Here is a 144,179-nt window from a genome sequence, read left to right as displayed (position 1 = left end):
TTATATTCTAGTGAGCGTATTTTACTGTTACAAGGCTTCGGGTACGTCAAAGGGTCACTCAGAGGTATAATTAAACATGTTGACACAGTTAACCCCCGCAGCTTGTAATCTCTCACTTTCTTCCGCGTTTCGCTTCCGTACGATCCATGATTTATTCGTTTGAAGGTACGAGCACCATTTAGGGTTACTATACAGTATACTTACCCTTGCCTGACATTTATAACCCTCGAATTTACATACTTTCAAGGTTTGTCAACATTAGTCCTTTATTAAATACAATACGCCACGTGTAAACTTAAGACACGTGTCAATACATTATTGGACACAAAATTTCGAGGTGTTACATCCTCACCCCCTTAAAATAAATCTCGACCCGAGATTTACTCAAACAAATAGGGGTATTTCTCTTTCATCATGGATTCAACTTCCCAGGTGAATTCGGGGCCTCTTCGAGCATCCCATTTAACTTTAACTATCGGTACATGTTTTCTTCGGAGCTTTTTCACCTGTCGGTCTTCAATCGACAAAGGCTTCTCCACAAACATTAAGCTCTCATCTATATGCACATCTGTGTGTGGGATCACCAATTATTCATCAGCGAAACACTTCTTTAGATTGCAGATGTGGAACACATTATGAATTCCATTGAGCTCTTCTGGTAAGTTTAATTTATAGGCAACTGACCCGACCCGTTCGATAACCTCAAAAGGTCCTATGTATCGCGGGCTCAGCTTACCCTTCTTACCGAAACGCATCACCCCTTTCCAGGGTGATACCTTTAGTAACACTTTTTCACCTACCTCAAAGTGAAAATCCTTACGCTTTGGATCAGCGTAACTTTTCTGCCTATCACGGGCAGCCTTGAGACGTTCTCGAATCTGGACAATCTTGTCCGTCGTCTCGAAAACTATCTCTGGTCCTGATAATTGGACCTCTCCCACTTCCGCCCAACAAACAGGCAATCTACACTTCCTACCGTATAATGCCTCGAAAGCGCAGCCTTTATGCTGGTATGGTAGCTATTGTTGTAGGAGAATTCGATTAGGGGTAGGTTCTTATCCCAACTACCGCCTAGATCGATAGCACATGCTCGCAGCATGTCCTCTAACGTCTGAATAGTACGCTCACTCTGACCGTCTGTCTGAGGATGGTAAGCCGTACTAAAGTTCAAACGCGTGCCCAAAGATTTCTGGAAACTTTTCCAGAAATGAGACGTATATCTCGTATCTCGATCAGAGATAATAGACACAGGTATGCCATGTAGGGCGACAATCTTATCAACATATAACTGGGCCAATGTATCAGAGCTATAAGTCTCCTTGATGGGTAAGAAATGAGCTGACTTAGTCAGTCGATCGACTATAACCCATATTGTGTCGTTTCCTTTGCTCGTTTTTGGTAACTTGGTGATAAAATCCATAGTTACACACTCCCATTTCCATTCAGGAAGTTCAGGCTGTTGTAGCAAGCCAGATGGCTTTTGATGCTCAGCCTTGACTTGCGCACAAGTCAAGCACTTTGCTACATAAGCGGCTACAGACTTTTTCAAGCCTATCCACCAATAATTTGCCTTTAAATCCTGATACATTTTGTCTGCTCCAGGATGGACAGAATATTTGGAACTATGGGCTTCCTGGAGGATGGCATCCCGTAGTCCCCCACAGATAGGAACCCATATCCGCCCATTCAGTCTCAAAAGTCCATCCTTGTGAAGAGTTAACTGCTCCTCAGTTACTCCCAACTTTTCCTTAGGATAATTAGCTTCTAACACAGCCTCTCGTTGTGCAGCTAATATCCTTTCAATCAAGTTATTCCTTACTTCCATCCTCCTCGCATTGATTCGGATGGGTTTTATCCTTTCTTTCCGGCTCAGGGCGTCAGCGACTACATTCGCCTTGCCGGGATGGTACCTGATTTCACAATCATAATCATTCAAGGTCTCCATCCAACGGCGTTGCCTCATGTTTAGCTCCTTCTGATTGAACAAATGTTGAAGGCTTTTGTGATCTGAATAGATCACAAACTTGATTCCATATAGATAATGCCTCCACAGTTTTAGTGCGAATACAACGGCACCCAGCTCCGAGTCATGGGTGGTGTAATTCTTTTCGTGCACCTTCAACTGTCTTGAAGCATAGGCAATCACCTTGCCTTTCTGCATGAGCACACACCCCATGCCAGTGTGTGACGCGTCGCAGTAGACTACGAACTCTTCGGTGCCTTCCGGCAGCGTCAACACAGGAGCGTTGCTCAGCCTTTGTTTCAAAATATCAAAGGATTCTTGCTGCTTAGGGGCCCAAATAAACTTTTCCTTCTTCTTGGTTAGAGAAGTTAAGGGCGTAGCAATCCTTGAGAAATTCTCAATGAATCTTCGGTAGTATCCTGCCAATCCCAGGAAACTACGGATCTCTGTGGGCGTCTTTGGCTCTTGCCAATTCATGACCGCCTCTACCTTAGCGGGATCCACCTGGATACCACTTTCACTTACGACATGTCCAAGAAATTGGACTTCTCGTAGCCAGAATTCACATTTAGAGAATTTGGCATAGAGTTTCTCGTGATGCAGTAATTCGAGAATACATCGTAGGTTTTTCTCATGGTCGGCTTTATTCCTTGAATAGATAAGGATGTCGTCGATGAAAACGATGACAAATTTGTCCAAGTACGGCTTACAGACGCGATTCATGAGATCCATGAACGCAGCCGGTGCATTTGTGAACCCAAAAGGCATCACTAGGAACTCGTAGTGACCGTAGCGAGTCCTAAATGCTGTTTTATGCACGTCTTCATCTCTGACCTTCAGCTGATGGTAGCCCGACCTCAAGTCGATCTTTGAGAAATAGCTAGCCCCTTGCAATTGGTCAAACAAATCGTCGATTCTTGGCAATGGGTATCTATTCTTGATCGTGACTTTATTAAGTTCACGATAATCGATGCACAGACGCATCGATCCGTCCTTTTTCTTCACAAACAGGACAGGTGCTCCCCAGGGAGACAAACTAGGCTTGATGAATCCTTTTGCTAACAGTTCATCCAGCTGGGTTCTCAATTCCTTCATTTCAGTCGGTGCTAGCCTGTAGGGTGCTCTAGCAATGGGAGCTGCTCCAGGAATGATATCTATCCTGAATTCCACCTGCCTATCTGGTGGCAACCCAGGTAGGTCTTCAGGGAAAACTTCTGGATACTCCGAGATGACAGGAATGTCTTCTATCCTTGCTTTGGATTCTTCAATAATCACTTGTGCCATGTAGATGACACAACCTCTTTTTAAGCACCTTGAAGCTTTGAGCATGGTTACGTTCTCGGGCAACCCATACTGCGTATCCCCTCGAATGGTGAGCGATTCACCAGTCGGGGTCTTTAGCACAATTTGTTTTCTATTGCAGACTATCTGGGCCTGGTTGTGCGACAACCAGTCCATGCCCAGAAAAATGTCAAAACCAGCTAGATTAAAGGGAAGTAGGGATAGAGGAAAGGAATGGTTCTTAATGGATATCATACATCCCTCTAATATAGTGGAGACGGTTTCTACAGTGCCGTCTGCGCATTTAGGGTTTTAATAGGCATGTTCAACAGTTTGCAAAATTTTTGGTCTACGAAGGATTTGTCAGCGCCTGAATCGAAAAGTACTCTTGCAAATATATTATTCACGAGAAAAGTACCTGTTATTACGTTGTAGTCTTGCAGGGCTTCCTTCACATCCATTTTGAAGACCCTAGCGTTATTCTTTTTGGGTTCTTCAGTCTTCTTAGCGAACTTGGGGCAGTTGCTCCTGATGTGCCCCTTCTCACTACAGTTGTAGCAGGTTGCGTCCTTGATCTTCTTACAGTCCACAGTTTTGTGGTCTTTGGACTTGCACAGTCCACAAGCATACGTCTTTGACTGCGACTGTGAGTTCGACCCAAGCCTGCACTTCCCGAAGTGAAATTTCTGGCAGTTCTTGCATTTGGGCTTCTCTCCCGATTGTTGCCCATCCTTTCTCGACTCTCCCCCTCTCTTGCCATCACCGTTTCCACGGTGTTTCTTTCCTGACCTTCGCGAGGTATCATCCTCACGCTTTCTCTTTTCGGCCTCTTTGTTCCTCTGCGATCTCAGTCGGACCGCGTCCATCGTGAGGGACAAAGAGAGGTCAGTCACTGACCTGAAGGTCGTTGGCCGAGAGGCCTTTACACTAGCTTTTATCGCGGGTTCTAACCCCCCGATAAAACGAGCAATCCTCCTTGGTTCCGGGGTGACTAGATAAGGAACCAAGCGAGACATCGTATTGAAGCTCGTCAAATAGGCCTGGCAGTCCAGATTTGTCATCACCAATGACACAAAATCGGACTCTATTTTCTCCACCTCATGCTGAAGGCAGTAATTTTCCCTGATGAGAGAAACGAATTCCTCCCACGTCATGCTGTAAAGCACAGCTTTTCCTGAGGCCTGAACCAGCGCCCTCCACTAAGCTAGGGCCTCGCCCTTAAATGACTGTGACACAAACTTCACTACATCCCTTTCAGCGCAGCCACTTATATCCACAACTGTGTCCATCTCGTCCAACCATGTCATACACTCGACGGCACCCTTCTCCCCCGTAAAGTCTCGGGGTTTACAAGATACGAAGTACTTGTATGTGCAGCCCCTGGCACGGGAAGCATCAGTATACTCCCGTTCACGACGAACACTATTTTCGTTTGACGAGTGGTTGTCGTCGTCTTTCTTGGGCTTAGACGAGTGGTTATCGTCGTCCCTCTTAGGTTTGGATAGTGGTTTGCTGTGGGTTTTTGAGTGTGTCTTTGGCTTTGATGGTGGTTTGGAAACTGTTCTGCTTCGGGATTCTGTATATTGTCGATCCAGAGCTGCTTGCACAGCATTGTCGACAAGAGCCTTGAGTTGAGCGCCCGTTAAATTTATTTGGGCATTATCATAATTATCTTCATTTGTATGACTACTTCCTCCATTTGGATTCGCCATAGTAGCTTGTATCTGCTGCAGAAGATAATGAAAATTCTCTTTAGGAGTTTATCATTGAATTGTCTTTTATGGCAATTCATTAACCATGGTATTGAAGACCATATTTGGTTAATTTGTTACTCACATTACATTTAGGATTTGAACATACTTATCCTAATTACAATTAATATTGCTAGTGGCATAAAAGCCTAGTCACGAGGACGTTATTATAATGTTAGCCGAGATTACAGAGAATCAAGGTATGAAGGTTTGAACCGTAGTCCTTTTACTCCTTCTGACAGGGAGTCATAAACCACCACTGTCTTTTGTCTTATTATGACAGCAATTATGGCCCATAGGCACTACATCACTAACGGATGTTTGATAATTTGGCCCTTAGGCACTACATCACTTATGGATGTTTAACAAGTGATCATCTTTATTGATGATTTAACCCATGATTTATTATATCATTATTTTGGGCTTTGGAATCCTTTTAAGGATTCTTGTATAAGAATGGCGTGTGTAATTTTAACGAATCACATCTGCCATGATTGTTAACATGCTTACAGAGGTTAACAGGGAATCAGAATCTTTTAATTAGGTCTTACCATCTTGGTCAGGTCTTAAGAGACACCTGGCTAGGTTTCACTCTAAGATTCTTTATTTTGGCAGATCAAATTAAAAGGAATGCTTTTGATTTATTTCATATATAGTAATCACAAAATGAAATTCATAACATAATATTCCAAAATTTTAATACGATTACACACCGCCCTAAACGGGACTTTTAGATAGTACATACCTACATAGAGGTTTAAAATAAGTGACAAGTCCACGCAGGGACTAATACAAGATAAGTGTCCATGCAAGGACTAAAAGATAAGTCCACGTAGGGACTGAAATACGATAAATGTCCACGCAGGGACTTCTTTTAAAATAAACATTACATTAGAACATACATAAGGACTAATGGTCACGTTTCTTCTTCTTGCCCTTTAGTAGGTTTGCTAAGCCCTTGAGGAATCCTCGGTGGCTCTTACGTTCTTCCTCGAATTCTCTCTCCACACGACTCAAACGGTGGAGTATTTCTTCTTGTTCGGGAGGAGAGAAACGTGGTTGTGGCGCCTGTTGCGGAACTGGAGGTCTGGGAGGTGCTGGATACCCATGAGCTGAGTAGTCCGGTGCTCCCATGTTCCCATGAGCTCCGTCGGGATATCGTGCATTATACCTGGCCGACACCACATATGGGTCGCGCTCATAGTTGTAGTTGTAATGTGCTTGCGATGACGGTTCGAACGGGTTGTAAGCCGTTGGACCCGTGTACGCAGGTATTGGGTGGTCATACCCAAATGGTGGCGAAGTTGGTGTAGCTGGTGCGGAGTTCGCCTCCTGTATAGGACTTGAAGGTCCTTCTTCTTGTAGTGGCGGGTAGTGGCTACTACTAGAGTGTCGAGGGTGCTGAAGTGGAATCCCCTCCTCCTCGTGTGGACATACGGGCATTTGTCCTCCTACGCCTTGGCGGATCAGGCATTACTGGCTGTGCCGGTGGCGGAGGTGGTGGCGTAACTGCCACGAAATGTGGATCCTCGGAGGGATCTCGCGGATGTTGCGGCTGTTGTGATGACTGTGGCGTATGGTACCACTCGTGTTGATTAAACAACGCCATGAAGCTATCTGGTCCCTGATAGGGTGCACCATGGAAGGATGACCCATCAGAGATTTCTATTGGGTGCGTGGGCGTACCACGAGCAGGTTCTGTCGGATCAGTATCCTCGTCCATATGATCTTCGGAGAAGTGATCTTGCGGCCCTAATGGAACAAAACCTGAAGGTTCCTGGATGTAGTCAGCTGGATTAAACTGACCTCTGAAGTATGGAGTAGGGTCGTCAAAATTTCGGTGTGATACCGAACGCTGTAGAGGTATGAAGGAGGGTTGTGGGTTGTTGGGGTCATTCTCGGAATTTGGCCCGAATGAGTGCCGGTATGATGGCGTTGAGCTATGCGAGGTGGAATGCCTCGCAGGTTCATAAAGGTCTCTTCGCCTTTGCGGTTCTTCACTCCTTGTGGTTGAAGGAGCTCGCGTATTTGAAGGTCCGGCTTCGTGATCGTGATGAGTAACGATCTCTCCTCTGCCTCTTCTTCCCCTTCCTCTTCCTCGGAAAATCACTGGCGGCATATTTCCTGCTTTTTTTTTAAACTTTAAATACCATAAAAAGGAAAAAGACAATTTGGAATAACAATTCGAATTTGTCCTATGTTCTTGTCTAGACTCAAGTATGTGCAATTGTGTCACTGAGATTAAACACATTAGGATAGTGTTTAATTCACTCAATGTTAGCTCTGATACCAACCTGTCACACCCCGATTTCCACGTGTATCACCGGTGGGCCCGGTGGGGGATTACCGTGACGTAGTTGGCAACAATATAGTCAAACCACAATATATGAATGCACAGCGGAAGCATAAAGATAATTATAATTCAACCATTTACTGTAATATCAAATGTATAACAAGTAGTTGGAGAGTATCCACAGGATGGATCAAAATAGATAAAAATGTTGTTCAACAGATAAGACATCAAGCTTGCGAGACTTCTTAATGATGCTATGGAGCTAATGCCAGCCAATTACGTGTAGTACCTGCACTTAATCTTTTTGGGAAAATACGTCAGTTTACACTGGTAAATACGTTCAACTGACTCATTTTGTAAAATGATTAAAAATTGGTTTGCATGCACGTGGCATAAACATGTTTGTTTAACTTGGGAGAATTATTTAAAATTATAATCTTGTGAACGAATTACATGTTCCTTCTATGCGTTCAGTAGCCCGGATCCTGTCCGGGTTAAAGATCAATAGACACACCACATTTGCGTAAAACCGAGGTGGGTAAACCATCGGCTATGTCTTTTAATAATATAGACATAATACCGGGTGTACGCCTACACCCGACTGTCAAGGTCGTGGCCATTTCTTCGAATGATGCCAAGGATATCCGGGACATGGTCATTAACCCCCCAAAGGCTTTTAAGTAACAAGACTGATTAAATGAGCCGATCAAACTATTCAATTAACCACCTAAACGATGGAATTATTTGATGCTCAATCAAGCGGTATTTTATATATCGTAACCCAAGCCCGTATAAGGGAAAATAAGTTAAAAGTATTTACCTTTGCAATGTATATTCCTTAATCAATTAAATCACCGATATCTTTTACTGGGGCTCCTTATTCTGGAACGAAGGTTTTAAAATAACCTATTAGAATCCTAACGGGTCTTTATATTAGCCGTAGCCTAGACCGGTTAGTTTCGAGGGATCGATACGGTTTAATCGTGTGCAAGGCGAAAACCGAGAATGGAGTGTGATTCTGACCCAACAAGTTCGGAGACTTGTTTTATATGGGTTTAATATTCACACTCTGGATTTTGGGGTCAAAATGATATGGTTTGACCCGTATCGGCTAATTTATGTAAACTAGTTACATAAGCCGAACCGTGCGCGCAATAGGCGCAACGGGTAACCGTAGGAGTCCTACACTGTTTTCCTAAGTCAATATACTTTAAAGAGGTTGTGGTATCAGTAGGATACCTTCCATAATGCCCGTAACGAGTTTTAGTTCATTATACGCCTCGTAGGGGTTTTCCGGTCATTTTAAAGACTTTTAAAGGGATTTCTGAGTTCTACAGGAAACCTGAGTTTCCCGATCAGTTTGATAAGTCCAAAATATCTTATTTATTATTTAAAATCAGTAGCAACTGGAATCGGGTCAAAAGACCTTGTAGAACTCAAGTTTTGGCCGAAAAGGGCATATTCGGTATTTACCGAACCGTAGCCATAACCGCAGGTTATGAGCAGGTTAAAATTAATTAAAAATCTTTAAAAATTCCAAAATATTATTTTAATACAGTGGGTAAAAGTTTTGGTGACGGAATTGTAGGTCCCTCGGAGGTTGAGGTTAAACCTATTCCTTGTTATGTTTAACACACTAGCAAGTGCGGAATCCAAGCTAGAGTGCAAACCGTAGTTTAGATGAAAAGCAAAGTAACAAGAGAAAGAGTAGACAAGCAATATATCAAAGTTTTCTCTTGTATTTCAGTGGACACGGTTACAGCCCTTGACCAAACTGAAATGCTCTCTTACAAGACCTTGGGTTCACTCACAAATGCTCTCAATATGAACTTGAACAACTTCTAAAGAACTTACTGTGAAGTGAAACCTACATGGGATATATATACCCACATCAGTTAACATGCACGAAGGATAAGCAGTTCTGGTCGAAGGATCATCTATCGACCAGAAAGTCCATCGAAAGACTCCGAAAGATCCATATGTACCTCGAAGGATGATATATCCTTCGAGGTCCATAAGTATCCAACGAAAGATCATCTTTCGAGGTCATCAAAGGATACATAACATCCTTCGATGACATCCTTCGAACCATATTATCTTTCAAACACAATGTTGACTGTTTGGCCAAGTCAAACCAGGAGGATGGTTGACTTGGTCAAACATTTAGTCAAACACTTAAACAAATACAACAAAAGACGTAACCACAACAGACAAAAGACATCGTTTTATACATTAAAAAATACAGACAAAGTACAGACACAAGTGCACCAACAAACTCCCCCTTGGCTGTAGCTTTGTCTCGGTCTTCGTGTCTCTAAGTCTCTGACGTCCTTTCCACTGTCAAATGATGTGATGACCATGCACTTCCTGCGTTGACCAGCAGATTGAAGCAGTATCGGGCCATCCTTTGAAACTTCATAGCCTGATCTCGATCCTGAACTAAGTAGTTTATCTCATGATCCTTCAGAACAATAATATCCGATCTGGACATGTTAGTAATCCACATCGGATCTATTATCCTGAAGTTCTCCTGACTATCTCTGAAGAGGATCACCGCTTCTCCAGTATCAGCATCGTAAACCCAGCAACGGAAGTTTCCAAGAAAGTCGGTCTTCATCTTCAGCAAGGGTATCTTCTTCATCACCTTTGGAGGATCATATACCAAACGATAACGAGCTGTGTTTGTCTCTGGATCAAGTGTAAACCTGATCTGCTCGTATCTGGGAAACTGTGGCTTGTACAGAGGATCCTTCCAACCCAATCTCCTTTCCAACCTGATTTTCTTAGCGAACAGATCCACCATCTTTTCTTCGCTCCGATTGATGACATCTAGTTGGGCTAACACTGCAACATCATAATATGGAAGTGTGAGAATACTGAGGAGAGTTCTGAAATACTGAAGACCCGTTTCTCTTTTCACGACCATGCAGTGAAGATCTTTGACAAACATCCAACTAATAATGCGACCCCGAGCCCGATTCTTCTCCAGCATCATATAGTTAGCCTGTTCCAAAGGAGCGAGCGGAGGAGGATTCCTAGCAAGGAAATCCGCTCGCCATTCATTCACGGTTTTCTCACGGTTTTCTTGAGCTGATGGCGAATCAGAAGAAAGATTGGCGAATACTGCAGTCTTTTCAGCCACAAAATCATCATCAAGGGCATTCACCTCCGCATTGTCCTTTCCAACATATACATGACGATCAGGATCCGAACCGATGAAGATTTCATCTATTGAAGAGAAATCGGTTTGATCCTGAACTAACGGAGTGTTATCAATCATGCTTACTGCAACATCATCCAATTCCGTCAGAGCCAGTATCTGTTCATCCGACATTTCAGAAACATATTCTCCCTCTTCTAACATTTCACCCGTAACTGGATGAAACTTCTGAGCACCTGAGGATTCAGGGAGATCTGTAAACGTTTCTGCTTCAATACTAATATGTTCAGGCCCCGTAGATGTTTCCAGTGTCTCTGTCTGCTCAGATGGCCCAGTGGTAGCTGTTGGAGGAGCAGAAGGAGTCTCTTGAGGTGTACCAGATCCACCTGCAGCACCGGATGCAGTTGCACCGGAACCTGAGGCAGTTGTTTGATCTGGATTAGCAGCATCATCATCTTGAACATCCTCACGCCTTGAGGGAACTATCCCTAAGGTTTTACACCTTTCACTCCACAGTGTACCAACCCTCGAATGAACCTTATTGAAGTTTGTATACATGGGTTTGAAGGCTTCCATTAGTCTATCATCGCGACTACTGACCTTCTCCCTTAACGCTTTTGCCTGAGTCTCCAAATTAGTACTATGCTTCTTCATAATTTCGACCTCCCTATCTCTTTCCTTGTTTGCCTGTTTTAACCTTTCAATTTCCTCGGCCTGTTCCTTGATTTTGATATTCTGAGCTTCAACAATTGAACATAGATGATTGTGTGCCATTACATCCTGTTTACGCTGGACACGATATTCTTCAATAGTTCTTGTGTGTCGACCAACTATAGATCCCAATTCACTGACTTGTTCAATCAGGAATTGTATCTTGTCAGCTTCAGAAAATCCAGATAAGGTTTCTGCCAGAGTTGGCCGCGAAGGCTCAGGTCTTGAAGAACCAGACTGACCAGCCTGACCCGAAGCACCTGTAGGACCAGTAATAGTGAGAGGGGGTCGAGCATGTGTACCTGAGGTGGGAGTTGCAGGCGGCTGTTGATCAACAGACACCGTGCGCGTCCCAGAAGACCTCTGAGGAGAAGACATTAACTCCAGCGTCTCTTTTTCAGTCAGTTGATCACCAGAGGGAGGAAACTGCTGCTCAGGAGCAGATGAAGGCTGAACAGAAACTGGAATAGAGGAATCACCAGCAGCTTTCTTTGACGCACGAGTACCTTGTCGTTTAGCTTTCCTCTTTCTGATAAAACCCGGAGAAGTAAGGACATAATCCTCATCCCTGTCAGATTCTCCAGTTCTAGTTGTCTTCTCTATTCGCTCAAACCGGGGATTCCCGCGACTATCAAATACTTTCATCATCCCTGGAGGAGGAGGATTATCATCCTCAGACGATGAACCACCATCACCCGAACCTCCTTCCTCTTCAGAAGATGAACTGCTTTCATCAACTAGCTTCCTCGCCTCATCTATCTTGCCTTTACCCTTGTCAGTCGCAACAGTACCAGACTGACCAGCAACACCACCAGCACTACCAGCACTACCACCTGTTTCAACAACCACAGCACCACCAACAACACCAGTACCAGTACGAACATCAGGATCCACAGACATTTCCTGAACCTCTTCAGCAGCAACATTGACATCAACCTCAACATGTGCTGCAGCACTAGAACTGCCCGCAGACCTTCTAGTTGCCTTGATTCCATGTTTAGCCCCAAGCTGCGTGTCAGCCAAAGCAATCAACCTGGGTTCTTCATTGTCAGAATCACTTGCGTCATGTCGCCATTTGTTGTGCTGCGGTGCCTCATAGTTAGGAATATTAAGATGACCAATCAGTTTCCTAATTGGGTCCGATTCCTTATAGGCGGCCATAGACTTGAATATCAGCAGAGTGCGCTCGATCATCGGATTCACAGGAAGAACATCTGCCTCGGCTTTAGCAAGATCAGGAATCCGATCATCTATCATCATCTGCAGAAACCTGGGATATAACCAGAACTTGGTGGATGTTCGCTGTGTTGCAGACGGAAGTGGCCTTCGAGCGTTTTCCTTTAGGTTGTCGAAGATATAGCAAGATATGTTAAACGGCTTGTTCAGAATCAACGCCGTAAACAATCCAGTCAAATCGATCGGTGACAAGTCATACCCAGAACGCTTGTTGCTCAGGCAATGAATAAGAATATGCAGCAAGAACTTATACCGAAGTGGCATATACTTCTTGTTGATTTGATTAGCCAGAACATTGTCGCTGTACTTAATCCTCATCAGTAACCCCCGCTGACATTGTAGATCTATAGAAGTAGGATCTTCCGGTTGATCTCCAAGCTGTAGACGTTCTCTGATAGTGTTTTCAGTAATAATCACAGGTTTTTCAGCAACAGTAGCCCTGATCACTTCCTTATTCTCCACCGTTTCAATCCCAGCTGAACTCCAAAATGCCTTGATGTGCGACTGATAGGCAATGTATTGCGTTGTGATAGCATAGTTGATACGCGAGCGGTGAAGGTACTCCATGATGCCAGTGAACTCCGGACTGATACTGCCTACCGGTTGTAAATATGCAGCCATATTATGTCTAGATTCAGACATAGCTTCAAGCTCCGATTTCACCTTCTTTGTTGGCTTTGCCCGCTCCTTTTTCACTTTCGGTGCCATTTCTGCACATCACATTGACACGTAATAAGAAAAGGTCAAACAGTCAACAATGGAATTCCACACTTAGAAAATTTTCAATTTCTTGAAAAAATTCCAAGTGTTGAACTCTTCGAAGGATCCATATATCCATCGAAAGATTGAATCATGGCACGAAGGATGGCAATCTGTTCGAAAGATGTTAGTCAAGCTCGAAAGATGTCACTTATCTTGAAGGATGTCAACCTTATCGAAGGATCATCTTTCGAATAATCAAGAGTTTTGAAAGATATCTTGATCATTCGAAGGATTGATCAATCGAAGGATGATCCTTCGAGATATCTAACATCTTTCGAGACTCACCTCGAAGGATGTTGTTCAGCACATCTATCGAGGTGATGAGTCATCATCTATCGTTTTGACTACCGGCATCACTGTTCAACGGCAAGTTTTCCGGTGGGGTTTTAAGTGTTTTCCGGTGATGGTTTTAAATTTAGTTCAAGTGTGTTTTATGGCAAACAAGAACAACATCAACACCATTTCAAACCATCAACAATTTGACCCAACCCGGATATGAACACAGACACATGCATCAATTTTGATCATGAACCCTAACCATTCCCCTGTTTAACCCAAATCAAACATTTAGACAACAAGATTCAAACAAAAACCTGTTATAAACATTACAATCAAAAGAATCTTATAACTATCATGCTTATAACATCTGTTCATTACATTCACCATATATCATTCAGATTTTCACAAACTGAAAATAAGAACACTAATGTATAAAGTAACATGATCAATGAAATGTTCATGATGTTGTTTGTTTTGATGTTTGTTAAAGGATTAAAACATGATCATCCTACCAAGTGTTGTTTAAGAAATCTTGATATCTCAACAGATTTTGAAAAATTTTGGCAGGGGTTCGAGAAGATGAGAGGGTTTTGTGATGAATTTTGAAACTGATAATGATGAATGAAGAAGAAGACCCTTTATATACCTTGACCTCGAAAGTCCAACCGCCTCAAAGGACCAAAAACCATTCGAAGGATGTAAAGCTGTCTCGAAGGATGACCTTTGGCTCGAAGGATCCCTATTTGGCTCGAAGGATCCAGATATTTGAAAGATCTGGATCGAAAGATACCAGATATTTTGGAATCCTTCGAAAGGTATCTTTCGACCTAAACAATCTTTCAAAGGATCTGGTCAACTCGAAAGATCAATTGGTCAAAACTTTCGTTGACCAGAACATCTTTCGACTGAGACAGTTGACTTTCATTGACTTTCTTGACCATCTGATCTTTCGAGGGCCATTGCTTCCTCGAAGGATCAGATTTCCCACCAACACTTTGGATTTTTGGGAATTTCAATTTAAACCCTTCAAATTTTGGAGGTTTTCAGAAATGACCATTTTGAAAAGTTATCCGTTATGAAGTTCTGCAAAGGTTAGTTTTATGAAATATCTCGGCTTGTCAGGTATCGGATCGAGCACCAACATCAGTCAATCAAAAATAACATAAATTGAAAATCTTTTTGGATTTTGTGATTTGATAAAATAAAAGGCAACAATTTTAGTATCCTTTGAATGTTATCAAACGACATCACCGCTAATGTCGTGCTGATATGCACCAAACGACAAAAACTGTTTAAAAAATAAAGCAGTAAATAAAGCAGTAAGTAAATATGTACAAACACAACAATATTTTTGCGAGTTTCTGGCGAAGAGAATCATATCAGCTTGCGGTCTTTTGTCAAAACACATTTCCTTTTAAAATTCTTTTACAGAAGTTGATAAGTATTCTACCACAATTACCGATATTGTTATCCACTTAAACTCAACAATCAAGTGTAATCATAATACAATGAGATACGTTTAAGGTATGATTTATACTTACCGACCGGTGTTCATCCACTCACGACACATTCCCGTATCAAGGTATGCACTAGATTCATCATACTGGGAAGTATACCATTTATCATCCGTTTTTAACGTATATATTTACAATGTGACAAAGTCACTTATTTGAATTGAAAACAAGCCCTATGTGATAGAATCACTTATTGATGAGGAACTTGATTTTCGATGCATGAGGGCACAGGAGCAAGTCCGTGAACAGGTCAGTACTTCCGTACAGCAGAGAGACGAACTTGACTCCCGGATAAATGTGATATTTTATCACTTATTTTGTATGGACATGTGATTGTTTATCACTTATTGAGGTCGAATGCAGTATGAAATATGTACACGTATGTATGGTATCATGGAAGAACTTAGACTTTGTCTTTTATAGAAACAACCATGATACCCAGATGATAAACAGCATAAACCCCGAATATCTCAGAACCTCGGCAATCTATCAAACGAAATTTCGGTACCAAGACCATATGCCAATGAGCGGTTCCCACGCGGTTTTCAGTCTGTTATGTTTATATCTCCTGCATATTTTAAAATGATCGTGAGTCTACCGGTACATCATTAGTAGAGCTACTTATCATTTTCTTTTTCTTTTGATTTCTAGAAACATGTTTCAACCGACCTCTGATGTAATATCACTTTCTCTTATATTACCAAGAAACTCATTTTTGTTTTTCTATTATTTTTGTGTTTTTCTGAATTTTCTCCCCCTTAAATGCAGAAAGTAACTAACTTAAAGACATATTTTTGTATTTTTGTGGTTTTTCAATGTTTTTGTATTTTTCTTGAAACTTTCTCCCCCTAAAATTCAAAAATAAAGTGAAGTAAAAATATTTTTGGATTTTTGGTTTTTAGAAAAATATTTACAAAAACGATTTCCTGATGTCGGTTACTCTTGCTTCACCTTAATGCCGTTTACCAAAAGTAAATAATCAAATCTTGATTTATCAAATGCTTTGGTAAAAAGGTCGGCACGTTGGTGGTCGGTATGAATATGAACCACATCGATAAGTCTCTTTTCAAAGCAATCACGTATGAAGTGATATTTAATATCGATGTGCTTCGTTTTCGAGTGCTGTACAGGATTTCTAGTGATATGTAAGGCAGCCTCATTATCAACATAAATAGGAGTAGTTAGGAATTCAAAACCGTAGTCCCGCATCTATTGTTGGATCCATAGAACCTGGGAGCAGCAACTAGACGCAGCAATGTATTCTGCTTCACATGTAGACGTAGCCACACATGTCTGCTTCTTGCATTGCCAAGTGACTAGGCGATTGCCTAAGAACTGACATCCTGCTGTAGTTGATTTTCCATCTTTCTTGCAGCCGCCGAAATCAGAATCACTGAAAGCTTTGAGATCGAAGGTATCATCCTTAGGGTACCATAACCCGGTGTCAGGGTAACTCTTCAGATAACGAAAAATCCTTTTGACAGCAGCATAGTGAGAGACCTTCGGATTCGCTTGATACCTAGCGAGAAGACAAGTTGGATACATAATGTCGGGTCTTGATGCGGTGAGATACATTAAGGATCCAATCATAGCACGATAAAGTGAAGAATCCACAGCATCCCCTTCTTCATCCGGAGTAATCCCGTGATTCTGCGGAAGAGGAGTAGAAATTGGCTTCGTATCGGACATCTGGAACCGGCTCAAGATGTCTCCGACGTACTTGGTTTGATGAATAAAAGTTCCAGATTCGGACTGATTAACTTGCAAACCCAAGAAGAACGTCATTTCACCCATCGCACTCATCTCGAATCGATCTTGCATCACCTTTTCAAATTCCTTGCATAACTTATCATCGGTAGAACCAAAGATAATGTCATCGACAAACACTTGTACCAACAGAAGATCTTCACCTTTTTCTTTGATGAAGAGGGTACAGTCGATCAAACCTCGTCGAAAACCATTGCTGAGCAGATAGGTAGACAACGTTTCATACCAAGCCCGAGGTGCTTGATGAAGACCATATAACGCCTTGTTAAGTAGTAAAACCCTGTCAGGATGTAATGGATCTTCAAACCCCGGTGGTTGCTCGACATATACTTCCTCTTCGACTACTCCGTGTAGAAAAGCACTTTTAACATCCATCTGGTACACCTTGAATTTCTTAAAGGATGCGTAGGCTAGAAAGATTCTAATAGCCTCCAGACGAGCAACAGGTGCATACACTTCATTGTAGTCAATACCTTCGATCTGACTGAAGCCTTGAACCACTAACCTTGCTTTGTTTCGGACAACAATCCCACGGTCGTCCTTTTTGCACTTAAACACCCAGCGAGTTCCGATCTTTTTGTAGTTGTCGGGCCTATCAACCAATTTCCATACGCCCAACTTCTCGAACTGCTGAAGTTCTTCTTGCATGGCTTCCACCCAGGAATCATCTTTCAATGCCTCCTTCCAAGATTTAGGCTCTTCTTGGCTAACATAGCAGGCGAAAGACCAATCATTTTGTTGTCCCGATTCTCGTATCTCAGCATACAAGCCAGCATTTTCATTATTTCTGATTTGATTTCTTGTCCTTACACCACTGAGAACATCACCTATAATATTCTGCTGAGGATGAATGTTATGAATTCGGGTTTGAGAAACTGGAGGAACTTCAACATTTGACCTCAAGTTATTGATATTTAAATTCCCGATATCATTCTGAAGCTGGTGAGTTGTAGAAGATGATGCATTTTCTTCTTGGATAATTGGCGCAGACACTGGATCCGTTGCTTCTGAAGTACCTTGAACCGGACGCAGTGCTTCACCATCATTTGCATCAACATACTCCTCATCTTCCGATGACAAATTGTAATCGACAGCATCATTAAATACCTCATTTGAAGCGAGATTTTTGACAGAAGAAGATGCTTGTGAGTCAACAATGATTGGACGAGCTAACTGAGAGCCAGTCGCATTCTCGCTTTCAGACAACATTTGAGCAATTGCATTGTCATCATCAAATGTCGGCAGATTAAATGAGTCGAAAAGACCATCATAATCGAACATCCATGGATCTCCAGAAGGCTTCGGAGGATTAGAATATCTTTGAACTCTTACTTCACCCCATTCTTCAATCCTTTTGGTAGTCAGGTTCCATACTCGCAGATTAGGAGTAGCATACCCAAGGAAGTAACCTTCGATAGCTTTGGCACCAAACTTCCCGTCAGGTTCAATCATGGTACATGGTGCACCAAAAGGTTCTAGATATTCCAAGTCAGGAGTCTTCTTGTGTAGGAGTTCGAAGCACGTTTTGCCATGTCTTTTCACTGTGAGAACCCTGTTTAACGTGTAGCAGGCCGAGGCAACAGCTTCAGTCCAGAATCGAACTGGAAGCTGAGACTCAACCAACATGGTTCTTGCAGTCTCAATTAAGGTTCTGTTCTTTCTTTCAGCGACTCCGTTTTGTTGTGGCGTGTACCGAGAGCTGTATTCATGAAGGATTCCTTTTGCAGTGCAAAACTCATCCATAACCCTGTTTTTGAACTCGGTACCGTTGTCGCTTCGAATTCGCCTCACCTTTAGATTATACAGATTTTCCAACAAGGTGATCAAATTCTTCAGAATTTCTGGAGTCTCACTCTTGTGGACCATGAAGTCAACCCATGAAAATCTTGAATAGTCATCAGTAACTACCAAGCAGAAAACTTCTCCGTGCACACTCTTGTGTTTGACTGGGCCGAAAAGGTCCATATGCAAACGCTCGAGTGGCATGTTGACAGTGTTAACCTTCTTCAATGGATGAGATTTCTTGGTCTGCTTTCCCTTTTGACATGGCACACAGACATCTTGAAGTTGAAAATTTTTCACATTAACACCTCTCACCAGATTGTTTTTGACTAGGTGATTCATTTTTCTGAGGTGAATATGACCCATCCGTCTGTGCCAAGAGATCGTCTCCTTTTCAGTGGCTTTTGAAACAAAGCAAGTAACTTGTTTTGACTGAGTTATTGCTTGGCTCATATCAAGGACATACAAATCATTAACTCTTGGTGCTGATAAGAGAATCCATTCAGCGGGAATCTTGAATCCTGGCTTCAGCACATAACAACCGGCATCATCAAAATGCACGGTGAACTTCTTGTCGCAGATTTGAGAAACACTCAGGAGATTGTGATCCAACTGTTGCACATAATTGATTTTGTCGAAGCTCACAATTCCATTTGAGATCATTCCCTCGCCGGTGATATACCCTCCTTTGTCTCCAGCAAACGCAACATATCCTCCTCTTATACTTCGCACATCGAAAAGAAGACGATAGTCGCCCGTCATGTGCCTGGAAGCCCCACTATCAACAATCCAAAGACTATTAATAGTTCCTCCTGGAGCCGCCTGCACATGCAATTAACACATCAGTTTGAGAGGGGGACCCAAGCCTTTGTTGACTTGGGTCATCCTTGATCATCAAGGAAAGTGATCTCAATCACTTGATGATTAGGAAATAAAACCTCTGGTGCTCCCCCTGACTTAGTTACCTGTTTTTGTTTCCAAACTTGTTGTCCTTTACCAGTATTTGAATTAATTGTTTTTGTATTTACTGGTTTTACATTTGTAGGTTTAGCTTGTACAGGTTTTTCATCCTTGACCTCTGATTTTAAGGCCTTCTCAATTACCTTTTTGTTCTTTTGTTTTACCTTCTTTTCCCTTTCTTTCAAGACACGTGGGTCTTGTTTCGTGGAAACCGGTTGTTTTTGGTAATTGGTTTCTTGGGGAGCACTTGTTTTTCCTTTCAATTTTTGCAAGTATGGGCAGTATTACAATGTGCCCAACTGTTCCACATTCAAAACACATTCTCCGCTCTACAAACCTCGGAGAAACGTGTTGATGACCAGACGAAGAACCAGACACTGAACTTTGTGATCTAGATGTGCTTGGACCTAAGTCACATCCATTGGTGTGTTGGGTATAATTGTTCTGATCATTTCGTTTTAAAATTCTAACTTGTTTTACAAAATCAATGTTAGATTTATTTTGAAATGTTTCAAGTTTGTCCGTACCCTTTGATCCAACAAAGTTCACTTTCTGTTCTCTTTTCTTAGCTGGAGCTCTTTTGTTTTGCACCCTTTGAACCTTAGGTTGCTCAACCTTAGATTGTTGAATTTTAGGTTGTGCAGCCTTAGGTTGAGGAGCCTTAGACTGCTCAACTTTAGATTGGTGAACCCTTGGTTGTTCAGTCTTAGGCTGCTGAACCTTTGGTGCTTGAGCATTCTTGTTTTGAGCCCTCTTTTCTTGTACCTGGCCCTTACCTTTTCCAGAATTCACTTGTTGTTTTCGCTCAACTGGCAGTTTTTGGTTTCCGTATTGTTTTCTAATTAGCTCACACGGAATTGGTTCACATTGAGTGACCGTCACTTTGTTACCTTTGTTTCCCAAAAACTTATCAGTTCGTCCTTCAAAAATTTTCTCAATTAAATCTTGATTTACATTTTTGATTGGAAAATCTCTGTCAGAATAAATTTTGCTGTCTCCCTTGAGCGTATACAACAAGTTATTCTTTTCAATGCTAGGTACACTGGGCTTCATTGCCTTTGGTGTTTCAGCCTTACTCGGTTTCACTGGTGGATCACACAGGATGTGATTCTCAATTGGAATGTCTGGTGTAACCGAGTTAGACTGTGGTTTCTCATTTTCTTCAGATTCATCGTCCGAAGAATCAGCATCCTCAATAATCGGAGAACTCTGTTCCTTAGCAGACGATGAATTTTTCACATTCTCAGATTCAGATTGCCCCGAGGATGATGTACCTGTTGTAAACCCGAGGCCTACTGCAAAGTCATCTAGACCAAGTGGAACAGTAGGTTCAAAACGGGGCATATCCTCGTCATTAGGCAACTTGGAGTAATTGTGATTCATCGGGGGAGGGCATGATTTGTAACCAATACATTTTGCATCCCCCTTTTTCCTTTGAACATCAATAATGTGATCCAAAACATAGCGGGAATTGGAATAGCTTTCCAATTTCTGCTTAATTGTCTCACATTCACATCTAGCTGTAGCTAACTCTACCATCTGTTTTTCAATTGTGTCAATTAAATTATTGTTTGCATGTTGTTTTCTCAAAACAGGCTTTTGTAGTTCAGAAACATCATGTTTTAATGACGCAATTGTTGCTTTAAATTCCTTTTCATTTCTGGTTAAAAACAAGTTAGCCTCAGTTGCTTTAGACAGATCAACAATCAATTCTTGATTGTGTTTGTGTGTGATTTCAAACAGACTTTCCTTTTCTGCATATTCTAGACATTTAGCACATTCAACAGCAGCAGAAATAGAGTCAGGTTTAGAATCACATATCTGAGAGGTTTGTCCTTCAACATGAGCCATAAAGGCTGTATGAAAAGAAAAAGATCCATCTTCAGAGAAAAATTGAGAAAGCTTCTCGGAAGTTCCAGCAGCTTTCTGGCAAAGAATAGATCTTCTCTTGCATAATGCTTCAGCATCAGCCAATAACTCATCAACCTCCAAGTCTAAAGCCTCACCTGATAAATCACCTGCATCAAGTGACTCCCCATCCAAACTTCCACTATAACCCGAGCTATCTTCATCTTCTGAAGATTCACCAGCAGACACGTGTTCTACAACCTTTTCAACCACCTTGGCGTAACATGCTGTTCCACCATTTCCTCCTTCACCAAGCTGAAGATTCCAGTTGCAAATCTCATCAGCTTGAACAACTAATCCTCTGTGGGGATTAGAGTTTGTGGTTCCAGATGTATTTCCTCCCACTGGAACTATTTGTCTGTCAGAATTGTTCTGTTGTTGCTGAGGCTGTCTTTGATTCCTGAAAGGATTCTGATTGCCTTGCTTGGGTGGCTTCTGACATTCCCGCTTGAAATGACCCTTTTCACCACAGTTAAAGCAGGTGACAGCATTCTTATCAAAACCATACTTGGTGTTGTTGTTGCTTTCCAAGTTGGTTCTCCCCGTTCTCTCCATAAACTCTTTAGCTCTACGTATAGCACTAGCAAGAGCCCACTTTATATCCATCATCTCAAACTCTTCTTTGTCAACTTGCTGGTAATCTTCGTTGGTTAGATTGATATTTCCAATCTGACCTGCAACCAACCCACAGTAAGCACTAACCAAGGTATTCAACATCTCCATATGTTCCTTGGCTATCTCGACACTGACTTTTGAAAAGTTTGAAGTGTCCAATCTGACAGTGTTCGGATTGGAAGTAGCTTGAAAGCTTGAAGAACTTCCATAAAATCCTTGCTGTTGTGGTTGTTGCTGTTGAGCTCTGTTAGGATCCAAGAAAGGCGGTGGTGTGAATTGTTGAGCTGTCTGTTGTTGTTGTTGTTGAGAAGAAGAATCTGGTCTTGAATACATCATCGTGTATGCTGAAGGATCAAATTGATTTGCTGTTGAAGGTCCGGTGTTGGAGATGAACGCTGTTTGAAGCTTAGCATGCTGAGAAGCTGGCTTTTCTCCAGTAATACCACCTGCAATCCCAAAATACATCTCTGGATTCTGAGGAGTGATTGTTCTTTTCGCCTTGAGCTTTTCTTCCACATCTTTGTTTTCCAATTTCTGTATTAGCTCATAAACGGTGATTGTGTCCAGAACACCGTTTTCCTTTAGGATCTCAAGATAACTGCTCCACTTTGCTGGTAAGCCATCAGCAAATCTCTTCACCATTTCTTGTGGAGTGGCAGTGACTCTGAAGGCAAACATTTCACTCAATAGATGATGAAATCTTGTAGATAATTCTGCCAAACTCTCGTTCTCCATACACGTGAAACCTTCAAACTCTTTCTTCAGCAGCTCTTGCTTGATCTTCCTTGATTGAGCGTTTCCTTCACACCGTAACGTGAGCATATCCCACAAGCTTTTAGTAGTCGTGCAATAAACAAACTGGTGGTATATGTCTCTGTGAAGAGCTTGCGTGAGAATCATGAATGCTTTCTTTTCCAACTCAAACTTCTTCTTATCATCATCAGACATTGTGCTGTAAGTTTCTGGATTTGATCCTGCAACTTCCAACTCATTTTCAAATGGAGTGAAGAAACACATCCATAGATCTTGACCTTGCCCCTGAACATAAGTTCTCAGCCTTTCTTTCCACCATCCCCAATCATTGATGTGATTTAGTTTTGGCGGTTTTGTGCTTGTACCAGTTTCACTATCGTTCTGCATCATTGCTTGAATGCTGCTGCTTTGATTTGTGACCAATGCCCATTGATTTGCAGTTATCATTGCAGCTTGAGGTGGGGCAATAGCCTGCATCCATGCAGTTTTGTTGAACTCTGGCGCAGATTGCGTGGTTGATGATTGCGTAGATGATGACTGTGGAGTCAAAGTTGTTGTAGTCCACGCAGATGGATCCCATTGACCGTTTGTTCCCATTTTATAATTAATATATTAGGTGAAAATTAATTTAAAAAAAAAAATTGATTTTCACAAACTATGTTAAAAATTGAAGGATAACAAACTGTCGAAGGATCTTGGATCGAAAGACCTGAAAATCACAAGTTGTTAAGTTTAAACAGATAAGACTCGAAGGATGCTCGAAAGATGACACTTGTTCGAAGGATCAACAGTGTTCGAAAGATCACTGTTGAGTTTCGAACAATCACTTCGAAAGATTCTCCTACACGAAGGATCCTTATCTTTCGAAGGGAAACAGTAACTCGAAGGATGTATCTTTCGAAAAGATTCCTTGACTCGAAAGACAAAACACTGACTTCGAAAGATGTTCGAAGGATGGTTATCTGTCGAATCTCCTTGATCAAAGGATGATCTTTCGAGCTCGAAAGGTATCTTTCGAACACGTCTGACACACAGACAGAAAGGACGACTGGTTGGTGAAAAGGTGATGTGGTTGGTGAACCAACTTTCGGCAGAAGGGATGTTTCTGCACCAACTTTTCACCAAGTCAGATTTGACTTTCAAAAAAAATGCCCAAAAAGGAAGTTTCTTATCCACAACCAAGCAACCGGAGTTAAGCCGGAAATTTGGCCGGAAAATAGCAAACCTTTTCAAACAAGATTTTCAGTTACCCAAACCTTCCCGTAACACACCCGGTTAGTTTAGAACACGTTTTTATGGTTAAAAATGCAAGAAACACACTAAAAACGGGTGCTAAACCAAGAAAGTTTTTGTCCAAACACAACCAAAGTCTTGCACAAACCCGGTTTTAACAAGGAAAAGAGCCACGGCTCTGATACCACTTGTAGGTCCCTCGGAGGTTGAGGTTAAACCTATTCCTTGTTATGTTTAACACACTAGCAAGTGCGGAATCCAAGCTAGAGTGCAAACCGTAGTTTAGATGAAAAGCAAAGTAACAAGAGAAAGAGTAGACAAGCAATATATCAAAGTTTTCTCTTGTATTTCAGTGGACACGGTTACAGCCCTTGACCAAACTGAAATGCTCTCTTACAAGACCTTGGGTTCACTCACAAATGCTCTCAATATGAACTTGAACAACTTCTAAAGAACTTACTGTGAAGTGAAACCTACATGGGATATATATACCCACATCAGTTAACATGCACGAAGGATAAGCAGTTCTGGTCGAAGGATCATCTATCGACCAGAAAGTCCATCGAAAGACTCCGAAAGATCCATATGTACCTCGAAGGATGATATATCCTTCGAGGTCCATAAGTATCCAACGAAAGATCATCTTTCGAGGTCATCGAAGGATACATAACATCCTTCGATGACATCCTTCGAACCATATTATCTTTCAAACACAATGTTGACTGTTTGGCCAAGTCAAACCAGGAGGATGGTTGACTTGGTCAAACATTTAGTCAAACACTTAAACAAATACAACAAAAGACGTAACCACAACAGACAAAAGACATCGTTTTATACATTACAAAATACAGACAAAGTACAGACACAAGTGCACCAACAGGAATCTTGGTTTAGGTAGGCGTTATGCTAATTGCGCCGTTTATTACAAAAGTTTCTTATAAATGCGCTATTTAGCATAACTCCCATTCTAGACCTCGGATTGGCGTGAAACTTTCGGGACATGCTTAGAATTTAGTAAGCAAGGTTATGGTCCCTTCACGTGTCCGAAATACTCGTTTTATTTTAAAAAGGGCGTTACGGTCAACTTTTAAGTAATTAACGGAAATGCATAAAAGACTCGGACAAACGACGAACCGGTCACAGAGGGTGATACCCTCATGGGACCTGGTCCTAAGGGAGTCCTAAAGTATATTTACATTGTACTAAAACGGGTCAGAACTGAAGTCAAAGCAAAAGTCAAACTTTTGCGACATTCGGCTCCGAACCGGGTCAATATATCAAACGGCCGAATCAAACGAGTTTAGACAAGTTTATATACTTAATATCATGTTTTATGATCATCAAAACCGGTTTCATAGCATATACATTACAGATTATGCAAGATTCGCAAAAACGGCTTTCTGTTGACTTTTTAAGCATGCGTTTGACTCGACATTTGAACTAGTTAGAGTGGTGATCAGTGGGAACCCTTTTAGAGGTTTATTACCCACATAAATACCAACACATAACCACTTTTGATTCGACAATTCACTGAACCATTCGTGAGTTATCGCAAAGTCAATCGTTAGTTACGACGGATTGACTTTTAGGCTAATCTAAGCAAAAACAAAACCATAGAAGGTTTGGCATACTTACAGAGACTTGTGCACAACTTAGAATGATAAGAGAAAGCTTTGAGAGCTCCAAGTATGATCAGAAGAGTGTGTTTGAGGTGTGTTTAAGTTGTGAACATTGAAGGTCTATTTATAGTGCAAGAAATGCTCTTAGATCATCACAACACACCCTACCACTGAGTATGGATGATGGGCAGGTGTCCCAAGGTGGTATAGGTCGAGTAGGGGGCGCCCATGCCTCACTTATTGGCTAAATGATCGTTCACAAGCTCAAAAGGCATGCAAGTCCAAACTTTCTGCATCTGGGCGTCCCACGCGGCCCGCATGGGAGATTAGGCACATTTTAACGCGGGCCGCCTGAAGTTTAAAATCAGACGTGATTAAAGAGGTGGCTCGCGGCCCGCCTCAACTTACTCTAAAACCTTACGCGGCCCGCGAGAGGTCAAGATTTTCAGTTTTTTAAATGTTTTGTAATCATGATCAGAATCTGGTAATTAATAACGAAATCTTTCGTAATTATTAACCTGACCTTTCGGGTTTGAAGGGGTAACTTTGCGGTTTGGCCCTCGATTATTTACAACTAAGGGCCTCATGTTATTTACCCGCATTGTTAAGTCCCCGGTTAGTTTATTAATTATTTGGAAAGCCTTAACTTTCAGTATTGACGCTTTTAACCCTTCTCGTACGAATTTGATCATAACTTTCTCGTTTTAAAACGGAACTTCGCGGAATTTATATATTATATTCTAGTGAGCGTATTTTACTGTTACAAGGCTTCGGGTACGTCAAAGGGTCACTCAGAGGTATAATTAAACATGTTGACACAGTTAACCCCCGCAGCTTGTAATCTCTCACTTTCTTCCGCGTTTCGCTTCCGTACGATCCATGATTTATTCGTTTGAAGGTACGAGCAACATTTAGGGTTACTATACAGTATACTTACCCTTGCCTGACATTTATAACCCTCGAATTTACATACTTTCAAGGTTTGTCAACATTAGTCCTTTATTAAATACAATATGCCACGTGTAAACTTAAGACACGTGTCAATACATTATTGGACACAAAATTTCGAGGTGTTACAAACATAATCCAAGACTTGAAACATAAAGGGGTAAAGAGTGGATAAAGAGTAGATGTATGGTTAAATCATGTAGGTCTTGTGTTGTTATGATTATTGGATGTTGTTTGTTAGTAGAAGTAGGATGGATCATCATCTAGACATACTAGATCATGTTCCAGAACATGAACTAGTAAGATGTAAATGTTAGAGATATGAAGGATGATGAAACCATCCATACATGAACCTTGAACTTGAATAAATATAAGATTTCTTGAAAAATAAAGATGTAAACTTGTAGATCTAAAGAACTACAAGTGGTTTTTCGGAAGAACCAAGTGAAAAATACTAGTTTTGTTAAAACCCGGATCTTGTATGAACTAAAAGCATTTTTAGTAAGTAAACAAGTGTGTGAACACTTGTGTAACAAGGGAATTTAACAACGAAATATTTTTGTAAATCATGACTAGAAGTTGTTAAACTTCGAATTCTTTAAAAATAAAGTTTTTAAGAAACTAATCTTATTTTTAAAGATAACAAGACCTACTAAGCATGTTAGTAACTTACTACATATTTTTACAAACCTTCAAGTTCATGAGTTTATGATTTAGACTTACTTTTGTCAAAATTAGTGATTAAAGATTGTATATTGATGATTGTTGATTGTTAAATTGTTTGATTTATTTTACAAAAGAAAATGATATGCTAAAAAGCATGGACACCTCCATTTACAAAGGAAACTCTGGCGAATTTTTTTCTAGAAATATAACACTTAGAAATATTTTTCTAACTAGCGTTTACAAATACATTTTTAACTTGGTTTTCAAAATAAACTTCGCCATGAATTTTATTACAAAAATACCAAGTACCGGAGGTGGATTTTCGTAAATAAAATTTGTTAAATATATATTTAGAATATATATTTTAATAAAACGCTTGTGTGATTGTTTGTTATTTTGTGCTCTAGATATATTATTTTTAGGGTAAAAATAATATAACTTAAAAATATCATGAAATTACGACTCCAAAATAATACCAACGCTCTCACAAAATAATTATTAAAATTACACAAGTAGTGTTACAACGCGCACCTTAAACGTAACTTATGTAGTATTTCTGAAAAATACTCTTATACGTATATTTTTGATAAAGTATTACTTTGGAAAATGTATGAAGTAAAGTATAATATTTTTGGGAAAAATATATATATTTTGGAATTTAAGACATTTTTGACAAGTGATTAAAATATATTTTTTCAAGTAAGACTTAAAAATATATTTTCGGAATTATTAAGCATACATGTATTATCACCCCCATCTTTGGGAAGGAAATATACTTAATAAAATAAATAAGAAGTGTGAATGCGAAATAGTTGTCTAACTGTTTCCCAAAAACGTTAAACCTTAAGCCAAGGCACGGCCCATCCGTCTAATAGGCATTAGTACGTGTAGGTCGTCACGCAGCAAATTGAGTTGGAGACTGACGTTTCTGGATACACATTTCTGTGAGTTCATGTCCCCCTTTTCTCTTTACTGTTTTCAGTTTTTATACTCGGGGGTGAAATACGTGCGACAATTATTACAAACATTTATTACATGGTATGGTTAGCGTAGGGAGGGTTTATACTACTAGATCATGTGAGGGGTGGGCAATAACACTTGAGGCCATTAGTCCTCTTTGTCAGGGCCGAGGGACACAAGAGTGATAGATCTATTTGGTGTAGCGAGCCCACACCCGTGAGGCCGGGGCGGCCCATAGTGGTGACTGTGTCTTCCAGCCGAAGCCCGGTAACAAATTTGCTAGGTTTGAGTTTCCCTGCACTTTCTCACACATACCAGTGGCTTTGCAACCCATTGGTGATCTCTTTTTCCTTATTGCTACATACCAGGGACTTTTATACATACTTTAAAGATTTATACATACTCACTTTTACATGAACTCGCTCAACTTTTTGTTGATTTTTCAAACTACATGTATTTCAGCAAATTAGTGGATCTGGCACGGTATGCATTCTCGTCAAGCTGCGTAGGAATAATGATGTCATCCAAGTTTAGGAAGTGTGACCTTTGCTTGGACGGGTCACAAGTCTTAAACTGTGTTTTTATTTCATGTCTTTCGTTATGTCGTTGAACATGTTCTCATTATGTCATGGTTGTATTTGGTTTGTTGTGTCGACTTTTAAAAACAATGTTGTCGTGTTAACTTTTAAAAACTTGTTGAATGGATGAACATCATGGTTTTATTTTCATATAGCATTGTTGTTATTATGCTATGGTATTAAGAAGTCACACCAAATAAACCCACGCTTCCGCAAAGCCAGGGTGTGACAGCTTGGTATCAGAGCATTGATCATAGCGAACTAGGATTCTTTCTCGAGTCTAGACTATGATCACTAGGGTCTCACGAAAATATTTTTACATTGCATACCCTAAAACGTCCAGATCCAGAGTACAAAACATTTTTACAAATAAAAGGTACAAAAACTCTTTTTCAAAAATTTGTGGTTCAGTCTTAGAGACTGATGGAGTTCAGTCTTAGATACTGAGGGAGTTCAGCCTTAGAGGCTGGGGAGGTTCAGCCTTAGAGGCTGAGGGAGGTTCGGTCTTAGAGACTGAAGGGTTCAATCTTAGAGATTGGGGAGGTTTAGTCTTAGAGAATGGGAGATTGGTCTTAGAGGCCAGGGAGTTAGTCTGAGAGACTAGGAGGTTCAGTCTAAAAGGCTAGGAGGTTAGTCTAGAGAGACTAGGAGAATTATTTGTTTGCTTTATGGTGACTTACATGATTATTTGATTTTATGTTGATATTTGTACATATGTGTGGTTGTGTTACAGACATCATGCCATCATCCTCAGACACAGGAGTTTCGGACACATTAGATCCTATGGCAGTTGTGTCCGATGACGAGATTTCGTCAGAGCGAGAGATCTACACATCAGACACCACCAGCACTGATGACGACGATTTTCAGCCCTTCGCGCTACCTGACGTCGGAGTTGAGCCTGCTGATGGCCTTCCTGCCGGGGATTTACCACTTGCGGTGATCCCTGCTCCTATACCGCTTGCTGCTTTTCCAGTATTAGACATGCCACTCGATGTCGTTTCTGACGACGACATTGATCTATTCGAGGCGGATCCACCTGAGGCTGACCAGGAGGGCGAGGCCCCTATTGTTGCTGACGTTATTCTTCCCATTGCAGAGGCCCCTGAGCTTCCTGTTGGTTCACTTATCCCAGATTCATTTGAGTCTGTGGCGTCTGCATCTTTGCACGACCTGGGAGTGCAGCATCACTCTCATGATGCCGACCCAGACATGGCGTTATCAGCTGCACCTGCTCCCGCACACGAGTACGAGTTTGACCACGAGGTCGATGATGATCTGGATCCAGTCTTTCCCCCTGATTTCGATCCTGACCAGGAGATCGAGTTCATTCACTTGGACCAGCCCTTAGAGGCGCCCGTAGATCCTATTGATCCTTTGTTTGACATTCCAGCTGATTTTGATATGGATCTTGTTGACCCGGAGCCTGTCGTGGCCCCAGAGCCTGTAGCTACTCCTGATCCTGCACCAGTGCATGACCCTGTTCATGACGATGCACCAGCCATTGCACCTCATGTTGACGATATACCCATTGCTGACCCACTAGTTGTTGCTCCACCATTGGTAGATGACCATGTTGTTGATGCACCGATTCCTAATCCTGTGCCGGTATTGTATAACCGCGCACCTTTTGCTGCTCATATAGATCCACGATATGCCGACACCCACAGCGGGTGGATCGATGACGATGACGATTACCCACCATTTGTGTTACCTGTTACACCTCCAGTAGCCCCCGTTTCGGCACCCGTTGATATCCCGTTGTTTCCCCCACACACCACAGACGCTCACCGCACTCATCTCCCTATTACGTTACTTCAGGACATACCACTACCTCGTCCTGGAGAAGGGTCATCTAGGCAGCCGCCTGTTCCTGATCCACCCATGATGTCATCACCTTTTCCATTCACATCACAGTTTCCCCATGTTGCACCACCGACTGCACCATCTTTCACTCCATCGAGCGAGCCATTTTTATGGACTACGCCCCCTATCATGCCATTGTCTGATCCGTACCACTCATACCATGTTGGGTATTCTACGGAGGACATACTTACATCTTTGATGATACAGCAGGAGGCATTGACACGTTGTATACAGGAGTTGGAGAGAGCTCCACGACCACCTTGCCATTGTCAGACCCCATTTGCAACACCGCACGCTCCTCGTCCACTTTCACCTGATTCAGATGTCCGTTTCTTGACCTCTGAGCAGCAGATAGCATATTTGTTGCGCGTCTGTCGTGCTTTAGAGGAGGATTGGTTACATATGCGTCACCTGTATGACTCTCGTTTTCCTCCTCCTCCTCCGCCATCAGCATAGGCATTTTGATTCGACGCAGGTAGACTTTTGGTGAGAAGACCGCGATTGTGCAGACTATACAGCTTCTTGAAGACCGCATTTTGATGTCATGACTTTTGATGTTTAGCTTTTGGTTGTTGTAGTTGATTAGATAGTTCGGACAAGGGCGATGTGACCCTTAGTCACTTTTGATGTACGATACAGTTATAAAACTTGTAAACATTACTGTGGTCTTGATTTATGATAGCGCAATCGCAGTATTCTCATTATATGTGTTGTTGGATTGATTGTTTCAATTTATAACATGAGATGTTATGTGCTTGATTAATTTGTAACATGAGATGTTATGTGCCCGATGAATGTTATTACGTACTCATATTATTTACTTACTATGACCTGACCAACGTGAAACATCTCTTAGAAGATGCCTCCAAGACGTGATCCGCGCATGCCCACTAATGAGGCAGAACTCCAAGGGATCATTGCTGCAGCTATCGCACAATACGCTGCCTCTCATGCAGAAACGAGTGGAAATATCTCGCATAACCATGGCAATAACAATCCACCCAATGGTAATGTTAAATCGTTTGAGATATACTATGATACATTTGGATATTTATAGCATGTACGCTAATACCATTTGTAAATGCTAACGTATGTGCAGGGTGCACTTACAAGCAATTTCTCGATTGCAAGCCCGTGAATTTCGACGGCACAGGAAGTGCTGTTGCGTTTGTTAGATGGGCTGAGAAGACTGAATCTGTTCTTAGAATGAGCAAGTGTGCTCCCGAGCAACAATTGACCTACATCTCAGGGCTATTTCTAGATGGAGCCCTATCTTGGTGGAATTTGCAAGTGCAAACTTTGGGTGAAGCTGCTGCTTATGCGATGTCATGGAATGAGCTGAAGGAGCTCATGAGAAGGAAGTACTGCTCACGTGCTGAAATTCAGAAGCTAGAGACTGAGTTCTGGCATCTAAAAATGGAAGGTCCCAAGATTGCAGAGTATGTTCAGAGATTCCACGATTTGTCCCATGTAGTGCCGTACATGGTCACACCGGAGTTTAAACGTATTGAGCGCTTTATCTGGGGATTGGCACCTCAGATCATGAGTATGGTTACAACGTCCAAGCCTGCAACAATCACAGAAGCCATTGATCTCAGTGTGGCTCTTACTGAGGAAGCTATTCGATTGAACAAGTTTTCAGTTACCGAGCAGAAGAAGAAAGAGACTCATGTGGAGTCGTCTGGTGAAAATAAAAGGAAATTCTCGAACTTCAAGCAAGGTACAAGCAATGCGAACAAGAAGGGTGAACCGAGCACACCGGCCAGAGCTGCAACCGGTGTTGAGAATAAAGGAAAGGGTTATATGGGTACTCTGCCCAAGTGTGACACGTGCCAGTGCCATCATTCTGGTCTGTGCCGATTAAGGAAGTGTGAATCATGTGGAAGGAACGGCCACACGAAGGATACGTGCTGGGTCGGGACTGGTGCTGGGCGTGGTGGTAATCGAGGTCATGGAAATGGTAATGGAAACCGCCAACAAGGAGCAAATGGCGGAAATGGAAACCGTAGAGACGTTGCGAATCAAGCTGGGAATGGAAATCGCAACCAAAACAACACTCAAGCTGGAAACGGAGGTGGTAATGGTCGAGGACCCGGATGTTTTAATTGTGGAGAAGTTGGGCACTTCAAGAGGGAATGCCCAAAGTTGAATCAAGCTCGTGGAAGAGTGTTCAACATAGGAGCAAAGGAAGCGCGCCAGGATCCCAACGTTGTCACTGGTACGTTCCCTATAAATCAACGCTTTGCATCTGTTCTGTTTGATACTGGTGCCGACTATAGCTTTGTATCGTTAGAATTTAAGAGTATGCTTGGGTTAACTGCTAGTAAGTTAGATGTACCGTACTCAATTGAACTGGCTAATAGAAAGCTAGTTGAAGCCAATGAAGTTGTCAGAGGATGTGTAATTGAACTGGGAGAACGCGAGTTCACTTTGGATCTACTACCAGTCGAGTTGGGAAGCTTCGACGTGGTAGTAGGGATGGATTGGTTATCAAACAACAAAGCCGAGATTGTTTGTCATGAAAAGACCATTCGCATCCCAATAGAAGATGGAGAAACGATCGTGGTTCACGGAGAGAAGCACGATACGCCTCTAAGAACCATTAGCTGTCTGAAAGCTCGAAGGTGTTTACAGAGGGGATGTGTTGCCTTCTTGGCACACATCGTGGATAAAGAAGCTGTTGAGCCGAAGATTGAAGACATCCTAGTGGTAAAGGAATATCCTGAGGTCTTTCCAGAAGACTTGCCAGGATTACCGCCGCAGAGACAAGTCGAGTTCCACATTGACTTAGTTCCAGGCGCCGCGCCCGTGGCTAAGGCACCCTATCGACTTGCACCTTCAGAGATGCAGGAGTTGTCAACGCAACTTCAAGAGTTGCTAGACAAAGGATTTATCAGACCAAGCTTCTCGCCTTGGGGAGCTCCAGTTTTGTTTGTCAAGAAGAAGGATGGTAGCTTTCGTATGTGTATCGGTTATCGGGATTTGAACAAGTTGACAATCAAGAATAGATATCCTCTGCCGAGAATTGATGACCTATTCGATCAGCTTCAAGGTTCAAGTTTCTACTCAAAGATCGATTTGCGATCAGGTTATCATCAACTGAGAATTCAAGAGGAAAGTATTCCCAAGACTGCTTTTAGAACTTGATATGGACATTACGAGTTCCTGGTGATGCCGTTTGGGTTGACAAACGCGCCAGCTGTTTTTATGGATCTGATGAACAGAGTTTGTAAGCCGTACCTCGACAAGTTCGTGATTGTGTTCATCGACGATATTTTGATCTATTCGAAGACGAAGGATGAGCACGAACAACATTTAAGAGATATTTTGGAGTTACTTAAAAAGGAGAAGTTGTATGCCAAGTTCTCGAAATGCGAATTTTGGTTACGTGAAGTCCAATTTCTTGGACATGTGGTTAATGGAGATGGAATCCATGTGGATCCAACAAAGATCGAAGCGATAAAGAATTGGGAAACTCCAAAGACGCCAACCGAGATTCGACAATTCTTAGGTTTGGCTGGTTACTATCGGAGGTTCATTGAGGATTTCTCAAAAATCGCTCAACCTTTGACTTCCCTCACGTAGAAAGATAAGAAGTTTGATTGGGGAATCAAACAGGAAGAAGCGTTTCAGTTGTTGAAGGACAAGCTTTGTAATGCACCAATCTTATCGCTACCAGAAGGAACGGATGATTTCGTGGTATATTGTGACGCCTCGCGTCAAGGTTTAGGATGTGTGCTAATGCAGCGACAAAAAGTTATAGCGTACGCGTCACGCCAGCTGAAGGTTCATGAGAAGAATTATACCACGCACGATTTGGAATTAGGCGCAGTGGTATTTGCGTTGAAAATTTGGCGACATTATTTGTATGGTACGCGATGTACAATCTTCACGGATCATAAGAGCCTGCAACACATATTCGACCAGAAGGAGCTAAACATGAGACAAAGACGCTGGGTAGAACTGTTGAACGACTACGACTATGAGATCAAGTATCATCCAGGGAAGGCGAATGTGGTCGCCGATGCCCTAAGTCGAAAAGAAAGGATCAAGCCCATAAGGGTTAGGGCTCTAGAGATGATTATCCAGACAGATCTCTCACTGCGCATTCGTGCCGCGCAGAAAGAAGCTCTTAAAGAAAGGAATATTGAGGACGAGTATCTCCGTGGGATGGAGAAGCATTTGGCACCAAACGAGGAAGGAACATTATGCTTCATGAAAAGAATTTGGGTTCCTCTGTTTGGTGGTTTGAGAAAGGTTATTTTCGATGAAGCTCACAAGTCTACTCTATTCATCCAGGAGCGGATAAGATGTACCAAGATCTTAAGGATTTCTACTGGTGGCCTAGGATGAAAGGCGATGTTGCAGTTTATGTTAGCAAGTGTTTAACGTGCGCCAAGGTAAAAGCCGAATACCAGAAGCCTTTAGGTCTACTGCAGCAACCTGAAATACCCAGATGGAAATGGGAACAGATTTCAATGGATTTCATAACGAAATTGCCAAGAACGCCCAAAGGCCATGATACTATTTGGGTAATAGTAGACCGTCTAACAAAATCTTCGCATTTCTTGCCAATCAGAGAGAAAGATAACACGAGCAAATTAGCTGAGATATACATGAGAGAGATCGTTGCACGACATGGAGTGCCTCTCTCGATCATCTCTGATAGAGACGGAAGGTTTGTGTCAAGGATTTGGCAGTCCTTTCAAGAAGCATTTGGTTCTCAGTTGAATCTGAGTACAGCTTTTCACCCGCAAACTGATGGTCAGAGTGAACGAACGATTCATACTTTAGAAGATATGCTGAGAGCTTGCGTAATGGATTTAGGTGGAAGTTGGGATACTCACCTACCATTGGTCGAATTTTCATATAATAACAGTTATCACGCAAGTATTCAAGGCGCACCGTTCGAAGCTCTTTATGGACGCAAATGTCGATCACCGATTTGTTGGGCTGACGCAGGTGATAGACAATTAGTTGGTCCGGAAGTGGTCCAGGAAACCACAGACAAGATTGCACAGATCCGAGAACGCATCAAGGCGGCTCGCGATCGTCAAAAGTGTTATGCGGACCGAAGAAGGAAACCTCTGGAGTTTGAGGTAGGAGACATGGTATTGTTGAAGGTTTCACCCTGGAAGGGTGTGGCACGCTTCGGAAAGCATGAAAAGTTGAATCAGCGTTGCATCGGTCCATTCAAGATTTGGAAGAGGGTTGGTTTAGTAGCATATAAATTGGACTTACCTGCTGAACTCAATGGTGTTCATGATACATTCCATGTATCAAACCTGGAGAAGAGTCCAACGCAAGAAACTGTTGTCATTCCTGCTGACGAAATTCATATTGACGACACGCTCCACTTTGTTGAAGTACCCGTTGAGGTTACAGATTGGAAGATAAACAAAACACGCAGGAGTAGTGTAGAGCTCATCAAAGTTCGTTGGAATGCAAGACATGGTCCAGAATACACATGGGAACGTGAGGACCGTATGAAAGAAAAGTACCCCCATTTATTTCCTAAGACCCCTGCGACTAGAAGCAGAACCTAAAATTTCGGGACGAAATTTTCTTAACGGGGGGAGAAGGTGACAACCCTCACAAATCCAGGTATCCGTACAAATTGATTAATGTTTAATTAGTGCTTAATTACTGTGCTTGATTACAACTATGATTAAACTGCTTTCTGTCTTCTGATACATACATACTCATGCATCACATTTTATACTGTCACTCTATTTATTACACACAAACAATAGTGACAAACTTGATGCACAAAGCACAGTTAGCACAATGAGCGGATAACCCAGTAAACATGCTTACAATGCCAACACTAAACAGGCATTGTTTTTGGAGGCCAGTGTGAGCCAGGAATAGAATACTACACTAGTAAGGAGTGTAGGGAGGTGAGGACCATAAAACTGCGTCACTAGATGATAGTTATAGTGCCCGGAAGTGCCTAAAACATACTTAAAGTGAAGAATTCTGCACTAAATACCAAAAATTCAGCATTTAACAATGTTAGTAAAGCGCAAAAACTTGGTAAAATAGTCCTAGACACTTTCCAAAGTGTTGGGAATTTAATGTGTCACTAAAAACAATATAAAAGACACTTGAAAGACTTTATTTAGCACTTTAACGGATCAACATCCAACCGAACAACCGGACTTTACCCGGAACATAAAAATATTGCCAAACACCTTGTTTTTACTTTTCTGAGCTAGTTAGGGTCCCCGAACACCCTAACACACCTTATATTAGATAACACACAATAACATACTAACTAAACACTTGAAACATAACTAATATGTAACTAGATCATTACATCCCAACCCCATACCCCCCCTACTCGACGGTCACCAAGGGGTGACCCACCCTCACTTTCTTTTGAATATTTTATTTGCCAATGTTGGTGGATTTGTAGCACATTATATGATGGGTAATAAGGAACTTGGTTTATAAATAAGTTTAGTAGATAATCACCTTCTCACTTCAACACCTATCAAACACAAACACTCTCTCCTTCCTCATCCATCATTCACGGCCGCCACCACCACACCACCACTTTTACGCTTTGTTTCTCCCCTAGCCTCGTGCTAGTAGTAAGTGCTCTAAAACTTCATCTTGTTCTTATTTTTTGTGGTTAATAGATGATAGAATGATTAAATGTTAAGAACACTAATGAACATAATCCAAGACTTGAAACATAAAGGGGTAAAGAGTGGATAAAGAGTAGATGTATGGTTAAATCATGTACATCTTATGTTGTTATGATTATTGGATGTTGTTTGTTAGTAGAAGTAGAATGGATCATCATCTAGACATACTAGATCATGTTCAAGAACATGAACTAGTAAGATGTAAATGTTAGAGATATGAAGGATGATGAAACCATCCATACATGAACCTTGAACTTGAATAAATATAAGATTTCTTGAAAAATAAAGATGTAAACTTGTAGATCTAAAGAACTACAAGTGGTTTTTCGGAAGAACCAAGTGAAAAATACTAGTTTTGTTAAAACCCGGATCTTGTATGAACTAAAAGCATTTTTAGTAAGTAAACAAGTGTGTGAACACTTGTGTAACAAGGAAATTTAACAACGAAATATTTTTGTAAATCATGACTAGAAGTTGTTAAACTTCAAATTCTTTAAAAATAAAGTTTTTAAGAAACTAATCTTATTTTTAAAGATAACAAGACCTACTAAGCATGTTAGTAACTTACTACATATTTTTACAAACCTTCTAAGCATGAGTTTATGATTTAGGCTTACTTTTATCAAAATTAGTGATTAAAGATTGTATATTGATGATTCTTGATTGTTAAATTGTTTGATTTATTTTACAAAAGAAAATGATATGCTAAAAAGCATGAACACCTCCATTTACAAAGGAAACTCTGGCGAAATTTTTTCTAGAAATATAACACTTAGAAATATTTTTCTAACAAGCGTTAACAAATACATTTTTAACTTGGTTTTCAAAATAAACTTCGCCATGAATTTTATTACAAAAATACCAAGTACCGGAGGTGGATTTTCGTAAATAAAATTTGTTAAATATATATTTAGAATATATATTTTAATAAAACGCTTGTGTGATTGTTTGTTATTTTGTGCTCTAGATATATTATTTTTAGGGTAAAAATAATATAACTTAAAAATATCATGAAATTACGACTCCAAAATAATACCAACGCTCTCACAAAATAATTATTAAAATTACACAAGTATTGTTACAACGCTAACCTTAAAACGTAACTTATGTAGTATTTCTGAAAAATACTCTTATACGTATATTTTTGATAAAGTATTATTTTGGAAAATGTATGAAGTAAAATATAATATTTTTGAGAAAATATATATATTTTGGAATTTAAGACATTTTTGACAAGTGATTAAAATATATTTTTTCAAGTGAGACTTAAAAATATATTTTCGGAATTATAAAGCATACATGTATTATTACCCCCATCTTTGGGAAGGAAATATACTTAATAAAATAAATAAGAAGTGTGAATACGAAATAGTTGTCTAACTATTTCCTAAAAACGTTAAACCTTAAGCCAAGGCACGGCCCATCCGTCTAATAGGCATTAGTAGGTGTAGGTCGTCACGCAGCAGATTGAGTTGGAGACTGACGTTTCTGGATACGCATTTCTGTGAGTTCATGTCCCCCTTTTCTCTTTACTGTTTTCAGTTTTTATACTCGGGGGTGAAATACATGCGACAATTATTACAAACATTTATTACATGGTATGGTTAGCGTAGGGAGGGTTTATACTACTAGATCATGTGAGGGGTGGGCAATAACACTTGAGGCCATTAATCCTCTTTGTCAGGGCCGAGGGACACAAGAGTGATAGATCTATTTGGTGTAGCGAGCCCACACCCGTGAGGCCGGGGCGGCCCATAGTGGTGACTGTGTCTTCCAGCCGAAGCCCGGTAACAAATTTGCTAGGTTTGAGTTTCCCTGCACTTTCTCACACATACCAGTGGCTTTGCAACCCATTGGTGATCTCTTTTTCCTTATTGCTACATACCAGGGACTTTTATACATACTTTAAAGATTTATCCATACTCACTTTTACATGAACTCGCTCAACTTTTTGTTGATTTTTCAAACTACATGTATTTCAGGAAATTAGTGGATCTGGCACGGTATGCATTCTCGTCAAGCTACGTAGGAATAATGATGTCATCCGAGTTTAGGAAGTGTGACCTTTGCCTGGATGGGTCACAAGTCTTAAACTGTGTTTTTATTTCATGTCTTTCGTTATGTCGTTGAACATGTTCTCATTATGTCATGGTTGTATTTGGCTTGTTGTGTCGACTTTTAAAAACAATGTTGTCGTGTTAAGTTTTAAAAGCTTGTTGAATGGATGTACATCATGGTTTTATTTTCACATAGCATTGTCGTGATTATGCTATGGTATTAAGAAGTCACACCAAATAAACCCACGCTTCTGCAAAGCCAGGGTGTGACAAACCAAAAGCTGTTAGATAAAGACACATTCAATATATGGCATGACTGTTTAGGTCAACCTGGTAGCATAATGATGAGACGAATAATCAAAAGTGCAACCGGGCACCCTCTTAAAAACTTAAAAGTTTTGCTACCACAAGATTTATCATGTGCAGCATGCTCTCTGGGCAAACTTATTACTCGGCCCTCACAAACTAAATTGATACATGAAACCCCATCATTTTTAGAAAGAATCCAAGGGGATATATGTGGGCCTATTCATCCTCCGTGTGGACCGTTCCGCTATTTCTTGGTCTTAATTGATGCATCCTCAATGTGGTCACATGTGAGCCTTTTAGCTAATCGAAATGTAGCATTTGCCCGACTTTTAGCTCAAATTATACTATTGAGAGCTAATTTCCCGGACAATCAAATTAGAAACATCCGGATGGATAATGCGGGAGAGTTCACATCTCAAGCTTTTAATGACTATTGTATGTCAATCGGGATCAATGTTGAACATTCAGTTCCTCATGTTCACACATAAAACGGTTTAGCTGAATCTCTGATCAAACGATTACAAATAATCGCTAGACTACTCTTAGTGAGATGTAAATTACCATTTTCTACATGGGGTCATGCTATTTTGCATGCCGCTGCACTTATTACATTGAGACCAACTGCTGATCATGAATACTCCCCATTGCAAATGGTCTCCGGACGAGAACTAAGTTTGTCCCACCTAAGAATTTTTGGTTGTGCGGTATACGTACCAATACCGCCACCACAACGTACTACAATGGGACCCCAAAGAAGATTGGGTATCCATGTTGGTTTTAACTCCCCGTCCATTATTAGATACTTAGAACCAATAATGACGGGAGACATGTTTACAGCACGGTATGCTGACTGTCATTTTGATGAAACAATGTTCCCAGTCTTAGGGGGAGATAAGGACAAATAAAGACTGGTAACACAAGAAATAACATGGAATGCATCATCGCTATCAAATCTCGACCCCCGAAGTGGTTAATGTGAATATGAAGTCCAAAAGATTATACATTTGCATAGAATAGCGAATGAATTACCAGATACATTCACGGACACGAATAGAGTGACAAAGTCACATGTACCAGCATCAAATGCACCTGCTCGAATTGAAGTAATCCCAGAAGCGATTACTATACAACGAAAGCGTGGGAGACCAATCGATTCCAAAGACAAAAACCCACGGAAACGAAAAGAGCAAAGTAACGCAGTTGGTGAAAACTTACAAAAGATTATAAGTGAAACCCTGGTAGAGGTAAATGTCCCAGAAGAGACAACTATGAATCCAGAGGAAAATGAAGTTTCAGAAGAAACACCGGTACCGAACGAAAATGAGATCTCTATTAATTATGTACAAGATAGTAAAATGTGGAACCAAAATAAAACACGTGTTGATGATATATTCGCATATGCTATAGCAACGGATGTAATCAATGAAAATGATTATGTACCTAAAACTTTAGAAGAGTGCATGCACAGAAATGATTGGCCAAGATGGTAAGAAGCCATAAATGCCAAATTGAATTCGCTCGAAAAGCGACATGTTTTCGGACCTGTAGTCCGAACGCCCATAGACGTCAAACCAGTAGGTTATAAATGGGTGTTTGCAATAAAGAGAAATGAAAAGAATGAGATTGTACGATATAAGGTTCGACTTGTAGCACAAGGGTTTTCCCAAATCCCAGGAGTTGATTATGAGGAAACGTATTCCCCTGTAGTGGATGCGATAACCCTTAGGTTCCTAATCGGCCTCACAATCTCTGAAGGACTTCATATGAGACTAATGGATGCCGTCACCGCATACTTATAAAGAACACTTGAAAATGACATCTACATGAAAATCCCTAAAGCATTAAAATTGCCTGAAGCATTAAAATCAACACCTCGAGATATGTGTTCTATAAAGCTCCAGAGATCTTTATATGGTCTCAAACAATCTGGTCGTATGTGGTACAATCGACTTAGTGAATATCTCAAAAAGGAAGGATACAAGTCTGATGTAATCAGTCCATGTGTCTTTATAAAATGATCACTCTCAAATTTCACTATAATAGCAGTCTATGTTGACGATATCAACATCATCGGATCTCCTGAAGAGATAGAGAAAGTTGCTCAGTTGTTAAAGAAGGAATTTGAGATGAAAGATCTTGGTATGACAAAAGTATGCATCAGACTACAATTTGAGTATCTGTGCAATGGCACATTTGTCCATCAATTAAACTACATCCAGAAGATGTTAGTATGTTTCAATATGGATAAAGCACATCCGTTTAGCGTACCTATGGTTGTCCAACCGCTAGATCCACACAAGGATCCTTATCGCCCTCAAGAAAAAGGCGAAGAAGTACTTGGTCTAGAAGTACCGTACTTAAGCGCGATCGGTGCCCTTATGTATCTTGCAAATAACACAAGACCTGACATCGCATTTGCAGTACATGTACTAGCGAGATACAGTTCGAATCCAACACGTAGACACTGGAATGGTGTAAAACATATATTCTGGTATATTTGCGGGACACAAGACTTAGGTCTTTTCTATCAGAAAGATCAAAAGTCCCAGCTTGTTGGGTATGCTGATGTCGGATATCTATCAGATCCTCACAAAGCAAAATCTCAGACAGGTTATGTATTCACATACGGCGGCACAACAATTTCTTGGAAGTCAACTAAGCAAACAATTACATCAACATCATCAAGAAGGAGCCGACAATTATTTATGAAGACAACGCTGCTTGCATAGCTCAGATCAGAGAAGGTTATATCAAGGGTGATCGAACAAAGCACATCTCACCAAAATTTTTCTCAACATATGAGTTACAAAAAGAAGGGGAAATTGATGTTCGCCAGATTAAGTCAAGTGAAAATCTAGTTGACCTGTTCACGAAATCTTTACCTAGAAGCAGTTTCGAGCAGCTATCACACAAGATCGGTCTTCGTAGATTGAAAGATGTTTGTTGAATTCGGGGGGAGAATTATACACGCTGTACTCTTTTTCCCTTAACTAAGTTTTGTCCCACTGAGTTTTCTTAGTAAGGTTTTTAATGAGGCAGCATAGCTGATCCAGTAGTATCAGTTTATTTATTCAGGTCCTGAAGTACCTATTTAACATCATCCTGAAGTATGTTGTTAAACTGTGTATAATTCTAAATGTCTGGGGGGGAGTGTTATAAACCAAACATTTTAGGCCCAACCCATTACTTATGGGCTTTAGGGTTTATGGTTATGTTTATCTCTATATATTGTAATGTTGAATATTGTGAAGGATTGAATTAAGTTTATCTGTATTTCTCTTTGGGTTTTTATCATCCCTGATTTTTTTTTGTGCAACAATCAGTTATACGCTTTGTATACGGGCCGTATACATGTAAAGATATGAAAATAAGATTTTAAGAGCATAGTGAGACCCATTAAATATCGGATGAAAGGTACACAAGCATATAATGTGAAATGCCCCTGTGGCGCATTAAATACAAAATCTTGTAGGCAAAAGAGTCAGTGACTTAGGGAAGAAAAATGTGACGTGGCATCTAGTATGTTGTTCGCATTGTTCCCTAGAAATAGACATCAACTATTGGGTATTGATCGTTACCACTTCCAACTATTACTTTGACTCCCACCACTCCCAACGTAACATTTTGTGTATTGTGTCACTTTGCAGGCGAATCTTTCTTAGTGTTTGACTTGTGTTCTTGTGATTTTAGGCTACCACTTTGTGAATTACTAATGACTGCAGATGAATTTACTGCTAAAAGACAAGGGGGGTCAAAAACCACTCAACCAAAGTGACACAATACATAAAGTGTTAAGTTGGGAGTGGTGGAACTCAAAGTGATAGTTGAGAGTGTCAGCGGCCAATACCCAATAGTTAGGAGTGATAAAATCCAATAACCTTAAAATAAACTTATCTTCATAAGAAGGTATGCTCTCATATAATTACAAGAGTGAATTTCAAGTTTTGTCCTTTATCTTTAGGTCACTTTGCAAGTTTTGTCCTTTATGTTTAAATTTGACGAGTTTTGTCCTTTATGTTTAAAAATCAAGCACGTTTTACCCTTTATGTTTAAAAATCAAACACGTTTTGTCCTTGATGTTTAAAAAATCAAGCACGTTTTGTCCTTAAAAATCAAGCATAAAGGACAAAACGTGCTTGATTTTTAAACATAAAGGACAAAACTCGTCAAATTTAAACATAAAGGACAAAACTTGCAAAGTGGCCTAAAGATAAAGGACAAAACTTGAAATTCACTCTAATTACAATCACCACTTCCACTTAATACATTCGTAACCGAAAGGTGCTTATTCTCACCCTTGGAGTGAGCTCAAAAGGGAACTCATTCTTCATGTAGCGAGGCTAACAGTTATTGCATTGTGCAGCTCTAGTAGAAGAACCCCATTCATATTTCTGTTGTTACAATTTTCGTTAGTCATTCGAAGATTATTTCATACCAACCCGGGCAACCCATCAATAAGACCACCCGTAGTGGGGCGTTATTTTTAAAAAAAATTGAAAAAAAACGCCCCAAAACGCCCCCTCCCCCACTACACTAGGCGTTTTGGGGCGTTACTTTTGGAAAAAATTGTTTTTGGCGTTATGTTTAAAACGCCGAATTGCTCTGACACATGTTATGTTGGTAGCTTGGACCACTAAGACCCACCAATCAAATTACCCACATGCTCTGACACACCCACATGCTTTTTTTTTTTCATTAAAAATAGAGTAAATTACAAGTTTTGTCCTTTATGTTTACACCAAATTGCAGGCGATGTCCTTTAGCCCAAAAGTTGACAAATTTTGTACTTTATGTTTTAAAATCTTGCACGGTTTGTCCTTTGAGCCTAACTCAGTCAGATTTTTTGGTTAAATATGGACATGTGCCTTGCACATGAGAGCATACTTGTCTTTTTACCTTTTTCAAGGGTTATTGTGTAAATAACTTATATACAAGGACTATTTTATAAAAGTAAAAAGATATTTAATTAAAATAAACTTGTCTCTCTCCCTCTCTCTCTTTCCTAGTCTTCTCTCTCTCTCTCTAAAAAAACTTGATCGGCCTTGACAATCAAGGGTACGACTCTGCCGTTCTTCCTTTCTTCAGCCGCTATTCCTTTGTTCACCCATGAATCCATCTTTTTGTGAGCCTAATCCTCACAATTACCCCTCTAATCGACCCCTGATGATCCTGATTAAACCGCTGGTTCTGGCCAAATTAATATACTATAAGCACAAGGCAATGTTGCCAATCGCCTGCCGTAGTCATTAAACATGGAGAATTGGAGATAACAATAGCTTCCATTTAATTTGATGTAAATGTACAAAATATAAAGAAAAGGAAGCCCATAAAACAATGTCTAGACAAGATTTCAAGAGCATAACAATTACCAGCTGATCATTCCATCTCTCTCTCAACACATCTGCTAATCTTATGCCCTAACTGAATCTAGAGTTAACAACACCCATGCTACCATAAATCATCCACGTCACTTTAAAAACCCCAAACCCCAGCTTTACACCATGCCCCAAACTAACAGTCTTAATTATTTCTACTTCAAACAAACATATCTCCGGCCTGACGGCTAACCATTGCCATAATCGGAGACCGTCTAGCTAGAAATACGACTGTCCGGTTAAAAGAAACCCATCTTCGGCCACCATTGTTGTCGCCTCACCGGAAAAGGTGCAACGCCGACCGTCTGGTTAAAACCGTCGGAACAAATCGATTGAGGTATGCATTGTTTGAACTGGTTTGTGATCGCCGGAACAAATCGATTGAGGTTTTTAGTGGCCTGATTTGGTGGGTGTTGGTTGTGGTGCGCATAGGTTTAAGAAAGTTTAGAGAGACAAATTCAAAGAGGGAGATCCAGGGTAGATATAATTGGATATGGTGTTTATTTATTTTTAGGAAATTATCATTTTACCCTCATGTAAAATGACAGTTTTTAACTGAGATTTCTAACCAGGTTTGACCTAAAGGACAAAATGTGCAAGATTTTAAAAGGTTAAGGACACCGCCTGTAAACTTTTGGTCAAAAGGACAGCGCCTGCAATTTGATGTAAAAATAAAGGACAAAACATGTAATTTACTCTTAAAAATAATATGGGGGTTATTGGAATAATGCCCCACTACACCACTTTATGCTATAATGCTCCATGCTGACTGGGATGATACGTGTCGGATAATGCCCCATGGTGAGGGCATTATATTTCTTCACCACTACACATGGTCTAATGGTTTCGTTTCAAAATGTTGATGGTGATTTCTATGATTTTAATATTATGAGCTCGTTTCAAAATGTTGATGATGATTTCTGTGATTTTGATATTATGAGTTGGTTGTGGTGAATGATGAACTTGAAGGTGATTGGTTTTCAACATTTAAGTAATAACATTCTTATTAAGCATAGATATAGTTGGTTTCATTTTCAGAAATTCTTTAAAAAAACCATAAACCAACCATACACATATTACATAGTTCGTCTATGCTACTTCAATCTTCGTTGATTATGTAAACTACAATTGTAAAGAGACTACGAGAACTACATAATTGCTCGACAAATATAAACAGGAAGAGATATATACAGTTACATAACCAACTTATTTATCATGAATAAAGCAATAAGTACATTTGTTTATACAGTTGTTATAGTCCTATAGTTAAAATTGATTTTATATTAAAAGCATTGATTCTACTATTGCTTAAAGTACAGAGTCGGTGGCAAAGGCCACCGACAACCCAACTCAAAATTACAATTTTGTCCTATGATTTAATTTTCATTTTGGCTCCCTCAAAATTTTCCATTTTGGCTCCCTCATTTTTTTAACTAATTTGTTTTCCTCCTAAAACTTACACAATAACAAATCTATCATCTAAATTTCTAGCTTTTCACTTTTACTTCCTTGGTTTCAATTTTTTTTTTCTTTTCCCTTTGTGTTTTTAGTTTATATCACGTTTACATATTGCTATAAATTCAAAACGGGTAGTTGGTTCGTCACAACTTAATACATTTCGTTTAATCGTAACGTATCTTTATACGTTTCTTTCGTGTGCTTAAACACGTTAATGTCACCGTGCCAACGCGCTTAACGAACGATAATGTGTCCTTAAATGTCACGCCACAATGTGCGAGCACCTTATTTTCATTCTTTAACTTAAAAAAAAAATATTTCCTCACGTGCTTATTTTTATGGACATTTCGGTACATATTCATGTATCGGCATTGGACGTAAACAGTAGACATTTAGGTTTCGACCTAAAGTTTTCCTAAAAATGTGTCCCGGGTCTAATATAATACGTTTTCATGCCTATTTTTCCACACGGTGAGGAGGGGGATGAAAAATAGGCGTTATGCGACATGTCACTGCGCGTCAGAAAAGTGGCATGGTGGAAAACAGGGGGTGTTGTAAGGGGCGTGGAAGAGGGGGTTAATCGACACGCGGCACCTATTTAATATTATTATCTTCTATTTAAAAATTGTATAAATTTAATTTAAGACATTAATATTAATTAAATAAAAAACAAAAATTACATAAATTTAAAAATAAAAAAAAATAGATAAACTTAAAAATTAAAAAAAAATACATAAACTTAAAAATTAAAAAAGTACGTAAACTTCAATCATCCTCTTCCTCTTCAATAAAGTCGTTTCGTGGAAGGCTCCAAATGTCTTCAACCAAATTCGCTCATAGGTTGTGATGTGTTGTATCACCTTTAATTTCAATCAAGTTTGCTTCTTTTTTTTAAATATAGTTCGATAACACACTCACAAAGATAATGGAGACTGTCCCTCGCCACCCGTTCCGACATTTTTATATATTCATCCATGATGTCGGAAGCCGTCCCATAAGCCAATTGTCTAAGAGGGGCCGTGACTTTTTGCAACGTGCTAAATCCTAGACGACGACAGCGCTCATCCTTTCTTTGTCGAAAGAGTTCATATTTACTTGAAAAATCGTTCGATATTCTTAGAAATAATTCACGGCTCATGCGAAATCGACGTCTAAAAGTGCTATCATCATAAGACCATGTGTGGTGGTAATGCTCTTACCCTTGGGCGTTTTGCGCCATGTGGCATCTTAGTCAACAATGGGGCATTATGAGGCGTTTTCTAACATGCGTGTAATGGGGATGTGAGGCATTATGTTAAAAGAGGTTTAATAGAATTAAATAAAAAAACTATCAAAAATTGTTATTGGACAAAAAAAAAAAAAAAAAAACCATCAAAAAAGGGTGATTGGTCAACACATAAGGAGCTTGGGCGTGAAAAAAACAACGCCAAATCAGATTTTGTTGAAAAAGACGCCCAGGGGGTGGGAGTTGGGCGTTGTGGGGCTTTTTTTAGGGGGAAAACACCCAAAAAACCCCCACTACGAATGGTCTAAGTAGGGTTCGGTGAAAAATAATCACTTAGCAATAAATCATGTGCGGTGACTCGGTCACGTACTATGTATTTTCTTCTCTTGGGTTCCGAGGAGCAACCTTGGTCTTCCATTACGGTTTGAACCGCTGAAACTATGAGTGCCGGTCCTTCATCGTCTGACGAGAATAGAATTAGATCGTCAAGCCCAGACGACGACGAAGAAGAAGAAAAATTGGAGCCTTATTTTTACAATTATATAAAACTTAGGAGAGAAAGGGAAGTTAGGGGGTGATGGAGTGTGTTTTTTAAAAAAATGGTGTGAAGTATATATAGGTTTCTTTTTTTTTTTTTAAGAAGTTTTTTTAGGGTCAAACTAGTCGTTTGAACGGCTAGTTTGAAGCAACCAATAAACAACGTCCACGTCGTTCGAAGTTTGCCCACAACGCCGGTGAAGATTTCCAAGCCCAATCCACAACGCCGTGAATAACGCGGGGGACGGTGTGAAAGTGTGGCCCTGGATTGGCAACAACGCCGAGAACAAACGCCCACACCGTGTGGTCTAACACCACCACTAAGGTGTGTTATGGAGTGCTTTATTGAGGATTTATGTTAAATGTGGTATTGAGTCGAGGCGGCTCTCAATAATTGGTTTATATATTATTTAATGGTAAAAATAAAATAAAATTACAAAACTTACCCACGCCCGAGACTCCAGCCAAGCCCCCCCGCCCCCTCTACTCCTCTAGTGCCCCTCTATGGCGGTGTTCGCGTCCCACGCCTTGCTGAGGTGGCACGGTTGCACCCCTACAACACATGGCCTTAGCACTCACATACCTAGCTTGCATTTAATGATATAATTAACTTCTGTTAGTCATTTATGATTCTATTATAATAAACACAAGTAACACCCAACTAAAAATGTTTATTCTAAAATCAGATATATTGAGGGAAAAAAAAAAAACTCGATGAGCTACAACATTTACGGTTTATTCTTCACTTTTCTTTTCTTGAGTTATAGAACTTGTGTTGTTCACATCGTCTTCCTCAACTACCTTACTACTTTCTGTTTCTTTAACCTCTGCAACTGCTCCTCCATTTTCAACTGCAGTTGAATTACCATTTTCTGATACACTCTTTGTCTCAGCACTTTGAACTCTTTTCGGTAATTGTCTGGACGAAGATGTTGTCAAAAGACGAGTAAGCCCCTCAAACAAGTTACTACCATCTGTGACAAGTAAAGATCCTCCAGGGTAACAACGTCCAAAGCATGTAGCACAATGTGGATAAGCCACCTGAATCAACCAACTCATAAACCATTTCATAAATACACTAGATCAGATCATTCTCAATAATATTAAGACTATTAGTTTACCTCTATGAATGCTCGACACAAAGACAAGAAAAGAACCGATTCATTTTCCCTAAGCACCCTTGTCGTGTTGTATCTCAATAATGAATCCGAAACGGTCTGGAGCCCTTTCACTAATTCTTGAGCAAGTATATGTTTTAAACTTATTGGGGCACAAGGCCGTAGCTCGTTCATTGCAGCGGATACACCTGATTACGCAAATAAATATTATACAAGCGTTACTACGTTATTCGATCTATCAAACATCCTAAGCAGAATCCAAGCATAAAGAAAACGCGTGATTGATTTAACAGATAAAGGTTATTTACGTCTTTACCATTAATGAAAACAGCAAGCGGTGGATGCTCCATTAAATTTGGAGGTGGTGTAACATCTTCCTGACTTTCTTCACCGAAGCTGTTGGATGAGAAGCCAACTGCTGGCAGTGGCACCCATCGGTGAGAATCCAAAACCAACTATAATAAATACAAAAAAAATGAATATACTAGAAACTTCCAGCATAAAGTGATATGCATAGTATAACTATTACCTGAAAATTCTCCACTGCTGTACTCATATTCTTCGAAAATAGGTTCAGGACAGCCCTGCACAAGTGAATAAAAGTGAAGTTGTGCACTTAGTGAATCGTGACCAGAAAAAAAAAAAAAACAGATGTAATTTACTCTTCAAAGAGAGGTGGAAGCAAGCCACGAAAATCCAATCCGACCCAACCGAGTCCCATTGCGCAATACTGTGAAGCACAAAGAGGATTAATATTTGGTTAAAACAACAATATTAGAAATGCTTAAAGTAAATAAGTAATATACATGTGGTATAACATACCATACACTGATCTAATATATTAGATAGAGAACCGCCTTCGGTTATCTTTGGGAGCATGATTTTGAGAGTTTTAAGGTGAGAGGAAATCTGATGCATGGCCCAACTGAACAGAAGCCCACCGTCGTAATTCTCTTCGCTTCCTGATGTATCATCAGCAAATATGGCACGATACTGGTTGACAACATCAAAAAGATGCATTCTATGGCAGTTTACCATCCCTTTTAAGTATTCATAAGCGTTTCTCTGTTCTAGGTCATCGAGAATTCCAGATAACCATGATTCTCTGCATCTTAAGAACTGTTAGCAGGTAATTAAGTTAGGCGTGTTGAAAAAAGATTACTTTTTGAATAATGCCATGTAGGCAACTTAATCAAGTGAGTGATTGAATATAACATGGATACCTGTAGGCGCATTTCGTACTCACTGTATACTCCTATTCTTCGTAGATATCCAATAATACGAAGACATTCTGGTAACTGCAACACAGAGACCTTTCAGAAAACCGTATAGGTGTGGATTTTGATCCATTTACCAACTAATGTGTCCATTTGGGCCATGTTCTATCTCAGTCGAATGGGTCAACCGAAGAACTTAGTTAAAAGAGGAAAGTGTTGAACCTGAATATTCGATCTTAGTTTTTGGAGAAGTTGTGAGAGCAGAGACTGGGTAGTTTGTCGAACTTCTGAAGCGAGGGCTTGAATGACTTGTAATCTTATTGAACACGTAATCGGAAAGCAGAAAATAATAGTAGTTAGTATCTAGTATAGTTGTGACTCACTACAATAATACAATGCGGTTGAAAGCTACACAGATAGTTTTGTAAATCGGAAAAAAAAGAAAATTCTTACTTTGGGTGCATTGTCGACAGTTTGCTAACAAATGCTTCCAAGTCTAGAGCTTCATCATAATTTCCATTCCTCACACATCTAAAGGAAAATAAGATATTTAGGACTCTTGGTTATCTCGAAATAAAAAAGCCACTAGTTTAAATCTCAGCATATGTTCTCTACTAATAGGTCAAAAACATACGTGTCCATAAGCTGAGGAATTTCAAGTAAGTCAAGCAAAGTACTATGGTTTGCTAGCAGTGTTTGGTTCATCTTCCTCTTCTCCAATATACTTTCTGCAGAATCAATGAACTCAGAGCAGCCAGATGTTAGTTTTGGAACCTCTGCAATCTGCACAAAGAAAATTTTTTTATCATATTTTAGCTCAACAACGGATTAACGCAAATAAGCAGAGATAATAACTATTACCAAATTATTAAGCTTTTTAAATTTATAACAGGCTAGCCGAAGTTGTGTTTCACTACTCAATATGCACATCAGAAAATTCTAACTGATGGATTCATTTCTGAAAAAAGTACACAACTGCCATGACTTTCTGGTCATGGTCCTTGCAGTCGCAGTGGAAGAAGCCATGCTGAACACATTTGATCTCTTTCATGATCATTCTATTAGGCTCTTCACCAAGTGGTTGAATTCAGTTGTGATAGATACTTCGACGTTTTTGACAAAAGTTACAGTTATATGTCTGTTAATCTTATAACGTAGGCCACGAAGTTCAAAGTAAGACTCCAGATGTTATTCAACGTCACTAAAAGCCCAAATTCTCACCTTAACACTGTTAAGGTTAAGGTTAGAAATAGAGATATTGATTCAAACTATGAATTTAGCTACAGTTACTTATCTCAGGCAGATAAAAGTGATGTAACCATGTAGAATGAGCAAGAAAATACACTAAACGATCCTAATCTAATCTAACTTGTCGCTAAATTTTCCTGACATGATATAGAATGTTATTTTAAATAGAGTTAATTGCTCGGATGGTCCCTGTGGTTTCATGTTTTTTTCACGTTTAGTCCCCACCTTTTGAAAATAGCATGTATGCTCCCTATGGTTTGTCATTTTGTTACTCGGATAGTCCCCCAACATTTACTCTGGGGACTATCCGAGTAACAAAATGACAAACCATAGGGAGCATACCTGCTATTTTCAAACTAACTGACATCTACTCAGGGACTATCCGAGTAACAAAATGATAAACCATAGGGAGCATACCTGCTATTTTCAAAAGGTGGGGACTAAATGTGAAAAAACTTGAAACCACAGGGACTATCCGAGCAATTAACTCTTTTAAATACAATAAATCTATTTACAATTTATTTAGAATTTACAACTCAAAAGTGTGTTTGGTGGTTTGAATCATTCATTTGTCTGCATAACAAGATATCTGTTTAATCCAGTCATTTAATCATTCAGAATCTATCAATCATCTTAAACTGGTTGTTAGTTTATAAAAAACATTTAGGATTTTTTTAGCACTTTCTGTAGGACCCCACCTTCCTGTGATCACAACAAAACCTTCCACTTCTGCAACAGTTGAGAAGCCAAACAATAACTATAGCCGCTCACCAGTCTTTATATGTTACAGTCTTTACAATCATTTTAACGTATTAATTAATTTTTTCAGCATTTCTTTCTAGAGGGTAATACTTGAACCTTGGAACGATGTACAGTGGCGGACATACAGTGTAAGTAGGGGCAACCTCCGCTACGGCTTGGTGCTCCGGCGGTAGTGTAAAATTAGTGTAAATTTTGGAAAAATTTGACGTTTTTTCGATTTCGTTACCGCTTATTTATAAAACGTTACGGCTTGGCGGATTTTCTAGATCCGCCACTGACGATGTAATCAAAATATTCACTTTCCCAGTAAAATCCCAAGGTAAGATTAATCATGTAAAACTTCCACTGCTATCTCAACATATTAATCAATAAACCAAAATCCTTTAGCATGAGAGTAGAACTAGCAAGCACAAACCAATGGTAGACAAGAAATTCCTTTATACACTAAAGCATCAATCAGAATTAACAGGCATAATTAACTGTAAATGAAGGATTAACTTAGCGACAGACCCTAATTTACATATACTGTTCTAACTAAAAAGACTGGAAACACTAGCTTGGACTACGTTAAGATCATACATTGGAATGTGAGCTCTATTGTGTACCTACAGACAGCAATAGTCAGAGATTTCTTCTAAATGCTGGCTGCATACTTCTACTTCTATCAGGCTTCATCGAGAAGAAAAAAAGGAGGTTCCAAACTTCCAATTATAACCATCTTTAAAAACATGGAACTGATAATTTAACCAAAGAGGTACTACTTTTTATATCACTTCAAAGGCATAACTTTACAAGATCCGTCACCAATTTTCACATCCTCAAAGCTTGATTCAAAAAGTGTGTTGCAGTCTGATGCGATTCGATCCCAAAAGCCCATGCGTGATGCACGAAGCGCACACGCCACTTGTCGAAGCGTTTGTTATTAAAAATTACTTAAAAGTATATATAGATAATATTTCAACTTGTTGACTGAACATTCAAATATAAGATTTTCTCATCTCTTGTCAGATTTGTTCAACTGATAGGTCTGATTTGTTTAAAACTTTACATACTCAAAGTTCACATCAATCATCAACTCTCTACAAAATAATTAGAAACGTACAATAACTAAAACCTAATAGTGCATCACTTCTATTTATTTACAGCTTTCACAAATACTTAAACAGACCTATACATACAAATAAACAATTGACTATATATCTCTATAATTCCACCTCTCCAGTTACATTATAATTCAAACTCATACAGAAACAAACAAACACATAAGTAACTGAGTTGTTGGAGAATGATTTACCAATGATTCAAGGTGTTTATCGATGGATGAGACTTCATTACGGATCGAAACCAAAGCATCGGCAGCGGAAATGAAAGCGCGGTAGTTATTGACGGCAACTTCCTGCATCTGACGTCGAATTCTGTCGGCATCGACGCGGAGGAGCTCCGGTTCCTTGTGGAGGCGATCGAGAGTGAAGGAAAGGAGTTCGGAGACGTACGGTTGTTGAGAAACGGAAGCTAATGGCAGCAGTTCCGCCATTGTTGCTGACGTGTCGTCGGTCGATGGTGATGGAGTTATGGTCTCCATGTTGTTGATTTGGATCCGTGTGTTTTCCTATTTGCAGCAGGAAGAGATCGATCTGTGTACTCGGTAACTATGAGGCTATTGTATTTTTATTTATTTTGAGTAAATTACAAGTTTTGTCCTTTATATTTACATCAAATTTCAGGCGCTATACTTTAGCATAAAAGTTGACAGGCAGTGTCCTTTACCTTTCAAAATCTTGCACGTTTTGTCCTTTAGGCCAAACCCGGTTAGATTTTTTGGTTAAATCTGGTCATATGCAAAGCACATGAGGATATTCTTGTTATTTCACCTACTCAGGGACTATTTTTTAAAACCACTTATGTTTAGGGACTAGTTTATAAAAAATAAAGAGATTTATAAAAAATTAGAGCTTCAAAGATAACACCGGCGACCTCAACATCTTCTCCAGCGACCTCACTGGTTCTGCGTTTTCCAAGGGCACATTTAAACCAGAGCTTCATAGATCTAGGTTCTGTGAAAATCGGCCAGTTAGTTAACATAGATCTGGGTTCTCTGTTAACCTGAGCTTCATAAATAACACACCAAATCGGAGCTCCAAATCCAACAACATCAAACAGCCGGTTCACTCGCCGCTTCCTCTAAACTTATGTCATAGTTCTAGTGTTTTGTCATCGCCGGAGATGGTCCGAACAACCGAAAACCTGCCGGAACTCTCATCGAGTGTCATCTCTCTTCGGAAGCAGTGGGCACCATTGATCCTGTCCGTCCCACTGATGGATATGTATGCCAGTTCTCGCTTTCTGCATCCCTAATTTCCCCCTTTTCTGCGAAACAAATAAAGGGCAGTTTAATGATTGTTGAATTGAAAAGGGACTTAAATTGATAATTGAGAAGAAATTGAAGGAAAAGTTGTACCAGTGAGTAGCAGTTGTTGCTCCATTTTTGGATGAAGAATGAAGGAAGATGATGTAACCGATGTGGGTTTGGAACGGTGGATAGAGGGGTTTATTCTCCACCATCACCATTCAGAAGAGAGAAGTGAGAGAGAAGAGAGAGAGAGATTAAGAATGAAAAACTTTATTTTCTTGTAAACTTTTCATTATTTATAAAATAGCCCCTGAGGAGATGAAATTACAATAGTACCCTCATGTGCCTTGCACATGATTAAATTTAACCAAAAAATCTAACTGTGTTTGGCCTAAAGGACAAAACGTGCAAGATTTTGAAAGATAAAGGACACCGCCTGTCAACTTTTGTGCTAAAGGACATCGCCTGAAATTCGATGTAAACATAAAGAACAAAACTTGTAATTTACTCATTTATTTTTTTACTTTTTTGAGTATTGGCAATTTGGCATGTATTGTCCCTCATGTTTTTGTTATTTCAGATGGGACCTTTGACTTATCTTTTATTGTATTTGTGGTTGGAACTTGGAAAGACTATTTATGCTTGAATGAGACCGACCACATAGCTGATGAAATCGTGTTAGGAGTGAGACCTAATATCAAGCTCAATGTTCGAATATATAGAATGAGTTCACTGGATGCTCAGGTTTGGTTTTGGTTTTGATTTTGACTTTTAGGACCAGAGTTTAAACAGTTTGACATAGACCTTGAGGTCTAGTAATTTTTTGTGATCGTCTGCCTATGCTAGTCAAAAGAACACATAGCACTTGTGTATGGCCTACGCCCTACGCTTCTAATTTTTCAAGAACAATTTTTTGTTCTACGTATTGAGGATGTGTGTGATTGTTCGTAATTGTATTTTATGCTTTTAGTTTCTCATCGTTGTTTTGTTGGTGGATAATCAAAGAAACGTGTAATCACTCTCAGATCAAATTATTTCGGTGGTTCTCCCGAATCATTCAATCGGATACAACTCTGAATTCAAGAACAAGAACTAGTATGTGTGTGTATGAGTATTCGTAAAGAACCAAAGAGTGTGACCAAGAACCCCTAATTTCAAATTTGGGGATGACCATTCGGGGCTCAGCCTGAACACTCAAACTATAACAACTCGAACAAGTGTGCACTCCCGCACCTCCTAACTTGTTCGATGTGTACTATGATTCCCTTTGGTCACCAAGTTAATACCGATTATACTAAAGCATCTAACATGTTTATCCATCATAGGTCCATAGTTTATACTTTAAGGGTATTTTATGTTTCTGGGTTCCTTGTGAAGATAAAGGAAAGGTAAGCCGGAGGAAACATATAGAAGCTAGTATTTTCCGAAGCAAGGTACACCCTCTCTCACAAAACATAGGGGAAGGGTCATCATTAAAAAATAATATCCCTCTCACATGGGGTACGTTTAGCCAGACCTTAGTTTTTATAGCGTTTCAATAAAGTTGATTAGTCGTCGAGGTAACATGTTGTTTTCTTGATTATTTATATCTCTTGTTATTTAAAAATACTTATGTGACATTCAAATACAATTTTTAGATCACAATCATGTCAACTCAACATTTTTATGTCCAAATGGATCAAACGGAACAAAAATTCACCTTTTGATAATTTAAATAACACTGAGTTAAAGAATGAAATTCGGAGAACTATAGTTTTAATGGTGATAATAAGAATTAATAAACGAATGAAATTCGGAGAACAGGATAGTTTTAAAGGCGATAATTTGTGTTGCATCAGGATAGAAGTCCGTCAGTTAAATGAATTAAATGAAAATCATTAACTTCTGTTTAAAAGAAATAGATCCATTTTTAATATATATAAGGTGGTCACCCAAACTCACAAAATAATATCACAAAGTGAATTACAAATAATTAAACATATTCTACATGATGATCCCACAAGAAACACATACTAACAACATTATACTCCACAAAATCCCTGAAGACCAAGAAGCAGCCTTTGAATCATACATGTAGTAAGGATACGGGTCACTGTTTTGTCCGAAACCACCAGGTCCACGACCACCGCCAGCAGCAGCCGGCTGTGTCGGGAAGTACACGAATGACGGAGATGGAGGACCATGGTTGTCACCACCCGACGAAATGTAAGTTGGTGGTGGTGGAGTTACATCTAGCGGCGAATCAAAATAGTAAAATCTTGGTGGCGGCGGAGCATTATGGACCGGTTTTGGAGATGATGGTGGCCTGGATGGGACCGCAGGCGGAGATGGTAGTGGTTTGAACGTGACCAGAGGCGGAGATGGTGGTGTTTTGAACGTGACCGCAGGCGGAGATGGTGGTGGGTTGGTGGTAGAGGGTGGTGATGAACATGTGGGAGTGCATGTGCTGCATAGTGAACCTGTTAGGTTGTCAACTGCTGTTGTTACTCCAGCAAATACTAAGAGGAAAAAGAGTTTTTGTTTCATATGCATAATTTGATAATTAAATTGTTGGTCACTTTCTTTTGGCAAATTGTGGGTGTTGAGTGATATTTAAGTCTTGTTTGATGATACCTTTCTCTCTGCACAATCAATACTAAAGTGAAAACTTGGTTAGATTCTTGAATGTTATAATCAATTACTTTGGGTTTTCTCAACTTTAAACGGGGCAAATATTGTTTTCGTATGACGGGTTGAGTGGGAAGATAGATAATTTTAATATAGTTTAAGTCGGGTTGTATTGACCCCACCTGTCAATACATTATATTTTATTTTTAATAATAATTATTAAAGACTAAGGGGCTGTTTGTTTACCTCTTAATGAGGCTCTTAATGGTTCAGACCTCTTACTGGTTCAGCACTTAATGATTCAGACTGTTTGTTTCACGAGCAGATGTCTGAATGCTCCAGACATTTGTCTTTGAATGGTTAAGATTTATACAGAGTCTGAATGGTTAAGACCTCTAATCTGAATTGGTCAGACATTTGCCTTTGAACGGTTAAGCATTATACATGCTCTTAATGGTTCAGACCTCTTACTGGTTCAACACTTAATAGTTCAGACCTCTTACTGGCTCAGCACTTAACCATTCAGATGTTGCCAAACAGCCCCTAACTGGAAAAATAAAACAAAATTCGTCTCTTATAAGCAAAGGAATAAAGAAAAGTTAACACATTATTCTACTTGCATTTTTTTTAATTCTAACACAAGAATCTTCATCTTTAATATTTTGCTTTAACTTTCTTTTCTTTTTGGCTTGAAAATGTAAGTATGGCTACAAATGATGCTTTTGTAACAAACTGAATTGAAAAAAAAAAAAAAAAGTTGAAAATTTGTAGTGATTTAAATTACAAATACTTGTATCCACCTTTCTTCTCTAACAGAGCTCTACAAGGCCTTTGCAGAGTAAAAAAAAATACTATTCTTTCTTAAACTGAATACTTCAATAAATCAATACAACAGGATTGTAACATTTATTTCTTAATATCAATAAATGTTTGTTATATATTAAGACATGGTATTCAGATGTCTTTGTCTTTGTCTTCAACACCTAAAAAGAAAAAGCTCATTTGATTTTGCATATAAGTAGCAGTACCAACGGCCGATTGTTCATGTAGTTTGACCGCCAAACTCCTTTTGGATGTCCTTGAAAGATACCGTAGCAGATCCCCGCCGCTTTGCTTTCTGTTGAGACTCGTGTTCTCTCCACCCAGTCATATATATCACCTGACCCAAAACATGTGACAATATGCTATAATCAGTCAAAGAAAATTGTTTAAATGGAATTGTTTTCAATAATGGAGGATTTAGAAAAATCACCTGGAAAGTTGCAGGGATGGAGCCATCTTCTGCTGCAAACATGGACTCATAAACAGCAGCTGTCGCTAGAGCGGTGTCCCTTTTTAAGAACTAAACCCATTCATCCAAAAAAAAAAAACATACATGTAAATATAAAATAAACGGCTGCAAGACTGGAAACAAAGTAGCGAAGAAATGGATAACGAAAAATTCTTACTTTGATTCTATTTACAAGCGCATTAGATTCACCCATTGCCCGCAAATGTTCTATTAGCTCCAAAGCTAAACATGAAAGGAATTGACATAATGAGATATTGAGACTGATGTTTTGAAAGCTAATACAAAACTTCTCGCATGTAGATTCCTCTTTTGACTAATTACTTCGTATTTGACTGCTCTAATCTTGGGTTGTTACTAAAAAAGATGACAAATTTTGGTGTGATTTCTGTTTATCGTACTTGTGACCGAAATGTTTTGTCTAGGCGCCACGTCAGGAAAAAGTCAGCATAGTTTTTTTTTTTTTTTTTTTTGTAAAGTTGGAATTTTTTTATCAGCCCCTATAAATTCTAGACAAATATCATGACAATAAAAGAATTTAGAGAAAATGCTCACCACTATTATATCTAACCTGGTATTCATCAACATCAACACCCGGAAGAGTGAACCCTGCCCTAGTCAACAGATTGCCTGCATCTCGCACCTACGAAACGAACCAAAAAAGTCACCACAATGACAGGTTTACGCTTTTAATTATGATTACAAAAACAATATCATGATGATAATAGTTTTTTGACAAAATTTAGATGAAGACAATAAAGCAAAACAGATACGAATAATATACTTGTGCTAATGGTGATACTCGTGGACTCACACCACCTTCACGCTCCATATGTGCTATAGTGCACGCGATTCTCAGCTCTCTAGAAAAAAAATGATCAGGATTAGACACCGCATGACAGAAAAAACAATCGCTTTACAAAAAAAAAAAAAAAAAAAAAAAAAAAAAAAAAAAAAAAAAAAAAACTAACTAACTTTAATGTTTCTCCACCAAAAATAGCTGCCAAAAATAAGCCATCAGGTTTTAACGCCAACCTACTCTGTTACACATATACAATGCCTCAAGTACATTAGTTCAAAAATGTAATTGAACTTATAATGAACCGAAAGATAAAATGTTACATTTTTAAAGAAGCACATACTTGTATCATTGCTCCAGGAAGATCATTTGTCCAGTGGAGGCCCAAGCAACTTATTACTAAATCAACAGAACTTTACATCCACAAAAAACAATCGAAATAAGTAAAAGCTTTAAAATCAAGACTTGTGATATGTGATTCATGAAGATTATATCAGAATATATAAGCAAAAGTCCGTGAATAATTGACTAAGCATACCTTTCTTTTATAGGTAAATATTCTTCATCTGCTACCATAAACGAAGTTTCAATGTTATCACTAGATAAATCCTTTTCGGCGTCTTTACACAACTTCACCATGTCATACGATGAATCCATCATAATTAGCTTTTCTATGCCGCCTAAAACAATTAAAAACTTAGCTTTTTGATGTCATCGCGTAGGCAAATTGGAAATAATAATCTCATCTTTCTGAAATTGGCCGATAATAATCCCAAGTCAGTTATTAGCCAATAATAATCCGACCTCGTCCAATTTTTTTGTAAAATAGTCCGCCGTTAAAATAGCTTAACGGAGTTAAGTTTTTTTCCGATTTACAAACCGATGTTTTAGGACTTTTGATCAGAACGAGGATACGAGTAGATTGATGTAAAACTTACCTCAAAATACTGCCCCCAACCCACGAAAACGGTGCTTCAATTCGGGTGTTTAACTTCCAATTAACAAAATTCAAGCCATTTCGAACACAATTTCGAGGTAAGTTTTACATCAACCGACTCGTATTCTCGTTCCGATCAAAAGCCCTAAAACATCGATTTGTAATTCGGAAAAACACTTAACTCCGTTAAGCTTATTTTAACGGCAGACTATTTTACAAAAAAATTGGACGAGGTCGGATTATTATTGGCTAATAACTGACTTGGGATTATTATCAACCAATTTCAGAAAAATGGGATTATTATTTTCCAATTTGCCCATCGCGTATGCTAAATCGCATTACAATGTTTCAGAATAACAAATCTCTCTCGAGAAATGCAAACAGGAATAAAGTCTCACCACGCCCACGTATGGAACGCCTAATTGCTTCCATTGAACCTCCCAAACACAATGCACTAGGAAACGTCTTCTTGACATCCTGCAAAAAGAAACTGACAGTAACATTTTAAACAGAGCTAAAACTTATTTACAAATACAGAAATATAAATTATAAAAATCGTTTAACCTCCAAGCGGTCAACAAGGTTATCAGCCACTGTATTGACCAAAGAATCTTTCCGATTTAACAACCAAGCAGCCCGATCACGCTGTCATAAAGTAAAAATAAACAAACAATGAGAAAATAATATTCAAGCCAACCGAAAACGAGTTAACGAATCAAGACCCTATTAAAAAACTATGGAACTAGATAATGCACAGTGTAAGTCCACAACATATCACCCAAAGTCGAGTTAGCGAATCAAGACCCTATTAAAAAACTACAAAACAGAAAAAAGTTATAATTTCTATATAGAAATATATAACCACAAAATTGTTCAACAGAAATAGGTAATGAATACACTAGTTTGAGCATGATTTTAGTAAATGATCCCAAGAATAATAGGAATCCCTAGATGCTACTTAAGTACTTATTGACAGAATTTTAAGATAATATATCAAAATATAATGCATTGTGTATTTGTGTTATGAACACTTACAGAAGAAAACTTTGTTTTTTTTTTTTTTCTTGTAGCATAACTTTTACACTGAATAATATAAAATTGGGGATCTAGTGAGAAACTGCACCTAGAGTACAACCTATTTTAGGTCTTCACTTACAAATTCCACATTTTTTTCAAGAAAAGATGCTAACTGTTTTGACATTTACAATATAAACCAGTAAAATTGGCAAAAACCCCAACATCTATTTGGCAATTGAAATAGGTAATGTATGTAAAGCAAATGAAAAAGAATAAATGGAAGAATTGATCTTAACTTGTTTACGTTTGAGGTGGCGATCAAAGATTTGAACTTTAGAATCGATATTTTCCGCTGAACAAAATGATCTTTTCAGAAAACGGCGAAGAAAGTTTCCGTTGGGTCTGTACATTTCTTCTGATGACGGAATCACGGCGGTTCCGGCGATAGGCAACAAGCACGTGACGTGCACCGTCGTTGCCCAAGGGTTTACTTGTACAGCCGTCTAAATTTCAAGCCCTTTTTTTAAATAAAAATACATCCATGAAAATCGATACCAGAAAATATTTTTAGGGTGTACCTATTGGCACACTCATTTGCCTATTTACACACCTTAAAAGGTGTTTTTTGTCCTTATATGCACACCCTGCAGTGTCGAACTGTGGCCAAAACGCGGCGTTTTGGTCCGGTTAACCAGAAAAAGACTGACGGGTTTCTGATAGGTCTGTTGACCGGACCAAAACGTCGAGCTTTGGCCGCGTTTTGGTCTTGTCAACCAGACAAAAGACTGACACCCGGTCTGGTTGCAGGACCAAAACGCGGCCAAAGCTCGACGTTTTGGTCCGGTCAACAGACCCGTCAGACACCCGTCAGTCTTTATCTGGTTAACCGGACCAAAACGCCACGTTTTGGCCACAGTTCGACAATGCAGGGTGTGCATATAAAGACAAAAACTACCTTTTTGGGGTGACTATCTACACACCAAGTGTGTAGATAGTTTGGGCCTATTTTTATTGTTTTTTTTTTTTTCAATAAACTGATAACGATGTTGGGTATATTTAGGGGTATCCCATTTTTTTATTTTTTTAGACTAGGGGTATCTTTTGTATAACGAAGACGAAGATGAGGAGTATTTTTACACTACGAAAACGGAGTTAAGGTGTATTTTTACACTACGGAGACGAGGTTGATGGGTAGCTCATGCTACCCCTAATAACCTTCTAAGTCCGCCCCTGATATTCATTGCAGTGGTTTTTTGTTTTGATAATTTTTCATTTATGCAACTTTGTTACGATGTTAAAAGAATGTGGATATCAATAGCGTGACGATTTGAACTGATCGATACTATTCGAACAACATCGATGTTAGTACTGGTGTTCGTTTTTGTCATTTTCGGTCGATGTAAAACATGTGTTGATTTCTATACCGAGTGCATTTATCATACCGGTACCAGGGCCGTCTCTCAGAGTGATAAAAAAATTTGGGGCAGTTATATATCAAGAAACCACAACACGACGATAATTGTTACAAAATGAACAAAACAAACCAAAAGTGGTATAGTTTGATATAACATGTTTATACACCCATATATACGTAAATGTGATTCAAATTATATTTTTAGGCATAACATGTCGCGTAATCTCACTTTATAAACGTTAATATTGTTTTCAGAAAATGAATAGTTATAAAATCATTAACTAAAAACAAAAGTTTATAATGGGGTTTGAACTCATGACATCAAGACTAAAACCCAAAACGTTAACCAATGAATCATATTAATCATCTTGTTAACAAGATCAAAAAGTTAATTAATTAAGTGTATTGATAAATAAAAATGAGGGGATTAGAACCCGTGACCTTGGTTTTCAAATTTGAGTGTCTTAACCACTAAACTAGCTTTATTTTTTGTTATTGAACTCAATTATTAAATATTTAACATAGCAGTGCTCGCTTAAAAATCTAGTCCTTGAAATTTTGCGGAGCCCTAAAAACCTTTTGGGCCTCGGCGCCTGCCCGGGCTGCCCAGCCCTAAAACCGGGCCTGACCGGTACCATAACGAACTATACCGATATCAATTGAATGTTCGCAGTAACGTGTCGCTACCCTAGTTTATAATATATTTAAATTTTCAAATAATTATAAATAAGGAATACATGCTATAATTTGGAAAACAGTAATTTAAATAAATCTATATGATTAGTTTAATCATGTGGATAGGATATAGTGTTAAAACTAGGCAGAAACATAAATTGTTATGAGTTAATAGTTAGGTAAAAAAAATTGCTAAGATATTGTTTGTGAAAATTGCTTACACATCAAAATATCCATGGCATTTTTACAACTTTTTAGATACTTTTCACACTTGTTTGATGGTTATGAATGTATGATTCATGTGATACAAATCATCAATCCTCAAAAGATAAGTAATGGAAGTATAGGGTTCATATAATCATATTCACATTGCATAGTAACATCAAAGGTAGGTTTGATCAGACCTTAACTCATCATAGTTCAGTTCAACATGTTAACTTCTATTCCAGTCACCTAACATGTTCCTTACTCTAGAGAAAAAAGATGTACATAATTGCAATACATGTTGGTGTTGGTTTACGTACATTTAAGTGCACTTGACCCTAAAGATTTAAGCGTTATTGGATTTTAATAATCTTAAGTTTCACCTGTTGGCCGATAATAATCCCAACTTTAAAAATTCCCTCCAATAATCCTAACTTGTAAAAGTTTGGCCGCCATTGATCCTTTTCAAACATATAAGAATTTGGTCTCCTCAATAGATTCAATTACAGCTAGAGACTCCTTAATTGATTTAAGTGCACCTATGTTAGAAAAGGATCAATGGCGGCCAAACTTTTACAAGTTGGGATTATTAGAAGGAATTTTTAAAGTTGGGATTATTATCGGCCAACATGTGAAACTTAGGATTATTAAAATCCAATAACCCAAGATTTAAATGTAAAATTCTGGAGCTGAAGAAACAGTTAGGCTTAGGGGAAACTGTCTCGTCTATCATGGTTAATCTATGTTCTTTCATTCACAAATGGCTTAGCGATCTCCAATCAATCCTGCAAAACGAAACAACACCATTGAACTCGTTACAAGGAGGCGAGGTTGGGGGTTCTTCTTGTAACCACCCTCCGGCGTGAGAATAAGGTGGTGTTTGTTTTTTCATATGCAAAAGGTCTGCATTCTGTGGACCACATCTGCAAACGTCTGCACATGCACGAGAAGAGGTGGACCAAATGTCTGTGGAGTGTAATAAAAAAAGTGTTTGATTATCTCACCTCTTTACTCCACATCTGCAAACTTTTTTTCCCTTTCTCTTCTCCCAAACCCCTTTCTCTTGAACATTTCAGATCTGCAAACCATCCACTCAAACCCACCATTAGTCCTGTTCTCCCAATATTCAGCTGTTACATGCGAATCAATCATAGAGCCAGCAACATATGGCAGGTATTTAATATAATCTAATTTAAAATAATGGCCACGCATTTCATGAATCCACCATAAAACCTTCGGCAGTACTCGTGGAACATTTTTGGCTAAAACAACATCAAGCCATTTTCCGGCAACAGCAGTGTTTAAAATTACCAAATCGGCTTTTAGAGCTGTGTTTATAGCCTCTTGACCTTTAGCAGAGAAAACCTAAAATACAGTTAAGATTATCAGAAGGCAAGCAGAAAACGTACAGTGGCATTTAAGTAAATACCAACAAACGGCATCCCAAATATTACAACTTTATAACCATGTGAACTAAAAAATGTACCTGCACTCCACGGTCCAACATCGTGTTCTTCAAATTGTCTATGTTTTGAGATTAGGAGAGAGGTGGGGAGAGGTGGAGAGAGGGTTGGAAGAGGTAGGAAGATATTGGACCATGTATGCGTGGGGAAGAGGGCGCGCAGAGGTTTGAAGACATTTTTTAATGAAATATCTTTTAAAAAACAAACGGTATGTAGAGCTAAAAGTCTGCGCGGCGCAGACATAAGAGGTCAGAAGAGGTTTTTCTGAAAAAACAAACACCCCCTAAGTATTAGCTTTTGAGGAAATAAGTGTGTTTATGTAGTGAGAGAGTAAGAGAAGCGATCCCTGAACCTGGTGGTGAAGTCCTCTATTTATAGCCGAAAGATTGTGAAGGAGGTAAGAGCCAGCCGTTCGTTCGCCAGTTGTCACTTGTGGGGAATATCCGTTTTGTCTCCTATGACGTGACGAACCGTTAATCCGTACTAAGGCTGACTTGGCGCGATGCTATTCGCTCCACCTCAGCGTCCTCCAGTACTTCTTGTCGGGTTGTCACTAGATCTCCCTTGGAGATTCTGCGACACGGCCTGACAGCCAATGATTGACGCCACGTGGTGTCCTTTTCCTTAGCCGTCGTTAATGCTCTCATTGTCGTCATCAGTGGTGGACTGGTGGTCCACGTCTGTCTCCAGGTTTGTCTGTCAACCTTGTAGATCCTTTTGGACGACGAAGTTCTTGGAGTGGTATGGTCTCTAGTGTGCACGCCTGCGCATGCTATTCGGACCATACCCCTTCAGGAGCTTTATAACAAAAGTAATGGATAAACACAACGATATGGATTTAGCTATTGCTGTAATGATTTAGAGCATGGAAATGTAGATGCATGTAATGATCAAAACATAATGAACTTGACATTTACTGTAATAACAAGATGTGAAACTGTAGTATGATCATACATCATTCATTTCAGTACAAAAACGACCAAAAACAAACCACTCGTCTTAATCAGCGAACGGTACGGACTTTGTCTTCTTGTCCTAATCCGAGAGCCTTCTGAGCATTTGCAATACCTTGAGGATCTGCCAAAATAACACCACATTTCAACATGACTAAATTTATATAAGAATAACATGTATGACATCACCATACAAGTGGTTAGATAATTAAGTTTTGATGCATGCTTACTAGGGCTGTAAACGAACCGAACGTTCAGTGAACAGTTCATGAACCGTTCGGCGGGAAGTTCGTTTACGTTCGCTCGATTAGCTTAACGAACGAACACGAACAAAAAATTTTGTTCGGATAGCTTAGCGAACGAACACGAACACAGGTCTCGTTCGTTCGATTGCGTTCGTGAACGTTCGGTAATATGTTCGGTTACATTCGTTCGTGTTCGTTTGATTATATTAAAAAATAATAAACAATAAACCTTATCTAAGCATTGAAAACTTGAAACCCTATTTTTTTCTTAGGTAGCTAAAATTTTGATATTCTAAGACATTTTTGGGGATAATTATGTCTAAGAGCATTCACAATCAAATCTCTTACTCCATCTTTATAATTGCACTAAAAAACACTACCTTTTCTCTCTTCTTTTCAATTAAAAAATAATATTTTTTATACTTTTACCATTACCTTTTCTTTCTCCACCACTTTCAAAAATATTAAAAAATTATAGATGTGAAGAGTATCTTCTCTAAATTTACTGATGAACAGTAACTTTTTCTGTCTTTTCTCTCTCCTCCACTTACAACAATTTACAACCACTCTCACAAATATACAGGTTACACTCACATACATATAGAGGATCCATTGTGAATGCTCTAAGTTAGTTAAATTTGATTCATTGTTTGGTAGTGTAGTAGACTTATTGTGTTTTGATTTATCATTTGACGGTTGTATTTAACTACTTATATCCAATGTTTAAGGATACCAATGTTTTTATTTTTTGTATTTTCAAGTTAAATGTTCGTTTGTGTTCGAGACCAGTGTTCACGAATTGTTCGTGAACAACGGAATTTCCTTAACGAACGAACACGAACATAAACTTATGTTCGGTATGCGTTCGTGAACAGTTCGCGAACATGTTAATTTCCTTAACGAACGAACACGAACATGGCCTTGTTCGTGTTCGTTCGGTTCGTTTACAGCCCTAATGCTTACCATAAAATTGTGTGAAGATGCGAGTGAAAAAGCTTAGGTTGCGAGACACATTGTATTGCATTGAATAAGGTAGTGGTTTCACGATGGTATCAATGCTGAACACCCGCTGCAGGAACTGCATTCAAATGAAAGAAAAACAAATTCACTAGAAATATAAATAAAGTTAACCAACATAAGGCACCTAAAAGACCATAACTCGGGCTGCGAAATGAGTCAAACAGGACATTTTTAGCACTGGACACTGGTGCATTGGATTGGGCTGTGATCAAATTCACTTTTTTAAACTTTCGTAATAAATAGCTAAAGCATTAAATATGATAACAAAAAAACAATATTAATATGACATATGATCTAAGTCTTTGACTATATCAATTGAAGGCTATATGCATTGAATATACTACGGCAGACTTTCAAGCTTGCAGCCCATGTGAGGTTTTCCAACTTTTAGCTAAACCTTATTTTAAACCAAATTGACCGTTTTCATGATAAAAATATCCCAAACGGATTAATCAAAATTTACACCTAGAAGCAAAAGCATCCAACTTTGAAAAAAGGGCTTCACTTTTGGATTTTTCTGCAAGATATACGTTCCACAACGTAACACTTACACATATTATAATTTCCTTCAGTGAATAACGACCAAATTTTTGGAACATTGATATCAACAACAGAGGCCGAAAATATTTAAAATTCCGTTTCTGTAATTTATATGTAGAGTTTCTAAAATGCAAGTTACAAAACATATTTAACAAAAATAATAGAAAACACTGGTGAAATCCATGTAATTTAAGAGCAAATAAACAAAAGATCTAGAGTAAACGATATTAGGGTCTAGGGATTAGAGTATACAGTATATGGTTTGGGAGTCTGAACTTGCTCTTTATAGAGTTGGTAAACTATTCGATGAAAATCAGCTAATAATCCCACGTGTGAATGTCAACATAATGAAAATAAAAGAGGAACGATAGAAACGAATAAAGGCACAAATAAATAAAAGGAACCAAAACAACTTCATGCTTTATGTTCATTAACCACTCTTGCTCAAACCTATATAGATAATGATATTGAAAAAGGCATCAACGTAGAAAAACTTATCTTTGAAATCCAACCTAATACTCTAATACACTATATCCTAATCACTAAACCCCTACATAACCCTACACCCATAAGGCCATAAATCATGTCATAATACCAACCCCTATTGTCCCCTTGTACGTTAAACCACATACCCTATACCATACCCGTAGCCCCCTAAGATAGGGGCATAATATAAGGTACACAGTTTATGGTTTAGAGGTATAGGATCAGAGTATGTGGTTTATAAGTAGAGCTGTATAGGTTACAAGATGTTTAATGATCAAGTACAAAGGCTCAGGGCATTTGGCTAGTGCTACTATTACCTACTATTACCTACTATCTTTTCTCCTTACTGGTAATTTTTTCTTATTTATTGTCCTCTTTTTGTCTCCTTATTTTAAGACATACGTGTAAGATTACACTCGGATCATCAATGAAAGGCTTATGAGGTATGAAGAAAAAATTGCAACTCACGACTTCATCTGTTCAGGCAATCGGACCAAAAAGGCCAATTATGAAAAAAAAAAAAAAGTAACATTTTTCCATGCTCTCTCACTCTATTTTGTGCCGTATACTACATGTGTATACACATCATATGAGGCAGGTTCATTAGAGAACCACAAAACACTTGAGACCTCAGGATCCAATCTAAGCCCTCTATTAAAAAAGTAAAGGTTCAAGTTTGACTGATTACATTATCACTCTCAAGTCTCGAAAGTGAAAGGGGCTGTTTGTTTACCTCTTAATGAGGCTCTTAATGGTTTAGATCTCTTACTGGTTCAACACTTAATGGTTCAGACTGTTTGTTTCACGTGCAGATGTCTGAATGGTTAAGACATTTGCCTCTGAATGGTTAAGCATTATACAGAGTCTGAATGGTTAAGACCTCTAATCTGAATTGGTCAGACATTTGCCTCTGAACGGTTAAGCATTATACAAGCTCTTAATGGTTCAGACCTCTTACTTATTCAGCACTTAATGGTTCAGACCTCTTACTAGTTCTGCACTTAACCATTCAGATGTTGCCAAACAGCCCCTTAGTATGCATATCGTCTATCAATACCTAATAAATAAGTAACGTGTTGCGCCACGTTGTCCACGTATCACAATTATGTGAGCCCAACAATATTTTTGCCATTCATCTTATTCCACCTCTTGATATTACACTTCTTAATGTTAAAAATATAAATATAGTAACTTAAACGTAATTTCAATTGTATCCTATCTCAAAATTATAATTTCATAACTCCTAAATATTCATTCCTAACTATACAATATTTCATTTATTCAAACAGAACCATAACAACATAGAGCTAAACAAATTAAACACAATAACTGACAAAAGGAGTAACTGAATTGACCTGAAAGTTGCGCTGGAAGCTGTAGCGGAGTTCAGGATCAATAGTGAGAGAATCATCATCTTCAGCGGCAGGGTCTTTCGGCTTCCTCTTGGCGGGAAGGTGCATATGAGGGGTGGTGCCTGGCTGAGCGGTGACTTTGAGCTTGGCGTCTTTGAATTTGTCGCGTTGATCGTCTCCGCCGGTTCGCCATGGCGCCGATGCTAACAGTTCCTTCTTCGTCTTCCCCATTGCAAACCCTAGTCTAATCCTATCACTGTGTTGTCGTTTGGATAATATACATAAGCCATCAGGTGTGTGGTCTTTAATTTACTAAAGTCGTCCTTCAAGTTTGAACCAATTGTAAAAATGTATTAAGTTACTAAAGTCGTCCTTCAAGTTTGAACCAATTGTACATAATGTACATAATAGTTATTATAGTAGCGTGTAAAAATTTGATTATGTACTCTCGCTTTATTCGTGACATATGACACCACGTATAGACACATATGTAGGCGATAACACACATATGCTACAAAAATAAACAGAAAAGCTAAGCTCCTAAACAAATATCTAATACAAAACCAGACTATTCTCCTGCAAGTTCTTAAACCTGATCTTGCGTCTCCATGGACTCTTATCCCCAAACATGTCCTTAGAGAAATGAACGTCTAGCTAGTCTTGCCTAATCTGATCCTCCCAAGTCAGTTTCGGTCTGACTCTGCTCCTCGTTGCCTTCACAGTGAGAGTTTCCATGGTTCTGATTGTAGTTGTTGTTTGTCTCCTCCTAACATGCCTAGACCATCTCAATCTTACATCCCTTATCTTATCCGATATACTAACTACCCTTAATATTTCCCTAAAAAACTCATTTATATATTCTTTAACCTAGTTTCTGTACACATCAACCTCAGCATCCTCACATCTATTATCACCAGCTAACCTGCGTGTGTTTTTTTATGGCTAAACAATATGTTTCGTAAAAGATAGTAGATATAACTGTAGCACTAAAATTTTCCCTTCAATTAAGTTGGGAACATCTTGTCGCACCATATCCTTGTGGCTAGTCTCCAACTACACCATCCAACCTGGATGCAATGGGTTACGTCACTATCTACCTCTTTGTCTTTATGTACAAACGATCATAAATACTTAAACTTAGTTACATGCAAAACCATGTGTCCTCTTCGTCGTGTGCAAACCTTAAATCACAGTAAAGGTACCCATACTTAAAGCGACTAATCCTTAAACCTTTGTGTTAGGATTATATATGTGCTTTAAATTTTTGATTGAGCAAAAGCGTGTGTATGAACCGAACCTAACCGATCCAAACCAGACTTTGGATCACCCACTAGGAGTCTATAAGCAAAACCAAATAGAAACAAATGATTCAACCATATGGGGTGTTTGATGAAAAATACTTGTCGCATACCATAACCAACCAAGTTGAAACACTTTGAGGTCAACAAATCGATCACTAGATATGTTAACACCTAACAACAAACACTGGCATTTTGTCTTAAAGATTATGGTGACTTGTCTGGTACCTATATTGCTAGGAAAAGGAACAAAGATGGTTTGAAGTTCGGATTTGTCAGTTTCAAAGGGGTCTCGGATTATAAGGAATTTGAGAAGAAGCTTAGAGGGGTCAAGTTGGGGAAGAACACTCTCAAGATCAACGTGGCAAGATTCGCTAAGGAAAACGGTTCGCTGGATTCGGGTGGATTGAAGTCTGGTTCTTTTTTCCCTGATAAGAGTAAGGTGAACGCGGTGTCTAATAAGGTTAATGGCGGTCATACTAGGCCCGGTTGCTCCTATAGTATGGCTCTAAACTCGGACAGTGGCAAAATGTCTTCTGCTGGTAGGATGGAAGAAGTAAGGATTGACGCCGGGGTGTCGGCATTGGCTTCCAGGCATAACAAGTCCATCATTGTGAGGGTCCGAGGTTTTAAGACTTTGATCTCGATTAAACAGCTCCTCGTCGGAGCCGGTTTCGGAGAAGCAGAGATCCAATACGCGTGTGGTTTCTACCTTCTTTTGGTGTTTGAAAACTTGTAGTCAGCTTCGGAATTCCTAAGCCGAGAGTCGGAATGGAAAGGGTGGTTATCTCAGGCAGATTTCTGGGTAGGACAAGTCTTGGCATTCGAGAGGGTGGCTTGGCTTTGGGTGCACGGGATTCCATTGCACCTTTTTTGTGATGAGGTCGTGACTACCATCTGTTCTCGGTTCGGCTTGGTGGTGAAACCTCCACAGATTGGGGAGGGTAACGGAGATTTGTCCATGGTTTGTGTGGGTGTTCTCGTTGGAGAAGGTAAGAGGATCATTGAGGAGAAAGTTTTGAGCTGGCAAGACAAAAGGTACAGGGTGTGGATCTCGGAAGACTTGGGAGACTGGATTCCCGACTGTTTGGATCCGGATGGGGACTCGGTATTCTCCGAGGATGATTCTTCGCGTTCAGGTTCAGATCCATTTTCGTCAGAGCTGAAAGTGGACCAGCTAGACGATCGGAAAGATGGAGAGTCGGGCTCGAGTAAGGAGGAAGGTGAACAGTTGATGCATGGGGAGAACAATGGGCGGCGCACGTGCAGGGGCATACAGAAGGTTCTTTTTTGGATCCTATGACGGGTGAGTTAATTGAGGAGGTGGGGACCGGTTCCCTAGGTTCTGGACAAAAGAAGGTTTTTAATTCTCCAAGTCAGAAGGAAAGCTCAAAAGTTACGGCTAGTGGGGCCCCTCCGTTAGGCTTCAACATGGGTGGCGTTGGTTATGTTAAAAGCTTTGGGCTTAGGCAGCCCAACAATTTGGCCCACTTACGTAAAAGGAAAACCCAGTTCCCCTCCCCAGACGTTAACAGGCCGAGAAAAAGACAAAGGAACCTCGATGACACTCCTTTTGATTTCCCTCTGCCCTCTCCTAATATTGTGCCAGGTCAGGATGATTCTTCTGGTAAGGAGGGCGATGTCAGGTATTTACAGGATGATCTTGATTTGAATGTTAGGGCAGAATCGAGGTCCTCTTCGGAGACGTTAGTTGGGGATACTCTGAACGTTGAGTCAGTGTCGGCTCAGTCAGTCAGCGGAAGAGGGAGATCGTCGTCCGTCGATGTGGAAAAGGAAATAGAAGACACCATTGAGGTCGGAGCTCAGGTGGGGGTTGACATTCAGAATTGTTCGGGTTTGTTCAGAACCATCATCGGTAACACAGGTAACAATGGAGTTTTACAATGAATTTTTTGTCTTACAATGTTCGAGGATTAGGGGGTGCCGAGAAGTCTGGTTGGATTAAGGGTCTTAAATCGAAATTGGGCATCAAGTTTTTGGCGTTACATGAGTCTAATAAAGAGTCGGTTGTTGTCTCTGATGTTTCGGGATTCTGGGGAAATGGTAATTTTGAGTTGGATTTTGTTGGCTCGGTTGGTCAATCTGGGGGTCTGGTCTGTCTGTGGGACAAGGCTTTTTTCAAACAGTCTGGCAGTACGAAAAACAGGAACTTTCTGCATATTAGGGGCTCTATAGTGGGCAGTGGAGAGGTGCTTAATGTTGTCAATGTTTACGCTCCTCAGAGCATTACAGCCAAGAAAGCTTTATGGGATCAGTTGGGTCAGTTGATTGAGGGTAATGATGGGATGTGGGTTGTGTGCAGGGATTTTAATGCAATTCGTCATCGTGATGAAAAGGGGAATTGTGCCTTTAAACAGGTGTGCTCCAATAATTTTAATTCTTTTATTTTCGAAGCCGTTCTTATTGAATACAACATGAGAGGAAGGAAGTTCACTTACAGCTCTAGTAACGGTAGAAAGTTAAGCAAGCTTGACAGGTTTCTGGTTAATCCGGGGTCTTTTAATCGATGGCCTAAAGCTAGAGTTGAGGTTGTCCTTAATTATTTATCGGATCATTGTCCTATCATTTTATCGGTTGTTAGTACAAATTTCGGAGCGAGGCCTTTCAGAATTTTTGACTCATGGCTGGATAAACCGAGTTTTAAGGAAGTGGTCGAGGAGGCCTTGAAGGTAGATTTGGGGTCCACGGATCCCCTGGACATAGTCCTAGTTAAGAAATTGGCTGGACTTTAAGTTAAGTTAAAAGAATGGAGGGATGAGATGCTTAAAAGGAGTTCAGAAGAGGTTAGCCAAGCGATGGCTGATTTGGAAAATATCGAGTTAGTTATGGAGACGAGAGACTTGGATGAGGAAGAGGAATGGATTCTTTTGGAAAGCAAGAAGATTTTAAAGGAGGAGGATGAGCGTAAAAATAAAGATTTAAAACAAAGGTCTAGAGTTAGATGGGCCAAAGAAGGTGATGAGAATTCCAAATTTTTTCACTCCATGATTAATTGTAGGAAAGCTTGTAATGTAACTCACGGGCTGAACTTGGATGGGGTATGGGTGTCGAAACCGTCTCTGGTCAAAAAATAAATCTTTAGATTCTTCAAAGGTAAGTTCGTTGAACCGTTTAAGGAGCGCCCTCGTTTGTTGTGTTCTAACATCAGTCGGATTTCGGAATCTGAGGCTTCGGATTTGGAGGCAAATTTCACTAGGAAGGAGATAAAAGAGGCGGTTCTTGAATGTGGTGATGACCGGGCTTCGCGGCCCGACGGTATCAATTTTCGCTTCGTAAAACGTTTTTGGAATTTATTAGAAGAGGATTTTTTTCAGAATCTTTACTAGCTTCTTTGAATCCGGGGAGATTAACATGGGTTGCGGGTCTTCGTTTATCGCCGTTATTCCGAAAGTTATGGACCCGCTTGGCTTGAAAGACTATATGCCTATTAGTTTGGTGGGTATAATTAATAAAGTTATTTCTAAAGTTTTGGCTAATAGACTCAAAAGGTGCTGGATTCCGTCATCTCTTCTTCTCAATCGGCGTTTCTCCGTGGTAGATATATTTTGGACGGCCCGCTTGTGGTCAATGAGGTTAAAAACTGGATCAAAAAAATAATAGAAAGGCTTTCTTTCTCAAGATTGATTTTAATAAAGCCTATGATAATGTCAACTGGAATTTCATGGTAGACATTTTGGCTCAGATGGGTTTCCCGAGTAGGTGGTGTAGGTGGATCAAGGGGGTCATTTCGTCAGCCAGGGCGTCGGTTTTGGTTAACGGAGCTACCACGTTCGAATTTAAATGTGATAAAGGAATGCGCAAAGGAGATCCTATCTCTCCGTTTTTGTTTGTCATTGTCATGGAAGCGCTGTCTTGTATGATTAGAAAGGCTATTAGTTTGGGAATTGTGAAAGGTGTGGTTCTTCCTAACGACGGCCCTTTGGTTTCACATATGTTCTACGCTGACGATGCGATAATTATTGGGGAGTGGAGTTCGGATAACATCCAAAATTTGGTGAGAATCCTAAAGTGTTTTCATGCATGTTCAGGTCTTCTAATTTTAGCAAATCCAGTCTCTTCGGTATTGGGGTGAACTTCGGGGAAGATGTAACACGCCAAAAACGGGTTTGGTAATCAAACCACGTTAATGATAATGAACGGGTAAAATACCGTTGGTGGTAAAAATTAACCCGGTAAATACTAGGATCTAAATAATTAAATCTAATATTAATAAAAAAGAATAAAATCTTTTGAGAAGACAAAGTTTATAAGAGCCCCGAATTAACGGGACTTTAAAATAAACGGGTTATGACTCCCGGAACCCACTAAGTTAACTAGGAATAATTAACCTAGTTAGTAATGTGCAATTAAGTAAAAACAATAAAAAAAAGAGAACTAGTGAATTTTCTATAAAAGGTTGGAACTAAAGGGGCTAAAGTTGGAAAATTGGAAGTGTTATTATAAAAAAGGAAAATCAAAACAAAACACACACAAAAGGTGTGTGTTCTGTTCGATCAGGAGAAGGCTCTAAAGAGCCAAAACCCTAGTTCATCAATAACAACAAATTGAAGGGTAATTTGGAGCTCAAACACGCAACTGAACACGAATTAACAATCACCCAAGCTAGGGAATCGTAAGGTATGTCAAATTTTAGACATTCATGAAGTTGTGAAATTTGATTTACATTGCCATATTTCGATTTATGTATGAATCGTAGAGGCTATGGCCAAATTAGTGAACTATGACTGCTTAGGAACAAACCCTAAGTGGAAATTTGAAGTAGAATTGCCTTGATTAGGTGTTTGAGTGGATAATCACACTTAGATAAGTGGGTTTTAATGTTATGATGAAATTGATGATAAGACTATGTTTAGAATCATCATGCATGATAATGTTAAGAAGATGTTTGATTAAATCATGAATTTGGGTACATGATCATAAATGACATGAAATGGGTTAAGTATGTTGTGATGAAATCCATGTTTAGAAACAACCCTAGTTAATAATTTGATAAACTAGTGTTGGAAGATAGAAAGTCGATAATTACACGTACATATGTTAAATGGGTATTGTAACTTGATGATGAACACATGAATTGTCGATGCTGAAAGTAGTTTAAAACCGACCTATGATAGAATTCGGTAAAAAAAAGTAGTATAAAGGTTCATAAGGCATAAATATTATGATCTAGAACGACTAATCTATCCACCTTGTGAATATTATATGATAGTTGACGCTTGACAAGCTAGGTGGAGGCTTGGGAAAGAAGCGGGTCAAACGAATCGAGTACGTGGAAAAAGAGCATAACCGGATGCAATGTAAGTAAAGCTTACACCCTCTTTTGTAAATTATGTATTTATTCATATGTTATAAATACGACGAAAGCTATATCTGAATTATGGTTCCGACACGAAATGAATCGGGTCGGAACATATAAAATAATGATAAACCATGTTTAATGGTAAAACGGGCGAAATGGTAATTGGTCACGAGATGACATATATGTAAAATGAGTTTTTTTTAACGAAATGGTAAATAAATACCATTCGAATATAAGTGCAAAATATTTGGTCGTTTAGACCAAACGGGTCAAATGGTAATGTTAATACCATTTGACACAGAACGACTAACAAGTGCTTGTTGAGTCTAATGCTCACAGGGTAAAACGACTTATGGAAATCTGCGTTACTATAAACTAGCAAATTATTGAAGCAAGGTATTAAACTGGTCAATATGTTGACCCGAGCCAGGTACGCATAAATAGGTTTATAGTTAAGGGTGAGTTTTTGGTCAAATAATTAGTGAGTCTTTTGATGTAAATGAGGGACTAAAAGTTGACCAAAAAGCCCTTGATGGGTGAACCGGGTAAACGACCCTTAGAGGTTGTTTAGGAACTTGTTTATTGATTATGAAATCCTTAGATACATATAAAAGTTATAGGCAAAAACATTTGTGGGTCGAATGCCTAAAAATGGGCCATTTGCGTAAAATGACTAGTCGAAGGGTAAAAATTTGGATTTTTGGGTTCCTTGTGTTAAATCCACCACAAAAATAGTTGTGGTGGAAGATAAGTGGTTAATTAGTATGGAAACGCGAGGTGCGAAAGGAAAATCGAGAGTTTGATGCTTAAAAGCTTAAAAGTAAACTAAACGTGTCGAATAATAGAAAAAGGGATCTATAGACTATGTGCCTATAAACTGGATTTTAATACGAACAATGATGGTAAACGGGTCCGTATTTTAATTACGGACACGTAGGAAAAAGAATCACACAAAACGGAGGTCTAGATCAAAAGTTATGCACATTTTTGTGCATAATATGTTAGAAAAATGGAGCTGGGCAGATGCAGCTGCAAACAAGCAACATTCTGTCAAAAATGGGGCTAGGTGTAGTGCGAAGCCCCTTAGCGTACGGCGACGCCCCTTAGCATACGGCGGCACCCTAAATTACGAAAATTGTTGAATTTTGTTGTTTTGACCCATTTGACTTGTTAAACATGTTATTTAACTACCAAAGCTAACTTTTACGTTGGTTTTGGTCATAGGTGAATGTCAAGGAATTCCCCGATGAAGATCAAGCTCAACGAAGGACCGAACACATGAGATTAAAGCTTCCGCACGGCGTTACGTCGTAACTTTTGAACGACAAACACAATTACATTATGTTGTACTGCTTTTAAACTGTAAAAGTTTTAGCAAACCCGTATTTTTTTATGTATGTGTATTTTTAAGTACACATTTAATTGTCGTTATTAGTACAAAAACCCTTTTTATAACAGTAAGGGTGTTACAAGTTAGTAATAAGAGCTCATGGTTAAAGAATAAAGTGTGTTCGGTTCAAGGCTTGATCGCAAATCCGATAAGTACATGTATGTTAATGGTTTAACATGTTAAAGTGTTGTAAACAACACATAAGGTTATCGCGTAATACACGCTACCCCAATTAAAATGATTGATACAGTTAACGAAATTACGTGCGTTGACACGTACAGTAAAAAGCCTTGTATTACAATACGGGCGTTTATAAGTGTCGAAATTACTAACTTTTGTAAATGTTTAGTTGAAGGACACTCGCATCTGAAGATGACGAGAGTTGAACGAATTGTGGATATGATGGTGGAACGGTCCGAGGTATGACAAGCTGAGCACACTCATTGAGGACCTAAATCGCGTGATGATCGCGAACAAAGTTCACGGCAAGAGAAGCCCGTTAGGGCAAGTATTACCAGGTGCACGCTTTTAAATTTAATCGCATAAGTAGTAATATGCAACAAACACGTAGGGGATAACGGTTGCATATATCTGATAAAACTTGAATACTATTCAGGATGATGTTTCTAAGAGAAGTTTAATAGAAATATGTGTTATTCACGATGATGAATAACAAAGAAATAATAGGATTAGTTTATATGGAAACTTGGACGGGAGTTATTATCCAAGTGGAAAACTCTCAATATAATGCTATTGAGAAAAGTAGCGATCACATTAACGAATGTGATTATATAATAGTTCGATAGAAAAGAAAAACATTTTATATGTTCAAATGTAATACTAGTAAAACTAATGATTGTTGTTTTGCAATTAAATAAAGTTTTACTAAATGAAATCAGATATATGAAATAAATAAAGGCGTTACTTACATAGGGTGTGATGTGAAAACTATAAAAAGGTCATGTGTATCATGTGCTGATCGCTTACTCCGGCCAAGTAAGTAGTGGCATATGATACCATGAACTTCTTGTAGCGGACACATTTACGTCCAATGTAGTAAGGACGGGGTGAGTGGGACAAATTAAAAGTACCCAAATGAGTCAAATAAGCAAAATAGTTGATAATAATGTAAACGCACAGCCGGGTGACGGAAGGGTATTACATTAAGATAATGAGCCTGAGAGAAGGGACAAGGATTAATGTAAATGATGATATAAATGAATGACCAAAGGGAAAAAATTCACGAAAAATAAGTCATCTTGGACGAAATAGCCATGGTGAACAAATGGGCAAGTAAAACCAAAGTATAGATAATCCGCAGGGTCATAAAAACGAAGGTATTGCCCACACGAAAAAGATAATCAAGGTTGTAAATTGTGGTCATGGTAAAGAAAAGATGACGATGATAATCGTCATTCAGAATCTATAAGGCCGTCAAGGATGCTCCCATAAAGAATAAAAGACACGGTTGAATAAAAGCGATGGATTTTGATAAGACAAACAAATAAATCGAAACGAGGTCTTAATGTATACCGGAAGGGTTACAATGATAACGACTTTGGTAAAACACCTGGTTGACGGGTAAGGGTTTAAACATATGCGTAGACCGAGAAACGGGAACGCAGATGGAAAGACAAAAGACTCTTCGAGTCATGACTAAAAGATGATAAGATACAATACATAGAAATTTTGATAAATTACGTTCAACTATTTTAAAGTTGAACGGGTCGAACAAAGAATGAGGCTTCACATTCATAAGTGATGAATTTTCACACGAACAAGTCAAACGAGTTAAATAAAGGATGACGCTTGCTAATGTAAGTAAGCACGAACTGAATAAATAAGAGCGCGAAATATTAATAAACCTATGTAATGGGTTATGGCGTTAAAAAAACATTAAGATAAAAGGACCCGGGCAATTGGTTGTAAAGAAGTATAATTATGAACTGGGAAACGGTGAGCGTAAAACAAACCGATATGTAGATGGCGTAAGGAGTCATAAAGTCGGAATATTAGTCTGAAAGTAAACGAATGTAGCCTTAGACCACGGTCAAGGTCAACTAAAGTTCAAAAGCGAAAATAAATGATTCCAATTATAACAAGGAATGCCTTGAAGCTATATATGTATACGTATACAGTTGAATACGGACTTGAGTAAAAGATGATCTACGGGATTATCATAACCTACGAGATTATAAATAATGTTAAGGTCTACGGGACCAAGAAGACCCTTGGCTCATAAATGGAAAGAAGCGAACTGTCGAGGTCCCACCTTAAAAAGGGTGAAAATCTAAAGAAATAGCCAATGAGGCTAAGAGAAAGAACCTACGGGTCAATAGTGTAAAGCGAGGGAACTGGTTACGATTCCCCGTGTAAAACGAGAACGGAAAGGAATAAATTATGAGTTGTCAATTTCCTTGATATGAGTAATTGACAAAGTTAAAAGGAAAAATGTTAAACTAAAAATTCAGTTTTAGTAAGAAACAACGTTTTAACAAATATGAATATTATGAGATAACTTCGGAAAAATGATTAATATCAAAGTAATATAGAATATAACCATGTCGTAACATGAGTTACGAGGTATGAAATCAGAAAAACACGCAAAAAGCCGGGTTGGCAATAAGATATACACGAATGACGGGGTATAAAGTGACTGCGACTAATTAGTCTAGCCGGTAAAACTATTCAAAGTCAAGATAGTGTCATCACAAATACAAAGCGCTTGTTAATATAAGACAAGCGCAAAATAAACATGTTAACAGACTAACGCGAATGAGGGGTCAAGTGACAACTCAGTCAAATAGGTGACAAAGATAAGAAATATAAGATGGAATTTACGGTTCGTAAGGCCTTACACATGAAAGACGTACGCGTTAATATAAATGAAAACTTTTGACAAAAAGAAACGGATGCCTTGAGAAAAAAATGAAACTTGGTTCGTTTGATTTAAACCAATGAACTACGTAAATAAGGTTTCGGAGACGAAACCTCTTTAAGGGGGTAGACTTGTAACACCCCAAAAACGGGTTTGGTAATCAAACCACGTTAATGATAATGAACGTGTAAAATACCGTTGGTGGTAAAAATTAACCCGGTAAATACTAGGATTTAAATAATTAAATCTAATATTAATAAAAGAGAATAAAAGCTTTTAAGAAGACAAAGTTTATAAGAGGCCCGAATTAACGGGACTTTAAAATAAACGGGTTATGACTCCCGGAACCCACTAAGTTAACTAGGAATAATTAACCTAGTTAGTAATGTGCAATTAAGTAAAAACAATAAAAAAAGAGAACTAGTTAATCTTTTTATAAAAGGTTGGAACTAAAGGGGCTAAAGTTGGAAAATTGGAAGTGTTATTATTAAAAAGGAAAATCAAAACAAAACACACACATAAGGTGTGTGTTCTGTTCGACCAGGAGAAGGCTCCAAAGAGCCAAAACCCTAGTTCATCAATAACATCAGATTGAAGGGTAATTTGGAGCTCAAACACGCAACTGAACACGAATTAACAATCACCCAAGCTAGGGAATCGTAAGGTATGTCGAATTTTAGACATTCATGAAGTTGTGAAATTTGATTTACATTGCCATATTTTGATTTATGTATGAATCGTAGAGGCTATGGCCAAATTAGTGAACGATGATTGCCTAGGAACAAACCCTAAGTGGAAATTTGAAGTAGAATTGCCTTGATTAGGTGTTTGAGTGGATAATCACACTTAGATAAGTGGGTTTTAATGTTATGGTGAAATTGATGATAAGACTATGTTTAGAATCATCATGCATGAGAATGTTAAGAAGATGTTTGATTAAATCATGAATTTGGGTACATGATCATAAATGACATGAAATGGGTTAAGTATGTTGTGATGAAATCCATGTTTAGAAACAACCCTAGTTAATAATTTGATAAACTAGTGTTGGAAGATAGAAATTCGATAATTACCCGTACATATGTTAAATGGGTATTGTAACTTGATGATGAACACATGAATTGTCGAGGTTGAAAATAGTGTAAAACCGACCTATGATAGAATTCGGTTAAAAAAAGTAGTACAAAGGTTCATAAGGCATATGTTATGATCTAGAACGACTAACCTATCCACCTTGTGAATATTATATGATAGTTGACGCTTGACAAGCTAGGTGGAGGCTTGGGAAAGAAGCGGGTCAAACGAATCGAGTACATGGAAAAAGAGCATAACCGGATGCAATGTAAGTAAAGCTTACGCCCTCTTTTGTAAATTATGTATTTATTCATAAGTTATAAATACGACAAAAGCTATATCTGAATTATGGTTCCGACACGAAATGAAACGGGTCGGAACATATAAAATAATGATAAACCATGTTTAATGGTAAAACGGGCGAAATGGTAATTGGTCACGAGATGACATATATGTAAAATGAGTTTTTTTTAACGAAATGGTAAATAAATACCATTCGAATATAAGTGCAAAATATTTGGTCGTTTAGACCAAACGGGTCAAATGGTAATGTTAATACCATTTGACACATAACGACTAACAAGTGCTTGTCGAGTCTAATGCTCACAGGGTAAAACGACTTATGGAAATTTGCGTTACTATGAACTTGCAAATTATTGAAGCAAGGTATTAAACTGGTCAATATGTTGACCCGAGCTAGGTACGCATAAATAGGTTTATAGTTCAGGGTGAGTTTTTGGTCAAATAATTAGTGAGTCCTTTGATGTAAATGAGGGACTAAAAGTTGACCAAAAAGCCCTTGATGGGTGAACCGGGTAAACGAACCTTAGAGGTTGTTTAGGAACTTGTTTATTGATTATGAAATCGTTAGATACATATAAAAGTTATAGGCAAAAACATTTGTGGGTCGAAAGCCTAAAAACGGGTCATTTGCGTAAAATGACTAGTCGAAGGGTAAAATTTTGGATTTTTGGGTTCCTTGTGTTAAATCCACCACAAAAATAGTTGTGGTGGAAGATAAGTAGTTAATTAGTATGGAAACGCAAGGTGCGAAAGGAAAATAGAGAGTTTGATGCTTAAAAGCTTAAAAGTAAACTAAACGGGTCGAATAATAGAAAAAGGGATTTATAGACTATGTGCCTATAAACTAGATTTTAATACGAACAATGATGGTAAATGGGTCCGTATTTTAATTACGGACACGTAGGAAAAAGAATCACACAAAACGGAGGTCTAGATCAAAAGTTATGCACATTTTTGTGCATATTATCTTAAAAAAAGGGAGCTAGGCAGATCCAGCTGCAAACAAGCAACATTCTATCAAAAATGGGGCTAGTTGTAGCGCGAAGCCCCTTAGCGTACGGCGACGCCCCTAGGTGTAGCGCGACGCCCCTTGGCGTACGGCGGCGCCCTAAATTACGAAAATTGTTGAATTTTGTTGTTTTGACCCATTTGACTTGTTTAAACATGTTATTTAACTACCAAAGCTACCTTTTATGTTGGTTTTGGTTATAGGTGAATGTCAAGGAATTCCCGGATGAAGATCAAGCTTAACGAAGGACCGAACACACAAGATTAAAGCTTCCGCACGGCGTTACGTCGTTACTTTCAAATGACGAACACAATTACATTATGTTGTACTGCTTTTAAACTGTAAAAGTTTTAGCAAACCCGTATTTTTTTATGTATGTGTATTTTTAAATATACATTTAATTGTCGTTATTAGTACAAAAACCCTTTTATAACAGTAAGGGTGTTACAGAAGTTGAAGGTATGGCTCATCTTTTCGGGTGCAAGGCGGACAATTTTCCTTTCACTTATCTTGGCCTCACTGTTGGGGTGAATATGAATCGTATTAAAAACTGGAGACCGGTGTACGATACTTTCGAGAGACGCCTTTCGTTATGGAAAGCGTCTTTTTTATCTATTGGTGGAAGACTTACGTTGATTAGGTCCGTTCTTGAAAGTCTTCCCACTTACTTCTTTTTCTCTTTATAAGGCTCTAGTCGAAGTGATTGAAGATTTGAAAGGTATGATCAGAAGATTTCTTTGGGCTGGGTCTTCCTCTGATAAAAAAGTTCATTGGGTTGCGTGAGATAGGGTGGCTTCTCCGATTAAGATGGGTGGCCTGGGTATTCATAAATTAAAGGATATTAATTTAGCCTTACTGGCTAAATGGGGGTGGAGATTTAAAACCGAGAAAGATAACCTTTGGGTGGGAGTGATAAATGCCTTACACTCGGGAAGGAACGGCTGGGAATTTCTTCCGTTAAAGAAGACTCTTGGAGGCGTTTGGAAAAATATTGTGTTAACTCTTAATCTTCCTTTGTTAGATGGTTTCTCTATTAGTAACTTATTTAAAGGTGTGGTGGGAAGAGGTGATAACATTCTGTTTTGGCTGGACCCATGGCTTTTTGAGGTCCAGTTGAAATCAAAATTCCCGGCTCTATTTCAGCTTGAGGTGGTGAAGTCGTGTAGTGTCCGCGATCGTCTCGAAGGTGAGGGGAGCTGGCTTTGGAAGCATGATCCTGAATCTCCTTCTGAAAGGCTTGAATGGGATGCTCTGTTCTCGGCTTTGGCTTTGGTGGATTTGAATTCGGTGGCTGATAAGTGGGTTTGTCTGGAAATGGCTCGGATTCCTTCTCGGTCGCGGCGGTTAAGAAAGCCATCGAGTTGAAGGTGGATTTTAGTGATCGCTATGTGATGGATAGGTGCAAGTGGGTTCCGCTCAAATGTAACATCCTGGCGTGGCGTGCGGAGATGGACAGTATAACAATCCTAAATAAACCGACACCCTTGATTATTTTTCCAACACCATAAAATATCCCGATATGTCCCTAAATACACCCCATACGCGAAAACGGGCCTCAAATATATTAAATAGTATTAAAAATAATTAAAAAATTTAAATTTTGGGTTGAGGCGGGCCGCGTAAGCCCCACCCCAAGCCTGACGCGAGTCGCGTCAACTTAAGGCCTGGCACGGCCCTGGGCCGCCACGTGGCCCAACATCTGGCGAGCCTACATAGTGACACAGCTAAGCTACGCCTTGACCGGGGGTCAACGCGGGCCGCGTAGGCCCTTCTCTTGTGTTACGCGAGCCGCGAGAGAACCAGACTCAACAACTATAAATAGAATGCATTGGATCTTCAGTCTGTTCGTCCCATTTTCTTTTCTCAATCTCAAAATCAGAATAGTAGGCTTTATACACGGGTATTATACCCCCCTAATTAGCGAGGTTCTGCTACGATGTAAGTATCATAACCCCTGGAGACGTATTTGATACTCTGCCCGATTGATCCAGGGTTCCGTAACGGCTGTCGTGGTTCTGCCCGACGTAGTCGTTGGAATGCCGTCTCGGGGAGGGTATTACTAATGTTAAATTGGGTTATTATACTAACACGCGTGCATTTGTGTGATTTATAGATTGTCATCAGGAAACCCTTACGGATAATCTAAGACGGCAATGTGAGTAATCCTCTTTTTGTTAACTATTTTTACAAAACCTCACTTAATTAATTATACATTAAGCAGGTATTGAGTATTTGTAAGGATACAATTACAGTTGGTAAAATTGGGGTTTTGTATACAAAATTTGTTACCACCTGGTAAAGTCGGTAAATTTGGGATTTTGTATACAAAATTTGTTACCACCTGGTAAAGGAGTAAGATGACCATAAGTCGGAACGACAGTATCGTGTGGTGGTAATTGATATGACTTGGAAACAAATGTAATTACGGATGCGCCCTCAATACTGTACTATGGTTTTATTAAAACTTGATTAAACTGGGATTCACTCACCAGTATTTCCCACTGACAAAATGTTTTTAAAACGCGTTTTAGGTAACAATATGTGAAAGCCAAATAGAAGCCAGGTGGACAGCACCGAAGGCTTGGAAAAGTGGCAATAAAGTTACCTAAAAGAAATAGATGTTTTTCTTAAATAAAAATAGGATGTATTCCTATGAAAACCTGTGTACTGAAAACTTGGGTTTTACCCATGTGTTTAGTGTTATGAAAATGTAGTATTTTACTCTGATAAAATATTTCCTAACTACGGTCCTGATGTAATTTCCGCTGCCAAATTAGACAATAACCAGATACCACCGAAACTGGCTCACGGCCGCCCACTCCCGGGATAGGGGTCGGGGGTTGTGACAGAAGGTGGTATCAGAGCTTTGCCACTGATTCAGCCACAGAAGTGTTCTGCTGACATCAAAATTCAAAGTGTTAGGAAATAAATAATGGGAATACATGCATAATTGTATTTATTTGTTATGTGTTATCTGACTATTTGTTAGTTTACAGTATGAGCGACCAAGGACCATCTGACGCATACCGTCAATTGTCTGGTTCGCCTAGAAGCGAAGGTGCCTCTTCTCAGCCTGCCCTCTCGGGGTACTCCGCTGATACATAAGAAGGAATATTCGTATTTAAGGCTCAATCTGAAGAGCCATTTCCTCAGAAAAAGAGGGGATGGTTCAGTAGGGGAGCACACGAGCGTAGAAAACGTATGAAAAAGTTACAAGACCAGAGAGCACTAGCCGCAGCCAAAAGAGAAACCGATGCATATGCCCAGGATATGCTTAATAGGGGTATAGCCAATATCCATATTTTAGCAACCACTGCAGCTGACCCAAACCTGGAGCAAATGCTTGCACCCCAACCACAACCACAAATTCCTGACCAACCAATGGAGATAGAAAACCCTAAAAACCAAGTAGAAATGCATGATTTCAATCCGTAGGAAATACCTAGAGTACCTGCACCAAATCCCCTAGACCCAAATTACGACCCCTGGTGGGATGAAGTTAGAGACTATGTGCAACGCTACCCGATACATGAAGATTTGCCCATGCCCAATCTAGGAGCTACCCAGGGTTAGATCCTCTAGATCCCTATTTCGATAATGATGCATACATTAGGGAGATCTTAGAGAATCCTTACCCATACCAAGCCCCGTACCAAGAACCCGCACCCCAGATTCCAAACCCAGTCCTAGAACCTGCACCCCGAATGAGTGCAGAAAACGTACAAGAACTTAGGACATTCAGTGAGGAAATTTTAGAGAGTAGTGAGAGAATGAGACAGGTGGGAGAGCGTCTCGTATGGAAATACGATGAGCGCAATATGGATTTTTGGATGAATCCATATCCTTGAATCGATGATGGAAACGGTAGAAATAATAATAATAATAATAAAAATAATATAATATAATAATATATGTGTTTGAAAAAAAAAAAACTACGGATGCTTACTACTAGTAGTGTAGTTTTTACTTTCAGTCGGTATTGTAATTTCTATTTCGGTATTGGTAAGTAATAGATGCATACTATATGAATAGAGTAAAGTCGCAATGCTCGACGCTTTTGACCAAAAGTGTGTGACATGTGATTGTTTAAGAACTCAGCCCTAGAATGGTGGAACACTATCCTCCAGTCAAGAGGAAGTGATAGAGTATACAACATGGAATGGGAGGAGTTTAAAAATATGGTAGAAAGGAAATTCTGCCCTCCCAATGAAAAGGAACAGATAGCGAATAAGTTTTTGAACCTTAGAATGACCGGAGTAGATAGTAAGGGGTATACTACTACATTCTTTGAATATGCTAGAATAGTACCGACCCTTGCATCACCTGAACCGGTATTAATCTCCCGTTACATCTGGGGATTAATCGGGGAGATTAGGCATGTAGTCAAGGCAGCTAGACCCCAAACCATAGAAGAAGCTGTAGAACTAGCCAATACCTTGACAGATGAATTAATCCGTACTAGAGAAGAAGACCAGAGGAGAAACCTAAGTCAAAGGCTTACTCAAGAATTCCGTTATGGGAAAGGAACATAGGTTCTACCTCTGCACCATACTGCAAAGCCTGCAAAAAGAAGCATTCTGGAAGATGCTCCACTTACTGCAATTTCTGCAAAATACTAGGACACAAAGAAGAAACCTGCAGAAGGAAACCAACTAACGGATTGTGCTTCAACTGTGGAGAAAAAGGTCACATCAAGCCAAACTGTCCGAAATTGGCTCCAGCTGTGAACAACAAGAACATTAAAAATGCTAGAGCATTTGTTCTTACTCCAGATGAAGCCAAAATGATCCCGGACGTCATAACTGGTACGTTTTTAGTTAATGATATTTTTGCTAAAGTATTATTTGAATCTGGTGCCAACCAAAGTTTTATCAATACTTCGTTTTGCAAACTCCTAAATCAATCATTAACTAAACTACCACAAGAATGTCTGGTAGAGACAACAAATGGAGAAATCGTTAGGATTTCTGAAATCTTGCAGGGAGCAAGAATAGAAATTTTTAATCAAAAATTTATTGCAAACCTTTAACCAATGAATCTGGCAGGATTTGATGTTGTGTAAGGAATGGATTGGTTAACAACCAATAAAGCCAATATTTTATGTGATTAAAATTCAATTCAAGTAAATTCACCAAGGGGTGAAAAGATCACAATTAAAGGAGATAAACCATCTAGATCCACGAAATTCATCTCTGTGATGAAAACTGCAAGTTATATAAGAAAATGATTTATAGTGTATTTGATTTCTATAATCACTAACACTAAAAGAAAAGAATTAAAAGACATTCCAGTAGTTTCCCAGTTTACAGATGTATTTCCAGAAGAATTGCCAGGACTGCCGCCAGACAGGGAAGTTGAATTCAGAATCCATCTGCTACCAGGAACGGCACCGATTGCCAAGGCACCCTATCGTTTGGCACCCGCCGAAATGCATGAACTGAAGAAACAGTTAGACGAATTGTTGGAGAAAGGACTTATACAGCCAAGCTCATCGCTATGGGGAGCACCAATACTGTTTGTCAAAAAGAAAGACGAATCAATGCGTATGTGCATTGACTATCGTGAATTGAACAAGGTCACGATTAAGAATCGGTATCCATTACCAAGGATCGATGATCTGTTCGATCAACTGTAAGGAGCTCTATTTTTCTCTAAAATCGATTTAAGATCAGGATATCATCAATTAAAGGTACAGGAAGAGGACATTCCTAAAACCGCCTTTAGAACAAGGTATTGCCATTATGAATTTACTGTCATGCCATTTGGTTTAACCAATGCCCCAGCTGCATTGATGGACATGATGAACCGAATATGTAAGCCATATTTGGATAAATTCATAATTGTTTTTATTGATGATATTCTAATTTACTCTAAGAGTAAAGAGGATAATGCAAAACATTTGCACGCACTTTTAAATCTATTAAGAAAGGAAAAGCTTTACGCTAAGTTTTCAAAGTGCGAGTTTTGGTTAGAGCAGGTACAATTTCTTGGACACTTAGTCGATCATGAATGAATTCATGTGGATCCAACAAAGATCGAGGCGATTACCAAATGGAAAACCCCTGAGTCTCCAACCGAGGTTAGAAGTTTCTTAGGATTGGCCGGTTATTATAGAAGATTTATTCGAGATTTTTCTAGAATAGCCATTCCCTTGACCAAGTTAACCTGTAAATCCATTAAGTTTGAATGGGGACCAAAACAAGAAGAAGCCTTTAGAATTCTTAAGCAAAGATTAACCCATGCACCTATACTAGCGTTAGCAGAAGGAACTGAAGACTTTGTAGTCTATTGTGACGCTTCTAAGTTAGGTTATGGATGTGTGTTAATGCAACGTCAAAAGGTTATAGCTTACACATCTAGACAACTTAAGAATCATGAAGAGAATTATTCAACCCATGATTTAGAACTAGGAGCCATAATTTTTGCCCTTAAGATTTGGAGACATTACCTTTATGGTAGTAAGTTTACCATATTCACAAATCATAAGAGTTTAAGGTATGTTTTTGGGCAAAAAGAGTTGAATATGAGATAAAGACGCTGGATGGAGATTCTTAGTGATTATGATTGTAATATCCAGTATCATGCAGGGAAAGCCAATGTAGTTGCTGACGCTTTAAGCCGAAAGTATCACGAAAAGCCAAAAAGGGTACGTTCTCTTAAATTAAATCTACAAGTAGATTTAAATGATCAGATCAGAAAAGCACAAGAATCAGTAATCAAGGATGATACTGAAAAATTAAAAGGAATGATTAAAGAATTAGAACAAGGAACAGATGGAATTTGGAGATTCCATAAAAAGAGAATGTGGATACCTAAATTAGAAAATATACGTCACCATATATTAGAAGAAGCCCATAAGTCTAAATATACGATGCATCCAGAAAGTGATAAGATGTACCAGGATTTAAGGAAAAATTTCTGGTGGATAGGAATGAAAAAGGATATAGCAGCTTATGTTTCTAAATGTTTAACTTGTTCACAAGTTAAAGCTGAACACCAGAAACCCTCAGGATTGTTGCAACAGTTAGAAATGTCAGTTTGGAAATGGGAATTGATAACAATGGATTTTGTTACCAAATTATCCAAAACAAGAAAAGGTAGTGATACAATCTGGGTGATTGTAGATAGGCTAACCAAAGCAGCTCATTTCTTACCAATGAAAGAAACTTCTAGTATGGAACAATTAGCCAAATTGTATGTAAATGAAATAGTTTCATTACATGGAATTCCTTTATCAATTGTTTCTGATAGGGATAGCCGTTATACCTCTCATTTTTGGGCAAGTTTCCAAAAAGCAATGGGAACCAAGCTAAATCTAAGCACAGCTTACCATCCTCAAACGAACGGACAAAGCGAAAGGACGATTCAGACAATGGAAGACATGCTTAGAGCTTGTGTAATTAATTTCAGGGGCAATTGGGACGATCACTTACCTTTAATAGAATTTTCTTATAATAACAGTTATCACACGAGTATCAATGCTGCACCATTCGAAGCACTTTATGGACGAAAGTGCAGAACCCCAGTCTGTTGGGGAGAAATTGGGGAAAAACAATTATCTGGACCTGAGATAGTACAGGAAACAACCGACAAGATCATTCAAGTCAAGGAATGACTAAAAGCAGCTCGTGATCGACAGAAAAGCTACGCTAATAACAGACGTAAGCCATTAGAATTCCAGGTAAGTGACAAGGTATTGTTAAAAGTCTCTCCTTGGAAAGGAGTGGTGAGATCCATCAAAAGAGGGAAGCTAAGTCTCAGGTATGTTGGACCTTTTGAGATTATTAAAAAAATAGGACCTGTAGCTTATCAGCTACAACTGCCAGAGGAAATGGCAGGAACACATGATGTATTTCATGTATCTAATCTCAAGAAATGCCTAGCTGATGAATCACTCGTAGTGCCTCTTAAAGACATAGAGGTAAATGAACAACTTAAATTTGTAGAAAGGCCTCTACAGATTGAAGATAAGAAAATTAAGAATCTCAAACATAAGAGATTAGTTCTGGTCAAAGTGAAGTGGGACTCCAAAAGAGGGCCTGAATATACATGGGAGCTTGAATCAGAAATGCAAAGAAAATATCCACACTTGTTCCAGTAGACCTCGAAAACGAGCTCTAAAACAAGGTGGGGAGGATATAACAATCCTAAATAAACCGACACCCTCGATTATTTTTCCGACACCATAAAATATCCCGATATGTCCCTAAATACACCCCACACGCGAAAACGGGCCTCAAAATATATTAAATAGTATTAAAAATAATTAAAAATTTTAAATTTTGGGCTGAGGCGGGCCGCGTAAGCCCCACCCCAAGCTTGACGCGGGCCGCGTCAACTTAAGGCCTGGCACGGCCCTGGGCCGCCACGTGGCCCAACATCTGGCGAGCCTACATAGTGACCCAGCTAAGCTACGCATTGACCGGGGGTCAACGCGGGCCGCGTAGGCCCTTCTCTTGTTACGCGGGCCGCGAGAGAACCAGACTCAACAACTATAAATAGAATGCATCGGATCTTCAGTCTGTTCGTCCCATTTTCTTTTCTCAATCTCAAAATCAGAATAACAGGCTTTATACACGGGTATTATACCCCCTAATTGGCGAGGTTCTGCTACGATGTAAGTATCATAACCCTTGGAGACGTATTAGATACTCTGCCCGATTGATCTAGGGTTCCGTAACGGCTGTCGTGGTTTACAGTATGAGCGACCAAGGACCATTTGACGCATACCGTCAATTGTCTGGTTCGCATAGAAGCGAAGGTGCCTCTTCTCAGCCTGCCCTCTCGGTGTACTCTGCTGATACAGAAGAAGGAATATTCGTATTTAAGGCTCAATCTGAAGAGCCATTTCCTCAGAAAAAGAGGGGATGGTTCAGTAGGGGAGCACACGAGTGTAGAAAACGTATGAAAAAGTTACAAAACCAGAGAGCACTAGCCGCAGCCAAAAGAGAAACCGATGCATATGCCCAGGATATGTTTCATAGGGGTATAGCCAATATCCATATTTTAACAACCACCGCACCTGACCTAAACCTGGAGCAAATGCTAACACCCCAACCACAACCACAAATTCCTGACCAGCCAATGGAGATAGAAAACCCTGAAAACCAAGTAGAAATGCATGATTTCAATCCGGAGGAAATACTTAGGGTACCTGCACCAAATCCCCTAGACCCAAATTACGACCCCTGGTGGGATGACGTTAGAGACTATGTGCAACGCTACCCGATACATGAAGATTTGCCCATGCCCAATCTAGGAGCCTACCCAGAGTTAGATCCTCTAGATCCCTATTTCGATAATGATGCATACATTAGGGAGATCTTAGAGAATCCTTACCCATACCAAGCCCCGTACCAGGAACCTGCACCCCATATTCCAAACCCAGTCCTAGAACCTGCACCCCCAATGAGTGCAGAAAACGTACAAGAATTTAGGACATTCGGTGAGGAAATTTTAGAGAGTAGTGAGAGAATGAGACAGGTGGGAGAGCGTCTCGTATGGAAATACGACGAGCGCAATATGTGCTAAAATCAATTATCTTGATTAATTTTCATGTGCTAATATAATTCAAAAGTGTTACTTTTATGTATGTATTGTTTGGTATGTGCTAATTTAATTTTTTTTAAGTGCTAGAATCTGTTCTTACGACTTATAGGATAAATATGGTTTGTATCGTAACCAACACCATGACATCTAAACCACAATTTCCATAATATAAATTTGCAACAAATTATTGCATTATGTGTTGTACTTCAAGCATTGGGGGTTTTTCAAAAAAAAATGTGATTTTTCATTTTTAACCCAAAAGTTTTAATCATTTATATTTTAACACTTTTAATTTGTTTAGTTTTAACCTAAAACTTTTCATCTTTTGTAATTTAACCCAAAACTTTTTTATTTACAACTTTGGTCCCCATAATTTTTATCTTTCGCAAGTTTTTCGTTTTACGTTTCGTTCTAAATTTTGCGACTAATACGTCCCAACGTGCGTGTGTGGTTCAACGTTTTTCGTCTATTTTTTCACATTTGACAGGTATGTCGCAATGTGTCTATTTTCCCCCTTTGGCAAGTTCGCTGCAACGGGCGGATCCTATATTGACTTAGTTATTCTTTTCTACGTTATTTTGCGAGTCAACACGGCGCAACGTGCGTGTGTGGTTCAACATTTTTATGTCTATTTTTTTCCATGTAACAAGTTCGTCGCAACGCGTGTGTCCTAAATCGACAGTTATTTTTTCATGTTATATGTTTCGGTCTTATACGTTCTAAATTTTGTGAGCTAATACGTCCCAACGTGCGTGTGTGGTTCAACGTTTTTCGTCTATTTTTTCACATTTGACAGGTATGTCGCAATGTGTCTATTTTCCCTCTTTGGCAAATTCGCTGCAATAGGCGGATCCTACATTGACTTAGTTATTCTATCCTACATTATTTTGCGAGTTAACACGGCGCAACGTGCGTGTATGGTTCAACATTTTTATGTCTATTTTTTTTCCATGTAACAAGTTCGTCGCAACGCGTGTGTACTAAATCGACATAGTTATTTTTTTCATGTTATATGTTTCGGTCTTATATTTTCGCATTAACATACCGCAACTTCAGTGTTGGTGGCGCTACCAGCGGTGTGGCATTGATGTTATTTGCCATAGTTTTAGGCCCCCGCCGCAACGCGGGGGGTGTTTAATTCTAGTTTAAAGTATTTGTCAACTAAAAAAAGTTAATCATCCGATCTAATTTCCAAAACATGGATAAATCTATAATAATAAAATAAAAAAGTGGTACGAATCCCCATGATCTGTCTAAGCTCGCCGCCCACGCCAACAAACGTGGACTCTTTCCAGGAACCTTCGTCCCTTAAAAATCGGTAACCAAACCGCATTCACACCTATTTGTCCCCCACATCTCATTATTTTATCATCACTTAATCAATCATATGTCTGTTGTTTCATTCACAAAACCGATCTCTAGTCAATCACCAATCGCCATCTTTCTTCTAGCGTTCACATCTCTTTCACGCATTTCGTCAAACACCTGGCCTGCATCTTAACTCCCCCACTTTCCCCATCACCCCACAACCGTATGGAATGAAAGACACCAAACCCACCATCCCCAACACCCCAACAAACAAACCCACAAAAGATCGCAAGCGAAAAGCCGTCGATTTAAACTATGATTTGAATCTTTCCACCACCAGCACCGGCGACACGACGGAGAAATCCGGCGACGGCCCACAACGGCGGTTGTGGGTTAAAACCAGATCGCCAGATTGGTGGGATGAGTACAACCGTGAAGATGTTTCAGAACTTGAGTTTAAAAAAGCGTTTAAAATGGGGAAAAACACGTTTAACTTGATTTGCGACGAACTTAGTGCAACCGTCGCTAAAGAGAACACTATGCTGCGAGATGCGGTTCCTGTACGGCAAAGGGTGGCTGTTTGTGTGTGGAGATTAGCCTCCGGTGAGTCTTTACGACTGGTGAGTAAGAAATTTGGGTTAGGGATATCCACGTGTCATAAAATTGTTCTTGAGGTTTGTTCTGCTATCAAAGATGTGTTAATGCCTAAATATTTACAATGGCCGGATAAATCGTCAGTAAAAGTAATTAGCAACGAATTTGAGACACTTTCAGGGATACCCAATGTTGTAGGATCAATGTACACAACTCATATACCAATAATAGCTCCTAAGGTTAATGTATCTGCTTATTTTAACAAGCGGCATACGGACCGAAAGCAGAAGACTTGTTACTCAGTTACGGTCCAGGGTGTGGTCGATCAAGCCGGGGTGTTTACTGATGTGTGTATCGGGTGGCCCGGGTCGATGCCGGATGATCAAGTGTTGGAAAAATCTGCACTTTATCAAAGGGCTAGTGGTGGGCTGTTGAAAGGGGTGTGGATTGTTGGTGGGTCTGGTTACCCGTTGATGGATTGGATTTTGGTGCCGTACACGCAGCCGCATTTGACGTGGACTCAACACGCGTTTAACGAGAAGATCGGTGAGATTTTGAAGGTGTCGAAAGATGCGTTTGCGAGGTTGAAAGGGAGGTGGTCTTGTTTGCAGAAGAGAACCGAAATGAAGCTGCAAGATTTGCCGGTTGTGCTTGGGGCGTGTTGTGTTTTGCATAATATATGTGAGTTGAGAGGAGAAGAGATCGAACCCGAGTTGGTTGTTGAGGTTGTGGATGATGAGATGGTTCCGGAAATTGCGTTGAGGTCTGAGGTTGCGATGAAGGCGAGAGATACGATGGCGCATAATCTTTTGCATCATAATCATGCTGGAACTTCATTCTTGTGATATTGATATGATACTGTGAGTTTCTGCAATCTGTATCATGGTTTTTGTTAAGGTATATGAATATTTGGCGTTTAGATTCAAATATTCGGTGAATTTATACACAATTTACAATTGTTTTTATTGATGTAGGATGAGTTTATAGACATTTGCATACACAAGTTGTAATCTGGTTATTAAATTATCAACGGATGAAAGAATCCGAACGTTTGTTGATTTGTTCTTTATCGCTAACTATTTTCGTAGGAATGATTCTTGATTCTTGATGTTTGTGGAAGCTAAATCTTGGTTCTTTCTAATATGATTGCAAAACTATATTATTCATATCACATGTCACTTTTTTTCAAACTAAAATAATCAAAAAGATGTGGGAAAACAAACTACATGTGCTAGAAATGAAAAATGTGATAAACATGAGATTGCAAGTCTGCACTGGTACACTTGGAAGAAAATTGTGGGGGCAATTATAATGGTCACCATGTGGGAGATATGGAAGGCGAGAAACGAGACGACTTTCAACGACTACCATGTTCACTTTAATAGAACGGCGGAGACTATAGAAGAAAACTCTTTCCTTTGGATTACGTCTAGATCGAGGTATTGTAATATCGTTTGGTTGAGATGGTTAGAGTTTAACATCCGTGACATTTTGTTGTAATCTTTCGGGTTCCAGTTACTTGCGGGCCCGATTTCTATATTAATATATAGAAGTTTCGCCGTTCAAAAAAAACTTGTTTTTCTTTTGTACCAGGTGGTTCTTTAATTTCATCAACTCTATCTTCCTGTATTCAAAGATCAACCAGAACAAAAAGCATGAATTTAACGTCAATTCATGGTATCGCGAACAAATATCAATCATTGAAGAGTAATCCGTTGTAGAAAGCAGGTACTATTTTTTCACATCGCGTTTTTCAGCTCACAGAAGTCAATACACGCCCACATCGTGTTATCTTTTTGTTTCACAAACAAAACCAATGCTCCCCACGATTGTCAAGAAATCTTGAAGTTACGTAATTATCTCGTGTAGGTGTGAATCTAGTGCACGCACACTCGATGTGACTCTAGAAACACATCTAAATGGCCACAAGTCTTGTAACCTGAATAGCATCTCATACTACTAGCACAATTGATCATGATTAAAGATTAAAGAGCAGATTGTATAATGCATATACAGATGATCCCTCTGAAACTTGCTGGTAACTGAAAGTTAATACCAGAATATGAAAATTGCTAAACATACCCTAACTTTCAAAGAGGGCCTTGTAATATCTCAACTGCCAAAATAGACATGGTGCTTCTGACATTGAAACAAAAGAATCTAAATAAAAAGCATGATCAAAGGAAGGCCAAATAAATGATGTGTGCTTAATTGAATAGGAATGAGTCCTTAATGGGACATTCTAGTGGTTAAGTGGTATGCTTCACAACCAAATATTCACCCCAGCCACATCAGCCCTTTTAATGCCGCAAACAACCGCCCCGGGGAGGGAGAAAGAGGGGCATTAAGGGTGGGTTTGTGAAGCCCTTAACGGGCATTTGAGGGAGAAAGAGGTGGTCTTGCACCAATCATCAATTTTCTTTTATTTAATCATGCTAGTTAAACCACAACGCCGAGTCTTACAATTGTTTGCATTGATGTAGGATGAGTTTATAAAACATGTTTGCATACACAAGTTGTAATTTGGTTATGCAATCAACAACGGATGAATGAATCCAAACACAGTTTGTTGATTTGTTCCTTGTCATTAAGGAATGATCCTTGAATCTTGGTGTTTGTGGAAGCTAAATCTTGGTCCTTTCTCTGAATTTGACAAAGAGTTGTATATTAAAGTAAATGTATGATTATAAAAACTATATTACTCGAGTAAACTTGGATGAATTTAAGCATATACGATTTAAAATTTGTGCCAAACGCTTTGGCAAAACAAACTACATGTGTTAGAAATCAAGAATGTGATAAACAAAATAATCTCAGCAGGATTGCAAATCCGCACACCTGTTTTCATTTTTGTGTGTGTGTGTGTGTGTGTGTTGGGTGGTTCTTTAATTTCATCAGTTGCATCCTCTCCTGTATTCAGAGATCAACAAAAGCAAAAAAAAAGTGGTTATTTAATGTCTGAAACAAGTTAGCGCCAACCCACGCGTTGCAGCGGGGTATTAATTATTATCGCTGATTTAGTTAAAGATACGGACAATTGCTACTTTCAAAAAACCGTAATTTAAATTAGCGACCAAACAAAGGCCTCTTGAGACTGATTTCAATAGCAATTTCCATGTGAAGACCAAAAATGTTGGTCAAAATGTCAAGTGCAAACTGTAACATTACAAAGAAATTAATATGTTTCAAAGTTCTATTACTTTAGAAATACATACCGCAATATAAAGAAAAGATGACATAAAATATGTTCTTTTGAAGCATGACATAAAGAATCGGATTACAAACAATCTGGAAATGCCGAACCAATCTAGTAACCCAAAGAACATAATAGTAAAAAAAAATTGTTGGCTGGGATTTAAACTTGGGTTTGCAAAGCCGCAAAGTGGCAACCTTGCCGCTAAGCTAAAATTACATAATATATTTTGTTTTCTTTCAAACGGAGGCCCTAAAATTATGGAGCCCAAGCCTTAGTTTCTTATAGGGTTGGGCCGGCCCTGTTTGAAACAGAGATCAAGGTTTCGCACAAAGCCTGATGTTCGGTAAGAAGCAAATACGATCAAGATTTGGATAGATAATCAGATTTGGTGACGACCGAATACTACCCTCGATGAAAAACTCATTCAAATCATTTTTCATCAAGCGTAATGCATCAGTCTTTTACTTTAATACTAATGAATCTTTCCATTAATGCATAAATCTTCTATTTCAAATCATTTTACTATAACACTGTCTCTACTATTCAAATCATTTTTCCGTGTATCTTTCAAATCATTAGTTTCCGATTGCTTATTGAGCGTCAACCAATCAAACATTTGGCGACATCAAAAGTTTAGATTTAGAATTATGTTCAATGAATTCAAACTTTTCCATGGTCGTTGGTTTTTGCTTCTTGAATTTAATTTATGTTTAAGCGATTGAACCTTTTCCATAGTTATAGTTTGTTTCATTCTTATATCACACTTAACATGAATCAATTAACTTCAAAGACATGAAGAACACTTAGAAATTCAAGTATAGAAACAGTAATTAATTTAATTCAACGGAACGAATGTGAATACTGACTTGAAAATGGCGGTACGTGGTAAAGATTTTGGACGACGCTGGAACAACGTAAGTCTCCTGTAAAGCGGTCCATCCCGTCGTACACCGTTTTCCTATCTCCTACTATGACACGCCTACCGCCACCTTCTTTCTTACGGTTACGGGTGAAGGCCAAAAAAGCATGTTGATGTTCTTACGGCAGGAGAACTATTGGTGTTTTAAACTAAATATAGGTATAGGGGTCATTCTGTAATTAGTAGATAGTCAGTTTATGTTATAATTAGATTAGTTAGTAAGTGCGAGGACCGGAAGCGACAAGATGAAAGTTTGTAACCTACAAACTTAATCAAGGGACGCCTCTCCAGGAGACGTACCTGTTCACATCGATGCCTACATCACAGAGACAAGGGGACGTGATTTTTCAAGGAGACACACCTCTTCAAGATCAATCTCATCCACAAGTTCAAGAATCGCAACCGTTTATGAAGAGACACGTCTCTACAATCGCATCTATTCGTATAGTATATATAGGGTTCATGTATGTCAATTGTAATCATCACTTTTCATTCAATACAAGCAAGTTTATTATTCTCGATTCTCAATTCTTTATATTCAAACCTGTGATTCGCATGTTCGATTACCAACAGTGGTATCAGAGCATCACGGTTAATCGATCCAAGAGGAAGCAAGAAAGAAAAATCTCAGTGCAAGATTACGAGTAAGAAACAAAATCCGGGTTTGCCGATTGAATCAGAGAATTATCTATCAAGAACCGGGCGACGGTCGATTTCGTAAGTACGTTTTTTTATTTTGATTTAGTCGAACCACAAGAAAGGAACCATAGGGTCATCTTGGTTTTAGTGTTCTGAAAAAGTCAAAATTTGATTTTTGATTCCAATTGTATGCATCATATTTGTTGTACTGATTCGTTAAAGAGTCATATCACGAGTGTCTATCTTAATTGCAAGTTTGACTTTTTGCAAAGCCATATTGGAATCACAAACATAAAAAAAGGGTTGTCGTCTCAAATTTTCTTAAGTAAAATTCAAACGACTTTCAAAAGGGAAAAGAAATCAAATTTTTGTACGTTGAAAAGGGGATCAGTAGCATGTTTTTTAAAGTAAGCAAGTCAATTTTTGAATCATAAACGATACGTATAGCAAGAAATCGAACCCGTATCGGTTCTAGCAAGTCAAACCGATTCCTGGTTCAAATAGCAAGTTCCGGATCGTTTGGTTCAAAATAGCAAGTAGCACGTCGAATCTTCACGATTCAGTCTAGCAAGAAACGACCATTCTTGGTCAAAGCAAGAAAAAGCAAGTACAGCGGGTCGATCAAATTAAGTCCAATTAGCAAGTTGGTTGGATATTTTTTTTTCACTCGCAATAGCAAGTTAGCAAGAATCTGATCAGCAAGTCGGTCAGAACCTGATTAGCAAGTGGGTCAGGGTACATAAAAATCTGATTAGCAAGTCGGTCAGAAACGCAAGAACCTGGTTAGCAAGTTGGCCAGACGCAAGTACTAAGTAAGAAATTTGATCTACACGGTCAAGAAAGGGATCATCCGATCAAAAGCAAGATAGGCAAGAAAAGCAAGGCGAGAAAGAAAGGAGGCATGACAGAAAAAGAAGGAAGTGCATCAACGTCACTCCACGAGCAAGGGAATGTATCTCTTCAATGCCCAAAATTGAAAGAGACGAATTACACCCAATGGGCAGTTATGATGGAAACAATCTTGAAGGCATATAGTCTTTGGGAAACAGTTGTTTCAACGGAAGGGATAAATGAAAAGAAGGCGCACACAACGAAAGCACTTATCTTCCAAACGTTACCAGAAGATGTTTTGATGCAAGTTGCGCAATACGAAAAAGCAAAGGAAGTATGGGATGCAATCAAAGTTCGTCATCTCGGAGCAGATATGGTTCAGAAAGCACGTCTACAAACTTTGAGGAGCGAACTGGAAGTTTTAAAGATGGATGAGAACGACACAGTAAGTAGTTTCGCAAGCAAGTTGAGTGGTATAAAAGCCAAATTTAAAACTCTCGGTACCACTATCAAAGACAAGAAACTCGTAAGGAAGTTACTTATCTCCGTTCCGAAGAAGTTCCTACCCATCGTGGCAAATATCGAACAATATTCAGAAATAGACAAAATGCCATTTGAAGAAGCAGTGGGAAGAATAATAGCTTTTGAAGAACGTCTCAAAAGTCAAGACAAGCAAGAAGATAATAATCAAGGAGGACTCATGATGGCACGTGCAGATAACCAATTTGAAAGTTTGCATCATGGAAAGGGTCGTAGTGTTCAAAACTATGGCAGAAGTCAAGGACAAGGATCTTTCAAAGGAGGAAGAGGACGTGGAAAAGATATGGGTCCAAGAAACCAAGACAAAAGCAAGTTCAGATGTTATGATTGTGGAGAACTTGGTCATTTTGCAAAAGATTGCACCAAGTGGAAGGAAAAGGAGAAAGACACGCAACAAGAAGCCAATCTCGCATTGGAAGAGGAACCAATGCTACTGCAAGTCAAGCAAGTTGAAGACCTTTGTTAAACTATATTTAGTTTAAGGGGGAGTATTGGTGTTTTAAACTAAATATAGGTATAGGGGTCATTCTGTAATTAGTAGATAGTCAGTTTATGTTATAATTAGATTAGTTAGTAAGTGCGAGGACCGGAAGCGACAAGATGAAAGTTTGTAACCTACAAACTTAATCAAGGGACGCCTCTCCAGGAGACGTACCTGTTCACATCGATGCCTACATCACAGAGACAAGGGGACGTGATTTTTCAAGGAGACACACCTCTTCAAGATCAATCTCATCCACAAGTTCAAGAATCGCAACCGTTTATGAAGAGACACGTCTCTACAATCGCATCTATTCGTATAGTATATATAGGGTTCATGTATGTCAATTGTAATCATCACTTTTCATTCAATACAAGCAAGTTTATTATTCTCGATTCTCAATTCTTTATATTCAAACCTGTGATTCGCATGTTCGATTACCAACAAGAACAAAAATGGGGGTGGTGATGGTTATATAGAGTGGTGAAAAGGTGGCAAACGATGGGGGTGGTGGCCGTTGGAGGAGACGTGCGTGCTGTTTGAAATGGGGTGGTGAGAGGAGACGCCTCCGTTTGTGCACGCAGGTTGTTGAATGTTTGTGTCGGCCTCATGACAACGGTAAAGTTTGAGAGTAAATATTGTTGTTGGATTGTGATGGCGGTTATCTGGGTAGAGATATAGTGGGTAAAAATATATAAGTTGCATCCCTTCAAAACTTCACGTGGATAAAGAGAAATACTTTGCTTTTTGTAAATTGTAAGTATAGGTAATATAATATATAATAAACAAATGAAAGGGTGTGGGTAAAATGAACTAAAAGATGTGACTTTTAAATAAAAAGACATAACCTAAGTATATAATGAAAGGGTGTGAGTAATATGAACCAAAAGGTGTGACTTTTAAAAAATGAAACATACCCTAAGTTGCTAATTGTATAAGGGTATAACTTTGAAGATACCTCAAATTTGGCTTGTTTTGCAATCCAAATGGATCATGTCAAACCCACATATTAATCTCAGCATTTTCTATTTTAATTGTGCAACTACTAAATACCTCTTTCACTCACCCACACGAGGAGGCTACTATTTACTCGCTCTACGACTAAGACCTTTTTCTACGAAAGTTAATAGATCCAAACGAATGACTTACGCCCAAGTCAAACCAGAGATTTGATAAAGAACATGCCTTGCCTCTCATGTAGCCTCCCTCGACAAAAAAAAAAAAAAAAAAAAGAGTATGCACTTGATACACAACTTTTATCTCAAGCCTCTTCACTTTCCCTTCTATGGAGTAGGGGTGTTCTTCAGGTTATTATATCGGGTGAGGTTATTCAGGTTTTCAATGATTATAGGAAGGTGATTTGTATTTTGTAAAATTCGAAATATACAATATGGTAGAATAAGGATGGAAATTGATATGTATAGGTAATGCATATATTTTTTCGAAGGAACCCAAGTATATATATTACGCAGTTTCGTCTTTGATGACAAGAACACAACTTATATATTGATGTTTCTATTTAGGTTGGTTTTTATTATCTGTCTTCTAGTGTTATGCTCAATTGTTACAAAAATAATCTTCTTGACAAATTTGTTTGCAGGGTTTGCTATGAAACTACTACATATTCATTCCCACACTGAGCTCATTTGCACATTATCCTGGTAGCATTTGTTTTGTTATAGCAACTAACTAATATTTTTTGTTCCACTGAGCTTTGAACATTAATAAAGAAATTCTTAATAGGGAATTTCCATCTCAACATTATTAGTTTGTTAAATAATAATTATATGGCCATTCTGCACCCATGTGGCTTGCTTGCTTCAACAGCCTCATGAGGACCTTTTCAAACACAAACACAAACATTATCCTTTCAATTTAAAGAAACAACTTTTAAGGTTATCTTTGTGCATTTTAAGAAAAAGGAAACTGAACAGCTAAGACTAGAAGGTATGGGGGCCGGCTTGGCCCGGCGCCGGACCCCCACACCGCCCCCTGGCCCGGCAAACATCACAACCGGCGAGCACAAGACGGGTGTGCCGCCCCAAATTTCAAACCATATAGCCGTTGAACGGCTAGTTTTTTAATAAAAAAAAAAATTCATTTTTTCCTATAAATTCAACCACTTTCAATATTATTTCCCCACTTTCAACCCAAAACACTCTCACTTTTATACCAATTTCTCCCTACTTTTATAAAAAAAAATATCCTTTTACCCACAATGGCTTCTAATCCTTGGTGGCCCTCGTCTTCGGATGACGAAGAGGAGATGTTTTTCGCAAACGCTGTTCTACGGGCGGGACAGATTTTAATCGAAGAGGAAGAGGAAGACGAAGAGGAAGAGGAAGAAATTGGTGAAAATGTTATTACCACACGAATACGCATTAACAGAGACCGCCAAGGTTTTCATTACAAAATTTCATTGTCCTTATTTTTTTTATCTCGTACTTATATATTTTATACGACAGGAGCGCACGAGAAATTGGTGAACGATTATTTTTCGGATGAGCCACTTTACAACGCCGACATTTTTAGACGCAGGTTCCGAATGAGTCGCCGCTTATTCACAAGGATTGCCAATGATTTGGCGGGGCTAGACCCGTTTTTCACGCAACGTCCGGATGCTCGAAATTATGAAGGGTTTACAACGTTACAAAAGTGTACTGCGGCCATTCGACAACTGGCGTACGGGACAGTGGCCGACGCTTTGGACGAGTACTTACAGATGTCGGCAAGAACTACGCGGGAATGTTTGTATCGGTTTTGCCATAATGTGGTGAAACTGTATAGCAAAAAATATTTGCGGAAACCAAACGCGTATGATGTTCAACAGTTGTACCAAGCGCATGAAGCAAGGCACGGATTTCCGGGAATGCTTGGTAGCATTGATTGTATGCATTGGGGGTGGCATAATTGCCCGACTGCGTGGCGCGGCCAATATACGCGAGGTGATCACGGCTATCCAACTGTGATACTTGAAGCTGTGGCATCACAAGATTTGTGGATATGGCATTCTTTCTTTGGTCTCCCTGGTTCACTTAACGACCTTAACGTGTTATACCAATCGGCCATCTTTACCGATGTCGTTAATGGAACGGGACCGGACACAAGTTTTACAGTTTCTGGGGTTGAGTATAGACGTGGGTATTATCTTGCTGACGGGATATATCCGTCTTGGTCTACAATTGTGAAGACTATTCCGTATCCCGAGGATGAAAAACGGAAAAAATTTGCCAAGCGTCAAGAAGCTGCAAGAAAAGACATCGAACGCGCTTTTGGTGTCTTACGAAAAAATGGGCCATCGTTGCACAACGGGCACGTGCGTTCACCCCAAAAAGGCTGCGTCTTTGTATGTACGCTTGCATTTTGCTCCATAACATGATTATTGAAGACGAAGGTCGGGCGATTTGTGAGTATGATGAGAATGCATCTTGGGGGAACACTGTCCCGGTTGATCCCCCACAACAGGATTTAAACTCGTTCTCGCTAACAAACGACTTCACGCATGCAAACCTTCAACAAGATTTGGTAGAACATATTTGGAACAACGTTAACATTGTGGAGGGTGACGGAGCCGAAGACGAAGACGAAGACGAGTAGTGTGTTTGTTTTAAATTTTTAAATCTAGTCTTTTTTTTCCAAATTTTAGGTAGCGTAATTTTTTATTTTTTAGGTTATGTAATTTTTATTTTTTTTATGTAATGGATTTTATTATCTTCCTTTATGTAGTATTTTTATTTAAATGTTGAATACTATTTATAAAAAATAAAAGTTAAAGAAATAAAAATTAAACAATTAAAATGACTTAAACAATAAAAAATATGTGGTGGGGCCCCATCCTCCATCCCCCTCCATCTTCATTTTGGCTCATCCCATGCTAGCCGCCTACGTGGCGCCTATGTGGAGGCTCATCCCCGTGGGGATGAGCCAAACCATACCTTCCAGCCTAATAATATAAGATAAACAAGAATATTGTCACCAATGATTAGAATAAAGGGAAAGATAAGAATAGAACAAAGTGTTCATCAGTGCATTAGTCAAATTTCATCTAAAATAAATTAGCTCTTTGATTATCTAGTTTTGTAAATAAAATGATATAGAAGGTTTTATGTATTAAAGATACACTTGAAGTGATTTTGACCTATTTAACCTGTTATGAATATGGTTGTACATTAATTGGGTTTAGACACATAATGAACACGGTTGTGAAACTAATTATTATAGACAGATTATGAACATGGTTGTATATTAAATATTTAAATGTCTTAATGTTTTGTCATTAACTGTTTTGTCTTTTTTTTTTTTTTTTTTTTTTTTTTTTTTAAGGTGAACTTCATTAACAAAACCAAACCCGAAAACCGGGACGGACAAAACAAACAACAAATTACATGTTCACAAATTTACACCAATCCCCCAATCAAAGCTACCTTTCTTAGCCCTGTGTTTAAACCAAAAGAAACTAACCACCCTAATTTCGCTAAAAATCTCGTCGACATAACACCTCTTGCCATTAAATCTCAGATCGTTCCTAGCCTTCCACAACACCCAACAAGCCGTAAGCAGAATGCCGTGTAAAACCTTTCTTTCCGACTTCCTTCTATCACCCAGATTATGAATCTCAAGCAAGTCTCTAAAAGCAAAAATGAAAAAATTCGGAATCCGGCACCAAAAGCTTATCTTCTCCAATAAACCCAAAGCCAGCGGACACGTAGTAAAAAGATGAGTCACGGAATCGAAACCTTCGTTACAGAAACTGCACATATCGTCAGTTACCACCACTCCTCTCTTAGCAAGCGCCTCAACCGTCGGGATTCTGTTCAAGTCTGCACGCCAAGCAAAAATGTTACATTGTTTCGGAACCCATTTGCACCAATCCATGACGAACCGGCTGCTAAAATCGATCATAGACACTAAGTGCTTTTTCACAGCAGTCACCGAGAAGCCTTCCGAACCATATCCCAACCACGACCACCTGTCCGGAATAGTAGACAGGCTAACCGAAGCTAAAGCCGCCCGTAAGGACTGCCATTCAGCCACTTCGGCGTCAGAGTCCGGGTCGTGCCTCCAAAGCCAAAGACCTTCCCCGTCAAGACGATCACGCACACTACATGTCTTCACCACCTCTAAATGAAAAAGGGAGGGGGACTTCTCAACAGAACATCGTAAAGCCAAGGATCGAGCCAAAACAAAATATTATCTCCCTTACCCACCACTCCTTTGAACAAATTACGAATAGGCAAATTATCTACCAAAGGCTTCTTTAAAACCGAAACAATGTTACACCAAACTCCGCCATAAGCTCTTTTCGCCGGGAGAAAGTCCCAATCAGATCCTCCAACATGCAATGCATTGACAATTTTAACCCACAAACTTTCCTTTTCGTTTTTATGTCTCCAACCCCACTTAGTTAACAAAGCCGTATTCACGTCTTTTAATTTATGAAGCCCTAAGCCACCCATCTTTACAGGAGAAGTGACCCTATCCCACGCAACCCAATGCAACTTTTTATCCTCCGATGACCCCCCCCCCCCGAAGGAACTTTCTAATCAAAGCTTCCAAATCCTCCACAACTTTTACCGGGGCGCGGTAAAGAGAAAAATAATAAGTGGGGAGACTTTAGAGAACTGACCGAATCAGGGTGACTCTACCACCAATAGAAAGAAACGAGGCTTTCCATAAGGATAGACGTTTCTCAAAAATATCAAAGACCGGCCTCCAGTTGGTAATCCGGTTCATATTTGCCCCAACAGTCAAACCAAGATACTTGAACGGGAAAGATTCCGCTTTGCATCCAACTATCTCAGCCATCTCTTCGACCTCCCCTGACTGAATTCCAACCCCAAATAAATTCGATTTGCACAAATTGATTCTAAGCCCTGAGCACGCGTGAAAGCACCTCATAATTCTCACAACATTAAGGATGTTCTCCCTACTCCAATCCCCAAGAATGACAGCGTCATCTGCATAAAATAAATGAGAAACAACAGGGCCATCATTGGGAAGAGAGACGCCCTTGACTAATCCCAAACCACAAGCTTTATTTATCATACACAACAAAGCTTCCATTACAATGACAAAAAGGAAAGGGGAAATAGGGTCCCCTTGTCGCATACCTTTATGACATTTAAATTCAAAGGCCGGGGAGCCGTTGACCAGAACCGAAGCCCTAGCCGATGAAATAACGCCCTTGATCCACGAGCACCACTTATTTGAAAATCCCATTTGAGCAAGAATATCCAACACGAAGTTCCAGTTTATGTTGTCGTAGGCCTTTTCAAAGTCGATCTTGAGAATAAAAACCTTTTTTTGTTGCTCTTTTGATCCAGTTTTGAATTTCATTGATAATAAGAGGACCATCCAGGATGTATCTCCCACTAATGAAGGCAGATTAAGACGGAGAAATTATCGAGTCCAGCACCCTTTTTAGTCTATTCGCCAAAATCTTCGAGATCACCTTGTTAATGATTCCTACTAAACTTATTGGCCGGTAATCTTTCAGCCTGATCGGGTCCTTAACTTTAGGAATCATGGCAATAAAAGAGGATCCGCATCCCATATTGATCACCCCATGTTCAAAAAATTTCAGCCATTATATTGGAAAAATCGTCTTCTAATAAATTCCAAAAATGCTTAACAAAACGAAAATTGATACTGTCGGGGCCCAGGGCCCGATCATTGCCGCACTCAAACACAGCACCCTTGATCTCCTCCCGAGTGAACCGAGAATCTAGAAACATGGAGTCGGCGTCGGAGATTTTCTTAACATCGGCACAAATAAGACGAGGACGTTCAACACAATCTTCAACGAATTTATTTTTAAGAAACCTGTAAACCTCCTTTTTGACTTGAGACGGCTTCGACACCCAAGATCCATCAACCTCCAAACCATGAATTAAATTAGTCGCTTTCCTGCAGTTTACCATAGCACGGAAAAAATTTGAATTCTCGTCGCCTTCCTTAGCCCATTTTAGCCTCGATCTTTGTCTTAAGTCTCTACTTTTCCGTTCTTCTTCCTCCTTTAACACTTTTTTTACTTTCCAACATAATCCACTCCTCTTCTTCAGTCATATCCCTTTCTTCCATAACGGTCTGAATATTTTCGAGATCAGCCATAGCCAAAGTCACCTCCTCATAACTCTTTTTCAAAATATCGCCCCTCCAAGCTTTTAAGTTAACTCTGAGATCACATAATTTTCTCATAAGGGTGACATCAGGGGGGCCGTCACACCCGGACTCTGTAACACCCCGTGTTTCGAAAGTCAAAGTCAAGGTCAAGATTGAAGTCAAAGGAAGAAAAGATTGCTAAGCGATCTGTCTCTCCTCGCTCAATTCCTGTTTTGACTTCTTTGACTTATAGTTAGTCTGTTTTATGTTTTGCGTTAGTTGTATTATGTGGAGTAATTGTTAAGAATCGCAGTAATCGATGTGTATTTATCGCTACGAATCGCCTTACGACTGTGAATAATAGGAAGTAACAATGCGATAAAGTCGACTAAACGATAATCAATCTAATTTCGCCAACATCGCAATGGCACTCGCAGCTTGAAATACGCAATTTTGGTTAAATACATATGTGTGTGTATGTGCCTGTTATGTGTTACTTGTGCATGTTTAATTTATGTGATGTGTGGTAATCAATCGAAACGCAATCGAGCTCAATCGCAATCGAATCACAAGCGCTAAACGAATACGAAATAAGGATGCTTGTATGTAGATATAGTATGATAATTGGTAGAGAAGAGATAGCGCAAGATATGAGTAGTTGGGATTAAAAGTAATTTGACTAGGAAACTCTATCGCATCGCTCGCAATCGCAATCGAAATAGCAAAACTCGTCGCACTGAACACTCGAACCAGGTGCCAGCCGGCCGGATTGCTATCCGACCAGGTTGCCATCTGGTCGAGGTACCGTCCGACCGGGCTACCACCCGGGCGAGGTGCCATCCGACCGACCAGCCCTTTCCACTTTTGGAATCCTATTAATACCCCATGTCACTTTCATTCTTTCCACTTTTGGCAAGTGACGTCCGACCAGTGCTCCTACTCGCTTTTTCCTTCGATTTCTCGCAATTCCGGTATGATCTCGTCCTAAATATTGTACTTCCTTGATCTACACGCACTCCTACACCTTTCTATCTTTTGAATCTTAACTTTTAACCGTGAAATCATCAAGATCCGAGGTGTTCTAGGATGACGTCATCATGTGTTCTTGAAGAACTTCATGTTTTGGCCTCAATCCACCAAGAACAACCTAGATCTAACCGATTTCCACATAAACAAACGAAGACCTTTCATAGATCTAAACATATTCACAACAAAAAGGATTGAAAGATGGTTTTCCAACTTTCTTTCAACTCTTTTACACTCAATGCACTCAAAACCGGTAGAATCGGAGCTTGTGCCGACTTACTACTTATTTCTGTGGTTGTGTTGGTTCAAGATCCGTATTCTATCCACGAGGTTTACTGATTTCGGGTTAAACGTGAAACACCGTCTCGAATAGTTAACTAATCAGATTTGGGTGATTCCTGTCCGATTAGGAGGAACAAGTATTGACAAAGTTCCTGTTGCTTGACTCGTTATCAAAACGTCTCGATAAAACGACAAACAATCAAAACGGACAAGTGTAAAACGAATGGAACGACCAGGACGGAGTGTTGTCCGACCGGACTGCTGTCCAAACGGATAGCCATCCGAGCGACCGGCCGTCCGAACGACTTACACTATGGGTCCCACACTTAACCAATCTTACCAAGATCTGGAGTCTGAGTGTTGAACGAATCGCTGTCCGATCGGAATACCATCCGATCGAACTGCCATTCGAATCATGAAACATTTGGACTTTAATACTTAAACGATTCTAACGTGTTCAATGCACCAAGGATGCCATCCGATCGAACTGATGTCCGATCGAGTGACAACCTGTTAAGAACTTGTTCTCCCTAAAGTGTCAACCTATCGGACGACCGTCCGATCGACCGACCTAAAGGGTAGAGGTACTTCAATGTTTTCAAAATACTACAACAAAAACTTCAAAAGTTAAGCCATCATACACAAACACATCCTTCTCAAAGGAAGAAACAATCCACTCGAACAGCCATCCGACCGGACTAGCTGTCCGACCGGACCGCTGTCCGAACGGATTGCCATCTGAGCGACCGGCTATCCGATCGAACTGCCATCCGAGCCACTCGCACTTTGCATCATTTTATGCGTCACTTATCGTTATGTTATCAATCTGTTCAGGCTAACCCTGCTCCCTAGCGCTCCTTTCAATCCGTCAACCGCTGTGAGTATACTCGAACCCTTTTTGCTTTCGCACTTTTGGGTGTTACATACGTTACCTATTCTAAATCACATCGAACACACTACGCAATACTTTTAACGCTAACAGTTACTGCATGTTAAACGTGACTTAATGAATGCTTGTTTGTTATGTTTACATATGGAATGTTGTCTACCTGCCTTAGCAACGATAGTACTATAGTTTGGACTCAGCACCCGTTCACACGGGGGTTGTTAAGGACAATTATTTGCATGGATTACAGTGGTGATCATGTAGTACGAACTGCCTTGGGCAGTCAACCCGCAGTCATTGGTATCGATAGGTTCATGTCGATAACTAACATGCTTCGTTTTACTCAGTGTACGTACTGGTTATGCGTAATCTATTTCGAACTCTATATGCTATTATCAAACTTGTATACTCACCTTTACACTATGTGTATTGACTTTTACTTTAACGTATGTGACAGGTGCTTAAGGTGTCTATTTGCTTGGAAATCAAGGCTAGGAAAGAGTCTTAGTAACCAACAAATAGTTGTCTGTACTAATGAAACCTGAGTTGTCGGAACAGAACAATTTGCCTTGATTTGCCTGTAATAATTTGTTTGTCTTTTAAGACATGGTATGGGACATGTTACTTTAAATTGATTGGTAATGATAATTGTTATGGAAACTTCTGGACAATCTGTTTCGCTCAGTGCCACGCCCCGATGTTTCCGCCATCGGTTGGGGTGTGACAGATTGGTGACGTGTGCGCGACTACACATATTTTTACAATGAAATTGCACACGATTTGGTTTTAAATTTATAAAAGTGATTATTACTTTTACATCAAAACACACACGAAAGAGGCAAGTGTACCCCGTCATATATGTAGTAAAGTATCGGTAAGAACCAAGTATCGATCCAAGGAAATGGGCGGAGAAATAATACTAGACCTTTGTCACTAAACTACCGGTAAAAACATAAGTTGTTTGATTTTTAATAAACTAAAGTAAGCATAAACAAATACTTATAAAACATAGTAGATTTCAAATACTAAAATAGATAAATAGCCTTGCTTAATACATAATCAAAGCATGTCAACTAAGTCGGTTTTGGCACTAGAAGCATTCGGTCAATTTTCCATTTTTAAGACAATTAGTATCCCTTTCAGGAATCCTAACATGACAATCATTCGGAAAGCTAAAACGATAAACACACTTTAACCACCTAAAATTGTTCTTTAACGTGCAATTGATAAATGTCTATGAAAATCTCTTAAAAATAAGTTAGTCATCCGTTAGGAGTTTTCTAACCTCACTTAAACAAGGAAAGCGACACCGATAAACACAATGCAACCACCGAGACAAGCATAAACTAGATTAAATCACAACCGAGTTCATTTTACAAATCTTGCACATAAAGTCACCAAGATAGCAATTTTGGCCTAAACTACTAACTAAACTAACAAATCATGGCAAGAATTTATAACGACACCATTTAACCCGTTAAGGTCCTTACGTGACGGCAAGCTTTCTTGATTAACAATAATTACATTTTATTAAACCACTAACCATTTCTAGTATCATGGTGCCCACATTTTAACCAAGCTAAACTAGTTAACCAAGTTTAAAGTTTACTAATACATGATTATAATTAAGCTTCATTTTTCAACTATCTCAACTAACCAAGTACCAATCATCCAACACAGTTATTTATAATCAAGAAATCAATATCAATAACAAGGTTGCAAACTAATCATCAAAGATAATCATAGAAAATACTTCCAAATGTCATTACGAATAAAGATTAACATACTAATGGCTATAATAAGGTGAGGGATTGTTGTGTTTTTGCCCAAAGGCTACAATAATACATAAATATTAATCTAAATGCTTGAAAGATTAACAAAATTCCGGAAAGATTAGAAAACCAAACCATAAACAAGCATAAGATTAAGAATCTGGAAGATAACAAAGCTTATCAGCACAATGTGGCTTGAATCCGGGTGACAGCAGAAGCCTCCGAAGCCTGAAAATCGCTAGAATCGCTCCGAAAATGTCCAGAGTTACGAACAGAATGTTTCTGCAAGTTTTTTATATCATTTTACGATCGCACGGTCGTGCCAATAAAGTGCACGACCGTTCACGTTTTCATTACGTTGCACCATACTTTTATGACATCAGCAGAGTTGACTGGTCTTGGATCTCGAACGGGGGTGCCAATCGTTGCACAGGTGTGCGTCTCCGGGGTTGGGGTGGCACGAGCAGCTGCACTGGTAGTGCATATCCGGGCTAGTGCTGGTCATCGCATCCGCACGGGGGTGCCACCATTCGCACGGGGGTGCGTTCCCGAGATTTCGTTGCACTCCTGATCACACTGGGTGTGCAACGCCGAGCTGAGCCTTGTTGTCGCATCCGCACGGGGGTGCCACCATTCGCACGGGGGTGCGTTCCCGAGATTTCGTTGCACTCCTGATCGCACTGGGTGTGCAACGCCGAGCTGAGCCTTGTTGTCGCATCCGCACGGGGGTGCCACCAACCGCATGGGGGTGCAACTTGCCCAGATCAGATTTCTTCACAGAATCTTCGCAATTCAGCCGTTTCACCCGAAAAATCTTCGTTTTCATCATTTTCTTGTTTTGTATGTTGTTTTAGGCCTGTAAACAAAAGTTTACATGATTAAGTATCCGAATGACGGTTTTACGGACGAAAATGCATAAAATGGTGATAAAATGGGGGACTAAAATATGTGTAAATTAGCGAATATCAAATCTCCCCACACTTGAACCTTACTTGTCCTCAAGCAAGCTAAACTAAAATGCAATAAAAGATAGAATCAAACAAGAACGATAATTTACACACTATTTATTGAAATAACTACAAATGGTTAGCCGGTTTTTCGAAAGACGACATCAAATGAATCAAACCCAAACAAGCACATGCAAATATATGGTGGTAACCAAAAAGCCGTGACTTCACATTTAATTGACTCAACATGTTAATCTTCACACAACTCACAATGTTCACACACTCGGTTTTATTTATGAACCATACATAAAATGTGTACGTGCAAACACTCAATGCCTCGTCAATGAAATGTGTAATATCATAAGCTTGTCATAAGATCTCGTCTCCACCAACTAACATGCGAAAAAGTGTAAATCAAGAGGTCTTTACGGGTTTTAACGTTAGGCTTGGGCGAAGGGTATGGAAATGGATATTTAAAGTGGCGAAATGGTTAAAACTCGGTAGTAGCGTTTAACTAGCATCAAACAATACAACTATACATACAAATGCCTTAAAAAGGCGACTTTTGCGAAATCGAGCTCATCAACGACATTTTAACATTTTTAGCATTCAAAATTGCTCGATTTTTGTCTACTTCACCCTATTTTAGGGTGTTTTATTTTCTATTTTTTTTAGCAAATGGATATACACACTGAAAATTTAAACTATAACAAGCGCTAGTTAAACGATTATTTTGACCGAGTTTCAACACTAAAAGGTTTAAAACATAAAAAGGCTAAATTTGGCTAAGTGGGCGATTATGTTGGGTAAACAAAGGTAAACGGGAAGGCTCGACATGGTTAATCCTAAAGGGTAATGTAAGGTTTACGGGAAACATAACACAAAGAACAAGGCTAACACAAAGTGGTAATCTAGGTGCCTCTATCACTTCTACACAATTCCGCAAGTTCATGGTCTTAACAAGCATTCTAGTGACAAGTTCTAAATTGCACATGACATCCGGCTCACTCCTATATCCGAAATGAACAAATATAAAACAATATCAAGGCTCAAATATGCTCACGTAACGGAAGGAATGGGTAAAAGTGTGAACACTATCATGCAAGTCTTTCTTTGTTTGTCACGCTTTCCGGTTTTCTTTTTCAAAATTTATTTTGCTTGTCGAGTTTTTATCAAGTCCGAAGCTTTCTAAAACACAACCAACCGGTTTATTTACTAAAATATATACAGAAAACGGATATTTTTGGATGATTTTTTTTAGAGGACAAACAAAGTTAACAAAGTTAACCCCCTCCCCACACTTGAACTTCGCATTGTCCCCAATGCGAAACCCGAAATATAGAGAAAAAGGAGAATAATACTCCCCTCAAGATGATTGTGATGTAACGAGACTTCCAAGCTGTATCTGTGATGTGCTCCGGTCGAAGACTTGATAGCCAAAATCTGCAAGTATGTCACAAAGTGCAGCAAAACAGAACAGAAACAAATAAACCAAATAAACCATAATATACATAAATAGAAGTACTAAAATCCAAACAAAGACAAGACATAAAAGCTAAATTGTCTGAAAATAAAGAGTACATAACCGGGGGTGTTGAAATAACAACCAAAATGAACACCCGAAATATAGAGTACTGAAATGCTACTACCACCACCAGCTACTCATCATTACCGTCAGCACCACCTCCTGGTTGACTCGTAGCTGCTCCTGGTTCAGCTGCATTTGTTGAAATTGCTGGTACAAATCAGGATAAGATGGGATGCCGGGTGGCCAGTCTTGGTGCTGCTGGAACTGCTGGTGTGGTGGTGTGGGTGGTGGTGGCTGATTCTGCTCCTCCTCTTCATGCTAAGCCGAACACACAGTTATGAAGATTCTGTCAAACTGATCTGGGTGTTTCGCACGGGCGTGCGAATGGACGCATGGTCATGCGTCACCGAGATCAGTGGTGGTGCGGTCTTGATTATCGGAACATGACGGGATTGCACGGACGTGCGACTGGTCGCATCACCGTGCATATCCGGCACCACAGTTAAAAATCATGAACGACCCACATACGCACGACCGTTCCATGTACAGAACGACCGTGCGATCCCGTTTTCTGCAGATTCTTAACCCTGAATCAGAACAGTCAAATATTTTCGAAATTTTTCAAGTTTCTAGTGACAGGGGGTTAGGAAATCAGCCGGGTGTTCATGATTTGTGAAGTTCTTGCAAGGGCTAGGGTTTCGATTTGTTTATGAAGGGAACCCTATAAAGCCTTGAAGAAATCGGAGAATCTAACCCCAGAAAGCGATAAAAACAGGAAATCGACAAGAAAAAAAAAACAAACCGTGCGAGAAGATCTGAGAAACCGTGCGAAAAATGGTGCGATTTTGGGGGAAAAATCGGCAAGGAACGAGAGTGCAGTAGGGTTTCGCGAATGTGAGAAGTGGATGCAGATGAGGGCTTTTATATGGAACAATGACAAAATGCCCCTGACCATGCGCACGGTCGTGCGGATTTTCGCACGGGCGTGCGGATCCGATGTTGACCCATTCTTGCACGTTGACCTCGGTAATGCACGGGGGTGCGACTCGAGGTGCAGGCCAGCCCGAAATCTCACGGGCGTGTGACCATGGCACGGCCATGCCAAATCTGCAGATGTGTCTGTTTGCAACAGAAACCTGTTTCAGCACTCTTTTTGGCCGTTTTTCGCCATTTTTGCAACACGCTAACTGTTTTAACATTTGTCTAACATAGAACCTTCGCTCGGTATGATTAAAAACTGTACACGACTACGGAAACTACCAAACACACCAAAATTACGCTAAAACTAGAAAAACACAAATATAGACATTTTTACCCCTAAAGCGACAAAGACGCTCTTGCTACATTTTTGGTCCTCGAGTCAGTAGCGTAGACTCTCAACATCACACTTAAGACGCATGTGGGTGTGGAGTTCAAAAGTAGGTGCTACTATCGTCGGTCCGCGCCTCCGGGTTGGTTCGACTTGTTTAGCGGCCGCTCGTCATCCACCATGATGATGTTCCCTGCGTCGGCTGAGCCCTCGGCCTCAGCAGGTACCATCGGCTCGTCCACAGCTGCCACCGCACGGGATCTTTTGCGAAGACGTCTCTTCAGATCACGATCGGGTTCGTCGAAAGGCTATACAGCGGCGGTTGCAGGGGTTGAGGACATCAACCGCAAACGAAAAACCAACACACATGAATATTATATTATTATAATAATTCTGTTTTTTTTTGGCTGAAAAGAAACAGAATATTATTTTAAATGGGCTGAAAAATTTATAAAAATCCGAAAATGGGCCCGAAATTTTATAAAAATTAAAGCAATGGAAATAATCGAATCGGCTAGTGTAAAAATGATTTTTTCGGAGCCGAAAACTCAAAGAATAAATGAATAATGAGTCCGAATTCGAACAAATAAATGGAATAAAAAAAATTCACAAGTCTACAAAAGAATCACAAAAACGAATAAATTGAATTAAAAGCAAGAAATATCAACAAAATAAATAAACAAATAAATAATCAAGAAAATATTCACAAATATTAACAAGTATATAAAAACGAATAAATTGAATTAAAAGCAAGAAATATCAACAAAATAAATAAACAAATAAATAATCAAGAAAATATTCACAAATATTAACAAGTATATACACCGATAACACAATGAATCGGGTCGTTCCTAAAACTCGCCACTTCCCCAGCAACGACGCCAAAAACTTGATGTGTGCGCGACTACACATATTTTTACAATGAAATTACACACGATTTGGTTTTAAATTTATAAAAGTGATTATTACTTTTACATCAAAACACACACGAAAGAGGCAAGTGTACCCCGTCATATATGTAGTAAAGTATCGGTAAGAACCAAGTATCGATCCAAGGAAATGGGCGGAGAAATAATACTAGACCTTTGTCACTAAACTACCGGTAAAAACATAAGTTGTTTGATTTTTAATAAACTAAAGTAAGCATAAACAAATACTTATAAAACATAGTAGATTTCAAATACTAAAATAGATAAATAGCCTTGCTTAATACACAACCAAAGCATGTCAACTAAGTCGGTTTGGGCACTAGAAGCATTCGGTCAATTTTCCATTTTTAAAACAATTAGTATCCCTTTCGGGAATCCTAACATGACAATATTCGGAAAGCTAAAACGATAAACACACTTTAACCACCTAAAATTGTTCTTTAACGTGCAATTGATAAATGTCTATGAAAATCTCTTAAAAATAAGTTAGTCATCCGTTAGGAGTTTTCTAACCTCACTTAAACAAGGAAAGCGACACTGATAAACACAATGCAACCACCGAGACAAGCATAAACTAGATTAAATCACATCCGAGTTCATTTTACAAATCTTGCACATAAAGTCACCAAGATAGCAATTTTGGCCTAAACTACTAACTAAGCTAACAAATCATGGCAAGAATTTATAACGACACCATTTAACCCGTTAAGGTCCTTATGTGACAGCAAGCTTTCTTGATTAACAATAATTACATTTTATTAAACCACTAACCATTTCTAGTATCATGGTGCCCACATTTTAACCAAGCTAAACTAGTTAACCAAGTTAAAAGTTTACTAATACATGATTAATTAAGCTTCAATTTTCAACTATCTCAACTAACCAAGTACCAATCATCCAACACAATTATTTATAATCAAGAAATCAATATCAATAACAAGGTTGCAAACTAATCATCAAAGATAATCATAGAAAATACTTCCAAATGTCATTACAAACAAAGATTAACATACTAATGGCTATAATCAAGCAAGGGATTGTTGTGTTTTTGCCCAAAGGCTACAATAATACATAAATATTAATCTAAATGCTTGAAAGATTAACAAAATTCCGGAAAGATTAGAAAACCAAACCATAAACAAGCATAAGATTAAGAATCTGGAAGATAACAAAGCTTATCGGCACAATGTGGCTTGAATCCGGGTGACAGCAGAAGCCTCCGGAGCCTGAAAATCGCCAGAATCGCTCCCAAAATGTCCAGAGTTACGAACAGAATGTTTCTGCAAGTTTTTTATATCATTTTACGATCGCACGGTCGTGCCAATAAAGTGCACGACCGTTCACTTTTTCATTACGTTGCACCATACTTTTATGACATCAGCAGAGTTGACTGGTCTTGGATCTCGCACGAGGGTGCCAATCGTTGCACAGGCGTGCGTCTCCGAGGTTGGGGTGGCACGAGCAGCTGCACTGGTAGTGCATATCCGGGCTGGTGCTGGTCATCGCATCCGCACGGGGGTGCCACCATTCGCACGGGGGTGCGTTCCCGAGATTTCGTTGCACTCCTGATCGCACTGGGTGTGCAACGCCGAGCTGAGCCTTGTTGTCGCATCCGCACGGGGGTGCCACCATTCGCACGGGGGTGCGTTCCCGAGATTTCGTTGCACTCCTGATCGCACTGGGTGTGCAATGCCGAGCTGAGCCTTGTTGTCGCATCCGCACGGGGGTGCCACCAACCGCACGGGGGTGCAACTTGCCCAGATCAGATTTCTTCACAGAATCTTCGCAGTTCAGCCGTTTCACCCGAAAAATCTTCGTTTTCATCATTTTCTTGTTTTGTATGTTGTTTTAGGCCTGTAAACAAAAGTATACATGATTAAGTATCCGAATGACGGTTTTACGGCCGAAAATGAATAAAATGGGGATAAAATGGGGGACTAAAATATGTGTAAATTAGCGAATATCAAATCTCCCCACACTTGAACCTTGCTTGTCCTCAAGCAAGCTAAACTAAAATGCAATTAAAGATAGAATCAAACAAGAACGATAATTTACACACTATTTATTGAAATAACTACAAACGGTTAGCCGGTTTTTCGAAAGACAACATCAAATGAATCAAACCCAAACAAGCATATGCAAATATATGGTGGTAACCAAAAAGCCGTGACTTCACATTTAATTGACTCAACATGTTAATCTTTACACAACTCATAATGTTCACACACTCGGTTTTATTTATGAACCATACATAAAATGTGTACGTGCAAACACTCAATGCCTCGTCAATGAAATGTGTAATATCATAAGCTTGTCATAAGATCTCGTCTCCACCAACTAACATGCGAAAAAGTGTAAATCAAGAGGTCTTTACGGGTTTTAACGTTAGGCTTGGGCGAAGGGTATGGAAATGGATATTTAAAGTGGCGAAATGGTTAAAACTCGGTAGTAGCGTTTAACTAGCATCAAACAATACAACTATACATACAAATGCCTTAAAAAGGCGACTTTTGCGAAATCGAGCTCATCAACGACATTTTAACATTTTTAGCATTCAAAATTGCTCGATTTTTGTCTACTTCACACTATTTTAGGGTGTTTTATTTTCTATTTTTTTTAGCAAATGGATATACACACTGAAAATTTAAACTATAACAAGCACTAGTTAAACGATTATTTTGACCGAGTTTCAACACTAAAAGGTTTAAAACATAAAAAGGCTAAATTTGGCTAAGTGGGCGATTATGTTGGGTAAACAAAGGTAAACGGGAAGGCTCGACATGGTTAATCCTAAAGGGTAATGTAAGGTTTACGGGAAACATAACACAAAGAACAAGGCTAACACAAAGTGGTAATCTAGGTGCCTCTATCACTTCTACACAGTTAAAAATCATGAACGACCCGCATACGCACGATCGTTCCATGTACAGAACGACCGTGCGATCCCGTTTTCTGCAGATTCTTAACCCCGAATCAGAACAGTCAAATCTTTTCGAAATTTTTCAAGTTTCTAGTGACAGGGGGTTAGGAAATCAGCCGGGTGTTCATGATTTGTGAAGTTCTTGCAAGGGCTAGGGTTTCGATTTGTTTAGGAAGGGAACCCTGATCGCACTGGGTGTGCAACGCCGAGCTGAGCCTTGTTGTCGCATCCGCACGGGGGTGCCACCATTCGCACGGGGGTACGTTCCCAAGATTTCGTTGCACTCCTGATCGCACTGGGTGTGCAACGCCGAGCTGAGCCTTGTTGTCGCATCCGCACGGGGTGCCACCAACCGCACGGGGGTGCAACTTGCCCAGATCAGATTTCTTCACAGAATCTTCGCAGTTCAGCCGTTTCACCCGAAAAATCTTCGCTTTCATCATTTTCTTGTTTTGTATGTTGTTTTAGGCCTGTAAACAAAAGTATACATGATTAAGTATCCGAATGACGGTCTTACGACCGAAAATGCATAAAATGGGGATAAAATGGGGGATTAAAATATGTGTAAATTAGCGAATATCAATTGGTATCAGAGCCATAACTATAGGGAATTAGGCAAGACTCGACCTAGTTCGGGTCGATGTCTTAGAGACCTAGTCTATAGTTAGGACCCAATAGACCGACTCGTGCATGTCCAGTAAAGGTTATGCATGAGCTTACTGCAATTTCTCGATTATTCTCGCCTACACTACACTAACACTGCACTCGCATTTTCCAATATGAATAAGCGCTTAAGTCGAGATTAGGTGTGAAAACCGCAAACTCTCGATTAAATTGCTTGTTTGACCTGTATTTATCTATAAAATGCGAGAATTCGCGCTGAACAAGGAGTGAAATCCATACTTTAGCGTGGATTTTCGTCTCTATTTTTATTAAAATAAGAAAGAAGTTGCTAAGCCAGGGGTGAAACCCTAACCTTGACGACTTGTTCTTGGTTTTACAAACTCTCACCAAAGCCTCGACGGACTCCAACGACCTGAAGTCACTGAATGACCGAAGGAATGCGTGCCAAACGCCCGAGACTCGAGGCAAAAGCACAGTCCTAAAAGTCAAAATGTGTACTACAAGTCCTTGAGAATAGTCGAACCACTTTGGATAGTCAATGTCTAATAGCCGCAGACAATCTATTTCTTGATTTTTATGTGTTTCGATTCTGAGCCCGCAACTGCTGACTCCGATGATTCGTCGATTTTATGGGTTTATATGTGTACTTACCTACTTATGTGTTTAAATTTTGGAGATTTATTCGATTTTTCTTTCACTTCGATTGACACGCAAGACTCGCACTGCATTTTTATCTCAAAACGTTAACAAATCGCTACTACTATAAGGAATCACCGTACGAAGCCCGCTATACTACACGCTTATACTATACTACTCGCTATGCTAAACGCGATCGCTGTATTCAAACGCTCGCATGCTTTGAATAATAGGTTTCTGTATTCTGACTGTATCTGGTGATTATGTGCTTACGTGCTTCTGTGCCCTACGTGTCTATGTGTTTATGTGCTTACGTGTCTCTATGTGAATCTGTGATTTTATGCCTATGTGTTTACGTGATTATGCGTGTTACTGAGCTTTAGTAAGTGTTAGACGTGTGAGGTGAGATTCGATTATGACGTGTCTGTGACCTATGTCGATGTCTGTTGCAGACAATGTCAACCGGACCATCATCTGGACCTCGTCACCCACGACTCACTCGCCAAGAACAGAGGGACAAACGCCTTGCTGCCATCCTCGCTAAACAAGTGGCCAAGGTTGTGCCCCAGATCGTGAGTGAAATTTACGAGAACGTTATCAAATCGTCTGAGGAGTCTAGAACCGAAGCTCCTAAAGTTGCTACCAAGACTGCTTTCAGCTTCAAGCAGTTCAAGGCTTGCGGTCTAAAGGAATTCACTGGAGAAGATGGCCCAACGGCTATGTTTCGATGATTCGATTCCATCGAAGTCACTCTGCGCCAAAGCGGTTGTCCTAAAAATCTCCGTACCCTAAACGCAATCGGCGTCTTCCAGTCCCGCGCACTAGACTGATGGACGGCCGAACGGAACAAACGCGGGAATGATGCAACTTATGAGCTGACCTGGGAAGAGTTGAAGGCCATCATGATGGACGAATTCTGCCCTCCCCATGAACGCCAAAAGCTGGAGGATGAGTTTTAGAACATAAAGCAGAAGGATGGAGACAACGCGACCCTGACTGCTCGCTTTAAGCAGCTCAACATCATCTGCCCCGATCAAGTGAATACGCCTGATATGGAAATCAAGAAGTACATCTGAGCTCTACCCGACTATGTTGCTGATTTTGTTCATGCCGCAAAGACAACAACGATTGAAGAAACTTATCTGCTTGCCGCCGAGATCAACGACAAGCGGGTAAAAGCTGGTTTTTGGGATAAAGCTTCAAAGTCTCTGCATCAAGCTACCACCGCACCAACCGCCGAAACCGTCGCTCCTCAATCATTAAAGTCCTCACGCCACAGGAAGAAGAATAACAACAGCAGCTCCAGCAACAAGAACTGTGCTGTCACTACCACTGCTGCTCCACTCCAAGCCGTATCGGCTCAGCAGCAGTCCCACCACCGTCCAGCACCAGTTACTCATGCACCGCCAGCAAAGCGTGCATACATAGGCCGCCACCCGGCCTGCCCAACATGTTCCTATCATCACCTGGTGGGTCTCGCCTGTCGTTTCTGCGCCCACTGCAACATGTACGGCCACTTTACTGTCAACTGCCGTACTGGTCCCCGCAACACCGCAACTCCTGCCACTGCTCATCAAGCTCTGCTCCCAGCCCCGCAAGGCCAGCAAGCGGCTCAGGCACCCGCGATCAACGCCAGAGTCTGCTTCACATGTGGTGATCCCAACCACTTTGCGAACATGTGCCCGAACAGGGTGGTGAAACAAGAGCCCCCGCAGCAGCAGCCTCATCAGCAGCAGCAGCCTTAGCAGCAGCAACAAGCCGCACGCGCCAGAACTTTCAACATCAATGTGCGCCAAGCCCAGGCTGACAACAACGTGGTCAATGGTACGTTCCTTGTGAATGGTATTTATGATTCATGTTTGTTTGATACTTGAGCCGATAACTGCTTTGTGTCGTTTGAACTCGAGAAGCTCCTTAATCGTAAGCGCTCCCATCTCTCCTCGACATTCGATGTTGAAGTCGCCACCAGAAGAACTGTCGCCGTAAATTCTGTTCTCCGTGATTATACTCTTGAGCTCAACAATCACATCTTCCCAATCGACCTTATTCCGATGCAACTCGGAAGTTTCGATGTCATAGTAGGCATGGACTTTCTTCGCGAAAACCATGCTAAAGTTGTGTGCTTCGACAAGATGATTCGATTCTCGCTCGCGAATGGTGATCTATTGTGTGTTTATGGCGAAACTGCTTCGAAAGGCCTCGAACTCATGTCATGTGTCCAAGCTAGCAAGTATCTCCGCAAGGAATACAGAGCTTTCTTGGCTAACATTGTAGTAGCGGAGGAGAAAAAGAAGAGGAAGACAGAAGTGAAAGACGTTCTGTGGTCCGTGAATTTCCTCAGGTGTTCCCTGATGATCTTCCTGGACTACCGCCAAGTCGTGATATCGACTTCCGTATCGACCTCATTCCTGGAGCCAACCCTGTTGCCAAAGCTCCTTACCGACTTGCACCGTCCGAAATGCGTGAACTCTCGAATCAGCTTCTGGAATTACTTGAGAAAGTCTTCATTCGCCCAAGCACCTCTCCTTCGGGTGCGCCAGTCCTTTTCGTCAAAAAGAAGGATGGGTTGTTCAGGATGTGCATCGACTACCGGGAATTGAATAAGCTAACCATCAAGAACCGTTATCCCCTACCTCGCATTGACGATTTGTTTGATCAGCTACAAGGTGCTACGTGTTTCTCGAAGATCGATCTACGCTCAGGCTATCACCAGCTACGTATTCAAGAGGAGGATATACCCAAAACCACTTTTCGCACTCGTTACGACCACTATGAGTTCGTTGTTATGCCTTTTGGTTTAACCAACGCACCCGCGGTTTTCATGGATCCGATGAATCGCGTGTGCAAACCATATCTCGACCGTTTTGTCATCGTTTTCATCGACGATGTCTTGATTCCAAAATGAAAGCCGAACACACGCAACATCTACGTTTGGTTCTCGAACTACTCCAGGGGAATCGACTCTATGCCAAGTTCTCCAAGTGCGAATTCTGGCTGGAGGAGGTTCAATTTCTGGGTCACATCGTAAATAGTCAAGGTATTCATGTCGATCCCGTGAAGATTGAAGCAGTCAAGAGTTGGATTACACCTAAGAACCCGTCTGAAGTCCGTTCTTTTCTCGAATTAGCGGGCTATTATCGACGATTTTTCGAAGGATTCTCAAAGATCGTTGTGCCGCTTACCGCTCTTACGCATAAAGACAAGCCTTTTGTTTGGGGAACCGAACAAGAGTCTGCATTCCAAACCTTCAAGCACATGCTTTGCAATGCTCCTATTCTCACATTGCCCGACGGAAACGACGACTTCATTGTCTATTTTGATGCTTCCAACCTTGGTCTTGTTTGTGTTCTTATGCAACGGGACAAGGTTATAGCTTACGCATCTCGTCAGCTCAAAATCCACGAGAAGAACTATACAACTCATGATCTCGAGCTAGGCGCAGTTGTTTTTGCGTTAAAGATTTGGCGACACTACCTATATGGTACCAAGTGTACGATCTTCACCGATCATAGGAGCCTACAACATATCTTTGATCAGAAAGAACTTAATATGCGTCAACGCCAATGGGTAGAACTTCTCAACGATTACGACTGTGAGATTCGTTATCACCCAGGCAAAGCAAATGTCGTTGCCGACGCTCTCAGCAGACGGAGTTATTTGCTCAGTATTCGCGATACCCAAGCCCAACACGATCTCGAAACCCTCATCCGCGAAGCCCAGCATGCCTGTTTTAATGAACGCACTTTGAAGAAGGAGCGAAACTATCACGATGGAGCTCATCTAGTGAGTAAATCAATTGGGATATTCCACTTCCTGGACCGAATTTGGATCCCTAAGCGGACCGAATTGCGAAATATTTTGATGGACGAAGCCCACAAATCCCGGTATTCTATTCATCCCGGTGCCGATAAAATGTACCAGGACCTTCACTACAAGTACTGGTGGCCGGGCATGAAAAGGGATATTGCTCTCTACGTTGGAAAATGCCTGACTTGTGCAAGGGTCATGGCTGAACATCACAGGCCCTCTGGCATACTCGAACAACCGCCAATCCCCATGTGGAAGTGGGAGAGTATAACTATGGACTTCATAGCAAAGCTTCCGCACACGTCATCAGGTCACGATAGCATTTGGGTTGTTGTGGACCGTTTGACCAAATCCGCCCACTTTTTGCCAATACGGGAAGACTACAAGGTAGAACGATTAGCCCGAATCTACACCGATGAGATCATTTGTAATCATGGGACGCCTCGCGACATCATATCTGACCGTGACGCTCGGTTTACCTCGCGACTGTGGGAAACGTTTCAAGTTGCTCTCAGTACTACGCTTAATCTGAGTATCGCATTCCACCCTCAAACCGACAGTCAGATTGAAAGAACGATCCGTACTCTTGAAGACATGCTCCGTTCGTGTGTCATAGACTTCGATGGTAATTGGGATAAATACCTACCATTAGTCAAATTCTCGTATAACATCAGTTATCATTCCAGCATTCAAATGGCACCATTCGAGGCTTTATATGGAAGAAGATGTCGATCGCCTATTGAATGGCACGAGATCAGTCACTCGCAACTAACCGGTCCTGAGCTATTGCAAGAAACGACTGACAAAGTCCTCCAAATTCGAGACGGCCTGTTGAAAGCTCGAAGTCGACAGAAAAGTTACGCCGATAGACGACGCAAGCCCCTTGAATTTGACTTTGGCGACTACGTACTCCTAAAGGTATCACCATGGAAGGGTGTGGTCCGATTCAGCAAGAAAGGGAAACTAGCGCCTCGATATGTTGGACCTTTTAAGATTCTTGAGAGGATCGGAAAAGTCGCCTACATAATTGAACTACCAGAGGAGCTGAGTAACGTCCACCCGACTTTCCATGTGTCAAACCTCCAAAAGTGCCTGGCTAAGCATGACTTAATTGTACCTCTCGATGACCTCCAAATAAAAGAAACACTACACTTTGCGGAGAAGCCTGTCGAAATCATGGATCGCCAAACCAAGCAGCTCAGACGCTCGCGCATTCCTATTGTGAAAGTCTGATGGGAAGGCAAACGGGGCGCGGAGTTCACTTGGGAACTCGAAAGCGACATGAGGGCGAAGTTTCCACAGTTGTTTGTTACGGCTTCGGCCTAATTTCGGGACGAAATTCCCTCAATTAGGGGAGGCTGTAACACCCCGTGTCTCGAAAGTCAAATTCAAGGTCAAGATTGAAGTCAAAGGAAGAAAGATTGCTAATTGCGATCTGTCTCTCCTCGCTCAATTCCTGTTTTGACTTCTTTGACTTATAGTTAGTCTGTTTTATGTTTTGCGTTAGTTGTATTATGTGGAGTAATTGTTAAGAATCGAAGTAATCGAAGTGTATTTATCGCTACGAATCGCCTTACGACTGTGAATAATAGGAAGTAACAATGCGATAAAGTCGACTAAACGATAATCAATCTAATTTCGCCAACATCGCAATCGCACTCGCAGCTCGAAATACGCAATTTTGGTTAAATACATATGTGTGTGTGTTTCTGTTATGTGTTACTTGTGCATGTTTAATTTATGTTATGTATGGTAATCAATCGAAACGCAATCGAGCTCAATCGCAATCGAATCACAAGCGCTAAACGAATACGAAATAAGGATGCTTGTATGTAGATATAGTATGATAATTGGTGGAGAAGAGATAGCGCAAGATATGAGTAGTTGGGATTAAAAGTAATTTGACTAGGAAACTCGATCGCATCGCATCGCTCGCAATCGCAATCGAAATAGCAAAACTCGTCGCACCGAACACTCGAACCAGGTGCCAGCCGGCCGGATTGCTATCCGACCAGGCTGTCATCCGGTCGAGGTACCGTCCGACTGGGCTGCCACCCAGGCGAGGTGCCATTCGACCGACCAGCCCTTTCCACTTTTGGAATCCTATAAATACCCCATGTTACTTTCATTCTTTCCACTTTCGGCAAGTGACGTCCGACCAGTGCTCCTACTCGCTTTTTCCTTCGATTTCTCGTAATTCCGGTAAGATCTCGTCCTAAATCTTGTACTTCCTTGATCTACACGCACTCCTACACCTTTCTATCTTTTGAATCTTAACTTTTAACCGTGAAATCATCAAGATCCGAGGTGTTCTAGGATGACGTCATCATGTGTTCTTGAAGAACTTCATGTTTTGGCCTCAATCCACCAAGAACAACTTAGATCTAACCGATTTCCACATAAACAAACGAAGATCTTTCATAGATCTAAACATATTCACAACAAAAAGGATTGAAAGATGGTTTTCCAACTTTCTTTCAACTCTTTTACACTCAATGCACTCAAAACCGGTAGAATCGGAGCTTGTGCCGACTTACTATTTATTTCTGTGGTTGTGTTGGTTCAAGATCCGTATTCTATCCAGGAGGTTTACTGATTTCGGGTTAAACGTGAAACACCATCTCGAACAGTTAACTAATCGGATTTGGGTGATTCATGTCTGATTAGGAGGACCAAGTATTGACAAAGTTCCTGTTGCTTGACTCATTATCAAAACGTCTCGATAAAATGACAAACAATCAAAACAGACAAGTGTAAAATGAACGGAACGACCAGGACGGAGTGCTGTCCGACCGGACTGCTGTCCAAACGGATAGCCATCCGAGCGACCGGCCATCCGAACGACTTACACTATGGGTCCCACACTTAACCAATCTTACCAAGATCTGGAATCTGAGTGTTGAACGAATCGCTGTCTGATCGGAATACCATCCGACCGAACTTCCATTCGAATCATGAAACATTTGGACACTAAATACTTAAAAGAACGTGTTCAATGCACCAAGGATGCCGTCCGATCGAACTGTTGTCCGATCGAGTGACAACCTGTTAAGAACTTGTTCTCCCTAAAGTGTCAACCTATCGGACGACCGTCCGATCGACCGACCAGAAGGGTAGAGGTACTTCAACGTTTTCAAAATACTACAACAAAAACTTCTAAAGTCAAGCCATCATACACAAACACATCCTTCTCAAAGGAAGAAACAATCCACTCGAACAGCCATCCGACCGGACTAGCTGTTCGACCGGACCGCTGTCCGAACGGATTGCCATCCGAGCCACTCGCACTTTGCATCATTTTACGCGTCACTTATCGTTATGTTATCAATCTGTTCAGGCTAACCCTGCTCCCTAGTGCTCCCTTCAATCCGTCAACCGCTGTGAGTATACTCGAACCCTTTTTGCTTTCGCACTTTTGGGTCTTACATACGTTACCTATTCTAAATCACATCGAACACACTACGCAATACTTTTAAGGCTAACTGTTACCGCATGTTATACGTGACTTAATGAATGCTTGTTTGTTATGTTTACACATGGAATGTTGTCTACCTGCCTTAGCAACGATAGTACTGTAGTTTGGACTCATCACCCGTTCACACGGGGGTTGTTAAGGACAATTATTTGCATGGATTACAGTGGTGATCATGTACTACGAACTGCCTTGGGCAGTCAACCCGCAGTCATTGGTATCGACAGGTTCATGTCGATAACTAACATGCTTCGTTTTACTCAGTGTACGTGCTGGTTATGCGTAATCTATTTCGAACTCTATATGCTATTATCAAACTTGTATACTCGCCTTTACACTATGTGTATTGACTTTTACTTTAACGTATGTGACAGGTGCTTAAGGTGTCTATTTGCTTGGAAATCAAGGCTAGGAAAGAGTCTTAGTAACCAGCAAATAGTTGTCTGTACTAATGAAACCTGAGTTGTCGGAATAGAACAATTTGCCTAGATTTGTCTGTAATAATTTGTTTGCCTTTTAAGACATGGTATGGGACATGTTACTTTAAATTGATTGGTAATGATAATTGTTATGGAAACTTCTGGACAATCTGTTTTGCTCAGTGCCACGCCCCGATGTTTCCGCCATCGGTTGGGGTGTGACAGACTCCTTCTTCAAAGCCTTAACAACCACTTCTTCAAACCCTGGTGTAACGCCCTGCGTTTTCATACTTTCCATATTTAGAAAACACTTGTCACACCCCGATATTTCCACGTATTACCGGTGGGCCCGGTGGGGAGTATCGTGACGTAGTTGATATCATCATAGTCAATAATCACAGTTTAATGCACAATGGAAGTCTAAAAGTAATAATAGTACAAACCGAATGAAAAGTAACATGTTCGTTATACGTTCAGTGGCCCGGGCTGAATACCAGGTTAAAGATTAATAGACACACCACATAATTAAACCCACGGCAAGTTATTCTCGAACAAGCGGGCATATTATTTTACGTACGCACCGGCAGGTGTATGCCTGCTCCCCGTGCTTAAGTCGTGGCCATTTCAATGAATGAGCCGAGGATATCCAGGACATGGTCATTAACCCCCCCAAAGGCTTAGAACAAACAAAACAGATTAAACGGGTTATCTCAATGATTTAACCTTCATATGATTAAAAATTTAATCCCTGACAATCGGTATTTTATATACCGTACCCCAAGCCCGTATAAGGGAAAATAAGTTAAAAGTATTTACCAGAGCAAATATGTATATCAATCAGCAAGTGCAAGTATCTTTTACTGGACTCCTAAATCTGGAACGAAGGTTTTAATAACCTATTAGATTCCTAACGGGTCTTACTTAAGTTTAAACTTAGACCGGTTAGTTTTAAAGAAAGGTATACGGTTCAAAATGCAAGATTAAGCGAAGACCGGATTAGAATGTGATTTAGACCCGACAAGTTTGAAGACTTGTATAATATGGGTAAACTAAGCACATTCTGGATTTTGAGATAAAAATGATAAGGTTCTACCCGTTTCGGTAAATTTATGCAAACTAGTTACATAAACCGCTCCAAACGCGAAAAATGCATAACGGGTAAACAAATGAGTCATGAACAGGTTTCCTAAGTTAATATGCCTTAAATATGTTGCAATATCAGTAGGATATAGGATACTGTAACATTCCCAAAATTTTATTTATATAAATATATAAATACTTATGTTATTAAAAGAATGCATCATGGGTAAGTTGACCAATGGAAATATGAGGTATTTTGGGCAAGCGTATGAACCATTTAATAATTAAATTATAAAAATACATTATATTTGAACCTACTCTATTTTTAGTGAAACTTGATTCAAAATGTAGATATAATTATTCTCGTTCTAAATGACATATCCATTGTTTTGTAAAACATCATATTTTATAAGTTATACGCGCCAAATAAATGAAGTAGTTGAATTAATTATAATATATAAATTAATATTTAAAATAAAAGACTAAACAATAGAATTATGAATATGAATGGTAGGCATACGTGTAAGATAAAGAAGAAAAAAGGAATTCAAACTTTACATTAATGTACGTAGTACGTGGCAAAAATTTGCGTGAAGCCAAAGCTGTTATAACTATAAATAGAATGGTAGGCTATCTATACATTTGCCCATTTCTGTATTCTTTCATCCTACTCGATCTCAACATATATATATATATATATATATATATATATATATATATATATATATATATATATATATATATATATATATATATATATATATATATATATATATATATTCTTAGTATTACACCCCATAATAATAATAAAGCCCTGTCCCGTTTTAAGTGTTGTAACCCCTGATCACTGATACCCTGTCCAAGTGACGTAGGGCCCCGTAACGTATATCAAGGCTCTGCCTAAATTCGTTGGGGTTCTGTCTCGTGACGTAGGGATAAAGTAAAATTGGGTTACTATACTTAATGTGAGTGCACTATATATTTTATTAAATAACCCAGGAGTGATACCCAAAATATAACAACCCTCCTAAAACACCCCTGATACCCTACACTTCCTAAAATACACCCCGTATGTGAAAACTGAGCCCAAAATACAATATAGCATTAAAAATAAATGAAAAACAAGAAAAAATAAGTTGAGGCGGGCCGCGTAGACCCACCCCAAACTTTTACGCGGGCGGTATAAGGGCTAGAACCTGAATTCGTTGATTTATAAGTTTAGACGGGCCGCGTAAGCCTTAGCTTACACTTACGCGGGCCGCGTGAGATCAGAATAGTGGTGCAGCCCGGTGATGACACATGTCATCATCGTGGCGAGGCTACATAGTGACCCGGACAAGCTACACGTTGACCTGGGGTAAAAAAGCGGGCCGCGTAAGCCCTGCCCCTATGTTACGCGGGCCGCGACAAAGCCAGAATCAGCAACTATAAGTAGATGGCCTCGGATCTTCAGTCTGTTCGTCCCATTTTCATTTCTCAATCACAATTTCTGATAATAGGCATAATACGCGGGTATTATACTCCCTAATTAGCGAAGCTCTGCCTCGTTGTAAGTATCATAACCCCTGGATACGTATTAGATACTCTGCCCGATTGATCTAGGGTTCCGTAACGGCTGTCGTGGTTCTGCCCGACGTAGTCATTGGAATGCGGTCTCGGGGAGAGTATTACTAATGTTAAAATGGGTTATTATACTAACACTTGTGCATTGTTTAATTAGATTATAACCAGGAAGTCACAAAGGAATGCCCTATAATAACAATGTGAGTAATCCTCTTTTTGTTAAATGTTTTTACAAAACCTCACTTAATTAATTATACATTAAGCAGTTATTGAGTATTTGTAAGAATACAATTATAGTGGGTATGTTGGGGTTTTGTATACAAAATTTGTTACTGGCGTGGTAACATTCCACAAGTTATGTATGACAGTACCACTGATGTTAATTGTTAATTCTTGGAAACAAATGTAATTGCGGATGCGCCCTCAATACTGCAAATTGGTTTTACTTAAACTTGATTAAACTGGGATTCACTCACCAGTATTTCCTGCTGATAAAATGTTTTAAACACGTGTTTCAGGTAACTTAGTGTGAAGCCAATAAAAGCCAGCTGGAGGGCACTGAAGGCTTGGAAAAGTGGCAATAAAGTTACCTAAAATAAAATAGATGTTTTTATTAAACAAAATAGGATTTATTCCTATGAAAATGTGTGTACTGCAAACTTGGGTTTTACCCATGTGTTTAATGTTATAAAATGTGGTGGTTTATTCTGATAAAATATTTCCTAACTACGGTCCTGATGAGAAATTTCCGCTGCCAAATTAGACAATACCCGATACCACCGAAACTGGCTCACGGCTCCCGCTCCCAGGGTGGGGTCGGGGGTTGTGACAGAAGGTGGTATCAGAGCTATGCCACTAGTCTAAGCCAAAGAAGTGTTCTGCTGACACTTACGTTTTAAATTCTGTGTTTAGGGAAATAACTTATGTGATTATGTGTTTTATGTTATTTGACTATTTGTTAGTCTACAGTATGGGTAAGCAAAGAATTTCGGACATCTATCGTCAATTAGATAGTTCACCAAAAGATAAGGGAACCTCATTTCAACCAAATCCCTTAGGATACTCAGCAGATATTGAGGAAGAAATATTTATTCGTAAGGCACAGTCTGAGAAACCATTTACCACTAAGAAAAGAAGTAGAATTATTAGAAAAAGTCTAGAGAAAATAAAGAAAATAAAGAAGTCACAACCAAAGGGAATAATAATTAATAAGAAAATAAATACATAAACTTAGGAAACAGGCAATAACCTACCATGGGAAGATGAATTAGATGAACAATGGAAAAATCTCAATATGTTAGCCACTACAGCAGTAAATGCTAGCTTATATTAAAAAGTTGGACCGACAAACCAGTACCAGCACTCATACCACCTATGAGCTAGAAACTTTAAAGGAACTTCGCCTATTAGATAACAACTTAGTAAAGACAGGAGATAGAATAAACGTTATATAAAAGCATGTTAAGCATAATACTCCTATAACCTAGATAGACTAAAATAAGTTATGGGTGCATAATCACAAGTATATTTTGAACCCCAGTTGTAGTTGTAATAAATACATATATATATATATAAGTCGCAATGTTTGTCGTTTTAATCAATCTATTTTTATGATTGTACCCAAATGTTTATACTAAAAATTTGTCTGTGATAATTAATACCACCTACTTAAATAATATTATAATATACATCAAACTAAGTTAGTTATTAATAAAGCAGTTATGTTTATGATTCTCTTTGAAACCAATCATTTACTTTGGTTTAAAATACATATTGAAATATATGGTATAAAACTTTAATCCTTCGTGATTTTAATTATAGTTTATAAAACCGAAGCTATTAAATTAACCAAAAGGATTTTAAGAATAAAATTTAAAAGATTGCTTTAGTAGATCGAGCCAAAGCAAGTTTTGAAACCCAAGTGTACCAATTTACCACTCCATTTTATCCCTTATGGTTTATAACCAGTTGACCATAAGACTTCATACTTTCAAAATTTTATGAGATAACTGATGTTGGGATTACTTGTAAAGATTTCTGTTAAAATACTTAGCGATAAAATAAATGGTTAAATGAATATGATAGTTATTCATGATTAAATAAAATCATTTAATTTTTTTTTGAGATTTGGGTTGGTTAGACTATGTAGAAAGGCCTAACTAAACATTAAAAGCATTTCTACAAATCTTTAATATTAAAGTATGTCCAGAATAGGTCTTATGCATGGAAATAGTTAATATATGATTATAAGATTAACTACAAGATTAACCAGTCATAGGATTGTGTATCCTAAATTATAAAGAAAAGTATTCAAGTCAGCTGGCTAATGCATAATAGCTAAATAATACAATATTAGTAAATGAGTTGAGTTGATAAATTGGATGTTAAACTTACCTTAAGTAGTCTCGAAGTTCTCATACTTTAAAAAGATTATAGTAAAGTAAAAGAGATGAGATTGAATTGTGATCGGTTAAATCATAGAAATGGAAATTCTCATAAAATAACTGTAATAATAAAATATCAGTAATATACCCGTGACACAAATAAATTTTATAAAGTCGGTTACGTGAATCTATAAAAGATCTATTTAATTAAATACTCGAGTATAGATTTCGAATATATACAAAGTAAAATATTAATCTTAACATAAATCAAAACACTAAATATATTTTGAATAGACATACTTTGATAGTATGGGATGAAGTACGCTACATAAGGTTTGAAAAAAAAATATAAAATAAAATCACATTTTTGAACAGAGGGCAAAATCGTAAATTAATGTTATGTGTTTTAAGTTTATACTATATATTAATATTTAATCTTATATATATCCACTATATTGTTATAACTAAAGTTTTCAATTACAGAAAGTAATTTACGTATAGTATATATATATCTCTTGGTAACCCATAAATACAATCTCATGGGTCACATATGCACATATTTTTATAAATAATGCCTTTTAATCTTAAAGGTATATTATAATTGATTCTTATAAAAGAAAATGTAGGAATGTGATAATTGGAATCGATATATAGATGGTTACTTGAGGAAAAATTATTAAGGTAATATAAATAGTGAGTCTAGTATAGTTTAACCCATTAGTTAAAAATGAAATTGTTCTTATGAGTCCAGAAAATTTATATTTGGACTAAATTATTTATCCATCATTTGATTCCAAAATAATATATTCAATAAATTTAACAGAAGTTTATTTCAATATACTACTTTTGTAAAAAAAAAGGTCATGGAAATAAGCTTGATGATTGGTACCATCAGATGTATAGTTATTATTTTATATATGTGTGTATATATTCCATGAGTTTAATATTAACTAGAGATTTGAAATTTTATACACATATATGCATATACCCAATAGAATTTCTTGATGATATACCCAATATAATATCTTCTGTAAGATAAACATAAGAGAAAATATCATTGGTGATTCATATGAAAACATAAAGTGATTATAAACCATAAAACCTACTATATTTTAAAATGCCACCTGTCTTAATAAAATATTCCTTGTGACGGTATCTAATAAAGTTAGCTGTAAGCATACTATTCACATTTAACCAAACCATAGAGTCAATGGAGACAACGATATTTTTGTCAAAACTCCATTTTTAAACAAAAGAAAGCCACAACCATAATAATATCTATGCTTAAATGAAAGAGTTAGGATATTGATATTCACTAGTAACAACCAGGACAGTATTTAGACTTGAATCTAAGAAAAACGCCTTAGTATAAAGCTTTGAGATAAGCCAATTACTTGCATAGATAAAAGTGTGATGGTTATTGGGATTCCGTGAGGATGATGACTAGAAGAGTGCAAGTATGATAAATAAGCAATAACACCTGGCCACTGTTATTTCTTGTTTGTTGATACTACTCGGTTCTAGAATATGATTCATCATGAGAATACTAATTTCCTTGTTTCTTGATACAAGTCAAAATAAATGATGCGCTTTTTAAAATCATGAATTGAGAGAAATTCTATTTAAGGGAAATACAATGATAATTACCTATCCGACAAGACTGGTAAATTCTCCAGCTTGTCCGGGTAAGATGGGGGTACCTCTCCAGCAAAACCAGGTGAGATGGGGTATATGTTATGATAATGGAATTCCCTAAATAGTACCATGACTTGATGTCTGACCTGTTTTTGGAAATATGAATCTGTTAAATACATTGACCTGATGAATGGTGTGTATATTACAGTATGTGAAATATATGATATGTATATCTACGAGGAAATCCAAAGACCATAATGATTGACAATTGGGGATAAATCACGAACAGGTGTGTCAATGATAATTTTAGATTTAATCAGGAATCTCTCGTATACGTCTATAATTCCGATATCAAACACTATTTCATTTGATCATCAGTCTCGAAACTCGTGCGACAAGATGAACGACATGAACCTTATAAGTTGGGACGCCATGGAAAGTATAAGATTTCCCCTTTGTGATTATTCATGCATTTGGAAGCCTGTAACCAAAAGTTGTGCTAAGACACAAAACATCTAAAAACTTATAGAGAGTCGTTTTACCTTTATTAAGAGCTCTTGAGAAGATAAGAGTAACCACAACTAGATATACTTACAAGAACTCTTTTTCCTATAATTCTACTAAGATTTACCATTCGGAACCCTTAAATTTATTTGAAATGACAGGAATACATACCTAACTGATAAATCTTTAGTTGTACCTCTTCAAAATTATAGAAGTAAATGAAGAATTTAAATCCATTAAAAGAAAGAATCTCAAAGAATAGAGAATATTTCTGGTCAAAGTAAAATTCAAAGCAAAGACAAGAATATATCTTGAAACTAAACTAACTAAAAAGTATTCATCCATATTTCAGGGAATCTCGAGGACGATATTTAAAACAAGGTGGGGAGGATGTAACATTCCCAAAATTTTATTTATATAAATATATAAATACTTATGTTATTAAAAGAATGCATCATGGGTAAGTTGACCAATGGAAATATGAGGTATTTTGGGCAAGCGTATGAACCATTTAATAATTAAATTATAAAAATACATTATATTTGAACCTACTCTATTTTTAATGAAACTTGGTTCAAAATGTAGATAAAATTATTCTCGTTCTAAATGACATATCCATTGTTTTGTAAAACATTATATTTTAGAAGTTATACACGCCAAATAAATGAAGCAGTTGAATTAATTATAATATATAAATTAATATTTAAAATAAAAGACTAAACAATAGAATTATGAATATGAATGGTAGGCATACGTGTAAGATAAAGAAGAAAAAAAGGAATTCAAACTTTACATTAATGTACGTAGTACGTGGCAAAATTTGCGTGAAGCCAAAGCTGTTATAACTATAAATAGAATGGTAGGCTATCTATACATTTGCCCATTTCTGTATTCTTTCATCCTACTCGATCTCAACATATATATATATATATATATATATATATATATATAGGATTAGGTTCAAACGTGAACAAAATCTCAAGAGTGAACTGCGTGAACTGATCTGGGCCCTTGATTTTTATGATCTTGAGATTAAAGTGAGTGGCATGATGGTAATTATTTGGTTAATTTTTTCCATTTAATTAAATACAAAAAGGGTATATGTGTAATTTCAATCTTAAATTGATTGCAGAAATCTCTCACAAATCAAGTAATCAATTATCCTCTTAAATTGATTGCATAAATCTCTCACAAATCAAATCAAGGATTAGGAAAGATGTAACTTAATTCAATTATTAAAATAATTATTTGTTTAAATGCGATATACACATGTGTATTCTGATTTTGCCCTCTTTTTAATGCGATGTACACATGTGTATATCGTCTGTTTTTGTGATATCTCGGAATTTTTTTTTGTATTGAATGTTGATGTACACATGTGAATTACTGTACACATATGTACGATGCTGAATACACATGTGTACTGTTCTATTTATATCCAAGTACACATGTGTATACCGTTGAAATATGAAGGTTACGTGGATCTTAAAAATCAAAATTTGAATTCTGGTGATGAAATCTGAAATAAAAATTAAAATCGAAATCTGGTGATTTGTTGTTTGTTTTGATAATTATCTTATTAATAAATAAACATAATGTGGATAATGAATTTAAATTAGGAAAGATGTAACTTAATTCAATTATTAAATAATGATTTAAATCTAATTTTTTATATAATTACAATCCTACCCTTAACAACTAAAAAGGAAATTAAGGGTCCATATCTGTTCACGCAGTTCACTCTTGGGAGGTTGTTCACGCTGGAACCCTACCCTATATATATATATATATATATATATATATAATATTTTTCTCTTAGTATTACACCCCATAATAATAATAAAGCCCTCTCCCGTTTTAAGTGTTGTAACCCCTGATCACTGATACCCTGTCCAAGTGACGTAGGGCCCTGTAACGTATATCAAGGCTCTGCCTAAATTCGTTGGGGTTCTGTCTCGTGACGTAGGGATAAAGTAGAATTGGGTTACTATACTTAATATGAGTGCACTATATATTTTATTAAATAACCCAGGAGTGATACCCAAAATATAACAACCCACCTAAAACACCCCTGATACCCTACACTTCCTAAAATACACCCCGTATGTGAAAACTGAGCCCAAAATACAATATAGCATTAAAAATAAATGAAAAACAAGAAAAATTAAGTTGAGGCGGGCCGCGTAGACCCACCCCAAACCTTTACGCGGGCGGTATAAGGGCTAGAACCTGAATTCGTTGATTTATAAGTTTAGACGGGCCGCGTAAGCCTTAGCTTACACTTACGTGGGCCGCGTGAGATCAGAATAGTGGCGCAGCCCGGTGATGACACGTGTCATCATCGTGGCGAGGCTACATAGTGACCCGGACAAGCTACACGTTGACATGGGGTCAACGCGAGTCGCGTAAGCACTGCCCCTATGTTACGCGGGCCGCGACAAAGCCAGAATCAACAACTATAAATAGATGGCCTTGGATCTTCAGTCTGTTCGTCCCATTTTCATTTCTCAATCACAATTTCTGATAATAGGCATAATACGCGGGTATTATACTTCCTAATTAGGGAAGATCTGCCTCGTTGTAAGTATCATAACCCCTGGATACGTATTAGATACTCTGCCCGATTGATCTAGGGTTCCGTAACGGCTGTCGTGGTTCTGCCCGACGTAGTCGTTGGAATGCGGTCTCGGGGAGAGTATTACTAATGTTAAAATGGGTTATTATACTAACACGTGTGCATTGTTTAATTAGATTATAACCAGGATGTCACAAAGGAAAGCCCTATAATAACAATGTGAGTAATCCTCTTTTTGTTAAATGTTTTTACAAAACCTCACTTAATTAATTATACATTAAGCAGTTATTGGGTATTTGTAAGAATACAATTATAGTGGGTATGTTGGGGTTTTGTATACAAAATTTGTTACTAGCGTGGTAACATTCCACAAGTTGTGTATGACAGCACCACTGATGTTAATTGTTAATTCTTGGAAACAAATGTAATTGCGGATGCGCCCTTAATACTACAAATTGGTTTTAGTTAAACTTGATTAAACTGGGATTCACTCACCAGTATTTCCTGCTGATAAAATGTTTTAAACACGTGTTTTAGGTAACTTAGTGTGAAGCCAATAAAAGCCAGCTGGAGAGCACTTAAGGCTTGGAAAAGTGGCAATAAAGTTACCTAAAATAAAATAGATGTTTTTATTAAAAAAAAATAGGATTATTCCTATGAAAATGTGTGTACTACAAACTTGGGTTTTACCCATGTGTTTAATGTTATAAAATGTGGTGGTTTACTCTGATAAAATATTTCCTAACTACGGTCCTAATGAAAAATTTCCGCTGCCAAATTAGACAATACCCGATACCACCGAAACTGACTCACGGCTCCCGCTCCCAGGGTGGGGTCGGGGGTTGTGACAGATACCTTCCATTATGCCCAAAACGGATTTAAACTCAAATTAAGCCCCGTAGGGGTATTTTGGTCATTTTAAAGGTTATAAAAGAGATTAAATACTAATCTGAGGTTCTGGTCTGAAATGATCAGTAAAAATATTTATTCTTGCAAGTCATAACAGTAGGGTATTTGCATATATGTGAAATTTATCATTTATAACCAAACTATGCACCGTAGGGGCATTTTGGTAATTTCACATAAGCTTTAAAGGTCAAATTTGGAAATCTGAGTTCAAAACTTTTGCTTACTGTTAAGTTTAAAAACTTATTTAAAACATCAGTAGGTATTAAGTCTTATATGTTAAAAATAGTTTTAATCCATACTATCCGTTTAAAACGCGTAAAAAGTCGGTTTTAAGCGATTTTCAGGTTATATAAGAAAAGCTGAGATTTTTATCAGTCCAGAAGGCCTAAAATATTTATTTAACATATAAAATCAGTATCAAAAGGTTTGGTATCAAAATGTTATGTAAAACTCATTTTATTAGCAAAAAGGGTATAACCGTCAATTACGGAATCAAAGCAAGAACCCTATGTTATGATCAGTTTAAAAATAAATAAAAATCTTCAAAAATACCAAAATATTATATTACATCAGTGGGTAAAAAGTTTGGCGTCAAAATTTGGATTTAAGTAGGCTTTATGCTAAAATACCGTTTAAATAAATAAAAAGCTTTCAATTTACGCTATTGAGCATAACTCCTAATTTAGACCTCAAACTGATGTCAAATTTTTAGGACATGTTTATAAATCAGTAATAAAGGTTTTTGTCCTCTCACATTTTCAAAAATCTTGTTTTAATGACAAAAGGGCATAACAGTCAACCTTTAAGCAATTGACGGAAACATGCAAATGAATCGGATAAATAAGGAACAATGTAGTATAACCTGAGAGGGTTTTAATAACTTATAATATGGTCCTATAGGAACCTTAAGGCATATCTAAACTAAGCTAAATCGGGTCAGAACTGAAAGTCAAAGCAAAAATCTTCTTTTGCGACTTTCGGTTCCGAACCGAGCCTAAACTCAGAATTGTCGGGTTGAACATGCTTAGACATGTTCTTACATTAATTACCAAGTTATTTTAGTGTTAAAACAGGTTCCATAGCTTCTATATTGCTAATTATGAATTTATTTGCAAAAATAGCTTCTGTTGACTTTTTAATATTAAGTTTGACCCGACAATTGACCAAGTTAGAGTGATAATCAGGGGGTGCCCTATTAAGGGTTTATTACCCACATAGTTACCAACTCATAGCCACTTTCAATTCGATTAATGGCTGGACCATTAGTGATTAATCACTAAGTCAAAGCTTAATTACGATGGCTTTGACTTTTGGTCATTAAACTAATAAAACTTGAACTTAGGAGGTTAAGCACACTTACAATGGTCCTTTACACGAAATAGGAACTTAAGAAAACTTGCTTGAGCTCCAGGAAGTTCCAGAGAATGAGTTTGAATGAGAAATTGAGAGTGTAAATGAACAAGTGCAACAACAAGTGCTTATATAGCCAAAATTACTTCACAAGATCACTCCACACAAGTCTACAACTGATTTCTGATGATTCCAGGTGTCCCTATGCATGAAATCTTGTTGGCTCAGCCCCTGAAATCGAAAACAAGGCATGCAAAGGCGGTGCAACCTGCTGTACATGCAGCTGTGTAGAGAATCTGCCCAGATCAGGTCGTCGCATCGCGCGACGGCAGAAGGTGATGGTGGTGGCGTGACGCCAGAATGTAGGTAACCAGATCAGCAAGTTTCAATTGTTGACATTTTCACCCCCTGGACCTTCTAAAGCGTAATTTCTTTTATTTTAAGCACATTTAACCCATTTAACTTTTATTCTTGTGATCCATGAGATATAACCAAACACCGTTAGGTCCGGTTTTGTTAAATGATAACCGAAATCATAAGTTTTGCCTTGTTGACGCTTTTAACCCCTTAATTACGAAAGTTAACGTATTTTCCTCATACTATATCGAAACCTTGTGAAATTTTTATCACTTATTCTCGTGAGCATAATTAATCGTTTCAAAGCTTCGGGTTTGTTAAAAGGTCACTCAGAGGTATAATTTAAACATGTTGACACATTTAACCCTTGCGTCTTGTAAACTTTCACTTTCTTCCACAAACGGTTTCATACGATTCATGATTCATTCGTTTAAGGGTATAAACATCGTGTAGGGTTGTTGAAAGGAAACATGATCAAATGTTGATACTTTGAATCCTTCTACACACATACTTTCTTTGTTTGTCAACATTAGTCCCTCGTAATCAATTTATTACTTGTTTAAAGTCCATGACACGTATCGATATTATATTGGACATGATTTTGCGAGGTGTTACATCCTCACCCCCTTAAAAGAAATCTCGACCTCGAGATTTACTGAAATAAATGAGGGTACTTCTGTTTCATTGTGGATTCAACCTCCCACGTATATTCGGGACCTTTTCGGGCATCCCATTTAACCTTCACAATTGGTACGTGCAAACCTGTCGATCCTCAATCGACAAAGGTTTTTCAACAAACTTTAAGCTCTCATCAATATGCACATCCTTATGTGACATGGCTAGCGATTCATAAGCTAGACACTTCTTTAAGTTGCAAATGTGGAACACATTATGGATTCCAGTAAGTTCTTTGGGCAGGTTTAACTTGTAAGCCACTATTCCGACACATTCGATGATCTCGAACGGTCCTATATGTCTTGGGCTTAACTTGCCTTTCTTGCCAAAACGCATTACCCCTTTCCAGGGTGATACCTTAAGTAGCACTTTGTCACCTACCTCGAATTTCAGAGGTTTACGCCTTTTATCTGCGTAGCTTTTCTGCCTATCCCTGGCAGCTTTGAGACGATCACGTATCTGCACAATCTTATATGTCGTCTCCAGGACTATCAGGTCCTGTTAGTTGGACATCTCCAACTTCCGCCCAGCAAACTGGCATCCTGCATTTTCTTCCATACAAAGCTTCAAAAGGTGCAGCTTGAATACTTAAATGATAACTATTATTGTATGAAAATTCAATCAATGGGAGATGATCATCCCAACTTCCACCTAAATCAATAACACAAGCTCTTAACATATCCTCCAGCATTTGAATAGTACGCTCGCTTTGACCATCCGTCTGAGGATGATATGATGTGCTGAAGTTTAATCGAGTGCCTAGGGACTGCTGAAAGCTTTTCCAAAAATGCGATGTATATCTTGTATCCCTATCAGAGATGATAGACACTGGCACTCCGTGAAGAGATACAATCTCGTCCACATACAGCTGAGCTAACTTATCCGAGCTGTGTGTTTCCTTAATAGGTAAGAAGTGGGCTGACTTGGTCAGTCTATCTACTATAACCCAAATAGTATCATTTCCTCGCTATGTTTTCGGTAACTTAGTGATAAAATCCATAGTTACCATTTCCCACTTCCAGGTGGGAAGTTTAGGCTGTTGTAGCAAACCTGACGGCTTCTGGTGTTTTGCTTTAACTTGCGCGCACGTCAAACATTTGGCCACATAAGTGGCTATAGATTTCTTCAAACCTATCCACTAGAAATTTGCCTTTAAGTCCTGGTACATCTTTTCACTTCCAGGATGAACAGAATACTTGGAACCCATATTCGTCCATTCAATCTTAAGATTCCATCCTTGCCATATAATAACTGTTCAACAGTTATTCCCAACTTTTCATTAGGATAATTAGCTTCCAGCACAGCTTCCTTTTGTGCGGCTAACAACCTTTCATTTAAATTGTTCTTCAATTCAATGCTCTTGGCTTTGATTCTAATGGGCTTAACCCTTTCCTTTCTGCTCAAAGCATCGGCGACCACATTCGCCTTACCTGGATGATATCGGATTTCACAACCATAATCATTCGGTGTCTCCATCCATCGACGCTGTCTCATGTTCAGATCATTCGGATTAAACAGGCGTTGAAGGCTTTTGTGATCAAAATAGATCACACACTTGGTACCATATAAATAATGCCTCCACAGTTTTAGTGCAAACACAACGGCACCCAATTCCAAATCGTGGGTGGTGTAATTCTTTTCATGCACCTTTAATTGTCGAGAAGCATAGGCAATAACTTTGCCCTTCTGTATAAGCACACATCCCATACCTGTGTGCGATGCATCACAATAAACCACAAATTCTTCAATCCCTTCAGGCAATGTCAACACAGGTGCATTGCTTAGCTTCTGCTTAAGAATATCAAAGGATTCTTATTTCTTAGGACCCCCGTCAAACTTGATATTCTTGCGAGTCAGTGAAGTTAGGGGTGCAGCAATCCTTGAGAAATTTTCGATAAAACGCCTATAATATCCTGCCAAACCCAAGAAACTACGAATCTCTGTGGGCGTCTTTGGTTCTTGCCAATTCATGATAGCTTCAATCTTAGCGGGATCCACCTAGATACCACGCTCACTAACCACATGTCCAAGGAATTGGACTTCACGAAGCCAGAACTCACATTTCGAAAACTTGGCATAGAGCTTCTCATGCTGAAGAAGTTTAAGAATACAACGAAGGTGCTTCTCATGGTCAGCCTGATTCTTTGAATAAATAAGAATGTCATCAATGAAGACGATGACAAACTTATCCAAGTAATGTTTGCAAACGTGATTCATGAGATCCATGAATGTTGCCGGTGCATTAG

General features: G+C 39.1%; 9 protein-coding genes and 2 long non-coding RNA genes across 11 annotated transcripts; 6 read left to right on the top strand and 5 right to left on the bottom strand.

The window, feature by feature from the left end:
• Window positions 1–48,812: 48,812 nt before the first annotated feature.
• On the bottom strand, window positions 48,813–54,208 carry LOC110886243 (conserved oligomeric Golgi complex subunit 8). The gene is made up of 11 exons (XM_022134018.2): window positions 53,859–54,208; window positions 51,189–51,337; window positions 51,008–51,085; window positions 50,777–50,870; window positions 50,561–50,635; window positions 50,160–50,456; window positions 50,000–50,067; window positions 49,867–49,921; window positions 49,654–49,792; window positions 49,341–49,525; window positions 48,813–49,260 (listed from the first exon to the last, which is right to left on the bottom strand). Exons 1-11 carry the CDS (start codon window positions 54,144–54,146, stop codon window positions 48,955–48,957), a joined length of 1,734 nt encoding a protein of 577 aa, XP_021989710.1. The 5' UTR covers window positions 54,147–54,208; the 3' UTR covers window positions 48,813–48,954.
• Window positions 54,209–56,897: 2,689 nt separating this feature from the next.
• Window positions 56,898–57,446, bottom strand: LOC118482737 (extensin-like). The gene has a single exon (XM_035978377.1). It carries the CDS (start codon window positions 57,444–57,446, stop codon window positions 56,898–56,900), a length of 549 nt encoding a protein of 182 aa, XP_035834270.1.
• An 832-nt stretch (window positions 57,447–58,278) lies between these two features.
• On the bottom strand, window positions 58,279–62,086 carry LOC118483202 (putative methyltransferase At1g22800, mitochondrial). Its single transcript, XM_035978739.1, has 11 exons — window positions 61,859–62,086; window positions 61,110–61,190; window positions 60,944–61,022; window positions 60,147–60,288; window positions 59,952–60,021; window positions 59,785–59,849; window positions 59,594–59,672; window positions 59,365–59,452; window positions 58,970–59,034; window positions 58,774–58,863; window positions 58,279–58,680 (listed from the first exon to the last, which is right to left on the bottom strand). The coding sequence occupies exons 1-11, from the start codon at window positions 61,970–61,972 to the stop codon at window positions 58,564–58,566; spliced, it is 990 nt and encodes a 329-aa protein (XP_035834632.1). The 5' UTR covers window positions 61,973–62,086; the 3' UTR covers window positions 58,279–58,563.
• Window positions 62,087–64,476: 2,390 nt separating this feature from the next.
• On the bottom strand, window positions 64,477–65,467 carry LOC118483201. Its single transcript, XM_035978738.1, has 3 exons — window positions 65,342–65,467; window positions 64,860–65,220; window positions 64,477–64,640 (listed from the first exon to the last, which is right to left on the bottom strand). Exons 1-2 carry the CDS (start codon window positions 65,360–65,362, stop codon window positions 64,864–64,866), a joined length of 378 nt encoding a protein of 125 aa, XP_035834631.1. The 5' UTR covers window positions 65,363–65,467; the 3' UTR covers window positions 64,477–64,640; window positions 64,860–64,863.
• A 735-nt stretch (window positions 65,468–66,202) lies between these two features.
• On the bottom strand, window positions 66,203–70,174 carry LOC110883170. Its single transcript, XM_035978737.1, has 3 exons — window positions 69,918–70,174; window positions 67,480–67,594; window positions 66,203–66,395 (listed from the first exon to the last, which is right to left on the bottom strand). Exons 1-3 carry the CDS (start codon window positions 70,143–70,145, stop codon window positions 66,322–66,324), a joined length of 417 nt encoding a protein of 138 aa, XP_035834630.1. The 5' UTR covers window positions 70,146–70,174; the 3' UTR covers window positions 66,203–66,321.
• A 3,854-nt stretch (window positions 70,175–74,028) lies between these two features.
• LOC110883073 lies at window positions 74,029–75,305 on the top strand. Its single transcript, XM_022130928.1, has 4 exons — window positions 74,029–74,271; window positions 74,531–74,668; window positions 74,713–74,805; window positions 74,916–75,305. The coding sequence occupies exons 1-4, from the start codon at window positions 74,029–74,031 to the stop codon at window positions 75,303–75,305; spliced, it is 864 nt and encodes a 287-aa protein (XP_021986620.1).
• Window positions 75,306–75,715: 410 nt separating this feature from the next.
• LOC110883171 lies at window positions 75,716–77,954 on the top strand. The gene is made up of 4 exons (XR_002560389.2): window positions 75,716–75,850; window positions 76,443–76,530; window positions 76,872–76,962; window positions 77,757–77,954. It is a non-coding gene; the product is annotated as an uncharacterized LOC110883171 (long non-coding RNA).
• A 3,375-nt stretch (window positions 77,955–81,329) lies between these two features.
• Window positions 81,330–83,588, top strand: LOC110883172. The gene is made up of 3 exons (XR_002560390.2): window positions 81,330–81,464; window positions 82,055–82,142; window positions 83,390–83,588. It is a non-coding gene; the product is annotated as an uncharacterized LOC110883172 (long non-coding RNA).
• A 405-nt stretch (window positions 83,589–83,993) lies between these two features.
• On the top strand, window positions 83,994–84,551 carry LOC110883074. Its single transcript, XM_022130929.1, has one exon. The coding sequence runs from the start codon at window positions 83,994–83,996 to the stop codon at window positions 84,549–84,551; it is 558 nt and encodes a 185-aa protein (XP_021986621.1).
• A 9,536-nt stretch (window positions 84,552–94,087) lies between these two features.
• On the top strand, window positions 94,088–95,706 carry LOC110886244 (protein ALP1-like). Its single transcript, XM_022134019.2, has one exon. It carries the CDS (start codon window positions 94,274–94,276, stop codon window positions 95,480–95,482), a length of 1,209 nt encoding a protein of 402 aa, XP_021989711.1. The 5' UTR covers window positions 94,088–94,273; the 3' UTR covers window positions 95,483–95,706.
• Window positions 95,707–103,461: 7,755 nt separating this feature from the next.
• LOC110883075 lies at window positions 103,462–105,570 on the top strand. The gene is made up of 4 exons (XM_022130930.2): window positions 103,462–103,642; window positions 103,709–104,518; window positions 104,632–104,836; window positions 105,567–105,570. Exons 1-4 carry the CDS (start codon window positions 103,462–103,464, stop codon window positions 105,568–105,570), a joined length of 1,200 nt encoding a protein of 399 aa, XP_021986622.1.
• The last annotated feature ends 38,609 nt before the right edge of the window (window positions 105,571–144,179 follow it).

Source organism: Helianthus annuus, chromosome 10 (assembly GCF_002127325.2).
Source record: "Helianthus annuus cultivar XRQ/B chromosome 10, HanXRQr2.0-SUNRISE, whole genome shotgun sequence".
Taxonomy (NCBI): domain Eukaryota; kingdom Viridiplantae; phylum Streptophyta; class Magnoliopsida; order Asterales; family Asteraceae; genus Helianthus; species Helianthus annuus.
The sequence above is the reverse complement of the archived record's forward strand: the minus strand, read 5'-3'. Positions and strand labels throughout refer to the sequence as shown.

What these genes read in the sequence shown, in the direction of transcription:
- LOC110883074 (XM_022130929.1), top strand. Translation starts at nt 83,994, where the DNA reads ATGGGTGGCCTGGGTATTCATAAATTAAAGGATATTAATTTAGCCTTA.
- LOC110883075 (XM_022130930.2), top strand. Translation starts at nt 103,462, where the DNA reads ATGGCTTCTAATCCTTGGTGGCCCTCGTCTTCGGATGACGAAGAGGAG. An exon ending in CATTAACAGAGACCGCCAAG is followed by an intron (nt 103,643 to 103,708) that starts GTTTTCATTACA and finishes TTTATACGACAG; the next exon opens with GAGCGCACGAGAAATTGGTG. An exon ending in AGACATCGAACGCGCTTTTG is followed by an intron (nt 104,519 to 104,631) that starts GTGTCTTACGAA and finishes TGATTATTGAAG; the next exon opens with ACGAAGGTCGGGCGATTTGT.
- LOC110883170 (XM_035978737.1), bottom strand. Translation starts at nt 70,145, where the DNA reads ATGGGGAAGACGAAGAAGGAACTGTTAGCATCGGCGCCATGGCGAACC. An exon ending in GCTTCCAGCGCAACTTTCAG is followed by an intron (nt 67,595 to 69,917) that starts GTCAATTCAGTT and finishes ATTTGAATGCAG; the next exon opens with TTCCTGCAGCGGGTGTTCAG. An exon ending in CATCTTCACACAATTTTATG is followed by an intron (nt 66,396 to 67,479) that starts GTAAGCATTAGG and finishes TTATTTTGGCAG; the next exon opens with ATCCTCAAGGTATTGCAAAT.
- LOC110886243 (XM_022134018.2), bottom strand. Translation starts at nt 54,146, where the DNA reads ATGGAGACCATAACTCCATCACCATCGACCGACGACACGTCAGCAACA. An exon ending in AACTAAGATCGAATATTCAG is followed by an intron (nt 50,636 to 50,776) that starts GTTCAACACTTT and finishes TCTGTGTTGCAG; the next exon opens with TTACCAGAATGTCTTCGTAT. An exon ending in CTTCCACCTCTCTTTGAAGA is followed by an intron (nt 49,922 to 49,999) that starts GTAAATTACATC and finishes TCACTTGTGCAG; the next exon opens with GGCTGTCCTGAACCTATTTT.
- LOC110886244 (XM_022134019.2), top strand. Translation starts at nt 94,274, where the DNA reads ATGAAAGACACCAAACCCACCATCCCCAACACCCCAACAAACAAACCC.
- LOC118483202 (XM_035978739.1), bottom strand. Translation starts at nt 61,972, where the DNA reads ATGTACAGACCCAACGGAAACTTTCTTCGCCGTTTTCTGAAAAGATCA. An exon ending in TTTGGTGGAGAAACATTAAA is followed by an intron (nt 59,673 to 59,784) that starts GTTAGTTAGTTT and finishes TTTTTTTTCTAG; the next exon opens with AGAGCTGAGAATCGCGTGCA. An exon ending in CGCTTGTAAATAGAATCAAA is followed by an intron (nt 58,864 to 58,969) that starts GTAAGAATTTTT and finishes GAATGGGTTTAG; the next exon opens with TTCTTAAAAAGGGACACCGC.
- LOC118482737 (XM_035978377.1), bottom strand. Translation starts at nt 57,446, where the DNA reads ATGCATATGAAACAAAAACTCTTTTTCCTCTTAGTATTTGCTGGAGTA.
- LOC118483201 (XM_035978738.1), bottom strand. Translation starts at nt 65,362, where the DNA reads ATGTTGGACCGTGGAGTGCAG. An exon ending in TGTTGGACCGTGGAGTGCAG is followed by an intron (nt 65,221 to 65,341) that starts GTACATTTTTTA and finishes ACTGTATTTTAG; the next exon opens with GTTTTCTCTGCTAAAGGTCA.
- LOC110883073 (XM_022130928.1), top strand. Translation starts at nt 74,029, where the DNA reads ATGGCTGATTTGGAAAATATCGAGTTAGTTATGGAGACGAGAGACTTG. An exon ending in ACGGGCTGAACTTGGATGGG is followed by an intron (nt 74,272 to 74,530) that starts GTATGGGTGTCG and finishes GGAATTTATTAG; the next exon opens with AAGAGGATTTTTTTCAGAAT. An exon ending in ACTATATGCCTATTAGTTTG is followed by an intron (nt 74,669 to 74,712) that starts GTGGGTATAATT and finishes TTTGGCTAATAG; the next exon opens with ACTCAAAAGGTGCTGGATTC.